The following is a 138,946-nucleotide window of genomic DNA, read 5'->3' as shown; positions in this document are numbered from 1 at the left end:
GGCGGAAGCATTCAATGTATAGGTCCAGACTGTCATTTCGACCCTCAGGAGGAGTCCATGTGGAGTTCTTCTTCTTGTGCTGTTGGTGGGAGGGTAACTGTGTATCAGTGTGCTGTTCAGTGTTGTCCTGAAAGTATTCTTTGAGTCGGAGACGGCGAAAGTAGGCTTCCAGATCGCCGCAGAACTGTATCATGTTGGTGGGGGTGGCAGGGCAGAAAGAGAGTCCCCGAGATAGGACAGACTTTTCTTCTGGGCTGAGTGTGTGGTTGGATAGATTGACGATATTGCTGGGTGGGTTAGGGGTACCACGGTTGTGGCTCCATGTGGCAGGTAGGAGTTTAGACAGCTACCAGTCCTTTTTCCTTTGTAGAGAGGTGAAGTGAGTAATGTAGATCTCCTGTCTTATTTTAGTGAAGTCCGTTTGTATGGAAGTTTGGTTATTGATGAGAGTCTCCAGGTTGGAGAGCTCTTTTTTGATGTTTTCCTGTTTGCTGTATGGGATGCTGATCAGGTGGTTCCTCAGTTTCTTTGATAGAGTAAGGCATAATCTCTCACTGTGGTCTGTGTAGTATGTAGCTAGCAGTGGATTTTTTACCTTTAGTCCATTAGGTATGATGTCCATCCGTTTGCATTTGGAAAGAAAGATGATGTCTGTCTGTATTTGTGCAAGTTTCTTCATGAGGTTGATGGATTTCCACTCCATACGGCTAAATGCAGTGCTTTGCATGGTGTCAAGTATCAGAGGGGTAGCCATGTTAGTCTGGATCTGTAAAAGCAGCAAAGAGTCCTGTGGCACCTTATAGACTAACAGACGTTTTGCAGCATGAGCTTTCGTGGGTGAATCCCCACTTCTTCGGATGCAAGTAGTGGAAATTTCCAGGGGCAGGTTTATATATGCAAGCAAGAAGCAAGCTAGAGATAACGAGGTTAGTTCAATCAGGGAGGATGAGGCCCTGTTCTAGCAGTTGAGGTGTGAAAACCAAGGTACAGGAATCCCTCCTCCCGCAGGACTCTGTCCCTGCAGCCTTCCCAAGGGGGTTTGCAGCGCTGGGGCCAGCAAGTCCCCTCAGCTTCTCCAAGGAGGGATCCTTGCGCAGCTCGGTCTGGGATTCAGCTGCTGGGGCAGGGAGTGGGACCTGCTCCCTCTCGCTGGCTGGGCCTGGGGTCACAGCCCCCCTGAGCCCAGTCCCTGGTAGCTCCCTCCCTGCTGTGTAATCACTTCCCAGCAGCACGTCTGGACCAGGCAAACCTGGTTGGCAGCCGACCTGCCCTGCCTGGGTGTCCCCCCACTCAGCTGGGGTCCCAGCTCCCCCCGTGCTCAGCGCTGCCCTGGCTGTCCCAGTGGGGCAGGCAGCGAGCTCTTTGCTCTGGTCACAGCCTCAGAGCCAGCGTGAGCCCCTCTCCGGTGTGCGGGGGGGGGGGAGCATCTCTCCCTCCCACTCAGCCCCAGGGGGCTGGTTACAGGTAGGCAGGTATCCTGAGCCCAGCAGCCCCTCCCCCTGCCAGCCAGGTCATTCGCATTTTCACTGACCATTTCCCTCCCAGCCAATTGGTTCCCTGGATTTGAATTCAAACCCTCGGCCGTTACGGGAGCAGGGCCTGGATCCTGTCCCAGATCGACACCGTCACCCCCCAACAGGGCCTCCCAGCCGATATCCTGGAGAACCCCAACGACCAGCCAGCCCGACCCCTCCTGGGTCTGCACAGGGATCCGGGCCATAGGCAGGGCGAGGGGCTTCACCCCGGGGACCCTCACCCAGGTCACCCAGCCCCTCAGCATCTGCGGCTGCACCACCCAGGGCCTGACAACAGTTCTCTCTGTCCCAGGGTCTCACCACCCCAGGCAGGTTTCCCCACTGACCCCTGGGCAGCCCCCTATGTCTCTCCGCTCCACCATCGCCAGTCCAGGCTGCTGCTGCTTCTCCTGCAGCTTTTCCTCCGGCTCTTGCTCTCTCTCACGGCCTCTCGCTCTCTCGGGCTCTGCTCCCATCCCATCCGTCTCCGATCCCCTGATGGGGAACCCGAGCGTGAAGACCCTCGTCTGGTTGGGGACCAGACTCTCGGGGATGCCTGGCTGCTGCTCCAGCTGCTCCCAGAGCCTCTTGTAGCCCCATCTGGGTCAGGAATCTGCTCCTCAGAGTGGTCCTCCTCCTCCAGCTGCACGATTAACTGGGCCTTGGTGAACTTCGCCATGCGTAACCCTCTCTGTGCACAGGATCACAATGTCTTTCTTGAGGAGATGGTGACAGGCCATCACCTCACTGCTCTCAAGTGGCTCTGGACTCACAGGCCTGTGTGCTCTTGGCTCCCCCATGGTTTCCAGGAAGAACCCCTGGTGTGCCAGCCCCTCTCGTGGTCACCACCTCTTTGCCAGAGTCGAGCTGCAGACTCCTCTGCCTCTGGGACTGCTCCTGCAATCCCCAGGGGAACCCTGCTACTGCAAAAATCCTTCTCTCTCCCAGGGTTGAGTGGCAGCTCCTCTGCCCCGAGGCTGCTCGCTGCAGTCCTCAGGGGGACCCCGTTACTCCAACAGTCCTTCTCGTTGGTCACACACTCCCAGAGGTTAACCGCCCCCTGAAACCGTCCCTCTCTGAGCCTTCAGCATGCCTGGTCCTCATTATCCCTCCTTTGTTTAACTGCTCCCCAGTCACTTACTGCAAGAAGCGCCATTCACAGGGTGCAGTACATCCCACCTCTGCCACCAGTTGTCACGGGGTCCCCGGGCGCTGCTCTGGAACTGCTCCCCACCAGGCCAGGCAGGACTCTGGGAGCCTCCTCTCTCTCAAAGCAGCCTGTCTGCAGGGCAAGAAGCTCCCACGGCTTCACCTCCTGGGTCTGACCCTGGAGCATTCAGCCTCCTCTGCCCCTCCGTGCGCTTCCCCCAGCGAGTCCGCCCAGGCGGGGTCCTGGGGGGGCCACAGGGTCCTGCCCCCCCACTGCGCAGTCAGACGTGACTCTCAGCCAGCCAGTAACACAGAGGTTTATTCAATGCCAGGAACAGGGTCTAAAACAGAGCTTGTAGGTACCACGAACCAGACCCCTCGGCCGGGTCCATTCTGGGGGGCAGTGAGCCAGACCCCCACGTCTGCACTTCACTCCTCGTCCCCAGCCAGCCCCAGACTGAAACCCCCTCCCAGCCCCTCCTCTGCTCAGCCCCTTTCCCGGGCCAGGGGGTCACCTGACCCCTTTGTCTCCAACACCTTCAGCCGGCACCTTGCAGAGGAGGGGCCCAGGCCATCAGTTGCTAGGAGACAGTGTCAGGCATTTATGTGCACTGGCCCCTTGCTCTGCAGCAATCACACACCCTGATCCCACCACCTGGCTATTAACAACTGCAGAGAGGACACTGAGGCACCAACACAGTATTCAGAGCAAACATTGAAAACATTCCCCGTTCATCACAGGCCCCCCAGGACCAAAGACCCATCTGTTGCTGGATCCATAGCAAGGCCCCAAGCCTGTTAAACGCCATCTCTCTAGTCCCAGTTCATTTTGTGGCCCTCATCTCTCCTCTGGCCCAGCTCTGCCAGTCTGGGCGACCCACCCAAGGTGGGTGGGACATCTCTGAGCTGGTTACAGTCCCAGGCACTGCAGTGATCACCCCCTGCTGCTGTTAGTGCCTGGAGAGCTGGGGTGACATCCCCCCCACCCCCGGAGCAGATCAATCCCTGGCCCGCAATGAGCCATAAACCCTTCATGGACGTAACCCAGTGTGGGCCCCACAGATGCCGCCTGGGGCTGTGATATCACCTTCCTCATGGAGGCATCAGGGACCCTGGCAGCCCAATTGGCAACCTTGGGGAATCCGTGGCTCACGGCCTGGCCAGGCACCAGCTGGGAGAGCTGCGTTCCCTGTCGCATGGATCATCCCACACCATTCGCTGGGACACCAGGCTCCATTGCAGTCCCCTGGCCTGAGCCCCTGTCACTGGCTGCGGGCCGGCGAGGGGTCAGTACAGACAGGGCAACGGCTCCACGGCTGTAGTTTGCAGAGAGGGAGGGAGGGTGTGTGTGTATGTGTGTATATATGTATATCTATCCCTGTTCATGGCTTTACAGCAGCACAGCCTATCACAGGCATCTGTGAAACCCACAACGGGTGGGTCACAGTTGGGGCTCCCCAGCGCTGGGTCTGTGCTCAGGGCTGCCCCCTGTTCCCAGCCGGCCCTTGGCCCCGTTAGACCAGACGCTCCTGTCTGGCTGCCCAGGCTCACACAGGCCCGTGACGGGGCGGGCGGGTACCACAGTGAGGGACAATCTCCGGCAATCCCCTGCAGCAGCCGACGGCCGGTACCTGCTGCCTTGGCTGGGGATGGGCCCGGTCTCACTCGCCTCCACTATTGCAGGCTCTGGTTTCATGCAGCCTCTCCCCGCTCCATGGCGGAGATCCCCCCTTCTGCCAGCCCCACCCTGCCCGGCTCCCCCTTCCCAGGCAGGGCTGGGGTCTGGAGGCAATGCAGCCCCCGCCTGACATGGGTCACGGGCTCTGACCAGGTCTGACTAACATACAAACACCCTCTAGCCACACCAGGGGACAGTCCCCAGCCCACCCCACACCGGAGCTACCGGCCACTGGAAAGGAGATGTCCCGCCTCCACAGCCCAATAAACAGGACAGGACCAGGACCAGGACCAGGCCCAGGAACTGAGAGAGAGAGAGAGAGAGAGTGCATGCATGCAGGACCAGCGCCAACGTTTCTGGCGCCCTAGGCGCACAGCCATTTCGCCGTCCCGCGCGCTGATCCCGCTGCTCTGGTGGAGCTGCCGCAGCCGTGCCTGCGGGAGCTCCACCGGAGCCGCACGGGACCAACGGACCGTCCGCAGGCACGGCTGCGACAGGTCCACCTGAGCCACCTGCCACCCCCCTGGCAAAATGCCGCCCCCCAATAATCCTGGCACCCTAGGTGATTGCCTAGGTCACCTAAATAGAAGCGCCGGCCCTGCATGCGTGCGTGCATCTACTGGAACTGGGTATCTGAGGCAGGGGCGACTGTAGACATTTTGCTGCCCCAAGCACAGTGGCATGCCACAGGGGGCGCTCTGCCGCTCGCTGGGAGGGTGGCAGGCAGCTCCAGCCTGTGGGAGGTCCACCGGAGCTGCCTGCCGCCCTCCCAGCAGCTGGCAGAGCGCCCTCCGCGGCATACCACCTCAAGCACGTTCTTGGTGTGCTGGGGCCTGGAACCGCCCCTGATCTGAGGCCAAGGCCCCTGCCAATGCCCGTTAGTGATGTCAGTCGTGATCAGGATCTCACCTGTCCTAGGTATGGGGATAGCACAGAGCTCTCTGTAACCCACACAGGGACTGATCACCCCAAACTTCTCAGGTACCCGCTGTGATGCAGTAGGGACTGTCTGCATGGGGGATGGGAGAGCAGGGGATGACTTTAGATGAGGGACAGGACCTGAGCCTGTAACCTGAGCCAGGCAGGGGGAAGAGGGGACTCAACACCTTTGCTGGGGAAACTGCACAAAGGGAGAGAAGAAGAAAGGGAATCTGCTGAAGAGGTTTTTTAAGTTTGTTTTGGGCTGGCTGGGAAGAGGCAGGAACCCCAGATCTGGGGTCTAAGCTCCTTGCCCCCAGAGGGACCTGACTGAGGAGTCCTGGTTGTACCTACAAGCCCTGCCTGGGACTGTGTCCTGTCATCTAATAAACCTTCTGTGTTACTGGCTGGCTGAGAGTCACGGGGAATCGCAGGAAGTCAGGAGTGCAGGGCCCTGACCCCCCCCACACTCCGTGACACCCACACAGCGGGGGCTGCCCATGGACGGTCGGATCGCCCCTCACGCTGACCCAGAAGGTATTTCCTCCACCATGCTCCAGGCTATCTCCCGGTGACCCTGAGAGGTGGGCTTGTTACTGGGGTCTGGGCTTCCGGCTCCAGCTGGTGGCAGCCAGTGAGGGGCGTCCTGTTCCTGCAACTGGGAAAAAACCTGCTGGTAACCCAGCTGCTTAGCTGATCTCTGCTCGTTGAGTTGGGGTCAGTGACCAAGCCGGGCTGGGGAGTCCGGGGAGGGGCTGGCTGGTGGGTCTCATCCACATATTCAAGGTCTAACTGATCACCAGCTGTTGGGTGGGGAAGTAATTTCCCCTGGGTCAGATTAGCAGAGACACGGGGGGGAGGGGAGGGGTTTCACCTTCTTCTGCAGCATGGGACTCAGGGAACAGGCAGGTTTGTGGGGGGATGGGGTACAGGGCCTCTCCCCTCTAGGGAGGCAGTAAGCTATGGGGCCGTTCCCCTCCATGGGGCGCTGGCTCTGCTGCAGGGGCCTGTCGGTTGCAATGCTGTTTGCCCCAGCAGGGACGAGGGGCCCTGCCAGCAGCCCGAGCTCTGTGTGCCCTGGGCTCTGCGCTCCCCTTGCACTGGGGATGGGTGACGCGGGGCCCTTCTCCCTCCCCACTGGCCCCGCCACGGGGCTGCCTGGCCCGGGGGAACCGCCCAGCCAGGGCCACTTCCCCTCCGAGCCCTGGAACCCGCCAGCTTCTCCCTTTCACTTCCCCCAGGGCTGGACTCCGCCCAGCGCGGGGCTGCAGTGGGGGGAACTGAAACCCCGGGTGTCTGCAGCATCACTTGGCCCCCACGCGGGGACCCCCAGCACTGAGACACTGTCTGGGCTCAGGGTCGGCCTCATGGTGCTGGGGGCTTCCCCATGGAGAGCTGGCCCCGATCCAGCCCCAGGCTCAGTCGGGGTCTGTGCAGCGCCTGGCACAATGGGGCCCTGATCTCTGCTGAGGGAGTCTGGGAGGTGCCTGGCGCAGTGGCGAGGCTGAAGTCTTGCTCTGGGGTGTACGTGCAGCACCTAGCACAATGGAGTCTGGGGCCTCTAGACAGTGCAGTATTAGAAATAATTACTAGAAGAACGAGGGGACAGTCAGTGAAATTGAATCGTGGCCAATGTAAAGGTGGCAAACAGAAAGATGCACCTCTGGCCTGTGGAACTCACTGCCACAAGCTCTCATTGGGGCTGGGAGCTCAGCGGGATTCACACAAGAACTGGAGATGTATATGGACAGTGAGGGTATCCAGTAAGGGTTAATAATGGGTTTGTTTAGTTTGGAAAAGAGAAGACGGAGAGGGGACATGATAGCAGTTTTCAGGTATCTAAAAGGGTGTCATAAGGAGGTGAGAGAAAACGTGTTCACCTTCCCCTCTAAGGATAGAACAAGAAGCAATGGGCTTAAACTGCAGCAAGGGAGGTTTAGGTTGGACATTAGGAAAAAGTTCCTAACTGTCCGGGTGGTTAAACACTGGAATAAATTGCCTAGGGAGGTTGTGGAATCTCCATCTCTAGAGATATTTAAGAGCAGGTTAGATAAATGTCTATCCGGGATGGTCTAGACAGTATTTGGTCCTGCCATGAGGGCAGGGGACTGGACTCGATGACCTATAAGGGTTTGGGATGGGATCAAACGCCAGCTGCGGCGGGACAGTAACTGAACACCAGCTACTGGGGTTAAACTTCTCCCAGGGCAGGCTATCCCATCCCTGTGGGTTCCTACCCCTCCCCCGGAGCAGCTGGGACTGGCCTCTGTCAGAGACGGGGACCGGGTTAGACGGGCCCCTGGCCAGGCTGAACTGCTCAGGGATTCCTGCCCCTCGATGGGCCTGTTTAACATCAGACCCCTGCCTGACCCGACCCCAAACTCCCCAGGACCAAAGCTCTGTGCGTGGGCTCAGTGTCTGCGTCCAGCACCTCCTGCTGCCCGGAGTCGGCTGTGCAGGGAAACCCTGGAGGGCACCAATCAGCTGCTGGGCTGGAAATCGGGATTGTTCAAACCGGATGCACTTGGCCCAGGGGTGGGTTTGGGGAGACTGGAGCAGGCAGCTGAAGAGCCAAACCTGGGGCTGGATAGGAGCCAGCAGCCTCTAGATGGGAAAGGTCCTGTGTCCCCTTCCCTGCCCCCGTGAGCCAGCCAGTCCCTGCCCTGGGGCTGTGCAGAACCCAGCTGGGATCGGGGCCGGGTTGTGCCAGGCGCTGCCCAGACCCATGGGCTCTGCCCTCGGGAGGTTACAGCCTAGATGACAAGATACAGGGGGGTCGCCAGCCCCACGTCACAGCTGGGAACAGAGCCCCAGACAGGGAGGGTTTCACCCCAGTGCTCACAGCACAGTACTGCCAAGGGGGGAACTGAACCCAGGAGTCCAGGCTCCCAGCCCCCATGCTCTAACCCACCCCCCACTCCCCTCCCAGAGCCAGGGAAAGAACCCAGGAGTCCTGGCTCCCTGTTCCCCTGCTCTAACCCACCAGCCCCCACTCCCCTCCCAGAGCCAGGGAAAGAACCCAGGAGTCCTGGCTCCCAGCCAGGGCCGGCGCTTCCATTAGGTGACCCTAGGCGGTCGCCTAGGGTGCCAGGATTCGGGGGGGCGGCATTTTGTGCGCCCCCACAGGGCGTGCAGGAGCTTCCAGTTCCACTCCCATGGCACAGCAAAAGACGGACCTTCTGCCGACGTGCCGCGGAAAACAGCGGCAGGCAATTGAGCAGCTCAGTGACTGCTGCTGTTGCCTGCGGCATTTCGGCGGAGGGTCCGTCTTCGGCAGCGCGATGGGAGCAGAACCGGAAGCTCCCACGTGCCCCGTGGGTAGCGCACAAAATGCCGCCCCCCCGAATTCTGCCTAGGGCACCAGAAACCCTGGTGCCGCTCCTGCTCCAGCCTCCCTGTTCTAATAATCCGGCTGGCTGTACTGGGGCGAGCTGGGGGCTGGGAAAGGGCTGGGCTGGGGGCTCGGACTCGGGATCCAGCGGGGGGGGGGCAGTTCGGATTCTGGTGCCCCCCCACTCCTGATTTCAGGCTTTGTGCAAAACTCCCCTGGGCTCAGAAGGCGACTGAACTCAGCTCCCTGCCGGGGCGGGGCTGGACTGAGCCTGTGGGGGTGAGGGGCTGGGAGATCTGCTGCCCCTATCCCCAACCCCCGTCTCCCATCTCCGTCACCAGCCCAACCCGCCCAGCTGCTCCAGCCCGTCAGCCTCCCCCAGCGCAGCCCGGCCCGGCCGGAATCTGCCGGAGACCGATGACGCTTCCCGGAGCCGCGCGCTGATTGGCCGGGGTGTGGGGTTACTTGAGTTCAAGGTGAAGTGGAAGCTTCTGGCTAGCAAGTTCAAAGAATCTCAGGGTTGGAAGGGACCACAGGAGATCATCTAGTCCAACCCCCTGCTCAAAGCAGGACCAATCCCCAATTGGTCCTCTCAAGGATTGAACACACAACCCTGGGTTTAGCAGGCCAAAGGCCCGAGGGGCGGGGCTGTACTGGGGTGCTGGGGGGACACTGGGTCGGGGGGGCCGACGCTCGCACCAGCCCTGCCATGGACACAGCACCCCCCCTTCCCCCATGTGGAGATGCACTGAGAGCCATGGGGGTGGGGGCGCTAACCAGGGAGGGGGTCTTAGCCCAGGGGTCAGGGCTTGGGATCTGGGACCCGCCCACCCCAGAGCACTTGGGGTTGGGGGCAGAGGGGCTGGGCTGGGGCCAGCTGCCAGCACAGGTGTGATGGGTCAGATTGCGGGGGCCGGGTTGAAGTAGGGGGCAGGGCTGGGGGGCTAGCGCTGGGGGGAGGGTGAAGGTCGGGGTCCCCCTCACCCTAATGAGCCCCAGGCTCCCAGCTCCCGAACACCCTGCACCCGGCCCAGCCCTCGGGGCAGTGCCCAGCTGGGTGAATCGGGGCCAGACTCCCCTGGCTGCAGCGGGTGCTGAGCCGGGAGTGACACCCACCAGGAGTGGGCCCCCAGCACGGCTCCATACACAGCCAGGGCAGCAGGGACCATTGGATCCCTGGCCTGTCCCGCTGCAGCCCAGCCCAGGCCAGAGACCCGCGGCCAGTCCCTGGTGTCTGGTCGGCTCAAGGCATTTCAGCCCTTGGGGACCGAGCTGATGTGGCCCCAGCCGGAGCCCGGGAGGGACCGAGGGACCCCAAGGGATGACACCCCTGCAATGGCAGGGACCCGATCCACTGAGCCCAGCCGGTGATCCACACCCCGCGCTGCAGGGGAACGGGAAACCCCCAAGGGCCCCACCAGTCTGTCCTGGGGGAGATTCCTTCCCTGCCCCAGTCTGGGGACCCCCAGCATGAGAGCCAGACAGAGCCTCTGGAGCTGCTCAAATAAATGTAAAAAGAACAGGAGTACTTGTGGCACCTTAGAGACTAACAAATTTATTTTAGCATGAGCTTTCGTGAGCTACAGCTCACTTCTTCGGATGCATAGAATGGAACACACAGACAGGAGATATTTATACATACAGAGAACATGAAAAGGTGGAAGTATGCATAACAACAGGCAGAGTCTAATCAATTGAGATGAGCTATCGTCAGCAGGAGGAAAAAAAACTTTTTGAAGTGATAATTAAGATGACCCATAGAAGGTGTGAGGAGAACTTAACATAGGGAAATAGATTCAGTTGGTGTAATGACCCAACCATTCCCAGTCTCTGTTTAGGCCAGAGTTAATTGTATCTAATTTGCATATTAATTCGAGTTCAGCAGTTTCTCTTTGGAGTCTGTTTTTGAAGTTTTTTTGTTGCAAAATTGCCACCTTCAAGTCTGTCACTGAGTGGTTAGAGAGGTTGAAGTGTCTCCCACTGGTTTTTGAATGTTATGATTCCTGATGTCAGATTTGTGTCCATTTATTCTTTTGCGTAGAGACTGTCCGGTTTGGCCAATGTACATGGCAGAGGGGCATTGCTGGCACATGATGGCATATATCACGTTGGTAGATGTGCAGGTGTATGAGCCCCTGATGGCGTGTCTGATGTGATTAGGTCCTACGATGGTGTCACTTGAATAGATATGTGGACAGAGCTGGCATCGGGCTTTGTTGCAAGGATAGGTTCCTGGGTTAGTGTTTATGTTGTATGGTGTGCAGTTGCTGGTGAGTATTTGCTTCAGGTTGGGAGGCTGTCTGTAAGTGAGGACTGGCCTGTCTCCCAAGGTCTGTGAGAGTGAGGGATCATCTTTCAGGATAGGTTGTAGATCTTTGATGATGCGCTGGGGAGGTTTTAGTTGGGGGCTGTAGGTGATGGCTAGTGGCGTTCTGTTATTTTCTTTTTTAGGCCTGTCCTGTAGTAGGTGGCTTCTGGGTACTCTTCTGGCTCTGTCAATCTGTTTTTTCACTTCAGCAGGTCGGTATTGTAGTTTTAAGAATGCTTGATAGAGATCTTGTAGGTGTTTATCTCTGTCTGAGAGGTTGGAGCAAATACGGTTGTATCTTAGAGCTTGGCTATAGACAATGGATTGTGTGGTGTGACCGGGATGGAAGCTGGAGGCATGTAAGTAAGTATAGCGGTCAGTGGGTTTCCGGTATAGGGTGGTATTTATGTGACCATCGTTTATTAGCACAGTAGTGTCTAGGAAATGGACCGCTTGTGTGGATTGGTCTAGGCTGAGGTTGATGGTGGGATGGAAATTGTTGAAATCCTGGTGGAATTCCTCAATGGCCTCCTTCCCGTGGGTCCAGATGATGAAGATGTCATCAATGTAGCGCAAGTAGAGTAGGGGCGTTAGGGAACGAGAGCTAAGGAAGCGTTGTTCTAAGTCAGCCATAAAGATGTTGGCATACTGAGGGGCCATGCGGGTACCCATAGCAGTGCCACTGACTTGAAGATATATATTGTCCCCAAATGTGAAATAGTTGTGGGTGAGGACAAAGTCACAAAGTTCAGCCACCAGGTTAGCCGTGATATTATCGGGGATACTGTTCCTGATGGCTTGTAGTCCATCTTTGTGTGGAATGTTGGTGTAGAGGGCTTCTCTAAGGTGCCACAAGGACTCCTGTTCTTTTTGCGGATACAGACTAAAGGTACGTCTACACTACGGGACTATTCCGAATTTGCATAAACCGGTTTTGTAAAACAGATTGTATAAAATCGAGTGCGCGCGGCCACACTAAGCACATTAATTCGGTGGTTTGCTTCCACGGTCCGAGGCTAGCATCGATTTCTGGAGCGTTGCACTGTGGGTAGCTATTCCCTAGCTATCCCATAGTTCCCGCAGCCTCCCCCGCCCCTTGCAATTTCCGGGTTGAGATCCCAGTGCCTGATGGGGCAAAAATCATTGTCGCGGGTGGTTCTGGGTAAATGTCGTCAGTCACTCCTTCCTCCGGGAAAGCAACGGCAGACAAGCATTTCACGGCTTTTTTCCCTGGATTGCCCTGGCAGACGCCATTAGCATGGCAAGCGTGGAGCCTGTTTTGCCTTTTGTGACTGTCACCGTACGTGTGCTAGATGCCGCTGACAGAGGCGATTCAGCAGCGCTACACAGCAGCATGCTTTTGCTTTTGCATGATAGGAGAGATGGCAGACCATACTGTACCATCTACCAATCCATAAATTGGTAAAAAGATGATCATGGTTACCAGTCCTTTTGCACTGCGCCATCTGTTGCTGTCATAAGTGCCCCTGGCTGCTCTTAGCCAGGGGCGCAAAAGCCAAAATTGGGAATGACTCCCTGAGTCAATCCCTCCTTTATGTTATCAAAAAACAGAATCAGTCCTGCCTAGAATATGGGGAAGTGTACTAGAGAACCACTGTATCATAGAACCAGAGAGCACAGCTGCTCTGTGTCAGATCCTGCAGGAATGATGAGCTGTATGCTATTCACAGGGGGTGCTCCTGCAACAACCCCACCTGTTGATTCCGTTCTTCCCACAGCCTTCCTGGGCTACCGTAGCAGTGTCCCCCCACTTGTGTGATGAAGTAATAAAGAATGCAGGAATAAGACACAGTGACTTGTTAGTGATAAATGAGTGGAAGGCAGCCTCCAGCTGCTATGATAGTCCAGACAGGACAGTAAGGAGTGTGGAGAAGAGGAGCCCAGCATCCTGCTGCTAGTCCAGGGGCAATTGAATCTTTTCTTTACACATGAAGGATGGGGGCTGATGAAGCTCAGCCCCCTGTTGCTATGATGAAGATGGTTATCAACCATACTGCACCATCTACCATGAAAAATTAGGTGCACATGACATTGGGGGACCTGACAGATGCTAGTCAGCATGGTTACCAGTCCTTTTGCACTGCACCACATGCCAAAAAGCTCATGATGATGAGGACGGATACCAGTCATATTGCACCATCAGCCACCCATAGCGGGGGAGGTGGGAGCAAGGATGTTGGTGTTGAGTGCTGCACCATCGCGTCTATCTGCAGCATTCAGTAAAGATAGGGTGACATGTTAAATAGTCACGAGAGGATTTTTTCCCTTTTACTTCTGGGGTGGGTGGGGGGGGTGTACATTGCCGAGCTATGCCCTGAACCACCATGGGCAGTGTTTGTTTGACCCTAGAGGCACTTGGAGCTCAGCCAAGAATGCAAATGCTTTTCGGAGACTGCAGGAACTGTGGGATAGCTTGAGTCCTCCAGTCCATGAGCGTCCATTTGATTCTTTGGCTTTCCGTTACGCTTGTCACGCTGCAGTGCGCTGAGTCCCTGCTATGGCATCTGTCTGGAGAATTTTTAAAAATGATTCTGAATTTCGTCTTCTATAACGGAGCGCTGATAGAACGGATTTGCCTGCCCTTACTGCGATCACATCCGCATGGTCCATGCGGGAGCTCTTTTTTTATTTTGATTTCGGACTGCATCGCCACCCGTGCTGATCGGAGCTCCACGCTGGGCAAACAGGAAATATTCAAAAGTTCGCGGGGCTTTTCCTGTCTACCTGACCACTGCATCCGAGTTCAGATTGCGGTCCAGAGCGGTCAGTGGTGCACTGTGGGATAGCTCCCGGAGGCCAATACCGTCGATTTGCGGCCACACTAACCCTAATCCGATATGGCAATTCCGATACTAGCGCTACTCCTCTCGTTAGGGAGGAGTACAGAAACCGGTTTAAAGAGCCCTTTATATCGATATAAAGGGCCTCTTGGTGTGGACGGGTGCAGCGTTAAATCGGTTTTATGCTCCTAAAACCGGTTTAAACGCGTAGTGTAGACCAGGCCTAACACGGCTGCTACTCTGAAACGTGTCAAATAAGTGTGTTAGTCTCTAAGGTGCCACAAGGACTCCTGTTCTTTTTGCGGATATGGCTGCTACTCTGAAACCAACTCTTTTCAATGACTGTGAAGGTGCGAATCACCACCCACCTCCCCTGGGAGCTGTTCCAGTGTCAGTCACCACCCCCTGCTGGGAGACTGCACCTTATTTCAAACCGAGTTCTGTCTAACTTCAGCTTCCAGCCATTGGCTCTTGTTCTGCCTTTGTCAGCAGGGCTGAGAAGCCGCCCCACTCTCAGATCTGTCTGGGGGCCAGGACCTAGCCCCAGTGATCAGCCCCTCTCAGCCTTTAGCCTCCCCACCTAAGGGTTGTTACCCGGCCCGTGGATGTGGGGCGTTTTTCTGCCCTCCTTTGAACTCGCTCCAGCATTTCCACATCCCTCTTCAAGTGCGGACCCCAGAGCTGGACCCAGCAATCTCTGGCGGTCTCACCAATGCACCGTACAGAGGCAGGGTCACATCCCTACTTTTACTCGATATTCCCCTGCTTATACAGCCAAGGATCTGCTCAGCCCACCTTGCCACAGCCCTGCACTGAAAACTCAGGGTGAGGCAGGTATCTGCCCTGACCCCTGAGCCCGTCTCTGAATCACGGCTTTCCAAGGCCGTCCCCATCCTGCAGGTACAACCTGCGTCCTTGGTGCCCAGGTGGGCTGCCTGGCCTTGGGCTCTATTTAACCTCAAAGCTCCCTTCATCTAGTTCCTTTGAGACTCTTGGGTGTAAATGATCCAGGACAGTTGATTTGAAAGTGTCTGAGTTTAGCAGATGCTGTCTCACCTCGGCCTTTGCTAGAGATGGGAAATGTTCTGTTCCCATCACAGTATCAGCCGAGATGGACCCAGCCTCCTGCGTCACTCCAAACACAGTCAGGAATAGCCGTGGGACATTTCTGCATTTTCTGCATCTTTAATGTTTTACCACCTGAATCTAGCAATGACCTATACCTGACCAAGAGGTATTTTTGTTCCTAATGTGTTTTAAAATGTCTTTATATTGTCCTTAACCCTGATGGCCATTGAATCCTTTAGCTTCCCTTATCCATCGCCTGTATTTGTTGACTTGTAACATATTAGTTACCATTTACTCCCCCTTTCCCATCCTTTGTATATTGATTGTTTAATGTTTGATCGTTGTTCCCACAGCTCCTTTCAAGCAGGATGGCTTCTTGCTGAGCACAACTTTCTCCATGTCTGTGGCATCGTGGCTTGTGTGGGGTCTGTGAGCTGTCGGGGGGAGCCCTGGGGCTGGGGGGTTTGTGAGCTGGGGGATCCTTTCCCTAAGGGAGGGTTTGGGAGCCCCTTGGTTGGGTGGGTGTGAGATGAGGGGATCCCTCTCTCAGAGGGGAGGGGGGTCCAGGCAGGATTTTCTCAGCTGGCCCAGCTGCCCTATCTGACTTAGCTCCCTCATGGCGTCTCTAGGCTGGGCAGCTCCCCACTCCGGGATGCACTGGGCACTGCTCCCCATCCCCCACGCTGGGCCAGCGCCAGGGACTCTCCCAAGATCGGTTCCTTGACACGTGCTCCTGGGACCCGGGGCTTTGCCAGGGACTTTCCGTGCACCGGGTACAGATCCAGAAGCACCAATCGCAGGCCCTGGGGCCACTGGGTCATCGGTTGCTGGGTGAAACTTCTGCAGCAAGAGCCGGGTCCAGGCTCTGCATGAGCCGTGTCTGCTCCATTCCCCACCCTAGGGGACAGGGCATGTCCCGAGCTGCAGAGACACCCCAGCTGGCTGGAGGGACAGCAGCCTCCCGGTGCCCTGGCATAGGGCAACCAGTGCCCTGCAGCCCTGTGACCCCCCTAATCTGCCAGACCCGCCTGAATCCCAGACCCTCCTCCCTACGCCCTGCCCTGGGTAACCCCTGAACCTGCCAGACCCTGTCCTGTGTGCTCCTTGATCCCCCCATTCCAACCCCTCCCCCAGCCCTACACCCCCCCAGGTAATCCCTGACCTTGCTGAACCCTATTCTGTGTGCTCCCTCAGCCCCCCCAATCCTAGCCCCTCACCCCCAATCCGGGTAACTTCTTACCACTCCAGACCCTGTCCTGTGTGCTCCCTGAACACCCCCATCCCAGCTCCTTCATCAGTCCCAGCAGGGCCGGCTCTACGTTTTTTGCTGCCCCAAGCAAAAAAAATTTTTGGCTCCCCCCCCCCCTTTTTTTGGCTTTTACACGTTTGCTCTTTGCAATTTTGTTTGTTTTGTTCCTATTATTTAGGAAACTGGAGAGAAGATGCAGGGCTGCATGGAAAGATACACTGGCCAGTAGAAGAGTAATGTAGGTTTTTAATATCAGAGGGGTAGCCGTGTTAGTCTGGTTCTGTAGAAGCAGCAAAGAATCCTGCGGCACCTTATAGACTAACAGACGTTTTGCAGCATGAGCTTTCGTGGGTGAATACCCACTTCTTCGGATGCAAGCAGTGGAAATTTCCAGGGGCAGGTATATATAAGCAAGCAAGAAGCAAGCTAGAGATAACGAGGTTGGATCAATCAGGGAGGAGGAGGCCCTGTTCCAGCAGCTGAGGTGTGAAAACCAAGGGAGGAGAAACTGGTTCTGTAATTGGCAAGCCATTCACAGTCTTTGTTTAGTCCTGAGCTGATGGTGTTAAATTTGCAGATGAACTGGAGCTCAGCAGTTTCTCTTTGAAGTCTGGTCCTAAAGTTTTTTTGCTGTAGGATGGCCACCTTAAAATCTGCTATTGTGTGGCCAGGGAGGTTGAAGTGTCTCCTACAGGTTTTTGTATATTGCCATTCCTAATGTCTGATTTGTGTCCATTTATCCTTTTCCTTAGAGACTGTCCAGTTTGGCCGATGTACATAGCAGAGGGGCATTGCTGGCATATGATGGCATATATTACATTGGTGGACGTGCAGGTGAATGAACCGGTGATGGTGTGGCTGATCTGGTTAGGTCCTGTGATGGTGTTGCTGGTGTAGATATGTGGGAAGAGTTGGCATCGAGGTTTGTTGCATGGGTTGGTTCCTGAGCTAGAGTTACTATGGTGCGGTGTGCAGTTGCTGGTGAGAATATGCTTCAGGTTGGCAGGTTGCCTGTGGGCGAGGACTGGCCTGCCACCCAAGGCCTGTGAAAGTGTGGGATCATTGTCCAGGATGGGTTGTAGATCCCTGATGATGCGTTGGAGGTGTTTGAGCTGGGGACTGTATGTGATGGCCAGTGGAGTCCTGTTGGTACTGCAAGACAAACCCAAGAAAGAAACCAACAGGACTCCACTGGCCATCACATACAGTCCCCAGCTCAAACCCCTCCAACGCATCATCAGGGATCTACAACCCATCCTGGACAATGATCCCACACTTTCACAGGCCTTGGGTGGCAGGCCAGTCCTCGCCCACAGACAACCTGCCAACCTGAAGCATATTCTCACCAGTAACTGCACCCTGCACCATAGTAACTCTGGCTCAGGAACCAATCCATGCAACAAACCTCGATGCCAACTCTGCCCACACATCTATACCAGCAACACCATCACAGGACCTAACCAGATCAGCCACACCATCACCGGTTCATTCACCTGCACGTCCACCAGTGTAATATATGCCATCGTATGCCAGCAATGCCCCTCTGCTATGTACATCGGCCAAACTGGACAGTCTCTAAGGAAAAGGATAAATGGACACAAATCAGACATTAGGAATGGCAATATACAAAAACCTGTAGGAGAACACTTCAACCTCCCTGGCCACACAATAGCAGATCTTAAGGTGGCCATCCTACAGCAAAAAAACTTTAGGACCAGACTTCAAAGAGAAACTGCTGAGCTCCAGTTCATCTGCAAATTTAACACCATCAGCTCAGGACTAAACAAAGACTGTGAATGGCTTGCCAATTACAGAACCAGTTTCTCCTCCCTTGGTTTTCACACCTCAACTGCTGGAACAGGGCCTCCTCCTCCCTGATTGATCCAACCTCATTATCTCTAGCTTGCTTCTTGCTTGCTTATATATACACCTGCCCCTGGAAATTTCCACTGCTTGCATCCGAAGAAGTGGGTATTCACCCACAAAAGCTCATGCTGCAAAACGTCTGTTAGTCTATAAGGTGCCACAGGATTCTTTGCTGCTTCTAGGTTTTTAATGTTTTCAGTGAACTTATCACAGAGTGAGACTTTATGTGTTTAAACATACGTGTATTATTGTGAGATGTATCTGATGTTGCAAGATGAAAAAGCAGCAGTGACTGACCCTGGGTTACTGGAGCCAGGGGCGGCTCTAGGAATTTGGCTGCCCCAAGCAGTCATGCCTGCGGGAGGTGCTGGTCCCACGGCTCGGGTAGACCTCCCGCAGGCATGACTGCGGAGGGTCCGCTGGTCCTGCGGCTCGGCTCCGGTGGAGCATCCGCAGTCATGACTGCGGAAGGTCTGCCGGAGCTGCCTGCCGCCCTGCCGCAAAATGCCGCCCCACGTGTGCGCTTGGCGCGCTGGGGTCTGGAGCCGGCCCTGACTGGAGCACACCAAAGTGCCTTGGGCACTAGAAAGGGGAAAGAGTAGGGAGAAAAACGTAAGGCTCTTTGGATCCACTTCTCATCCTGAGTCAACTCCTTCAGGTGACAGTTTCCTCAGCCCCAGACCCCCCTGAGCCAGACTTGCGGCTCAGATCCCAGCCTCAGGGCCAGCTCCAGGCACCAGCATTCCAGGGAAACAGGGTCACCTGGGTCTACTCTCCCAGATTGGACAAATGACCAGGGAGGAGTGTCACGGAGTGTGGGGGACCCAGGTCCTTCACCCCCGTGCTCCCTACGATTCACCAGGACTCTCAGCCATCCGGTAAAGCAGAAGGTTTATTTAGTCGACAGGAACACAGTCCCACACAGGTCTTGCAGGCACAGATAACCAGATCCCCCCGGTTAGCTCCATCTTGGGGGGCCTCACAGCCCCCCCCCGGGGATCAGAGCTCGGTCTCCCTGCTCCCCTCTCTTCTCCAAGCCCACCTTCAACTCCCCGTCCTTTCCGGCCCCTCCTCTCTTCTCCGCCTCCTTCCTTTGTCTCCCCTGGCCCGAGGTGTCACCTCCCCTCCCCCAGGCCAAGCTCAGCTCACTGTGTGAATTCCTGACACTCACCTAAACCTCTGGCTCTCCCCTCCCCCGCACAGACAGTCTGTGCTTCCTACTCTATCACACCTCTCCCCCCTCCGAGACTGAACTGAGCGGGGTCACTCCAGCCAGTGACCCGGGGAGGTTCGGACCCACCTACCACCTTATGCCGCCCGCGCCCTTTCCCCACCCCAGTACCCCTGGGGTGCACCCTGGGCTGGGGCCTTCTCCCCGCGTTCCCGTCTGGGGGGCTGTGATTCGGGCTCTCTCGGTTCAGAGGCCCCCTTCTGACCCTGGCCCCCCTCCGGACAGGCTCCCCAGGGCGGGGCGGGGGCCTTACAGCCATCTCCCCCCTGTCCCGGGCCTTCCCCCCCCCCTTGGCAGGGGGCACAGGAGCGGCAGTGCTGCCGGACATGGGCAAAGACCCCAGGCCAGTAATAGTTCTGCAGCAGCCGCTGCTGGGTGCGCCAGGCTCCCGGGTGCCCTGAGGGGGGAATGTCATGGGCCCGGCACAGCAGCTGGTGGCGATACTCCTGGGGTACCACCAGCTGCCTCCTGATCCCCCCTGACTCCATCTTCCCTGGGGGGGCCCATTCTCGGTACAGGAGCCCCTTCTCCCACAGGAACCTTTTCCGGCCACCTCGTCCCATGGTCTGTCCCCCCCCGAGGTTGGCCAGGTCCCTTATCCGCCGCAAGGAGGGGTCTTCCCGCACCGCGGCCTGGTACTCAGCCGCTGGGGCAGGGGCGGGGATCTGTTCTCTCTCACCGGCTGGGTCTGGGGCCACAGCCTCTCTGGGCCCTGTCCCTGGGCGTTCCCTCCCCACCGGGTCAGGGTTCGGTGTCTCGGCCAGAGTACCTCCCCCGGTGTCGGGGTGCAGAGCCCTGCGTCGGCTCTGACTACGGTTCACGGCCAGGGTACCCTGGGTGTTACTTGGCCAGTCCTCGAGGTCCCCCCCCATTAACACCTCCGTGGGCAAATATGGGTGCACTCCCACGTCCTTGAGGCCCTCCTTGTCCCCCCACTTTAGGTGTACCCTCGCGACAGGCACCCTGAATGGGGTCCCGATCACACCCCTCAGGTTTAGGTAGGTGTTGGGCACCATCCGATCTGAGCCCACCACCTGCGGCCGGGCCAGCGTCACCTCTGCGCCCGTATCCCAGTACCCAGTGACCTCCTTCCCGTCTACCTCCAGGGGAACAAGGCACTCGCCCCGGAGGGGTAGTCCTGTGCCCACCCTGTAAACCCCAAACTCAGGGCTGGGAGCATCCAGCCCCTCGGAGGGGTCGACCGGGGCCCCCTCCCTCCTTTGCAGAAGTGCGGCCCACCCCCCTTTCGTGCGACCGCTGCCCCTCATCCGGCTGGGTCTCTACCAAGTTGACCCGGTGTGGGGTTGGTCTGCTCAGTTTGTCCCGGAGCTTGGGGCACTGGCCCCGTATGTGGCCCGGTTGGCCACATTGATAGCAGCCCATGTCTCGTGGGTCCCCTCGAGGGGGACGGCTGGACCTGACGCCAGATGCTTCCCTTTGGTGGGGGCCCTCCCTCGGCTCCTTCTGGGAGGTCCCATGGTGACTCTCTCTCTGCGTTGAGGCAGATCTGCTCCTTCGAGACTCCTCCCTGCCATCCCCTGCCCGACTGTCCATGTATTGGTCGGCCAGCCGGCCTGCATGCTGCGGGTTCTCCGGCTTCCGGTCCATCAGCCACTGCTTCAGGTCAGACGGGCACTGCGCATACAGGTGCTCCAGTACGACTAGGTCAAGCAGGTCCTCTCTGGTTTGGGCCCCAGCCGTCCACTTGCGGGCGTACCCCTGCGCCCGGTTGACCAGTTGCAGGTATGTGACCTCCCGGGTCTTACGTTGACCCCGGAACCTCTTCCGGTACATCTCCGGGGTCAGCCCAAACTCGCGGAGCAGGGCCTCTTTGAACAGGTTGTAGTCCCGCGCCTCCTCCCCTCTCATTCGGCTGTACACCTCCACGGCGGTGGAGTCCAGTAAGGGGGTGAGGCGCCGGATCCTGTCTGCGGGGTCAACCTGGTGCAGCGCGCAGGCGTTCTCAAAGGCCGTCAGGAAGGTGTCTATGTCCTCCCCCTCCTTACGCGGGGCCAGGAAGTTCGTATCGAAGCTCTTTGTAGGCTTGGGCCCCCCCTCACTCACCGCAGCTGGGGCCTTACGGTGGTTCAGCTGGGCCATGGCCAGCTCATGGGCACGCTGCTCCTCCTTATCTCTCGCCTCGAATTCACGCTGCTTCTCCTTCTCTCTCGCCTCGAATTCACGTTGCTTCTGCCGGTCCTCCATCTCCATCTCCCTCAGTTTGACCTCTCTCTCCAAGTCCAGCTGCCTGTGCTCCACGGAAGCCGAGCGTCGCCGGGACGATCCCCTGCTGGCCGGGGGGGTCACGGTGCCCTCCGTAGCTGGGCTCCTCCTCCCCCTCCCCCTACGCCTAGGGGTGGGGGGTCTCGAGGAGCTCTCACCCGCCGACTGGCCACTCCCAGCGGGTACAGACACTGGGGCCTGCGCTGCATCTGCCCGGCTGCTTCCCTCAGAGACAGGGACCGGTTCATTCCTGCGATCTCTCTCCTCCAGCCGGGCAATCAGCTGGGCCTTGGTGAGCTTCCCATGGCGCAGCCCCCCCTGCTTGCACAGCTCCACCAGCTCACACTTGCGCTTCTGGGAATACATCTTCCTGCTGGCCACTCGCAGGCCGGGGTGCTCGCCGCTCCCCACGGGTTCCAGGGGACCCCTAGTGTGCCAGGCCTTGAGGTCACCCCCTCTCTGCCAGGGTCGAGCTGCAGGCTCCTCCGCCCTGGGAATCGCTCGCCGTGATCCCCCAGGGGACCCTGTTACTGCAAAGTCCTTCTTTCTGGCCACACTCTCCCAGGGGTGAATCGCCCCTTCGTTTTACTGCTCCCCAGTCACTTACTGCAGGAAGCGCCGTCCACGGGGTGCCGCCGATCCCACCGCTGCCACCAGTTGTCACGGAGTGTGGGGGACCCAGGTCCTTCACCCCCGTGCTCCCTACGATTCACCAGGACTCTCAGCCATCCGGTAAAGCAGAAGGTTTATTTAGTCGACAGGAACACAGTCCCACACAGGTCTTGCAGGCACAGATAACCAGATCCCCCCGGTTAGCTCCATCTTGGGGGGCCTCACAGCCCCCCCCCGGGGATCAGAGCTCGGTCTCCCTGCTCCCCTCTCTTCTCCAAGCCCACCTTCAACTCCCCGTCCTTTCCGGCCCCTCCTCTCTTCTCCGCCTCCTTCCTTTGTCTCCCCTGGCCCGAGGTGTCACCTCCCCTCCCCCAGGCCAAGCTCAGCTCACTGTGTGAATTCCTGACACTCACCTAAACCTCTGGCTCTCCCCTCCCCCGCACAGACAGTCTGTGCTTCCTACTCTATCACAAGGAGTATAAAAATATTGCTCAGGCATGCAGGAGTGAAATCAGGAAGGCCAAATCACACTTGGAGTTGCAGCTAGCCGGAGATGTTAGGAGTAACAACAAGGGTTTCTACAGGTATGTTAGCAACAAGAAGAAGGTCAGGGGAAGTGTGGGCCCCTTACTGAATGAGGGAGGCAACCTAGTGACAGAGGATGTGGAAAAGCTAATGTACTCAATGCTTTTTTTGCCTCTGTCTTCACAAACAAGGTCAGCTCCCAGACTGCTGCACTGGGCAGCACAGTAAGGGGAGGAGGTGACCAGCTCTCTGTGGAGAAAGAAGTGGTTCGGGAATATTTAGAAAAACTGAACAAGCACAAGTCCATGGGGCTGGATGCGCTGCAACCGAGGGTGCTAAAGGAGTTGGCGGATGTGATTGCAGAGCCATTGGCCATTATCTTTGAAAACTCATGGCGATCGGGGGAGGTCCCGGATGACTGGAAAAAGGCCGATGTAGTGCCCAGCTTTTAAAAAGGGAAGAAGGAGGATCCAGGGAACAACAGTCCAGTCAGCCTCACCTCAGTCCCTGGAAAAATCATGGTCCTCAAGGAATCAATTCTGAAGCACTCAGAGGAGGGGAAAGTGATCAGGAACAGTCAGCATGGATTGACCAAGGGCAAGTCATGCCTGACTAACCTAATTGCCTTCTATGAGGAGATAACTGGCTCTGTGGATGAGGGGAAAGCAGTGGACGTGTTATTCCTTGACTTTAGCAAAGCTTTTGATACGGTCTCCCACAGTATTCTTGCCAGCAAGTTAAAGAAGTATGGGCTGGATGAATGGACAGTAAGGTGGATAGAAAGCTGGCTAGATCGTCGGGCTCAGCGGATAGCGATCAACGTCTTGTGACAAAGTGGGACTGGTCTTACTGGGGCTGGGTACAGAGCCTAAGTTCCAGCAGCACAAATGCCTGACACCCTGTCGCCTAGCAACTGATGGCCCGGCCCCTCCCTGCAGAGGTGCTGGCTAAGGTGTGGGAGACAAAGGGGTCAGGTGACCTCCTGGCCCGGGAAACGGAGGGTTGGGCAGACTGGAGTTGGCTGGGGAAACAAGGGAGCAGGGAGAAAGGTCTCTGATCCCCAAGGGGGGCTGTGAGGCCCCCAAAATGGGCCTAACCGGGGGATCCTGTTATCTGTGCCTGCAAGACCTGTGTTGGACTGTGTTTCTGTCATCTAAATAAACCTTCTGCTTTACTGGCTAGCTGAGAGTCCTGGTGAATCGTCAGGGAGTCCGGGGGTGCAGGGCCTGACTCCCCCACACTCCGTGACACGTCTCCATGTCTAGTTGGCAGCCGGTATCAAGTGGAGTGCCCCAAGGGTCGGTGCTGGGGCCGGTTTTGTTCAATATCTTCATTAACGATCTGGAGGACGGCGTGAGCTGCACCCTCAGCAAGTTTGCAGATGACACTAAACTGGGGGGAGAGGTAGATATGCTGGAGGGTAGCGACAGGATACAGAGGGACCTAGACAAATTAGAGGATTGGGCCAAAAGAAACCTGATGAGGTTCAACAAGGACAAGTGCAGAGTCCTGCACTTAGGACGGAAGAATCCCATGCACTGTTACAGACTAGGGACCGAGTGGCTAGGCTGAAGTTCTGCAGACAAGGACCTGGGGGTTACTGTGGACGAGAAGCTGGATATGAGTCAGCAGTGTGCCCTTGTTGCCAAGAAGGCTAATGGCATTTTGGGTTGTATAAGTAGGGGCATTGCCAGCTGATCGAGGGATGTGATCATTCCTCTCTATTCAGCACTGGTGAGGCCTCATTTGGAGTACTGTGTCCAGTTTTGGGCCCCACACTACAAGAAGGATGTGGTAAAATTGGAAAGAGTCCAGTGGAGGGCAACAAAAATTATTAGTGGGCTGCAGCACATGACTTATGAGGAGAGGCTGAGGGAACTGGGATTGTTTAGTCTGCAGAAGAGAAGAATGAGGGGGGATTTGATAGCTGCTTTCAACTACCTGAAGGGGGGTTCCAAAGAGGATGGATCTAGACTGTTCTCAGTGGTAGCAGATGACAGAACAAGGAGTAATGGCCTCAAGTTGCAGAGGGGGAGGTTTAGGTTGGACATTAGGAAAAACTTTTTCACTAGGAGGGTGGTGAAGCACTGGAATCTGTTACCTAGGGAGGTGGTGGAATCTCCTTCCTTAGAGGTTTTTAAAGTCAGGCTTGACAAAGCCCTGGCTGGGATGATTTAGTTGGGGTTGGTCCTGCTTTGAGCAGGGGGTTGGACTAGATACCTCCTGAGGTCCCTTCCAACCCTGATATTCTGATTCCCCTCTTCTGTCCTCTGGCCCCTCTGGCTGGAACCAGCTGGTCAGGTCACCGGGGTCCTCTCTTCGCAGCCCATTGTCCTCCCACTGGCCAGAACCGGCTGTGACTCCTGAGCTGGGTCTCCGGGTCACCAGGTCACCAGTCGCTGGAGTCTCCATCCTCCAGGCCCTCGTCCGGGGTCCCAAGTTCCCTCTCCGGTCCTCTGTAAAAACAAATTCCCTCTCCTCTCACCTCGTTAAACCAGAAACACCCAGGGACACTGAGTCCTACCCCTCTGCATACAAACTATTGGAAAACCACAGAAAACAAGAAAAAACCCCACTTCGTCACATCTTCCTGAGCCCAGACCCTGCTACACCCTCTCCAGACCCACCCCTCACCACTCCCCACCCTGGGCAGTGCCCTGAGCCCAAGACCCTGCCAAACTCGCTTCTCCACTGTGAGGGCTGCTCTCATCTTGGTATTATGGCGTTTCAGGGCAGGGGAAAGCAAGTCACAAAATTCCATGAAAGTGCCCTTCCACATGCGAAAGTTTCGCAGCCACTGGGAATCGTCCCACACCTGCAAAACTATGCGGTCCCACCAGTCTGTGCTTGTTTCCCGGGCCCAAAATCGGCGTTCAATGGCTAGAACCTGCCCCATTACCATCAGGATCTCCAAAGCGCAGGGTCCCGTGGTTTGAGAGAATTCTGTGTTCATGTCCTCATCACTCTCGTTGCCGCACTGCCGTAGCCGTCACCTCCTCGCCTGGCTTTGCAGGTCCCGGTTCAGCATTGAGTGCACAAGACTGCGCAAGGTTTTTAAAATGTCCATGATTGCTGTCTTGAGCTGAGCAGGGTGCTTGCTTGCTGGCTTGCTGGCTTGCTGGCTGGCTGGGGGAGAGGGATAGCTCAGTGGTTTGAGCATTGGCCTGCTAAACCCAGGGTTGTGAGTTCAATCCTTGAGGGGGCCATTTGGGGATTTAGTTGGGGATTGGTCCTGCTTTGAGCAGGGGGTTGGACTAGATGATCTCCTGAGGTCCCTTCCAACTCTAATAATCTGTGATTCTGTTTGCACAGTTCACCCAGGAAAAAAGGCACAAAACAGTTGTCTGCTGCTTTCCCAGAGGAAGGAATGACTGATGACATTTACCCAGAACCACCCACAACAATGTTTTTTGCCCCATCAGGCACTGGGATCTCAACCCAGAATTCCAAGGGTTGGGGGAGACTGCGGGAACTATGGGATAGCTACAGGATAGCTACCCCCAGTGCAACGCTCTGGAAATCGACACTAGCCTCGGACCATGGACGCACACCACCGATTTAATGTGCGTAGTGTGGCCGCATGCACTTGACTTTATACAATCTGTTTTACAAAACCGGTTTCTGTAAAATTGGAATAATCCCATAGTGTAGACATACCCAAAGTAAGAAGAGTCCACCCTAAGAAGAAAAGAACAAAGGTACAATAGAAGGAAGATCAAAGCCACGTCCAAGGCTGAAAGTCATGTCTGCAATTGATGGGTGAACAACCATAGAATCATAGACTCTCAGGGCTGGAAGGGACCTCAGGCGGTATCTAGTCCAACCCCCTGTGCAAAGCAGGACCAACCCCAACTAAATCATCCCAGCCAGGGCTTTGTCAAGCCTGACCTTAAAAACCTCTAAGGAAGGAGATTTCACCATCTCTCTAAGTAACCCATTTCACCAATCACACCGAATCCAGAGGCAGCGTGACACAGCAAGACCCATAGACTCTGGATTCAAACTAAAGCCAATAAAAAGGATGGGTGACATGGAACACTTGGAGGGTAACATTCTGCTGCCAACATGAGAGGGCAGACCCAGCCCTTCCTTGTGCCCGGCTTTCCTGGCCAGTTCGCCGCCACAAGCTACGAACCCAAGCTGCAAAATCAAGCCATGTTCAGGACTGATAACTATGCAGCAGCTGCAGAACATCTGATGGTTGTGTGTGTGTGTGTAGGTGTCACGGAGTGTAGGGGAGTCAGGCCCTGCACCCCCGGGCTCCCTGCCGATTCACCAGGACTCTCAGCCAGCCAGTAAAGCAGAAGGTTTATTTAGACGACAGGAATACAGTCCAACACAGGTCTTGCAGGCACAGATAACAGGATCCCCCCGGTTAGGTCCATTTTGGGGCCTTACAGCCCCCCCCTCGGGGATCAGAGCCCTCTCTCCCTTATTCCCCTCTATTCCCAGCCAACTCCAGTCTGCCCAACCCCCTCCGGCCCCTCCTCTCTGCTCAGCTTCTCTCCCGGGCCAGGAGATCACCTGACCCCTTTGTCTCCAACACCTTTAGATGCACCTTTGTAGGGTGGGGCCGGGCCATCCGTTGCTAGGCGACAGAGTGTCAGGCATTTGGCTGCATGGCCTTTTGCTGCTAGAAACTTAGGATCTGTACCCAGCCCCCAGTAAGACCAGTCCCACTTCGTCACACCTCTCCCGCCTTCGAGACCGAACTGAGCGGGGTCACTCCAGCCAGTGACCTGGGGAAGTTCGAACCCACCTACATTCCCATGGCTGCCTCAGGGTCCCCCCCGTTCTGGGGGAAGAGTTACCCCAGGTCATTCCAGTTTCCTGCCCCCCTGTAGGTCGGGGGGACTCGAGGGCACCTGCAGGTTGCAGGGGGGAAGCCTTATGCCGCCTGCGCCCTTTCCCCACCCCAGTACCCCTGGGGTGCACGCGGGGCTGGGGCCTTCTCCCCACGTTCCCGTCTGGGGGGGCTGTGATTCGGGCTCTCTCGGTTCAGAGCCCCCCTTCTGACCCTGGCCCCCCTCTGGACAGGCTCCTCGGGGCGGGGTAAGGGTCTTACAGCCATCTTCCCCCTGTCCCGGGCCTTCCTCCCCCTCTGGCAGAAGTCACAGGAGCGGCAGTGCTGCCGGACATGGGCAAAGACCCCAGGCCAGTCATAGTTCTGCAGCAGCCGCTGCTGGGTACGCCAGGCTCCCGGGTGCCCTGAGGGGGGAATGTCATGGGCCTGGCACAGCAGCTGGTGGCGATACTCCTGGGGTACCACCAGCTGCCTCCTGATCCCCCCTGACTCCATCTTCCCTGGGGGAGCCCATTCTCGGTACAGGAGCCCCTTCTCCCACAGGAACCTTTTCCGGCCACCTCATCCCATGGTCTGTCCCCCCCCGAGGCTGGCCAGGTCCCCTATCCTCCTAAGGAGGGGTCTTCCCGCACCGCGGCCTGGAACTCAGCCGCTGGGGCAGGGACGGGGATCTGCTCTCTCTCACCGGCTGGGTCTGGGGCCACTGCCTCTCTGAGCCCTGTCCCTGGGCGTTCCCTCCCCACCGGGTCAGGGTCCGGTGCCCCGGGCAGAGTACCTTCCCCGTTGTCAGGGTGCAGAGCCCTGCGTCGACTCTGACTATGGTTCACGGCCAGGGCACCCCGGGTGTTACTGGGCCAGTCCTCGAGATCCCCCCCCCCATTAACACCTCCGTGGGCAAATGTGGGTGCACCCCCATGTCCTTGGGGCCCTCCTTGTCCCCCCACTTTAGGTGTACCCTCGCCACAGGCACCCTGAATGGGGTCCCGATCACACCCCTCAGGGTCAGGTAGGTGTTGGGCACCATCCGATCTGGGCCCACCACCTCGGGCCGGGCCAGCGTCACCTCTGCGCCCATGTCCCAGTACCCTCCCTCCCATCTACCTCCAGGGGAACAAGGCACTCGCTCCGGAGGGGTAGTCCCGTGCCCACCCTGTAAACCCCAAACTCAGGGCTGGGAGCATCCAGCCCCTCGGAGGGGCCGACCCGGGGCCCCCCTCCCTCCTTTGCAGGGGGTACGCGGCCCACCCCCCTTTCGTGCGACCGCTGCCCCTCATCCGGCTGGGTCTCTACCAAGTTGACCCGGTGTGGGGTTGGTCTGCTCAGTTTGTCCCGGAGCTTGGGGCACTGGGCCCGTATGTGGCCTTGTTGGCCACAGTGATAGCAGCCCATGTCTCGTGGGTCCCCTCGAGGGGGACGGCTGGACCTGACGCCGGATGTTTCCCTTTGGTGGGGGTCCTCCCTCGGCCCCTTCTGGGAGGTCCCATGGTGACTCTCTCTCTGCGTTGAGGCCGACCTGCTACTTCGAGACGCCTCCCTATTATCCCTTGCCCGACTGTCCATGTATTGGTCGGCCAGCTGGCCTGCATGCTGCGGTTCTCCGGCTTCTGGTCCATCAACCACAGCCTCAGGTCCGACGGGCACTGCTCATACAGGTGCTCCAGTACGACTAGGTCAAGCAGGTCCTCTCTAGTTTGGGCCCCAGCCGTCCACTTGCGGGCATATCCCTGCACCCGGTTGACCAGTTGTAGGTATGTGCCCTCCCGGGTCTTATGTTGACTCCGGAACCTCTTCCGGTACATCTCCGGGGTCAGCCCAAACTCGCGGAGCAGGGCCTCTTTGAACAGGTTGTAGTCCCGCGCCTCCTCCCCTCTCATTCGGCTGTACACCTCCACGGCGGTGGAGTCCAGTAAGGGGGTGAGGCACTGGATCCTGTCTGCAGGGTCAACCTGGTGCAGCTCGCAGGCGTTCTCAAAGGCCGTCAGGAAGGTGTCTATGTCCTCCCCCTCCTTACGCCAGGCCAGGAAGCCCTTATCAAAGCTCTTTGTAGGCTTGGGCCCCCCCTCACTCCCCGCAGCCGGGGCCTTACTGTTGTTCAGCTGGGCCAGGTCCAGTTCATGTTTACGTTGCTTCTCCTTCTCCCTCTCCTCGTATTCACGCTGCTTCTGCTTCTCCTCCAGCTCACGCTGGCTTTGTCTCTCCTCATGTTCCCTCTGTTCCTTACGCTCCTCCAGCTCTCTCAGTTTTATCTCTCTCTCCAAGTCCAGCCGCCTGCGCTCCACGGAGGCCGAGCGCTGCCGGGACGATCCCCGGCTGGGGGGTGAGCTTCGCCGGGCCGACCCCCTGCTGGCCGCGGGGGTCACGGTGCCCTCGGTAGCTGGGCTCCTCCTCCCCCTCCCCCTAGGCCTAGGGGTTGGGGGTCTCGGGGAGCCCTCAGCGGCTGGCTGACCACTCCCAGCGGGGACAGACACTGGTGCCTGTGCTGCATCTGCCCGGCTGCTTCCCTCAGAGACGGATCGGTTCATTCACACGATCTGCATCCTCCAGCTGGGCAATCAGCTGGGCCTTGGTGAGCTTTCCACTGCGCAGCCCTCTCCGCTTGCACAGCTCCACCAGGTCACACTTGCGCTGCTTGGCATACATCTTCCTGCTGGCCGCTCGCAGGCCGGGGTGCTCGCCGCTCCCCACGGGTTCCAGGGGGACCCCTAGGGTGCCAGTCCTTCAGGTCACCCCCTCTCTGCCTGGGTCGAGCTGCAGCCTCCTCCGCCCCTGGGACCGCTCGCTGTGATCCCCCGGGGGACCCTGTTACTGCAAAGTCCTGCTCTCTGGTCACACTCTCCCAGAGATGAATCCCCCCTTCGTTTTACTGCGCCCCAGTCACTTACTGCAGGAAGCACCGTCCACGGGGTGCAGTCGATCCCACCGCTGCCACCAGTTGTCACGGAGTGTAGGGGAGTCAGGCCCTGCACCCCAGGGCTCCCTGCCGATTCACCAGGACACTCAGCCAGCCAGTAAAGCAGAAGGTTTATTTAGACGACAGGAACACAGTCCAACACAGGTCTTGCAGGCACAGATAACCGGATCCCCCCCGGTTAGGTCCATTTTGGGGCCTCACAGCCTCCCTTGGGGATCAGAGCCCTTTCTCCCTGCTTCCCCTCTATTCCCAGCCAACTCCAGTCTGCCCAACCCTCTCCGGCCCCTCCTCTCTCCTCCGCTTCTTTCCCGGGCCAGGAGGTCACCTGACCCCTTTGTCTCCAACACCTTTAGATGCACCTTTGTAGGGTGGGGCCGGGCCATCCGTTGCTAGGCGACAGAGTGTCAGGCATTTGGCTGCATGGCCTTTTGCTGCTAGAAACTTAGGATCTGTACCCAGCCCCCAGTAAGACCAGTCCCACTTCATCACAGTAGGTATTAGGTATAATGTGTGTGTATAAGAATTAAGATATTAGTTAGGTAATAATTGGAGATATACCAATCTCCTAGAACTGGAAGGGACCTTGAAAGGTCATTGAGTCCAGCCCCCTGCCTTCACTAGCAGGACCAATTTTTGCCCCAGATCCCTAAGTGGCCTTCTCAAGGATTGAACTCACAACTCTGGGTTTAGCAGGCCAATGCTCAAACCACTGAGCTATCCCTCCACCCATTGGGCATAAATCAAATTGTTATCATAATAAATGTGGCATCTTTGTCTTGTCCCCTAAAACAATCCTGTGTAGTCTTGTCTGCATAACACACCACGGTATCATCAGGGATGGACCCAGCCTCCTGCCTCACTCCAAACACAGGCAGGAATAGCTGTGGGAGATTTCTGCCTTTTCTGCATCTTTAATGTTTTACCATCTGCATCTAGCACTGGACCTGTATCTGACCAAGGCATATTTTTGTTCCTAATATGTTTTAAAATGTCTTTTTATTGTCCTTAACCCTGTTGCAATTGAATCCTTAAGCTTCCCTTATCAATAGCCTGTATTTGTTGACTTGTAACATATTTGTTGCCATTTACTTCCCCTTTTCCCATCCTTTGTATATTGATTGTGTAATGGTTGATTGTTGTTCCCACAGCTCCTTTCAAGCAGGATGGCTTCTTGCTGAGTGCAGCTTTTTCCATGTCTGTGGAATCATGGCTTGTGAGGGGTCTGTGAGCTGTCGGGGGGAGCCCTAGGGCTGGGGGGTCTGTGAGCTGGGGGTAGGGTGACCAGATGAGGGAAAGAAAATATTGGGACACAAGGGGGGGGGGTGCAAAAAAAAAGCGGAGTCAGTTCTGCCGGCGGAGCAAAAAAAACCCAGCGCCGCAGGCGGATATCGGGACACGGGACAAACCCCAAAATATCGGGACATCTGGTCACCCTAGCTGGGGGATCCTTTCCCCAAGGGAAGGTTCGGGAGCCCCTGGGTTGGGCGGGTGTGAGATGAGGGGATCCCTCTCTCAGAGGAGAGGGGGGATCCAGGCAGGATTTCCTCAGCTGGCCCAGCCACCCTTTCTGGCTTAGCTGCTCTCACGGCATCTCTAGGCTGGGCAGCTCCCCACTCCGTGATGCACTGGGAGCTGCTCCCCATCCCCCATGCTGGGCCAGCGCCAGGGACTCTCCCAGGATCGGTTCCTTGGCACGTGCTCCCGGGACCCGGGGCTTTGCCAGGGACTTTCCATGCACCGGGTGCAGATCCAGAAGCACCAATCGCAGGCCCTGGGGCTGCTGGGTCATCGGTTGCTGGGTGAAACTTCTGCAGCAAGAGCCGGGTCCAGGCTCTGCATGAGCCGTGTCTGTTCCATCCCCGGTCCAGGGGACAGGGCGTGCCCAGAGCTGAACAAAGATCCCAGCCGGCTGGAGGGAGAGCAGCCTCCCTGCCCCCTGGTATAGGGCAACCAGCGCCCCGCAGCCCTGTGACCCAACCTGCCAGGCCCTCCTGAATTCCAGCCCCTCCCTTCCTCAGCCCTACGCCCTGCCCTGGGTAACCCCTGACCCTGTCTTGTGTGCTCCCTGAAGGAGCTGGGATGGGGGAGTTCATCAGTCCCAGGCCCCACCACAGATAACCCCTGACCCCTCTAGACACTGTGCACCAACCCCTAGTCCAGTGGTTCCCAAACGGGGGTTCGTGAAATGTTACAGGTGGTTCTTGGGAAAAAAATCCCTAATGCCCAACAGAGTTGTCCCTAGGGACCCCGGGCAGCACGGGGCCAGCAGCCCGGAGTCTCTGGACTTCCAAGAGCTAAGCAGGTCAAAGCAAGCACATCTATCACACTGAGGAGATTTAAACTTCAAGACTCCTTATAAGAAATGGAAAGGGAGGTGGATATTTTTTGCTGTTTTTAAAATTAAATAGGCAGCTGTGATGGTGCTGCCCGTGGGATCCAGCCGAGGTCACTCAATTAGGGCGAACTGCAAACAAAATGGGGCAGACAAACCCCCAACGCTGGTGGATCTTCCAATACTTAGATTTACCAACCAGCCCCAAACAGCTTCTACAGCACCTCACTGGTTACTCAGAATCCAAACCACACAGTTCCCTTAAAGTGCCCAGCATCAGGCCTCCGTCCAGACACACCTGTCAGATATGATGATGGTTCCTGAAAATCTTATATCATCATAAGAAAAAAAAGGTTCTTCCAATCCCAAAGGATCAGCCACTTACCGAGGTCCAGTTATAACTTAGATCTTACCCAAAATACACGCTACAGCCAATTCTTATTAACTAAGCTAAAATGTATTTAAAAAGAAAAGAGAGAGAGAGTTGGTTAAAAGCTCCATATACAGACAGACTTGAATTCAATTCTTGAGGTTCAGACACAGCAGAGATGAGCTTGTAGTTACCAAAAGTCCTTTTAGAAACAGTCCAGAGGTTATAGTCCAATGTCTATATTCAGGGTGACTCCAGTCAGTGACTGGGGATCTCAATCCTTGTGGCTTAAGGTTTCCCCTTCTTGAAACCCAAAGCAGAGCTGAGATGAAGCAGGATCGTGTCCCAGGGTTTTATACATTTCCAGCAGCCTTTTGGCCTGAGAAAACAATCGGCTTAACTCCTTCTCCCAAACATCCTGGCAATTAGCCCAGGGTAATTTATCCATTAAACAGTTCAGATACAGGTTACCACAACCTTTAAAGAGACACAGAGGGCTTGGCTACACTTACAAATTTGCAGCGCTGCAGCAGGGTGTGAAAACACACCCTCTGCAGCGCTGCAAATTGCGGCGCTACAAAGCGCCAGTGTAGTCAAAGCCCCAGCGCTGGGAGCGCGGCTCCCAGCGCAGTACGTTATTCCCCACAGGGAGGTGGCGTACGGACAGTGCTGGGAGAGCTCTCTCCCAGCGCTGGCGCTTTGACTACACTTAGCACTTCAAAGCGCTGCCGGGCAGCGCTTTGAAGTGCTAAGTGTAGCCACAGCCTTTCCCTCAAGTGTCTTCCTAAATGTTAATATTCCCTTTTTGATCTTTGAATTAAAGCTCTAGCAACAGACAAGACTTGTTTGCTGCCATCACAAGACCTGAGCAAACATCTACCCTTGAGATCTCTACCAATGCAGACTTACATTTCAAAGCTCAGTTAATTTACAGATCTTCCTAACCAGTCCTTAAGGTTCACCCATGGGTCAGGTTAGTCTGAGATAATTAACTCTTTCTGGCCCTGTCACCTTCCAATGAAATATTATATTACACTCATAACGTCACAGCAGCTAGTATTGTTTTTAAAATTATTATGAAGAACAAGTTTAAGCTTTGCTATAACGGGCATTGTTTACCTGGACTGCTCAAGACCTGAATGCTTGTGTAAGAGGAACTCTTTGAGTTGGCTTCTTAAATACCTTCCTGCTGTTTCACATCTGATACTCCCTGATGAAACATAGGAGCCTTGTCTTATAACAGGCTTATTCAAAGTGATACAGTCTACGAAAGTGAGATCTTGGAAGAGTGTTGCCATTTTCATAATGTAATAAAAATACTGTAATGATAAATAGTAATTCATAATAATTAGTGTGTAATAAGCATGGCATAAAAACAAATGTTATATTTCCAAGATCACTGCTTTTATCATTTATACTCAGGTAAAGGAAAAATCCTTGGAAATATTCATTTTTAGGAGGGGGTTTGTGAGACTTGAGATTTTAGTGAAAGGGGTTCACTGCCCTAGTCCTAGCCCCAAGCCCCACACCCGACTCTGGGTAACCCCATAACTCACATCCTGGCCCCTTCCTGAGCCCAGATCCTGCTACACCCTGTCCAGGTCCCTGGGCAGCACCCTGAGCCCAAGACCCTGCAAACCTCTGTCTCTGGGCCTCTCTCCAGACCCTGCTGGCACCGTGCTCAGGACCGGCTCCAGGCACCAGCTAAGAAAGCAGGTGCTTGGGGCTTCTAATACAAAGCAGCGGCACTCCGCCTGCTATTGGGGCAGCCCGTCTGGGTCTTCAGTGGGAATTCGTGTCACGGAGTGTGGGGGAGTCAGGCCCTGCACCCCCGGTCTCCCTGCCGATTCACCAGGACTCTCAGCCAGCCAGTAAAGCAGAAGGTTTATTTAGACGACTGGAATACAGTCCAGGACAGGTGTTGCAGGCACAGATACCGGATCTCCCCGGTTAGGTCCATCTTGGGGGCCTCCCAGCCCCCTCGGGGATCAGAGCCCGGTCTCTCTGCCTCCCCTCTGTTCTCCAGCCAACTCCCATCTGCCCAGTCCCCCTCCGGCCCCTCCTCCCTGCTCTGCCTCTTTCCCGGGCCAGGAGGTCACCTGCCCCCTTTGTCTCCAACACCTCTAGCCCGCACCTTTGCAAGGAGGGGCCCGGCCATCAGTTGCTAGGAGACAGAGTGTCAGGCATTTGGCTGCATGGACTTTTGCTGCTAGATACTTAGGAACTGTACCCAGCCCCCAGTGCAAACAGTCCCACTTCGTCACAATTCGTCGGTGGGTCCCTCAGTCCCTCTCTTCCTCTTTGAGCTGCTGCCGAACTGTCGCCGAAGAGGAAGGGAGGGAATGAAGGACTCGCCGCCAAACTGCCACTGAAGAGTGGAGCGGCACGATTGAGCTGCCGCCGAAGTGCCACTGATTGCCTTTTTATTTTATATTTTTTGCGCCTTGGGGCGGCAAAAAACCTGTAGCCGGCCCTGACCGTGCTCTGCCCTTCTCACCTGTTAAGTCCTTGGGGCAGCCAGTGTAGGAAACAATCACTTGAGGCCAGAGAGCAGGCAGCTAACCAAAACCTCCATTTTATTTACAGACACAGAGAGCTCACTCAGCCGGTTGAAACCGGCTGAGCTAACCCATAATAATCTAACTCAGTTGCCATAGCAACAAAAACCATGACAACCAAATACACAACATATTCCTCCCCCCCAATAAGAACATCCCCTAAATAAAACACACACTAGACTAGAGAAGGAGGGTAGACTGCCTCCATTCCCGGCTAAACCCTGGGGATTATTTTGCCCCATAACCGTGGGTTCGCCCTAGCTAAAGATCCAGCCGATGAGGAGGCCTTCTGTCTCTAGGTGGATTACGGCGAACTTCTGGTGTTATTGCACCCGAAAGTACTAGGGGCTCAGGGTCTGCAGCACGAACAGGTGAGGAGGTGGTATCAGCTCGTGCTGGGCAAAGGGGTATCTCAGCTGCCGGCAGTAATGGAGGAGAACAGTCAGAAACAGGTGACTCGTGATTCGGTGCCTCACCAGAAGAGGTGAAGTCAGACCCCTCAACTGCAGATGGGTCCTGAGGACTGGCATGACCTGGCAACAGCTGATCTACATGTCACCGCCAGGTAAGATTCTCTGCAGTCCGGACTGTGTAGGAAACAGGTCCTGTTTGAGTGATGACTGTGGCCGGAACCCATTTAGCTCTGGAAGTATAATTCCGAGCCAAAACTGGCTGTCCCGGGCTAAAGGTTCGGTCTTTTGCTCTGGGTGCCCGTCTGATGACTTGATATTGCTGCTGATGTTGCACAATTTGTCGGGGTTCAGAAGGTTTCAGCAGATCAAAGCAAGTGCGCAGCTGTCGTCCCATCATTAGAAAGGCTGGGGATGCCTGGGTCGTAGCATGAGGTGTGTTTCTGTAGGAAAGTAAAAAGGTATCCAGATGCTTTTGAATGGAGTGTTGTCCCCTTGCTGATTTCAAAGCCTTTTTCATTGTCTGCACAAATCTTTCAGCTAATCCGTTGGTGGACGGATGATATGGTGCTGACGTGATGTGGTGTATCCCATTTGCCTTCATAAAATTTTGAAACTCCTGAGAAACGAACTGCGGTCCGTTGTCGCTCACAAGTTGTTCTGGCAGACCAAAACGACTAAAGAGTCCTCGTAGTTTTTGGATAGTACTCTCTGCAGAAGTGGACTGCATTATAGAGACTTCTGGCCATTTAGAATGGGCATCTATTGCCACCAAGAACATGCTTCCTTCAAGGGGGCCAGCAAAGTCAACGTGAATACGTTGCCACGGGTTTTCAGGCCAGTCCCATGGGTGTAGGGGTGCCCACTGGGGTGCATTCCTCACACCCTGACATGACATACAAGTTTTTGCCTTCTCTTCAATAGCGCTGTCCAGTCCAGGCCACCAAAAATAGCTTCGTGCAATTTCCTTCATGCGCACTATTCCACAGTGACCGGAATGTAGCTGTTCTAACATCTGTGATCTCAGTGGTGGTGGAATAATGACACATCTCCCCCACAACAAACAACCAGATTGGACCGATAACTCCGTCCGCTTGGACATGTAGGGAACAAGGTCGGATGAGACCGGAGAGGTTTGTCGAGATTTTCCATGCATCACCAGGTCCATAATGTGGACAATACTGGGTCAACGCGAGTTGCCTTCTTTATCTGAGTAGCAGTGATGGGTGTATTCTCTACCTGTTCAAAGTAGAAGATTTCCTTTGGGCACTATCTTGGTGTTTGACCGGCAAAGGCAACCTTGAGAGGCCATCTGCATTGCCGCAGAGTGGATTTCGATATTTGATTTCATATGTGTGTGCTGAAAGTAACAATGCCCAATGTTGCATACGACTAGCAGCTAATGGGGGAATGCCTGTGTAGGGTCCAAAAATTGATGTCAGAGGTCGATGGTCTGTGAGAAGAGTAAATTTTCGCCCAAACAGGTACTGATGAAACTTCCGAATTCCAAAACAATTCCTAATGCCTCACGCTCGATTTGGGCGTAGTTAGTTTCTGCTTTGCTTAGAGTGCATGAAGCAAAAGCAATAGGTCTCTCTTCTCCTGAAGGCATAATATGTGACACGACTGCTCCCACTCCATAAGGGGAGGCATCGCAGGCCAATTGCAGGGGTAAGGATGGATCAAAGTGCGTTAGAACTTCAGAATTTAGCAATGCATCCTTAGCTTTGTTAAACGCAACATCACAGGCTTCAGTCCACTTCCAGGCCTTGTTCTGCCCAAGGAGCTCATGAAGTGGTTTTAGCAGTGTGGCTAACTGTGAGATGAACTTTCCATAATAGTTCAGGAGTCCTAGAAACGAGCGCAGCTGGCTTACATTTCGAGGTGGGGGAGCCTCCACAATAGCTTTAACTTTTGCAGGGGCCTTATGAAGACCTGCAGAATCAATGATGTGTCCCAAATATTCAACAGAGGGCTTGAAGAATTCACACTTGTCTTTGCGAACTCGTAGGCCATACTCTTCCAGTCTTTGTAGGGTAGCCTCTAAATTCTTTAAGTGATCCTCTTCATTACTTCCTGTGACCAGGATATCATCCAGATAGCACTGAACTCCTGACAAGCCACACAAGATCTGGTCCATAGCCCTCTGGAACAGGGCGGGAGCAGATGTTATTCCGAAGGGTAGGCGACAGTATCGATAAAGCCCCTTATGAGTCACAATAGTCAACAGCTCTTGGGACTTTTCATCGACGAGCATCTGTAAATATGCTTGACTCAGATCAATCTTACTGAACTTTTGTCCCCCAGCCAGGCCTGTGAAGAGGTCATCGATGCGGGGAAGCGGGTATTGCTCTGCACACAACACTGGGTTGACAGTGACTTTAAAATCACCGCAAATCCGGAGAAAGCCATCTTTCTTCACGATTGGAACAATAGGAGTGGCCCATGAGCTATGGGTAACTGGTATTAGGACTCCATTGGTGACCAGGCGCTCCAGGTCTGCTTCAACTTTTGGCCTGATGGCATATGGCACAGTTCGGGCTTTCAGATATTTTGGTGGACTGTCAGGTTTAATGTTCAATGTCACAGTGATTCCCTTCATACTTCCCAAATCATCTCCAAAAGCAGCAGCATGTTTCCTTAGAATAGGGGTTAGACTGGTTTCTTCTTTAGTCATCCGGTGCACTTCTGCCCAGTTCAGCTGAATCTTCCCAAGCCAAGACCTACCCATTAAGGCTGGGTAGTTACCTCTCACCACAAACAGTGGCAATTTAGCCACCTGTCCATTGAGCTCCACCTTAACATCAATAGTGCCCAGCATAGGCACAGCTTCTCCCGTATACGTCTTCAGAACAGTTTTTGTCGCCTTAAGCGGAAGATGCTGTAGCTTTTCTTTATACACAGTCTCGGAGATCAGTGAGACGGCTGCACCGGTGTCCAGTTCCATGCGTATACGTTTGCCATCCAATAACGGGGTTACCCAGTATTCATGTGAGCCCATTGCCAAAGACAAAACATGCAGTGGCACTTCCTCTTGTGAGGAGGTGTCACCTTGATCATCCTGGGTCTGCTCTAGGGTATGCAAGGTTCCTCTTTTTGTCGGCCAGACCACAGGCCTCTTTTTCTTTTGTTTACAGGCATACTCAATGTGTCCCTTTTTGCCACAGTGTCGACACACCAGGTCCTTACACCAGCATTCTGATGCCTGGTGACCCAGCTTACCACAGCGGTAACATTCTTGACTCTGCACCGTTTTGTGGGTCAGTTCTTGTGACACTTTTTGCACCCTAGGGGATGCACCGATGTATTGTGCCTCCCTTGTAGCCAGTTCCATGGAGACAGCAATATCAACAGCCTTCTGTAATGTAAGCTGAGCCTCTGTCAGTAGGCGCTGCCGTATAGCTTCACTGCAGAGGCCACACACTAACCTGTCACGCAGGGCATCATTTAACATCTCTTTAAATTCACAGTGTTCTGCTAGCTTTTTTAAAATGGCTACAAATTGTACAACTGTTTCATCTTTCTTTTGGTCTCTTTTGTGGAACCTATATCTTTCAGCAATTACCAGTGGTTTGGGGGAGAAATGAGACCCCAGGATTTCCACAATGTCACTGTAAGATTTAGTCTCAGGCTTAACAGGGTGTAGTAAGCTGCGTAGCAGAGAGTAGGTTTTAGCCCCTACAACAGTTAAGAATATTGGCGCCTTCTTCGCTTCTGTAATGTCATTTGCAATACCAAAAAGCTCAAAACGCTCAGTATACACATGCCACTGCTCTGTATTCTCATCAAAAGGTTCCAGGGGCCTGGTCAGAGTAGCCATGATTTTTAGTTTCACTTTCACAGTCAGTGCAAACAAGCAGCTTTTTTTCTTTGTTTGGTCTTTACCTTGACTTCTACTTCCTTCTGTTACTGGAGCAGCACCAGGATCCCACCCTCGTCGCCAGTTTTAAGTCCTTGGGGCAGCCGGTGTAGGAAACAATCACTTGAGGCCAGAGAGCAGACAGCTAACCAAAACCTCCATTTTATTTACAGACACAGAGAGCTCACTCAGCCGGTTGAAACTGGCTGAGCTAACCCATAATAATCTAACTCAGTTGCCATAGCAACAAAAACCATGACAACCAAATACACAACATCACCTTCATTCAGTCTACAATTCTCCTCAGTCACCCGCCCCAACCCCAGTGCTGCCCTGCACCTCACGGTCCTGCCCCCCCCCCCCCGCTTGGTATTTCCATGGCTTTCTCCCTGGTGGTGTTAGTTCTGTTACCCCAGACAGGGCCCAGGAGCAAGCTTTGAAGGACAGTAATCGCCAGGAGCACCCCGCTGGCCTCGCCTGAAGGACAGCACCATGTCCCTGGGGCCCGCACCCCACATCCCAGTCATGGAGCCAGAGCTGCCAAGGTCAGAAGGGACCGTTCTGAGCATCTGGTCTAGGCTCCTGCATGCACAGGCCAGAGAGTCGCACCTGGGGATCCCAGCATCCAGCCTATATCTGGTAGTCGAGCTAGAGCAGGTCTGTTAGAAAGAGACGTCCCAGCCTGATGTACAGACTCCAAGTGCTGGCGAATGTACTGTGTCCCTTGGTCGTTCCAATGGTTAGTGCCCCACCTGGTTAAACATGTGTCCCTTATTTCTCGTCTGAATTTGTCTCACTTTAGCTGCCAGCCACTGCTTTGTCTGTGAAATCAAAGAGCCTCCTGCTCACAGAAACCTGCTCCCCAGGAACCATCTCTTGGATGAACTACACAGCCTGAGCCCCTTCAGTCTCTCACTCAAAGGCAGGTTTCTCCAGACCTTGAATCATCCTTGTGGCTCCTCTTTGAACCCTTCAAGGGTTTCAGTGGCCTTTCTGCAGGGCAGACCCCAGAATGGGACACAGCAGTGACGGTCTCACCGGTGCTGTATGTAGAGGTGATACCATCTCCCTGCACCTACTCGATATTCCCCTGTTCATATGACCCATGGTCACTGTGACATTGCTCCCCACAAGGCTTCATGGGAATATGCTTATTAATGTATATATGACATAACTGGAATGCTTTATGCTACATATGCCATGTAACATATCTCTGTACAGGTTATGATCTACTGAAAACATTAAGCGAGGACTGGCCTGTCTCCCAGGATCTATGAGAGTGAGGGATCATCCTTCAGGATAGGCTGTAGGTCTTTGATGATGCGCTGGAGAGGTTTTAGCAGGGGTCTGTAGGTGATGGCTAGTGGCGTTCTGTTATTTTCTTTGTTGGGCCTGTGCTGTAGTAGGTGACTTCTGGGTACCCTTCTGGCTCTGTCAATCTGTTTCTTCACTTCACCAGGTGGGTATTGTAGTTTTAAGAACACTTGATAGAGATCCTGTTGGTGTTTTGTCTCTGTCTGAGGGGTTGGAACAAATGCAGTTGTATCTTAGAGCTTGGCTGTAGACAATGGATTGTGTGGTGTGTCCGGGATGGAAGCTTTTACACTTCCAGGCTTGGGCTGGAGACCAGGGTCTAGGCCCCTGCGTGGTGGGAGGATCCCAAAGCCCTGAGTCCAGCCCAAGCCCAACAGCTACACAGCCTGAGCCCCATGAGCCTGAGACAGCTGGCACGGGGCAGCCACCGTGTCTAGCCACAGATCACATTGGGAGCTCATGTTCAATTGGCTTCTAGCATGACCCTCAAGTCCAGTTCAGAGTCACTGTGTTCCAGGATACAGCTCAACCTGTCCATCTTGTGGGGCCTACAGCTTTGGTTCCTAGATGTACAGCCTTTCAGGATTTTTGGTAGAGCCCAAGGCCTACAGAAGGGACCATTGTAATCTCCTCCGACCCCCTGTACAGCACAGGCCAGAGACCTGCCCCACAATAATCCCTAGAGCAGATCTCGGAGAAAACCAGCTGTGAGGAACTGAGACTGTTCTTACTGGGGGCTGTGAGTGCTGAGTGGGGGGTGTTGGCCTAGGAGGACGGTTTGCATTGGGGGAGGGGAGACTGGCTGGAGGGAGGAGACCTGAGCCTGGGGTTGGAGGCCAGGTGACACTTCTGCCCGGGAAGCTGAACAAAGGCTGGGGGGGCGGGGGGGAGGGGAGTTTCAGGAGCCTGCTGGGGAATGGAGGGGAGCCCAGACAGGGCTCTGACCCCCCAAGGGACCCCAAGATGGACCTAACTGGGGAGGATCCTGTTGTCTGTGCCTGCAAAACCTGTTTTGGACTGTGTTCCTGTCGGCTAATAAACCTTGTGCTTTACTGGCTGGCTGAGAGCCATGGTGAATCGCAGGCAGCCGGGGGTGCAGGGCCCTGACTCCCACACACCAGCCAGTCATGATCCAAACATTGCCGGGGTGGAGAATCCAACACAGCCCCGGGTACCGTGTTCCACTGCTTCCTTCCCCTCACTGGTAAAAAGTGCACCTGGTTTCCAGCCTGAACTTGTCTCACTTCAATTTTCAGCCATTGCATCATGTTAGACCTTCCTCTGTTAGGCTGAAGAGCCCCTTATCAAATATTTGTTCCCCACTTACCTTGCCCCTGGCTGTGTGAAAACACGTGTGAATGGGCCCAGCTCCCCACATCCCGCATCACCCCCCACTGCCCAGCCTCAGTGTCCCTGCAGACGCGCCCCGTGGTGGGGTTACATCGTCTCTCAGCTCACCCAGCTACTGACTCGCTCTGGCCCAAGGGCCTGGCCCTACCAGACCCCCCCTGGAAACAGCCCCCCAACCGTGTGCCCAGCCCCCTGGGGCCACCCCAGCCAGCAGGCGCCCAGGGCCGGTGTCCGGAGCTGCCTAAAGGGACCTGGGAACATTCCCCCCAGGGACAGCTGGATGGCGGCAGCCAATGGGAACGCGCAGGGGGCTGGACCAAGGCTCCAGCAGCCAATGGGAGAGCTTGGTCGGTTGGTGGTGTTATTGGCGGGTTGGAGCAGCCAATCACTGCTGGTGGGAGCTGGGAGTGGGCGGGGTCTCCCAGCACGTGCCAGGGGAGGAGTGCGAGGAAGCTGGGCTGGGGCTCGGTGCCATGGTCGGGGGAGGGGATCTGCCCTTTATGTCACAGTGACCCCAGCCTGGGGGACGTCACCGCAGCCCCCAGACAGGCCAGTGTCTCTGCAGCCGCTCGCCCTGCAGGGCTCAGTCCTGGGGAGCCTGGCCCATGAGCCCTGCCCTGCTCCTGGGCTGCCGGCCATGGGACGAGCTCAGAGTGCTCCATGGACCATCCCTCAGCCCCAGAGCTCCCACCACCGACCCAGGGGGAGAACAGTCACACTTCACATATGGGAAACTGAGGCGAATGAAGGTGATTTACTCGAAGGCATGCACTGAGTCAGTGTCAGCAATGAGAGTAGAACCCAGGAGTTGTGACTCCCAAACCCCACCCTTGCGCTAACCCACCAGCCCCCACTCCCCTCCCAGAGCTGGGACAGAACCCAGGAGTCCTGGCTCCCATCCTTAACCCTTATAGCAAACTCACTTAATACCTATTATAATCCAGTGCCCCCAGACAGACGGCGGCTGGGCTGGGATAACACAGGCTGCCGCAGCCATGGCCCAGACTGACCAGATTTTAAATCATGATCAAAAACTCAGAAACTTCTCAAAACCCACTTTATTGCTGTTAGCAAAGCTGCAGAGTGAGATGGGGGGCGCAGGGCTGTGACACACCTGGGGCACAGGGCGGGGGCTGTACAGGGACTGGGCCCTTCCCACACAGACCCCGCACTGGAGAAGCCGCACACGGGTGCTGCCCCCCTCCCCCACCCCACTGCCATGGGCCCAATCCTGCCCCGCAGGGACCCCATTGCCCTGGAATGGCCAAATCTGGCCCAAAGCCTTCTGGGTAATGGCTGGAGGGGCTTTACCTGGAGTGACTGACAGCAGCCTCTGGCCAATAGCGGCCAGGATCAGGGCCCAATCCAGCCCCCACTGGAGTCAAGAGAAACCTTCCCCATCATGGCAGTGGGGTTTGGATCAGCCCCATGGGCCCTGCTGCCCCGTGACAAGGGACAACCCCTGTTCCCAGCCCCATGGGGCAGCAGCCCTTTGCATGGATAGGTGCCCCCCCCAAGCCCAGCAGAGGGGGGCGGGGGCAGCCCGAGGGTCCGGCTCCCCAGTGAGTCTCTAGCAGGTTGAGTTGTTGCGATTAAAGGGCCGGGGGGGCTCCCGCCTGGATACAGCAGCTGGCACCAATGGGAGCGGAGCAGGGATGCTGGGGACAGATCTTGCGGGGGGGGGGGTGTGCGAGTGAGTCTCATGAAGGCACCTGAGGGGTTTGGGGGCCCCGGCTCCTCCCCGTGTTTATCTGAAAGGCAAAGAGGGTCAGTTACCAGGAGCCCAGAGCCCCAACGTGAAACTGGCAGAGATCAGGGCCATTCCCCAGCACCCCCAAGGAATCTCCCATTGACACAGGAAGTGCTGGGTGGGCCCAGGGGCTGTGGCTGGCAGGGGGGCACAGCGGGTGGGGGGGTCTCCCCAGGGGGTGCTGGGTGGGGGAGGGGCTGTGGCTGGCTGGGGGGGCACACTGGGTGTGGGGGGTCTCCCCAGGGGGTGCTGGGTGGGCCCGGGGGCTGCGGGTGCCTTCCCGGGCAGCAGCTACTCACAAGGGGCCCCGCGGGTTGCGGGCGGCGTTCATCTTCATCCCCTTGATGATGAGGATGGTGCCCGCGATGATGCCAATGATGCCCACGGCCAGGCCCAGGGCTCACACCAGGGTCTCTGTGGTCTCGGGGATGGGGGTGGGCACCTGGGCTTCTGGAGAGGGACAGGGCCTAGAGTGAGGGGAGGCTGTTCTCACCTTCCCTCCCAGAGCTGGGATAGAACCCAGGCATACTGGCTCCCATCCCTCCTGCTCTAACCCACCATCCCCCACTCCCCTCCCCGAGCCAGAAGAGAACCCAGCCCCCCCGCTCTAACCCACCAGCCCCCACTCCCCTCCCCGAGCCGGGATAGAACCCAGGAGTCCTGGCTCCCAGCCCCCCCTGCTCTAACCACCAGCCCCCACTCCCCTCCCAGAGCTGGGATAGAACCCAGGCGTCCTGGCTCCCAGCCCTGTGCCCAGCAGGGTCCCCGGGCGCCCCGGCCTCACCCCAGTGCTTCGTGAAGGTCTCAGCCAGCCCCCAGTGCTCCACCCGGCAGTCGTAGAAGTCGCCCTGGCTGGGGAGGAAGGGCAGGTAGGAGAACTTGCGGAAGGAGTTGTCCTGGCGGGGGTAGAAGTCGGTCTCGTAGACGCCCCCCGTCACCTCCTGCCCGTTCTTCAGCCACGTCACGCTGAGCGCGGGCGGGGAGAACTTGTCCACGAAGCAGATCAGGACGTTGGGCTCCCCCAGCTCCACGGGGTCTTCGGGGAACACGGTCACCTCAGGGGGCACTGGGGAGATAGGGGTTAGTGGGTCCCATTGCCTGCCCTGAGCCAGCCAGTCCCTGCCCTGGGGCTGGATCAGAGCCAGCGCCCCCCAGAGGGGACAGGCCTCTGCCCCATTCCCTGCCCACCTGGGCCAGGCAGCCCCTGGTGCTCACACTTCAGCTCAGGGGTCTCTCCCCAAGCCTGTGGGGGCGTCACCGGGACCATCCCAGCTCCCTGCCCTGATGGCTCATGGAGCACCAGGGGCAGGCAAGAGAATCCTTCAGCAGCAGGGCCTAGCACTGGGCAGCAGAGGGACAGCTCAGTGGTTTGAGCCTTGTCCTGCTAAGCCCAGGATTGTGAGTTCAATCCTTGTGGGGGCCATTTAGGGATCTGGGGCAAAAATCTGTCTGGGGATTAGCCCCCTCTTTGAGCAGGGGCTTGGAGTGGATGACCTCCTGAGGTTTTTTCCAACACTGATATTCTAGGAATCTAGGAACAGCCCTCAGCAAAGGAGCTGCCCTGGGCCACCAGCCTGGAGGGCGTGCCCTGCCCTGCCCTGCAGAGCCCTGGCCTGTCTGACTAGCGCCCTGGAGCCCTGCAGGGGCTGGGAGCGGGGACATACACAGTCTTTTGGGTGCCTGGTGGTGGGGTGGGGTGTGAAGGGGAGGGCTCCAGTAAAGGTGCCTGTCAGGGAAGGTGCCACCTCCTGCTGTGCTGTACCATTCTGGGCCCGTGTGTGGTTGAAGATTTTGATAAGAGTCTCCAGATTCACTTTGCCCGCAGCTGCGTTGCCCAGGGCGCCCTGCGCCTCAAAGCTGGTGAACTTGCCGAAGTCGGGCAGGCGCCAGACCGTCTCCTTCTTCTCTAGGTCCACGTAGAAGATCTCGTCCTGGTCGAACTCAAACATGAACTCCCCGGACACCTGCTGGGACTGCTCCATCCGCTGGTAAAACTCTGCCTGGGAGATCATGTGTTCCACTGCGGGGAGACGGGCATCAGCACCAGCACCACCCTGGGCACAGAGTCTCTCAGCACTTCCCCTAAGGCCACAGCCTGCCCAGATCCCAGGCTGTGACATTAGCATTAGGATTCCCTGGTGTGAGGGGCACACAGCTGCAGGGAGCACAGTAGTGCATTGGGGTCAACACTGCCTGGAAGGGGACAGTGTGCCCCCTCTCATTTGATCACTACAGGTCTCCCATCCAGGAAGTGGCCAGACCTCTACTGACTTAGCTTGTGAGGGGAGAATATGACCCCAGTACAGAGAGGTGTGTGTTGCGGAAGAGGTGGGGTTGGAGGTTGTGACTGCAGGACATTTCATTCTCCCATCTGTACGTGGTGCTCATTGTGTGTCCCAGTGTCGCCAGGACCTGGTTCTCAGGGCGATTTCAGTCCTTGCCCCGGACACTCACACCCCTGGGGGTCAGACACACTCCGAGAGGGGGAGGGGTCTGCCTCGGGCTGAGGCTGGTATTCACCAGAGCCCAAAGGAGGGAACCCGCCACCACTAGCCGAGGAGAGAGTCTGCCCCACAGAGCCACCCTGCCCCCAGGGGACAAGGGACAATGGGGCCAGGCCGGGGAGCGGGGCCAGGGGCTCCCTGCTCTGCACAGACACACTCACTGCTCAGCAGGGTCTGGCCCTGGCGCGGCTCTTTGGGGAACGTTCCCCCATCCCCCTGTGCCTGGCGCCCCCTGGGGGGATCAGCCCCCGAGTCCCTGTGGGGAGGGGCCTGCACCTAGGGCAGGGCTGTGTCGTACCCAAACCACAGCGACTTCCCCACAATCCCTCTGCTGCCCCCGCACCAGCCTCCCCTCCCCCCTCCCTGCCACAAGGGTTAGACCCTCCCCCCTGCAGCCCCCAACCCATCCAGATCAGCCCCCCATCCTCCTCCCTGCCCACCCCATCCACTCCCCAATATGGGGCAAGACAGTCCTCCCAGCAACCCCCACCCTGCCCAGATCAGCCCCCATCCAACCCCTGCTCACCTCATCCCTGCCCCACTATGGGGCAAGATCCTCCTCCCCTCAACCCTCATGCCATCCAGATCAGCACCACTGTACCGCTCCCTGCCCCGTCAGCCCCCCCATTGTCCCTTCTCTGGGGGGGGAGCCGGGCGCTATGGGGATGAAGCTCCCCCCCTCGCCCAGGTGTCCCAGCCCCCGCCCCACCCATACCTGTCACTGCCCCGGTGCCCGGCAGGGCCAGCAGGGTGAGCAGGGCCAGCTGGGCCATGGGGACACCCCGTCCTGCGCCCATCTCCTCTCCTGGGCACTGGGCTGGGTGCGGGGCCGGCAGCACTAGGGGGCCGGGGGGGGGGCACATGTCACACCCTGGGGGGGGCAGCGCCCAGCATTGGCCAGGGGAGCCCGGCCCAGGGCCCCCACCCAATGGCAGAAATCCCTGCGCTGACCAGGCTGTTACCGGGCAGAGCAGCAGCGCTGAGTCTCGCAGAGAGGAGATGGAGAAATTCCCAGCCCAGTGGGGCCCCAAGCAGGGTGGCTACGCCCAGCAGCCCAGTGTGGGAACAGAGCTGCAAGGACAATTTTGTTCCCGGTGTGGATGCGGCGCCACAGGGAGGGATTTGTCCCCTCACCCCAGCCAGACACCTGTTCTTGGGCACAATGGGGACTTGGCTGGCCCAGCTCTGCACTGTGGGGGGTCACACCCTGACCCGCAGAGATCTGCCTGGATAAGTGTTAAGTGCAGATCAGGACATGGACAGGGTCCAAGGGGGTCTCCATGGCCGACTGGGACACGGGGCCTTTCCCCTGTAGGGGGCACTGGCTCCAATCTGGCACCAGGGCAGGGCAGGGGCCGCCCCTTTCCATTGGCCGCCCTAAGCACCTGCTTCCTGCACTGGTGCCTGGAGCCGGCCCTGCTGTTCTGGGCCCTGTGTGGGGCGCATTGGTCCCTGTACCCTGCCCAAACCCGCCCCACCCTCACCCCCATGGCACCAACTCACACCCCCCCCCCAGGTACCATGCTGGGTGTTCACACTGTGCCTTGCAGGAGGGGCCAGGCGCTGGAGGGGCCAGAGAGGGGCTTGCCCAGTAGTTCGGACTCTGGCCTGGGAGCCAGGAGCCCTGGGGTCATTCCCGGCCCTGCCACAGACTGTGTGTGACCCTGGGCCAGTCACTGATTCCTCTGGGCCTCCCTCCCCAGCTGGGCCATGGGGACACTGGCCCGGCCCTGCCCCACGGGAGCAGAGGGTGAATGCAGCAGAGAGGGGGAGGGGCTCAGAGACTGGGGTCAGAGAAGCCCCTTGGGGAGATCGATGGTGGGAGCAGCTGGGAGGCCGAGCTGTGCCTGACCCAGGGAGACTGAGCCCCCCTCTCTAGCAGGGGAAGGGGACAGAGTGTCCCGGAAACTTCGCTGTGTGTCCTTCTCTGGTGGCACCTGGGCTAGTGCGTGGCAGGTGCCAGGCGAGTGCTGCAGCCCCACCCCAGGCCCTGCTCTGCCCCCTGCGAGGGAGAAGTAGGGAACCGAGCCCTGCTGGGGCCGGCTCTGCCTGGCGACTGATGATGCTGCCCAGCCCCGGTGCTGACTGGCCCCTGGGCTGGGGGTGCCCAATCCCCGGGGCCGTGGGCAGCGTCCCGGGGCTGGTGCTCGGAGCTGGGCAGAGAAGGTCTCAGTCTGGGGGGTCCCGACGAGTCTCCAGGTCTCTCCCTCCTGAGCAGCGATGGGGGCGGGTCGGATCCTGGGGGCCGGGAGCCACTGGGCTGGGGCTCTGCTGGTGACACTGACGGTGCTGAGAACCCACCTGGCTCATTGCACGGAGCCCCCAGGTGAGCAGAGACCCCAGCACCCCGGGGCGCCCCGTCCGGGGCCGCGCTGGGTGTATCCGGGGGGGGGGGGATCAGACCCCAGCGCCCCGGGGAGCCCCGTCCTGGGCAGCGCTGGGTGTATCCGGGGATCAGACCCCAGTGCCCCGGGAGCCCTGTCCTGGGCAGCGCTGGGTGTATCGGGGTCAGACCCCAGCGCCCGGGAGCCCTGTCCTGGGCAGGTGCTGGGTGTATCGGGGGGGGTCAGACCCCAGCGCCCCGGGGAGCCCCGTGCTGGGCAGCGCTGGGTGTATCGGGGGGGTCAGACCCCAGCCCCCCGGGGAGCCCCGTCCTGGGCAGCGCTGGGTGTATCCGGGGGGGGGGGTCAGAGCCCAGCGCCCCGGGGAGCCCCGTGCTGGGCAGCGCCGGGTGTATCCGGGGTCAGACCCCAGCGCCCGGGAGCCCCGTCCTGGGCAGCGCTGGGTGTATCAGGGAGGTCAGACCCCAGCGCCCCGGGGAGCCCCGTCCTGGGCAGCGCTGGGTGTATCTGGGGGGGTCAGACCCCAGCGCCCCGGGAGCCCGTCCTGGGCAGCGCTGGGTGTATCCAGGGGTCAGACCCCAGCGCCCGGGAGCCCGTCCTGGGCAGCGCTGTGTGTATCCGGGGGGGTCAGACCCCAGCACCCTGGGGGCCCCATCCTGGGCAGTGCTGGATGTATCCAGGGGGTCCGAGCCCCGCGCCCCCGGGAGCGCCGTGCGGGGCCGCGCTGGGGGTATCCGGCGGGGGGGGTCAGACCCCAGCGCCCCGGGGAGCCCCCTCCGGGGCAGCGCTGGGTGTGTCCGGGGGTCAGACCCCAGCGCCCGGGAGCCCGTCCTGGGCAGCGCTGGGTGTATCCGGGGTCAGACCCCAGCGCCCCGGGAGCCCGTCCTGGGCAGCGCTGGGTGTATCCGGGAGGTCAGACCCCAGCGCCCGGGAGCCCGTCCTGGGCAGCGCTGGGTGTATCTGGGGGGGTCAGACCCCAGCGCCCCGGGGAGCCCCGTCCTGGGCAGCGCTGGGTGTATCCAGGGGGGGTCAGACCCCAGCGCCCCGGGGAGCCCCGTCCTGGGCAGCGCTGTGTGTATCCGGGGGGGTCAGACCCCAGCACCCTGGGGGCCCCATCCTGGGCAGTGCTGGATGTATCCAGGGGGTCAGAGCCCAGCGCCCCGGGGAGCGCCGTCCTGGGCAGCGCTGGGTGTATCCGGGGGGGGGGGTCAGAGCCCAGCGCCCCGGGGAGCACCGTGCTGCCTGTCCCGGTGCCCGCCCCCCACCGCGCTCGGTGTCTGCCCCCATCCCCCAGTCCCTGCCCTGCAAGCCCCAGCTTGCTCTCGGTGTTACTGTCACGCCCCTGCCCGCCCGCCGGGCTCCCCGCTAGCTGGGGGTGGGTTGGGGGAAGCGGCGGGTTCCTCGCAGCTCTCACGACTCCGGCTGTTCCCCCCGCCCCCGCTGAGCTCCGAGCCCCGGGGCAGGGGGCGGGTCCCTGAGCCCAGCCCGTCTCCCCCCGCAGGGCGGTTCCTGTACCAGGGGAAGTCTGAGTGTCACTACAGCAACGGCACCGAGCGGGTCCGGTACTTGGTCAGGTGGATCTACGACCGGCAGCAGATCCTGCACTACGACAGCGACCTGGGGCGCTACGTGGCGGACACGGAGCAGGGACGGCCGAGCGCCGAGACCTGGAACAAGGACCCGGCGCGCCTGGCGCAGGCGCGGGCTGAGGTGGACACGTGCCGGCACAACTACGGGGTGGCGCAGGCGGGGAAGGTGGTCGGCCGCACAGGTACGCGGGAGGCGGGGCCAGGAGCGGGGGCGGGGCCGCAGCAGGACACGCCCCCTCTCCATGGGCGCGGTCCGCCAGCTGGGCTGGGGGGGAACAGAACGTCTCGTGCTGGGGGCATCAGGCGCTGGGGCGGGGTAATGGGGCGGGAATCTCCTCTGGGTCTGGCTGCGGCGCCCCCTGTTGGCAGAGCGCAGAGCCCCACCCGGGTCAGCCCCCCCTTCCCAGCCCCCCCACTCCTCTGAGGGGTTCATCCCACAGCGCCCCCTGGACAGTACCCCCCCCCCCGGGCACACGGCTGTGGCAGCTCCTCCTCCCATTCCTGGCCTGGGGAGTGGGCAATAGGGCAGAACTTTCCAACCCTGCCGCTCCCCCCCTCAGGGTGCCCCCTGGCTCAGGGGCAGGAGCAGCCCTGGTCCCTGGGCTGACACCCCGTCTTCCTGGGCCCCAAGGATCAGACAGTCCCTGGCTCTCCCCACGGGGGTGACAGGATGCAACTCCCCTCAGGCCCTTTCTGCTGGAGCCGCCTGGGGCAACTGGGCAGGAGAGAACCAGACCCACCCGGGGCAGTGAGAGGGGAACGGGGTGCCTGGGGAATCAGACCCCACACACCATGGGGAGCCCTGTCTGTCCTGGGCATGTACTGGGGAACGGGACCCACACATCCGGGGTGCCCTGCCCCAGGCAGCTGCCAGGTGTATCGGGGGGTCGGATGCCCTGTCCTGGAAAGGCGCCGTGTGTATGGTTGGGGGGATTGGACTCCACACACCCTGGGGAGCATCACCCTAGGCAGGTGCTGGGCATATTGGGGGAGATATTTCCCTGGGGGGGCACCTGTTCTCTCTGAGCCCCCGTCTGTCTCCGGCCCCTTTCCCAGCTCTCTCTCTTCCCCCCAGTTCAGCCCAAGGTGAAAGTTTCCCCCACGAAATCGGGGTCCCAGCCCCACCCCCACCTGCTGGTTTGCTCGGTGACGGGGTTTTACCCCGGGGGGATCAAGATCCAGTGGCTGAAGAACGGGCAGGAGCAGACGGCTGGGGTGGTGTCCACGGAGCTGCTCCAGAACGGAGACTGGACCTTCCAGATCCTGGTGATGCTGGAGATGAGCCCCCGGCGCGGGGACGTCTACACCTGCCAGGTGGAGCATGTCAGCCTGCGGGGGCCCCTCGCCGTGCACTGGGGTAAGAGTCCTGGGTCACCCAGCCCCCACGAATACCAGCCCAAGGCAAGACTTCAAAGCGCTGTCTGCTGTGGCCTTTGATTCTGTTTCATGTTCATTATGTTCCAGTGGGTTCAGCTCTGGGCTACAGTCTCTAGTTCAACAACGTTCTCTCTGTTTGTTCTGGATTTAGAGCCCATGGGACCACATGGGACCGTAGCCACCTAACACATACACAAGCATCTGTCTGTCTTTTAGCAGCTTTATTAGGGTTACCAACAAAGGTCTAAATGTCACAGCACATACAACCCCTAAAGATAAGTACCACGTACTAGTTACACCTACACCTACACCTAGTACCATGCACTAGTCCCATCCTCCTAGAGATGGTGTTAGTCTGGTGCCCTCTCATGGATTGACCATCAATACACGGGAGTGGTTCCTGCTGGAGTTTTCTATAGGAAGCTCGATTTTCCTGCTCTGAGCATTTTGAAGTATTTATTGATAACTTTGGTTTTATTTAAAACTTTAATTTCACTTCCTCATTTTTATACTCCATGTGTGGAGTTGAAATCCAGGGTGCTGCGTTAGTTGCTCCTGCAGTGGGTTGAGGTGGGGTGTGCTGACTGTTCAATATCCTAGAATTCATTTGCTGCTGTATTTCTTACACTTCAACGCTCGTGAGAATTTAGGTTCGGAGTAAAGTACTGATCATGTCCACGCTGGGAGCACTCTTCCAGAAGTGCTGAACTCATTATCTAAAGCTTATCGTTATATTCAAACCCAACAGGTGCCAACGGTAGAAAATCATTTTGCTTTGGAATTTACAGATTAATTAGATTAGGCATTTTGGAAACAACAGCTGTAACAGCTGGAGACACTTCATTTAATTTTTGATAATCAGTACATGCATCTGAAGAAGTGGAGTTTTTTATGCACAAAAGCTTATGCCCAAATAAATCAGTTAGTCTTTAAGGTGCCACCGGACTCCTTGTTGTTTTTGTGGCTACAGACTAACACGGCTACCCCCCGATAAAATGCCATGATCCATCTGGTTTTTGTACTGGCCAAATTGGAGAATTGCACATGGAAGTACGCGCACGAATGGTTTCCTGTTGCAGCAGAGATTCAATGGTTTTAGCAGTATAAGGTTTGGCCTGTTTTGGAAAAGGACACTGCTGTTATAGGGGGAATTTTCTTCTACAATCGTAACAGTTACATCCGCATTTTTACATTTATGCTTGTGTTTAGCAAAAGCATCAACTCTACTCCCAATTTTTAGAGCACTTGTACGAGCCCAAATCTATTGACCTGGGCTGGGAGCATCTGGTCTCCCTGTCTCACAGCAATGGGACAAGGGGACACTCAGTGGAATGGAAAGGGGCAAATTCACACCTGATAAAAGGAAGGACGTTTCCCACACACTGTGTAATTAGCCAGTGGAACTCACTGCCACAGGGTGTCACTGAGCCCAAGAACTGAGCAAGGTTCACAAAGGGTTTGGCCATTTCTGTGGCTCACAGGAGTATCCAGGGCTAGACTAGTTCATGTTGACAATGGGCAGGGATCTCAAACCTCGTGCTGCAGGGCCTGAGCCGAGCTCTGGTGATCCCAGACCAGGAGGAGCCCTGAGGTGGGGCAGATTGTCCCAAAGCTGCTCCTGCAGGCCCTGGCCCCTGGCTCTGCCCCGGCCGGTGCCGGTCACTGGCGCAGTCGGGAGCCCGGCCCGGGGGCCCCTGGCTCTGACCCACCGGCGCCAGTCACTGGCGCGGACGGGAGCCCGGACCGGAGGCCCCTGGCTCTGCCCCGGCCCACGCTGGTCACTGGCGCAGACGGGAGCCCGGCCCGGGGGCCCCTGGCTCTGCCCGGCCGGTGCTGGTCACTGGCACAGACGGGAGCCCGGCCCGGAGGCCCCTGGCTCTGCCCCGGCCGGTGCTGGTCACTGGAGCGGACGGGAGCCCGGCCCGGAGGCCCCTGGCTCTGACCCGGCCCGTTCCGTGTCCCTGTTTCAGAGGCGCAGTCTGACTCCGCCAGGAGCAAGATGCTGACGGGGGTCGGGGGCTTCGTGCTGGGGCTGATCTTCCTGGCGCCCGGACTCCTCATCTACCTGAAGAATAAGAAAGGTGAACGGCTCCGGGCGGGGGTGGGGCACCAGGGTGTCTCTGGGGGGAGGTGGGGCTGGGGGGGGCTCAGGGGAATCTGGGCCTGGCTGTAGGCTCCCCCCCACCCCCAGCAGGGGCTGCTCAGAGTCTGGCAGGGGCCTCCCGGCTTCTCCTCTCCTGGGGCTGGGGCTGGGTCAGACCCTCCCCCCTCCTAGGGCAGGGGCAGAGCAGGGGCCGTGGGGAGATCTCAGTGCGGGGCCCCGGGGCCAGGCTGGGAGCTCCCACTCTCCCCTCCCCTGGCCGAGCCCCCAGGGTGGGACAGACCCCGACCCCTCGCAGTGCAGGGAGCTGCCCCTGCCCCGGGGCTCAGAGCGTTCCCGTCCCCTCCCCCGGGCAGGGATCCTGGGTCAGGGATTTACAGTAATAACGGGGGAGGGGGGAACCCCAGGTCTGGGGGCCGGAGGGGGGCTGGGTTCCTAGTGGGGGGCGTTCCATGCCGTGGGGCAGGGGCTGGAGCTGTGACCCCCAGGAACCGGCTCCCCCCGCCCAGGGCTCTGACCATGTTTCTCTCTGTTTTTCAGGGCGCCCCGTTCCCCAACCTGCAGGTAATTTCAGTCCCCCTCCCCCGTTACACCCGCCTCCCCCCACACTGAGCACAGGCTGCCTGGGGCGCCCGTGGGGCGGCTGCTTCTGCCTCTCGGCCCGTGACACCCGCCCGGCTCAGCCCCTGGGCAGCTGGGCAATGGGGCGCTGGCCCCGCGGAGGAGGAGGCTGCGGCTCCCTCGGTCCCCGTTCAGGCCGATCCCCGAGCTGCTCCCGGGGGCAGAGGGTCCTGGGTCCTGCTGAGCATCCCCCAGCCCTGCGGCTGCCGGGCAGAGTCCCTGGGGTGCCCTGGGGCCTGGCAGAGAAAATCCCCCCTCCGTCCCGCTAGCCCCACGGCCAGGGGCTGATTTCTCTCCCCTCTCCCTGCAGGGCTCCTGAGTTAGATCCTGGGCGTCGGATCCCCCGGCCGGCAGGAGTTTCCGTCCGTCTGTCCCAGCCCCTCGCCCAGCCCGGAGAATGCAGAACCTGGGGCCGGTCCCTTCCTGTCCCCACCTGCTCCCCGCGCTCTGCCCAGCTCCAGCCCGCGCTGCCCCCTGGGGACCCGTCCCTGCCCCTCAGTCCCCACAGGGCCCGGGGCGACCCCTCCTGCGTTAACCCTTTCCCTGCCCCAGCCCAGCCCCACATTCCCTCTCGCTGACCCCGCGGCCCTCGGGGAAGCTTTGGGGGACGCTGCTCCGCAGCCTGGGGGGAAGCCGGACCGAGGCCGCGCTGTTAGAACTGCTGCACCCTAATAAATCATCCCAGCCCCCACCGGCTCTGTGCTCACTGCTCCCCCAGGGCCAGGACAGGGCTGGGGGCTCTGGGCTCTGGGTGAGGGGGAGGGGACGCAGGGCACAGAGCAGCTGCCCTGGGGGAGGGGACTCCCCAGACACATCGTGGGGCCATTCAGCGGCTGCAGGGATCAGGGTTGTGCTGGGGAGGGGCCTGGGCAGGGCCGGATCGGACTGGAGGGAGGGGGCAGGACCCCAGAGGGGGGCTCTGGGGGTGGGGGTGACTCCTGGGGCTGTGGGTTCCCAGTCCCAGTGCAGACCGGTTCCTTCCCCAGGGTGGGGGCAGCAGGGAGGAGGCCGTGGGGAGCGGGAGCCCCAAGCAGGGCCGCCCGGAGGATTCAAGGGGCCTGGAGCAGAGGCACCACCCGCTGTGGTGCTCGGACTCACCCGGCGGCTCCGGGTCCTTGGCGGCACTGACGGACCCGCTGCCAAAGCCCCAGAGCGAGTGAAGGACCCGCTGCCGAAGTGCCGCCCAAGGCCCAGAGCGCCACCGGGTGAGTAGAAATTAAAAAGGCGCCTGTAGCCGGGGAAGGGATTCTCAGCCAGGGCGCACGGGGCCCCTGCAGCAAATTGCCTCACTCACACCCCCTGCAGCCCTGCCCCAAGCCCCTTTCCCGGGGAGAGGCAGCTGCAGAGGGGGAGATGCTCCCATCCCCCTGGAGAGCCCAGGCTGCAGCCCAGCAGCACAGACACCCCGGCCTGGGGGGCAGCGACAGGGCCGGGCTGGGGGGTGGGGCAGAGCTGGGGGGGTGTCAGTCAGCCGGGCTGTGGGAGCTACACGGGAGGCGCTTGCGAGCAGGGGCAGCGCATGGACCCGCCGCCTCCCCCCAGCCCTGCTAGGTGCCCCAGAGATGTGGCAGCCGCTTCCAGGAGCCCCGCTGCGTTGCCAACTGGGAGCCACCTGTGGTAAGCACCTCCCAGTCAGAGCCTGCACCTTGCACCCCCTCTTCCACCCCAACTCCCCGCCCCAGGTCAGAATCCCCCTCCTCCCAAACTCCCTCCCAGGAAACAGACGGGTAAACAGGGGCCCCACAAAATCTAATAGCCCCGGGCCAACAGGAGAGTTAATCCGGCCCTGCCATTGTGTACTGGTGTCCCCGTCACTTCCTGTCCCAAAGTGCCATGTGCTGTTCCCCAGCTGCCAGGCCCCACCCCAGAGGTGGCTGCATTTCTGTGGGGGGAATTGGCCCTAGTGCTATCAGGTGCAACGAGCTCTGGGATCCTGGTGGGGGAGCATCCCCGAGAGCGGGGAGACAAGGCCGTGGGGACGTCCCTGTCAGCTGCTCCCATGGGCTGTCCCTGCGGGAGGGGACACAGGACGAGGGTGTGAATCTGTGTGAGTCACTCAGAGCCTGGCCTGCTGCTCCTACTGCTGCCCAAGGGCCCCCCCTGCCGTGGAGTCTCCTCTCCAGCGCCCCACACGGACCATCCCAGCCCTGCTCCTGCCCCACCAGCTATTCACCGCCCTGCCGCTGTGCTAACCACAGTCTGTGTCACAGCTTAACTATCATGGAGCTACGGCAGCCCCACGGCGTCAGGACTCCTGGGCTCCAGCCCAGCTCTGAGCACGGGCCCTGCTGACTCCAGCCCCTCGGCTTTCCCTGCGCAGGCTCCGTCTGGGGGACAAGTGGACGGGGCTGCACTGAAGGGCTGGGGGGAGGGAGGGACTGGCTGGCTCAGGGGATCGGGGACAGGACACGGGGCCTCTGCCCTTTGGGGGCTGGGGGCTCTGATCCAGCCTCAGGGCAGGGGACTGGCTGGCTTAGGGGGCTGGGCCCGGGACGTGGGGCCTTGGCTCTCCAGGGCCGTCAATCCGGTGTCAGCGTGAAAGTCCCCGTGCAATTGCCCACAGCCCAGTGGAGACGTTTCTCCGGCCCCGCGACCCAGAAAGGGTTAACGCTCCACGTCGGTTCACACCCCGTCCGCCTGTGGGTGGACAGAGGGACAGACTGACGCCTGCTTTCCCCTCACCTGGTTTCACTCCCCCCCCCCCCAGGGATGGTTCTGAGCCCCCCCAGCCCCAGGGCCCCAGCCGCATCCAGCACACTCTGCTCCCCGGTCCTCCCGCCCCGACTCTGCCCAGCGCCCGGTGATGCCGGGTCGGCGCCGCGCTGCCACTGGCCGAGCCCCAGAGGCGCTAACCCGGGCCCAGCATCTCTGCCTGTTTGTGCGTCAGTGAGACACCAGGTCCCATGGGTGGGCATCATTTCGGTGCCAGGGACTTTCCACCCAAACCCGCCCCCCCCCCCCTGGGTCTGCAGCCTGGCTGGCACCCGGGGCCTGGCCCTGCCCCACCCCTGCACTGGAGAGGAATAAACTGCGAGTGAAATGCAGCCCCGGTCGGTGTCCTCACCCCACGGTACAGGGGGGCACTGAGAGCAAGGGACTTGTCAGAAACCACAGAGCCGGGAGAGAACCCAGGAGTCCTGGCTCCCCCCGTGCTCTGATCCACCAGCCCCCACTCCCCTCCCAGAGCCGGGAGAGAACCCAGGAGTCCTGGCTCCCAGCCCCCTCCTCCCACCCTGCTCTGACCACCGGCCCCCACTCCCCTCCCAGAGCTGGCAGAGAACCCAGGAGTCCTGGCTCCCAGCCCCTGCTCTGATCCACCAGCCCCACTCCCATCCCAGAGCTGGGATAGAACCCAGGCATCCGGGCTCCCAGCCCCCGCTCTAACCCACTAGCCCCCACTCCTCCCAGAGCTGGGCTAGAACCCAGGAGTCCTGGCTCCCAGCCCCCCCTGCTCTGATCCACCAGCCCCCACTCCCCTCCCAGAGCCAGCATAGAACCCCCCCCTTCCCCGCATGCTAGAGACAAGTATGGGGGCTCTGTCCTTCTTGGGTGCTCAGTCAGAGGAGTGGGGCTGGCGTGGAATGAGGGGTCCTGGCTGAGGATGGGGGTTTGGGGGTGCTGAGGCTCGGGGTGCAGACGGAGGGACAGGCTGTGGGTCACAGATACAGACACCCCTGCCCAAGCGGGACCCTGTGTGTCCGGCTTCCCTGCGGGCCGGTTCTGGGGCTGTGTATGGGGGGGTGTAGGGGTGTGGGGGGGGGGTCTGTAGGACACGTCCCCTCCCTCATGGGTGAGGCACTTCCCAAGCAATCCAGCCCATCCTGCTCCTCCCCCCCCATGTTCCTGCTCCCCCCCCCCCACCAGCTCTACGGAGCGGGTGCTGCTGCGGGGGTAAACGGAGCCCCCTGGTGACGCTCTCAGAGACAGACACGGGTCGCTCCCTGGCCCCACGGCGTTGGCAAATGCTGCTCCCTGCAGAGACCCCAGCCCAAGGGACCCCCCCTGCCCCGTCCCAGCCCGGCACAGACCCCATAGCGAATCCCACCCCAGAGCCGACAGCCTCCCCACGGGGCTCCAGAGAGCAGGACGGGGGGGTGAGCAGCCATGGGGTGAATCCAGGGGCTCGGCCAAGACCAGCTGCTCCCCCTGGGGCGGGGGGGGTCAGGCGCTCTCCCCCCTGCCCACCCAGCTCGCACCCACCCAGCAACAGCTGCCACCACCACAAGGTCTTGTCTTTATAGCTGGGCATTTGCCAGGGAACAGACCCTCACCCCAGGGAGGAGACACATAGGGGGCCCCAGGAGGAAACACAGCCCTGCTCCCCCACCTCCACACCTGTCACAGAGGGCAGGGTCCCCTGGGCCCATGGGGGGGTGGGGAGCTCTGGTGGGGCCAGGCTGAGCAGGGGGCAGGCCGGGTCCCAGGGCAGTGCCAGGCAGCTGTAGGGCCTGGCTATGGAGGGATGGGTCCCCAGCCGGGGGTCACTCCGCAGTGACCGATGGTGCGATGCCGAGCCACAGCCGGTCCGGGGGGCCCAGCTTGGGGCGTAGCCGGGACGTACAGCCAGTCAGGACAAGCTCCGCGCGAGGCCGGACGCAGGGATCCCGGCTGAAATCCCCAGGGCTGAGTTACCAGGAGGCCAGGCTGGCTGAGCAGAACCCGGGGGACATTTCAGAGGCCCGGGACTGCAGCCCCCAGAGCCCTGGCTCATGTGATTCCGGGGATCCCCTGGCCCCAGGCCCATAGCCCCCCAACACAGAGACCATCAACAGTCACATTTCACACCCCTTAAAAATGCCCCTCCCCGGGCTGCTACCGCAACCAGCGTTGGGCACCTGCCTGGCCCCCTCTGAGCCCAGCTCCTCGGCCGGTCGGCCCCTCTCCTCCAGGGAGCCCCTGTGCCCCCCCGCCCACCTCTGGGGAAGGGGCAGTACTGGAGAGCGCCAAGCCCCACGGCGATGGGGCAGCCGGGGCCCAGCTGGGGGGCCCTTGCTCGGGCGTGGGGGGGGGGGACGTAGCATGGAGGGGGCTCAGTTTGACCCCAGACCAGCAGAGCACGTCAGCACACGCGGCATCTCACAAACTCCAGGGGGTCGCTCACCAGCTCGTCGTTCGGCATGTTCGCAGGATCAGGGCCTCTAGCCCCTGAGTGACCTGCCTGCGTCCCCCTCCCCCGCTGTTCTCAGCCCCTGGGACCTCGGTCCAGCTCCTCCCAGTGCCGGGAGGGGGACACGGCCGGGCGTGTCCCCCACAACCTGGGGCCTGACCACACCAGAGCGATGCGTGTGTGTGTCTTGTCAGCTGTGGGTGTCTCTGTGTGGACTCCAGTAGTAGCTGCCTGGCTCTGACATACCCAGCGGGCCCTGCCTGGGCCTGGCACCCATCTGACGCAGCACCAGGGTCCCCGCTGGACGCCAGGCTGAGGGTGGATCCCTCTGGGGCAGCTCCTCCCCGGGTGCAAACCAACATTGCCTCGGGGGGGGCGTTGCTGATTTACACCGCTGAGTAGCTGGGCCCGATTCGCCCTCACGTGGTCGTTTCCACGTGTCCCTGTCACTGGGCGGGACGGGGTCTCTGGGATCCCTGCGCCAGGCCCCCGACGGGAGCGTCCCGGCCACAGACGTGTCTGGCTCCGGCTCCACACTCAGGAACGTCTCTGCCCCGCTCTGCGCCGGCGGGCGGCTGCGCCAGCCCCTCCCTCCGCTGGGGGCTGGAAACAGGCTACGTGCCGGCCACAGCCTGCTCCTGGCCAGGTCCCCCCACTGGTTCTCGGGCCTTGGCCTGTAACTGCGGCAGCTCGTCCCCCCACCAGGCGTTTACCCTCCTAGGCTACAGAGCGATGGGAGCCCCTGGCAGCCGAGCTCCTCCGGCCTCCTCTAGGTCAGCTCCAGCCGCCCTTTGGGGCTCATCACTCGGCCCCGCGGGACCAGAGCCGGCCTCAGCGTTCCAGCTCCGCACCGGATTCGCTGGCACAAAACGGGTGCAAAGCACTCGCCCCCCACCCCCGTGTAACTGGCTGCATGACGCACCGGGCGGCAATGAACAGGGCTGGGCTCGGGGATAAAATCCAGCTGCCAGCAGCCGGTGCAGGCCACGGGCCGGCCTTGCAGGGGGCCGCGGATCCACACGTGGGTTTGTTCATCGTGGGGGTGAAGGAAAACAGAAGCAACGGAAAAAGCCCCGGGGTGGAGCAAAGCACCTGGGCAGGGCCAGGGGAGGAGGAGGTTGGGGGGAGCCGAGGGGGCGTGAAACCAAAAATAACCCCCCAAAGCAGCAAAATTCTAGCTGATCTATTAACACAACTTCCAACATTACTTACAAACATTCCACCGGCCGCCGGCTCAGCACCGGGGGCGCCTGCTGCCTGTCACACCCCGAAAAGCCAAGACAGTCGCCCCGTGAAACATGTGTCCAGTGGCCCCGAGAAAATCAGTTGGATTCCCCCCCCCCAACCCCACGGTTGCAGGACAGGCAGCGTCGCCGGAGTGCTGGGCTCGTGTGGGATTCAAACTCCACGGCACGGCCCAGACCCCTGTGTGTCTCCACATCTTAAATACTAGAATTAATTTAAAATAAAACAATCCAGCCAGCGTCCTTCTCTTCGCTCCTCGGCCTCTCCCACGGGGGGTGGAGGTTGGTGAAGGCTTTTAAAATACACCCAGAGCAACGATCCCTTGCAAACAGCGGGGGGGTGGGGGGATCTGAGCCCTGGGGAGATGTTAATTAACAGGGTTTGTTCATTATCGTAACTGATATGGCAGGGAAGGCACAGAGCACGGGTAGGGCAGAGAAGGGCCATGGAGCCCTGTCCATGTCAATTAACACTAATTAGTACCAGGGGGAGGGGGGACACCCCACTGATATTAATTAATATGTTTTGTTCATTTGATATTAATTAGTCCAGTGGGGGAGGGGTTGCAGCCTCACAAATCAATACTAATTACCATAGTGGGGGAGGGGAGGGGAGCACCCCACTGAGATTAATGGCAAAGGAAGAAGAAATGTGAATTAGTGTGTGTGTGGGGGGGGGGAACTGGAGCCCATTGATAGGGATGAAGGAGGCAGAGGAATCCCAGCCTGGCCCGGACCAGGGGCCCATCTAGCCTGGCCTCCCGCCTGCGCTGCTCTGGGTGGAAAGGGCAGGAACCCTGCAGGAGGTGACTAAACCAGGAATTAAAGGAACCCTTAGTGAGGAGGAAGTTTCCTCCTGACCCCATCCCTGCAGGCCGGCACCTGCCCTGAAGCATGAGGGTCGTTGTCACTGACAGGTGTCAGCACTGTGGGGAGGGGGGACGGGAGCCCACTGGGGTTAACCCAGGTCCCTATCCACGATGCTGCCTGGCACAGGGGAGCCGGCCGCCCTGCTGACGTATTAACTCTGGTTCGCTCACAATGTTCATTAGACATTAATGGCTTTGCTCCCCGGTCAGAGGGGAATTGGGGTACCGGGTCCATCGTTTCGGGGTGGCTCCAGTCGGGTTAGAGCTGAGGGGCTCTGGGAGATATGGAGGATGAGCCCTGAGACACTCTGGGGAATATGGCCCACGGGCAATGAGGGATGTAGCTGGGCATTCTGGGAGCTCTGGCTGGAGGATTGTGGGGCTCTGAGGGATCCAGCCAGCGCATGGGTGTAACTGTCCTCTCGCTACATGTTAAAATACAGGAGGGTCTAAGCAGTGACGTCTCTTCGGTGTCTCTCTCCGGTCCCTGGTCCCAGCGGGAGACGGCGCCGGGTGCGTCGGTCTTGGTGGCTGTGGGTCGTCGTGGCGGGTCCGTCCCTCGGGTGGGCGGTAGGTCCCGTAGCTTCGCTGCTCGGGGGATGGTGGGGCCTGGGCCAGGCTGGGACATTCCCTCAGGGACCAGGGAAGGGCTCACAGGGGTTGGTCTTAGCCCAGGAAACAGACGGGTCCCACCTCAAACCCAAACTTCTGGTTGGGCTCCCCAAAGTCCGTGAAGTGCGCGTCCAGCAGGGGGAGCTGCTCCACGCGGGGCGTGTTCACCTCCAGCACCGTCCTGTCCGGGCCCTTCCGCCGCTGCAGGGGGAGGGACAGGGGGAGGGTCAGGCCGTGGGGTCAGCGGCTCCAGGGGCTGTTCCTGCCACGGGCTCCCCAGGGGGGCCTCTCTCGCCGCAGCGACCCGGGCTCTGACCTCTGTTCCTGCCCTCTGTCCCCGGCAACTGTCTGGTCATCCAGCCTCCCTCCTAGTGTATCCATCAATCCCTCCATCCATCCCTCCATCCTTCCCTCCATCCTTCCAACCTCCCTCCTAGTGTATCCATCCATCCCTCCATCCTTCCCTCCATCCCTCCAGCCTCCCTGCTAGTGTATCCATCCATCCCTCATGTCCTCATCCCTCCATCCATCACTTCCTCCCCATCACCCGTCCATCCATCCCTCCATCCTTCCAGCCTCCCTCCTAGTGTATCCATCCTTCCCTCCATCCTTCCAGCCTCCCTCCTAGTGCATCCATCAATCCCTCCATCCTCCCAGCCTCCCTCCTAGTGTATCCATCCATCCCTCCATCCTTCCAGCCTCCCTCCTAGTGTATCCATCCTTCCCTCCATCCTTCCAGCCTCCCTCCTAGTGCATCCATCAATCCCTCCATCCTTCCAGCCTCCCTCCTAGTGTATCCATCCATCCCTCCATCCATCCTTCCATCCTTCCAGCCTCCCTGCTAGTGTATCCATCCATCCCTCCATCCTTCCCTCCATCCTTCCAACCTCCCTCCTAGTGTATCCATCCATCCCTCCATCCATCCCTCCATCCCTCCAGCCTCCCTGCTAGTGTATCCATCCATCCCTCATGTCCTCATCCCTCCATCCATCCCTCCCTCCCCATCGCCCGTCCATCCATCCCTCCCTCCTAGTGTATCCATCCATCCCTCCATCCTTCCCTCCACCCTTCCAGCCTCCCTCCTAGTGTATCCATCCATCCCTCCATCCTTCCCTCCATCCTCCCAGCCTCCCTCTTAGTGTATCCATCCATCCCTCCATCCTTCCCTCCATCCTTCCAGCCTCCCTGCTAGTGTATCCATCCATCCCTCCATCCTCCCAGCCTCCCTGCTAGTGTATCCATCCATCCCTCCATCCATCCCTCCATCCTCCCAGCCTCCCTCCTAGTGTATCCATCCATCCCTCCATCCTCCCAGCCTCCCTGCTAGTGTATCCATCCATCCCTCCATCCTTCCCTCCATCCTTCCAGCCTCCCTGCTAGTGTATCCATCCATCGCTCCATCCATCCCTCCATCCTTCCAGCCTCCCTGCTAGTGTATCCATCCATCCCTCCATCCTTCCAGCCTCCCTCTTAGTGTATCCATCCATCGCTCCATCCTTCCAACCTCCCTGCTAGTGTATCCATCCATTGCTCCATCGATCCACCCCTCCCCATCCCTCCCTCCTAGTGTATCCATCCACTCTCCTCCATCCTGCAACTGTCTATTCACCCATCCCCGGGTATCCATCCTGTGACGTCGCACTCCATATGATTTTATGCAAATATACTAATGAGTGTGAATATAATGTAACTGGAATATGCTTCATGCAAAAGGTCTCGTGTAAGGGATCATTACAAAGCTTATAATCTACTGAGTGTGATCATCCTGTTTGTATGAATGTACCTCTCTTGTATCTGAAACTAGGAATATGAAATATAACTCTGAGGCCGATTGTAATTATGCAACGTGTGGGACATTAATGGTACTTTGGAATTTTGATGGCTCCCATTAAGGAGGACAATTGACTGCAGACGTCTCTGTTTACTTGTAAGTCTTCCCGTATCCGTGTGTGCTGGCAAGTGGGCAATGAAGTCTTACAGCGACATGTGATCATGTCACATGATACCGGAATCCATCTTTAACTTGGCGCTTTTCCATGTAGAAGGAGAGGTGGGGACCCAGAGAGGGACAAAGGATTCCCGCCTGGTGCCAAAGCTATAAAAGGGGGTGGAGCAGGACAAAGGGGGCTGCAGTCATGAGAAATCCCCCAGTTACCCCCTGAGCTGGACCAAGGGCTGTACCGGGGAAGGGACGGGCCCAGACGAGGAAGGCATCTCCAGTCTGTGAAAGCAACTTATTGGAACCTCTCTGAGGGTGAGATTTTATCTGTAATCACTTTCTGACTGTGTTAGGCTTAGACTTGCATGTTCTATTCTAAGCTTTATACAGAGTAAGACGGATTGATTTGGGTTTAGACCCCATTGGGAGTGGTCTGAGTGCTGGAGACAGGAGCACGTCTTAAGCTGTTTTCAGTTCAGCCTGCAGCTTGTGGGGGACGTGGTTCTGACCTGGGTCTGTGTTTGCAGCAGGCTGGCGTGTCTGGAGCAACCAGGCAGGGCACTGAACTCCCAGGCTGGCAGGGAAAACGGGCTCAGAGGCAGTCTCAGCACATCAGGTGGCAGTTCCCAAGGGGGTTTCTGTGATCCAGCTCGTCACAGTGTTCGAAATCCAATGGGGTTTCCCAGCACAGGTTCGTATCCTGTTCATGACGCCACTGTGACGGGTTGGGGTTGTTACTGTCCTTTGTTCCAGTTTCTTTCAGGTACTCTGGTGGGGTGGACAGGCTCTCCCTTGAGCCAGCTGAAGACAAAATGGAGGGGTCTCCCAAGGCTTTACATAGTGTCTCCTTGTGGGTCTAAACCCCTCCCTCCCCCTGTGTAGAATCCCCTCTACAGGCTGGAGTTTGGGAGTCACATGGGCAAGTCACATGTCCCTGCATGACTCAGTTCTCTCCAGGAACGTTCCCAGGAAAGCTCAGATGTGGACTGGCCTCTGTCAAGGTCCATTGTTAGCCAAGTACTTCCAATTACTTGAATAACCCCTCACACTTCGTTGATCACATCTGCCTTTGAAGCATCGAGCCAACGCTCATAACTTCCGATATAAAAATGATACATGAATATGAATAGGATGAAAACATTCCGTAGAACGTAACCTGTGCAGAGATCTGTGACATGGCCTATGTAGCATGAACGTATCTCAGTTATGTCATATTTACATTCATAAGCATATTTCTATAACGCACTATGGGGTGCGTCACACATCCCTCCCTCCCAGCGCCTCCATCCAGTGTATCTGTCCCTCCACATGGTCCCGTCTCGCCCTTCACCCCCCCATCCCAGCCTGTCCTCCCCCGGCTCCCCGCCCCGGCCCCGCTCACCGCGCAGCCGTCGGTGAGGGCCGTGATGTAGGGGCTGTTGTCGTAGCTCATGTCCTCCTCGTTGGCGCCCCGGAGGCGGAGGGCGCGCTGGTGGCCCCCGGAGGCGGCGCTGCGCCAGGCCACCGAGCGCTGGCAGTGGTAGGTGAAGTTCTGCCGGGCGGCCACGCTGAGCAGCCGCAGGAAGGTGAGCTGCACCGCGCCCACCGGGCGCCCGTCCGCGTCCACGTACGAGAACTGGGGGGGCAGGGACACGTTAGGGGGAGATGCACGTGGCAGCCACCCCCCGCACTCCCCGCTCGGGGCAAGGCCTGGGGAGCCCCTGCCCGGGGGGCACTCAGTGGGGATCAGAGTCTGTGCTCTGTGGTGAAGGGCGCCAGAGGCAGGGAGAGAGATGGACAGAGCCGGAGACAGACGGATGGGCAGAGCGGAGGACGGGGGATGGGCAGAACGGAGGACGGGGGATGGGCAGCTCCGAGGACAGGGGCATTAGGGTGACCAGACGTCCCGCTTTTATAGGGACAGTCCCGATTTTGGGGTCTTTTTTTTATATAGGCTCCTATTACCCCCCCCCCCGTCCCGATGTCTCACACTCGCTGCCTGGTCACCCCAAGGGGCACGGACAGAGCCCCAGACGGGTTTCTCGGGGGTGGATCTGCCACGCCGCAGACAGAGGGACTCAGGGCTGGACAGACATCAGATGGGGAACAGGCCAGGCAGACAAGACTCCAGGTGGGTCTAGGGATGGATCAGATCGAGGAGAGTCTGGGGCCAGAGAGAGACACCCTCGGGGCTGGGCACGGAGGGGGATTCCGGGGGGTGAATGACAGAGGAGTTGGAAGGTTGGATGGACGCACGTTAGCTGGAGGTGGAGTCTGGTCACTGGAGACCCCTTTGCAGACCCCAGGTGTCAGCAGGGGGTCAGTGTTGGAGCTGGGGGGTACAGGAGGTATCTGCACACACACACACACACACACACACACACACATGCTCAGGCGGGGCCTGTCTCTGGGGCTCATTCAGAGGTGCCAGGGCTGTGTATGGGGGGCATGAGCTGTATTATCGGGGTGCAGGATCCCCAAGACCAGGCCAGCTGTCGGGGTGACCCTGGTGGTGTCACCAAGCCCAGGACACCCCCACCAGCCGCCCAGCTCTCACCTTCCTTCCTTCCCGGAACTGGCTGAACCAGCGCGGGGGCGTCTCCTCCTGCCACGCAGACATATGGACCTGGCGGGGGAGACCAGGAGAGACAGGCTCAGGGGGGGCTGCACCTGGGGGTGCCCCAAACGCGCTGAGCCTGGCTGGGAGCCGGGGGCGAGGCTGGGGCTAAATCCTCCCTTCAGCCAGCCACAGCTGCTCTAGTGCCAAAACCAGACAGTGGCCGCTTGGGGCTGTTATAACAGGAAAGAACCCAGGAGTCCTGGCCCCCAGCCCCCCAACTTCTAACCCACCAGCCCCCACTCCCCTCCCAGAGCTGGGAGAGAACCCAGGAGTCCTGGCCCCTAGCCCTGATGGAGTAGGGACTGTCTGTGTGGGAGATAGGTGAGAGACAAGTATTCAGCCTGTAACATGAGCTAGGCAGGGGGGAGGGGAGGTCGACACCCCTGCCCTGGAGCTAGACAAAGGAAAGGAGCTGAGTGGAGACGGGGGTCAGTTTTTCAGTTTTCGGTTGGGGAACTGGGTGGTGGGATTTCAGGGGATCCTATGCTGGAATCCAGACACCCTGAACCCCCAGAGAGGCCAGAGTGAGGGGTCCTGGCGCTGAACACGAGCTGGGCTGTATCCTGTGTTCCTGTTGTCCAATAAACCTTCTGTTTTACTGGCTGGCTGAGAGTCACTGTGGGTCCAGGAAGAGGGGGGCAGGGCCGGACTCCCCCACACTCCGCGACAAGCCCCCACCCCCATCACACTCACCTTCTGCGTCTCTTTGGTGGGGAAGAGGCAGGTCTCCCCGCCAGCCGTGAAGTCGCAATGCACCTTGAAGGAGTCCCGGGAGCAGCCCTCGTTGGGGTCGATCCAGTACTCGCCTGGGGGTGGGGGGGGGTCAGTGCACAAAGAATCCTCTTCGTTCTCCCCCCCCCAGCCACCCCAGCAGCACGGCCCCCTAGCGACACCCAGGGATAGCCCTGACTGCCCGGGCAGAGCCCCCCGCTGCCCCCCCCCACCGCAGCCCAGCCCCCAGCGCTGCCCTGGGGCCATGGGGAGCCCTGACTGCCCGGGCAGAGCCCCCTGCTGCCCCCCCTGCAGCCCCGCCCCTACCGCCCCCCGGGGGCCATGGGGAGCCCTGACTGCCCAGGCAGAGCCCCCTGCTGCCCCCCCCCTGCAGCCCAGCCCCAGCACCGCCCTGGGGCCATGGGGACCCCTGACTGCCCGGGCAGAGCCCCCTGCTGCCCCCGCCCCGCAGCCCAGCCCCTAGCGCTGCCCTGGGGCCATGGGGAGCCCTAACTGCCCGGGCAGCCCCCTGCTGCCCCCCCCCTGCAGCCCAGCCCCCAGCGCCGCCCTGGGGCCATGGGGGGCCCGGACTGCCCGGGCAGAGCCCCCTGCTGCCCCAGCCCAGCCCCTAGCGCTGCCCTGGGGCAACGGGGAGCCCTGACTGCCCAGGCAGAGCCCCTGCTGCCCCCTGCAGCCAAGCCCCTCGCGCTGCCCTGGGGCCATGGGGAGCCCTGACTGCCCGGGCAGAGCCCCCTGCTGCCCCTGCAGCCCAGCCCCAGCGCCGCCCTGGGGCCATGGGAGCCCTGACTGCCCGGGCAGAGCCCCCTGCTGCCCCCCCCCGCTGCCCCCGCCCCTAGCGCTGCCCCGTCTCCCATCCAGCCTGGCCCGGCGCTCACCGTCGGGCAGGTCGGGGTGGCAGAGCCGCAGGTCCTGGCAGGTGCGGGCCGGGTTGTCCTGGGTGCCCATCGGGTGCTTCATCTGCTCGATCTCCCGCTTGAGGGCGGTGAGGGAGCCGAAGATCTCGTCCATGCCGCCCGCGTGGCCGTGGGCCCCGTCCGCCGCCAGCCCCTCCCCGTCCTCGCCCACCAGCTGGCTGGCGTCGATCGACCGCTTGCCCTTCCTGGGCAGCTGGATGGGCAGCGGCTGGATCACCTCCCCGGGGGGGCCCTGCGCCGGCACAGCACCGTCAGTGGGGCAGGGGATGGGGGGAGGGGAGGGGCAGGGCAGGGACAGTGTGGGGCAGGGAAGGAAGGAGCAGGGGGAAGAGTGGGGTAGGAGGGGCAGGGTGGGAAGGGGGCAGGGCGGGGCAGACAGCAGGGTAAGTAACCGAGCCGGGAAGGGGGACGACGCTGTGAGCGAGGGATGGGGAGCAGGGGGCAGGGCAGAGAGGAATGGGGGGCAGGGCAGGGCAGGGGGCAGGGTCAGTAACCGAGCGGGGAAGGGGACGACGCTGCGGCGAGGGATGGGGAGCAGGCGGGAGGGCAGAGCAGGGAGGGAAGGGGGCAGGGCGGGGCAGACAGCAGGGTAAGTAACCGAGCCGGGAAGGGGAACGATGCTGTGGGCGAGGGATGGGGAACCGGGGGCAGGGCAGGGAGGGATGGGGAGCAGGGGGCAGGGCAGGGAGGGAAGGGGGCAGGGCGGGGCAGGCGGCAGGGTAAGTAACCGCGCCGGGAAGGGGGACGATGCTGTGAGCGAGGATGGCGGGAACCGGGGCAGGGCAGGGAGGGATGGGGAGCAGGAGGCAGGGCAGAGCAGGGAGGGCAGGGGCAGGGCGGGGCAGGGAGGGAAGGGGGCAGAGAGGGAAGGGGGCAGGGCGGGGCGGGGCAGGGAGGGCAGGGGGCAGGGCGGGGCAGACAGCCGGGTAAGTAACGGAGCCGGGAAGGGGGACGACGCTGTGAGCGAGGATGGGGAGCAGGGGCAGGGCAGAGACGGATGGGGGCAGGGCAGGGAGGGAAGGTGATGGGGAGGGCAGAGCGGGGTGGGCCAGGGAGGGCAGGGGGCAGGGTAAGTAACCGAGCCGGGAAGGGGGACGACGCTGCGAGCGAGGGATGGGGGGACCAGGGGAGCAGCCGCAGCGCAGGGAACGGACGGTCCGAGGCAGCAGGTCGAAGGGAAGCAGGGTGGGGGGGTCACTCACCGGGTGTCCGGGGGGGCCGGGGACGCCTCGCTCACCCTTGGGGCCGGCTTGTCCCTGGCGGGGAGAGCCCAGAGACGTCAGCTGCCTGCAGGGGTGACGGGGTGGGGGGGCGGGCCCCCCCAGCTGGGGCCCCCGGGACAGCGCTTACCGTGGCTCCCTTCGCACCCTTGGGACCGGCCGGGCCCTGCAAAGCAACGACAGGACAATCAGAGACACGGGGGGCTGGGGGTGGGGGGCGCTGGCAGCCCTCAGGCCGGGGGAGGGGCGGTGTGACAGGATGCACCCTGTATTCACACCCCTAGTGAGGTCCCTTTGCACACCAGTGACTGGCTGGTCCGTGAGCTCACGGGGCCCCACGCAGCCACGTCGTACACACGTCACGGACACGCTGCAGTCACAACTGACAGGTCTGGGGAGGGGACAAGGGCCCGCGTCCAGCCAGGCGCTGTCCCAGCAGACGGGCCAGCACCCAGCAAGCGGCCGCGCTCTGGCACGGGGCCGGGGCAGGACCAGGTCTGAGGCCAGGCTACGCTGCAGACTGTATCGGTGTAACCACGTCGCTCGGGGCTGTGAATAATCCACCCCCGAGCGAGGCAGTTACACCGACCTGCTGTGGGAGAGCTCTGCCCGCCGACACAGCGCCGGCCCCTCGGGGAGGTGGATTAACTCCGCCGACGGGAGAACTCCCCAGTGTCGACATCCCTGAGCTCAGCACACCCGCCCCCCCGACTCCACGACCCCTCGCTCCGGGGGACAGAGCGTTATCTGGGGGTCCCCTGGGGGACAGAGCATTATCTACGGGTCCCCTCGCTCCGGGGGACAGAGCGTTATCTAGGGGTCCCCTCGCTCTGGGGGTCAGAGCGTTATCTAGGGGTCCCCTGGGGGACAGAGCGTTATCTAGGGGTCCCCTCGCTCTGGGGGTCAGAGCGTTATCTAGGGGTCCCCTGGGGGTCAGAGCGTTATCTAGGGGTCCCCTCGCTCCAGGGGTCAGAGCGTTATCTAGGGGGGACAGAGCGTTATCTGGGGGTCCCCTCGGGAGTGCGCAGGCATGTCCCAGGGGCTGAGCTATCCAAGGGGGGGTGGACACCCCACGCTCTCACTCCCTGCCCAGCTTATTCGCCTCTGAGGACACAAGAAACCGGCCGTCGGCCCCCAGGACAGGCCCCGACCCGGCGCACGACCAGTAGTTAGGGACTGCGCCTGGGACCCCGCTCGGCCCCTTAGGGTTCGTTCTGGGCAACGTTTTATCTTTATTCTCCCTGTGACCGTCTGACCTCGACGCCTTGTCACCGGGACCCACTGACCACCTGCCGCTCTGTAGTGAACGAAGCTCGACCCTAATCCCGGGCTGCGAGCCGTGTGGGTAACGCCACCTGTGGGGCTGCCGGCTGTATGAGATCCCCTATCGGCCTGGCCAGGAGAGGGCTGGACAGTGCAGAACACCGGCCTGGGGGGCAGCCCGGGGCAGGCTGGGGTCACCCTGCAGCACTAACCCAGGCTGGTGGGGCCGGGCGTGACCCGGGCGTGGCTGGCAGGTGGCGTCTGTACCCAGCCCTCGGGGGGAACATGCTGGGGGGGCTGTAGGGGGTCTAGGCTCGGCGCTCCAGCAGCAAGGCACCGCAGGGCACCCCAGGATACCGGGCAGGCAGTGACACAGCCCCTGCCCCAGTCTGGAGCGCACCCCGCAGTGTCACGGGCACGTTACAGGCGATGCCCAGACACAGGGGTGAGGGGCAGATGACAAAACGGGGCCCATTACAGGTGATGCTCAGATACAGGGGCCATGGGGTGAGACCCAGACCCACAAGCAGCACTGGGGAAGGTCAAAGGTCACTCACAGGAAGTCCCGGGGGCCCGGCGGGGCCGATGGGGCCAGTAGCACCAGGGATCCCCTGCAGGGGCGAGAACAGAGAGCGGAATTAGCATGAGACCAGGAGCACCCCAATTAACCCCTCGCACCCCAGACCTCACAAGGGCTCCCACATTTGCCCCCTGTCTGCCCTGGGTCCAACACAGCCTCCTCCCTGGGCAGCCCTGCTCATCACCCCCACCCCCACCCACAGAGCAGTGATTAGAACCCAGGAGTCCTGGCTTCCAGACCCCCTGCTCTAACCCACCAGCCCCCCCTCCTCTCCCAGAGCTGGGATAGAACCCAGGAGTCCTGGCTCCCTGCCCCCCCAGCCCTAACCCACCAGCCCCCCCTCCTCTCCCAGAGCCAGGGATAGAACCCAGGAGTCCTGGCTCCCAGTCTCCCCTGCTCTAACCCACTGGATCCCACTCCCCTCCCAGAGCCGGGGAGAGAACCCAGGAGTCCTGGCCCCTGGCCCCCCAAGCTCCCACTGCTCCCCACATGGCAGGGGTCTCTGGCAGGGGGTCTGGCGGTGGAGAACTCCCCCTCCCCCGATACTCACGGTCTCTCCTTTGGACCCCAGGGAGCCCTGCGGGCCAGGCAGGCCCCGGTCCCCTTTCTCTCCCTGCTCGCCCGGGGGCCCGATCAGGCCGATCAGACCGGGGTGGCCCTGGGAAAGACACAGTGGTCAGTGCAGGACAGACAGAAGGGGGACGGCATCGAGGGCTGGGTGTCGGACGGGCAGACAGACGGGCTGCATGCTGGGGCTGGGCGTGTGAGTACGGACAGCGTGTGGGGAGGGGTCTCTGCCCTGGGTGCTCACACGCCCTCGTGCCCCTTGTGCGGGCTGTGGGACGTGCACCCCAGGGATACTCGCAGGCGGTTGTGCTGACGTGTCTGGTTCACACAGACTTGTGTATCCCTTGTGCCACACTCGTGATGCGCGTGTCGTGGGCGTTCCCGTCTCTTGGTGCATTCACCTGCATTGTGTAGCACGTGTGTGCTGGCATGTTCCCTGGCACTGCGTGGCGTGGGCTGGCGCCATGTGGCACATGCTGGTGCACACTGGTGCACGGGGCGTGTATCATTCCCCCCCACCCACGGGTGTGTTGTGTGTGTTCACACACAGGCCGTGCACCCCCCGTGTGTCCCCCGCTCACCTTCTCTCCTTTGGGTCCGGAGTCCCCTTTGAGGCCGGGCAGCCCCGGGGGGCCCTGCGGGGAGATACAAGCAGAGCGGTTAGCCGGGGCGGGGGGGGGCGCGGGGAGGGGGGGCTCCGTCGCAGGGGAGGGCGGAGTCACACTCACCACAGGTCCAGGGGGGCCCGTCTGGCCCGTGGCGCCCGGCTTGCCTTGTTCTCCCTGCGGGGGATGGAGGGGAGAGTTAGCACTAAACACTGCCCCGACCATGCCCTGGGGCTGCCCCCCACAGCCCAGCCCGAGGCCCCCCCTGCTCTGGGGCTCCCCAGTCGGAGGCAGTGGGTCCTGCACCCCACCCCTCTGGGGCTCCCCAGTCGGAGGCAGTGGGTCCTGCACCCCACCCCTCTGGGGCTCCCCAGCCTGGAGGCAGTGGGTCTCATGCGTTGACCGCTCTGGACAGGTCTGCAGGGGGCAGAACTCCACTCTCAGAGCTGGGGCAGAACCCAGGAGTCCTGGCTCCCAGCCCCCTGCTCTAACAACCAGTCGCCACCTCCTCTCCCAGAGCTGGGGCAGAACTCAGGAGTCCTGGCTCCCAGCCCCCCTGCTCTAACCCACCAGCCCCCACTCCTCTCCCAGAGCTGGGGCAGAACCCAGGAGTCCCGGCTCCCAGCCCCCCTGCTCTAACCCACCAGCCCCCACTCCCCTCCCAGAGCTGGGGCAGAACCCAGGAGACCTGGCTCCCAGCCCCCCTGCTCTAACCCACCAGCTCCCACTCCCCTCCCAGAGCTGGGGCAGAACCCAGGAGTCCTGGCTCCCATCCCACATGCTCTGACCACCAGCCCCAACTCCCCCGCAGAGCCGGGACAGGACCCAGGCGTCCTGCTGGCGTGCACTCACTGTCACTTACCACTGAGCCAGGGATGCCTCTGAGCCCGTCAGGCCCCTGCTTGCCGGCCGGTCCCTGGGGCCCCACGGGGCCGGTCTTGCCAGGGGGTCCCACGGCGCCTGGCTCGCCCTGGGGGACGGAGGGGCAGGGTGAGCTCGGGGATGGGCGACACGGTCACAGCTGTGGGGGGGGCTCCTTGGCGTCACCGTGCCCCGTTGGGGTCAGAGGCCATCCTGGGGCTCCCCGTCACACCGACCCCAGTGCATCATGGGACAGGAGCGCTTGGCATGGTTGGGCCACGGCCTGGCTGGCTGCACCGGGAGCTCCCAGCCGGGGCCCTGGGACAGACCCAGCCGTGCCTCGTCTCCGGGGAGCTCCGAGCTGGGTCTGACCCCAGGGGATCCGGGACCCGACACCTCCCCAGCAGAGACCCCACCCGGGGGGGGGGGGGGGATGGAGCCTGAGTCACTTACCTTAGTGCCCTTCTCGCCCTGACGCCCCTCGGGACCCGGGGAGCCTGCGGGACCCTGCGGAGAGAGGAGACGGGGGTGAACAAGGGAATGGGGCAGGGGCCTGTCCCCTCTAGGGGGCGCCGGCTCCCACCCGGCCCCAGGGCGGGGACTGGCTGGCTCAGGGGGGCAGGGAATGGGGCAGGGGCCTGTCCCCTCTCAGGGGTGTGGCTCCCGCCCCGCCCCAGGGCAGGGACTGGCTGGCTCAAGGGGGCAGGGAATGGGGCAGGGGCCTGTCCCCTCTCAGGGGTGCTGGCTCCCGCCCAGCACCAGGGCGAGGACTGGCTGGCTCAGGGGGGCAGGGAATGGGGCAGGGGCCTGTCCCCTCTCAGGGGTGCCGGCTCCCACCCACCCCCAGGGCCGGGACCGGCTGGCTCAGGGGGGCAGGGAATGGGGCCCGGGGCCTGTCTCCTCTGGGCGGCGCCGGCTCCCACAGCCCCAGGGCAGGGACTGGCTGGCTCAGGGGGGCAGGGAATGGGGCAGGGGCCTGTCCCCTCTCAGGGGCGCCGGCTCCCACCCCGCCCCAGGGCAGGGACTGGCTGGCTCAGGCGGGCAGGGAATGGGGCAGGGGCCTGTCCCCTCTAGGGGGTGCCAGCTCCCACCCGGCCCCATGGCAGGGACCGGCTGGCTCGGTGTGGGGCGGGAGGGGTCCCTGGAGCTAAGCGGTTTCCCTGTTATTAGCTTCCAGGCTCTGGCCCGGGCGTTTCACTCGCTGCCGGGGATGGGAAGGAATTTCCATCCCTCGGTGCCAGCCCCACCCTCCCCACAATGAGATTCCCACGGAGCTGGATCTGTGTGTGTGCGTGTTCGCTGCCCCCTGCTGGCGGGTCACTGTGGCTGCAGACGGGGTGGGTGCCCGGGGAGGGGGTCTGTGTAGGTCAGAGTCCCCGTCACACAGTGGCTGGGACAGCAGGCGCATCCCTCACACCCCCTGTGCAGGGAGACGCTTCTGCCCGGCTCCTGGGGGACGGCGGGAGGAGGGGGGTGACCTGGGCAGGGGAGTGGGGCCCTGACAGACCCGTCACTTACCCTCTTCCCTGGGGGGCCTGGGGGGCCATTCTCTCCTGTCGGGCCTGGCGAGCCCTAGAGAGAGAGAGAGAGCTGGAGTTAGGAGAACCAATCTAATCCAGAACATCATGGAGAGGGGAACCCGGAGAGGTGGGGAACCTGATCCAGAACATGAGGGAAAGGAGAACCCAGAGATGGGCGGGGGTCTGATCCAGAACGTCAGGGAGAGGGGAACCCGGAGAGGTGGGGAACCTGATCCAGAACATGAGGGAAAGGAGAACCCAGAAATGGGAGGGGTCTGATCCAGAACGTCAGGGAGAGGGGAACCTGGAGAGGTGGGGAACCTGATCCGGAACGTCAGGGAGAGGGGAACCCAGACATTGGGGTCTGATCCAGAACAGGGGAACCCAGAGTACAGTCACAGAGGGTGGATCCGGAACATCAGAGGTGGGTTCCAATCCAGAACGTCGAAGCGGCCGATCAGGAAGGAATCCAGAGAAGGACCCGATCTGGCGGGGCGTCGGAGTCTGATCAGACTGCTGGGGGCACTCGGGGGTGGGGGGTCTGGGGACACAGGTGGGGTGTCCAGTCCAAATGTCAGGGGAGATCCATTCCAAACCACCGGGGGGGGACCCCGTCAGGGCCCCGCTCGGGAGCCCTGGTCACTCACCAGCTGCCCGGGTTCCCCATCCTCGCCTCGCTCGCCCTTCGCCCCGTCCTGGCCCTGGAGGGGGAAAACAAGCCCTGAGTCAGCAGGAGGCCGCGGCAGGGACCCCAAACCCCAGCCAGGGGGCCCCAAACCCGGCTGCATTCCCCCTAGTACCCCACCCCACCTCCCAGCACCTGCCCCGCCCCCAGACTGCAGGGACCTGGAGGGCAACGCATGGGGCTGACACTTACTCTGGGGCCCATTTCACCTGGGGGGCCTGGATCCCCTGGGAAACCAACAGGACCCTGGAAGAGACAGGAATGAATTAGCCTGAGCCACCTCCTCCTATAGCCAGGCACAGAACCCAGGAGTCCTGGCTCCCAACACCCCCCCCCCGCTCTAACCACTAGACCCCACTCCCCTCCCAGAGCTGGGAGAGAACCCAGGAGTCCTGGCTCCGCCTCCCCCGGTCTCTGCGCCGCGTCACTCACGGGGTTCCCCTTGGGCCCATCGTCTCCGGGGGGCCCTTTCCCTCCAGGGGGTCCAGCTGTGCCAGCGGCTCCAGTCTCTCCTTTCTCCCCTCGCTCTCCTCGCGGGCCCTGGGAAGGAGACAGAGCATGGGGTGGGGGGGGGTGTCAGTGTGGGGGAGGATGGGAGGAGTGGCCTGGCAGGGGGCAGAGCTCTGGGGGTCAGCTCTAGGGGAGGGATCCCAGCCCCAGTGTCCCTTGGGGAGACCCCCATGTGTGCGGGGGAAGGAGTCTCTTCGGGGGGGCTGTCACGGGGGAGAGGTCCTGGCCCCGGTGTCTCTGGGGTGGGGTTCACAGCCTGGGGAGAGGGGAGCACTCCAGACTTGGGGGGGTTCCTGTTGGAAGAAAGGGGCTCTGGGGGGGTTCTCACTGGGTGGGGGAAAGGCCAGGCCCGGCCCTGGGTCTCCCCCCACAAGGCAGGGGATAGATGGGCCCTGAGGGGCCCTTGGCTGTGGGGGAGCAGTGCTATGGGAGTCCCTGACAGGAGACACCCCCAAGGAGGGGTCCCTGGCTGGAGGCTGACAGCTCTGGATGGGCCTTAATAAGGAAGAGACAAATGTGGGGAGGTGGCCACTGGTCCCCATAGGGGGCAGGGCCCCAGTAGAGGGGATGAAGGAGGGTTCGGGGGGCTCCTTGGTGGGGGACGGAGCGGGAGCATCCCATGGGATAGCGTCTGTGCCGCCAGGTGGGGGCGAGGACCCCGCGGGAGCCCCGGGGGGGTAGGACAGGGACAAACAGGGGGAGGGGGTTCCCGGGGGGGGTTAGTGGCCGTGCTGCCAGGTAGGGTGTGCGAGGGAGCAGGGGCAGGGGGCCCAAAGACTCACCTTGACTCCTGGCTCCCCAGGGATGCCGGGGGCCCCCGACTCGCCAGGCTCACCCTGAAATGAGAGAAACGTCAGCGCTCGCGCTCCGACCGGTCCCCCCGGATGGTCCCAGGGACACAGCGCGGCAGCACCCCACAGGCCCTGTGTCACTAGACCCCACTCCCCGAGCCGAGCCAAGAGAGAACCCAGGAGTCCTGGCCCCGCTCCCCTCCCCGCGCCAGGAGAGAACCCAGGAGTCCTGACCCTGCTCCCCTCCCGAGCCAGGAGTGAACCCAGGAGTCCTGGCCCCGCTCCCCTCCCCGAGCTAGGAGAGAACCCAGGAGTCCTGGCCCCGCTCCCCTCCCCGAGCTAGGAGAGAACCCAGGAGTCCTGGGCCCGCTCCCCTCCCCGCGCCAGGAGAGAACCCAGGAGTCCTGGCCCTGCTCCCCTCCCCAAGCTAGGAGAGAACCCAGGAGTCCTGCTCCAGCCGCACATTCCCCTGGGCGAGTGGTGGTGGGTCCCTTTGACTCCTGCAGTGGGTGACTCTGAGTCCCGCCATCCGTCCCCTCCCTTCACGGGCCATGGGGAGAACAGGGCGGCCTGCACTGCCCTCTGCATGCTCTGCACGCGGACAGTGACTCGCCCAGTCTCAGGCTGCAGGGCAGCGGGGTCAGGAAGGGATTTGCTCCCCAAGAGTCAATCAGCTGGAGACAGGCACCACACGGGGGGCGGTGCTCTGAGGGGCTCCAGAGATACCTCTGTCTGGCTGCTGAGTCTGGCTCTCATGCTGGGGGTCCCCAGACTGGGGCAGGGAAGGAATCTCCCCCAGGACAGACTGGCGGGGTCCTTGGGGGGTTTCCTGTTCCCCTGCAGCGCGGGGTGTGGGTCGCTGGCTGGGCTCAGCAGATCAGGTCCCTGCCATCGCAGGGGTGTCATCCCTGGGGGCCCCTCAGTCCCTCCTGGGCTCAGCTGTCGTGGCCCCTGGCTCGGTCCCCCGGGCGCTGACACGTGTCGGACCAGCCAGGTCGCGGGGCTGGGCACAGGGTGACAGGGAGCGATTCTCTGCCCGCCACTGTCCAGGGGCCAGGCTGGAGCGAATGGGCCCTTCTGGGCTTGAACTCCATGAAATCTACCAGCCCCACCCTGCCCCCCCGGGCTGGGAGAGAACCCAGGCGTCCTGCCTCCACCTACCTTCTCTCCGGGGGGGCCCAGGTTGCCGATGCCTCCGGGGCCGCCTTGGGGTCCCTGCAGGGGGAGAGAGCAGAGCTGGTAACCTCCGGGGACGCGCGGGGCAGGGCTGACGGGGGGGGGCGCGGGGGAGGAACTTACGTCGGCTCCGGAGGGTCCGGCTGGGCCACGTGGCCCCGGTGGTCCTGGGGGGCCCTGTGGGGAGAAAGAACAAAGTGAGGGGGGCTCTGGGACATTCCCACCTGGAGGGGGGCTGGGAATGGGGGGCAGCCGGCGTCACTTACCATGGGACCCACGTCACCTGTCTCACCCTTCTCCCCCGCCGGGCCCGGCAGACCCTAGGGAGAGACAGAGCATCAGTGCGGGGCATATCTGGACTGGGGGGAGGGGCAGATCAAGGGGCACATCTGGATCCAGGGAGTTGGGGGAAGCAGGCAGCACATCTGGATTTGGGACGAAGAGGGACCTAGACCTAGGACACATCTGGATCTGGAGGATGCGGGGGGGCGTGGCAGAGATGGAGGGACACATCTGGTTCAGGATGGGATGGTGGCCCAGAGGGAGGGACACATCTGGAGCTTGTGCGGGGGGGGCAGAGCAAGGGGCACATCTGGAGCGGGGATGGGGGGAGGGGACCCAGACAGAGGGGCACATCTGGATCCAGGTAGGTGAGGAGGAGGGCACACAGGGATTGGTTCCCCCCGCCTCCCAGAACAGCTGGCTCGGGGATGGGACCCAGCCATAACTGGCCAGTGGTCGCACCATCATGCTGCCCAGCAGTTTGGGACAGGAAGTGAAGGGGAATCCTGTCCCCAGCTAGAACTGCACCATGGGGCAGGCGTTACTTAAGGAGGCCGGACTGGATGGCTAGGGCTGGGGCCATGGCTAGGTAAGGGGGCTCGGGTCGGGTCGGGTCTGGGTCCAGGGGGAGGGAGGAGACAGGTGGGAGTATAGAGCTTGGGGGCTGGGCCAGGGACAGGTGTAGGGCTGGGGCCATGGCTAGGTAAGGGGGCTCGGGCCGGGTCGGGTCTGGGTCCAGGGGAAGGGAGGAGACAGGTGGGAGTATAGAGCTTGGGGGCTGGGCCAGGGACAGGTGTAGGGCTGGGGCCATGGCTAGCTAAGGGGGCTCGGGTCGGGTCAGGTCTGGGTCCAGGGGGATGGCGGAGACAGGTGGGAGTATAGAGCATGGGGGCTGGGCCAGGGACAGGTGTAGGGCTGGGGTCATGGCTAGGTAAGGGGGCTCGGGCCGGGTGGGGTCGGGGTCCAGGGGGAGGGTGGAGACAGGTGGGAGTATAGAGCATGGGGGCTGGGCCAGGGCCAGGTGTAGGGCTGGGGCCATGGCTAGGTAAGGGGGCTCGGGCCGGGGCGGGTCTGGGTCCAGGGGGAGGGCGGAGACAGGTGGGAGTATAGCGCATGGGGGCGGGGCCAGGTGTAGGGCTGGGGCCATGGCTAGGTAAGGGGGCCGGGTCGGGTCGGGTCGGGGTCCAGGGGAGGGCGGAGACAGGTGGGAGTATAGAGCATGGGGCTGGGCCAGGTGTAGGGCTGGGGCCATGGCTAGGTAAGGGGGCTCGGGCCGGGTCAGGTCTGGGTCCAGGGGGAGGGTGGAGACAGGTGGGAGGTATGGAGCATGGGGGCTGGGCCAGGGACAGGTGTAGGGCTGGGGCCATGGCTAGGTAAGGGGGCTCGGGCTGGGTCGGGTCTGGGTCCAGGGGGAGGGTGGAGACAGGTGGGAGGTATGGAGCATGGGGCCTGGGCCAGGGACAGGTGTAGGGCTGGGGCCATGGCTAGGTAAGGGGGCTCGGGCCGGGTCAGGTCTGGGTCCAGGGGGAGGGTGGAGACAGGTGGGAGTATAGAGCATGGGGGCTGGGCCAGGGACAGATGTAGGGCTGGGGCCATGGCTAGGTAAGGGGGCTCAGGGCGGGTCTGGGTCCAGGGGGAGGGTGGAGACAGGTGGGAGGTATGGAGCATGGGGGCGGGGCCAGGGCCAGGTGTAGGGCTGGGGCCATGGCTAGGTAAGGGGGCTCGGGCTGGGTTGGGTCTGGGTCCAGGGGGAGGGTGGAGACAGGTGGGAGTATAGAGCATAGGGGCGGGGCCAGGGACAGGTGTAGGGCTGGGGCCATGGCTCGGTACGGGGGCGGGGGCCGGGTCGGGTCTGGGTCCTGGGGGCGGGTGGAGACAGGTGGGAGGTATGGAGCATGGGGGCTGGGCCAGGGACAGGTGTAGGGCTGGGGCCATGGCTAGGTAAGGGGCCCGGGCGGGGTGGGGCCTGGGTCCAGGGGGAGGGTGGAGACAGGTGGGAGTATAGAGCATGGGGGCGGGGCCAGGGACAGGTGTAGGGCTGGGGCCATGGCTAGGTAAGGGGGCTCGGGCCGGGTCGGGTCGGGTCTGGGTCCGGGGGGAGGGCGGAGACAGGTGGGAGGTATGGAGCATGGGGGCTGGGCCAGGGACAGGTGTAGGGCTGGGGCCATGGCTAGGTAAGGGGGCTCGGGCCGGGTCGGGTCTGGGTCCAGGGGGAGGGCGGAGACAGGTGGGAGGTATGGAGCATGGGGCCTGGGCCAGGGACAGGTGTAGGGCTGGGGCCATGGCTAGGTAAGGGGGCTCGGGCTGGGTCTGGGTCCAGGGGGAGGGTGGAGACAGGTGGGAGGTATGGAGCATGGGGGCGGGGCCAGGGCCAGGTGTAGGGCTGGGGCCATGGCTAGGTACGGGGGCTGGGGCGGGGTGGGGTCTGGGTCCAGGGGGAGGGCGGAGACAGGTGGGAGTATAGAGCATGGGGGCGGGGCCAGGTGTAGGGTGGGGCCATGGCTAGGTAAGGGGGCCGGGTCGGGTTGGGTCTGGGTCCAGGGGGAGGGCGGAGACAGGTGGGAGGTAAGGAGCATGGGGCAGGGGCCAGGTGTTGGGCTGGGGCCATGGCTAGGTACGGGGGCTCGGGCCGGGTCGGGTCTGGGTCCAGGGGGAGGGTGGAGACAGGTGGGAGGTATAGAGCATGGGGGCTGGGCCAGGTGTAGGGCTGGGGCCATGGCTAGGTAAGGGGGCTCGGGCCGGGTAGGGTCTGGGTCCAGGGGGAAGGCGGAGACAGGTGGGAGTATAGAGCATGGGGGCTGGGCCAGGTGTAGGGGTGGGGCCATGGCTAGGTAAGGGGGTTCAGGTCGGGTCAGGTCGGGTCTGGGTCCAGGGGGAGGGCGGAGACAGGTGGGAGTACAGAGCATGGGGGCTGGGCCAGGTGTAGGGGTGGGGCCATGGCTAGGTAAGGGGGCTCAGGCTGGGTCGGGTCTGGGTCCAGGGGAGGGCAGAGACAGGTGGGAGGTATGGAGCATGGGGGCGGGGCCAGGGACAGGTGTAGGGCTGGGGCCATGGCTAGCTAAGGGGGCTCGGGCTGGGTTGGGTCTGGGTCCAGGGGGAGGGCGGAGACAGGTGGGAGTATAGAGCATGGGCGCGGGGCCAGGTGTAGGGTGGGGCCAGGGCACCGGAGTGGCTCAGTGGGGGGCAGAGGGGGAACCCTGCAAGGCCAGTGACAGGCCCCACTCACCTGCAGCCCGATGGGGCCAGGCGGCCCGTTGAATCCGCGGGTTCCTTCGTCGCCCTTTGCCCCAAAGTGGCCCTGGGGGCCCCGAGCGCCCGGCTCCCCATCAGCCCCCTCGACACAGACACAAGAGAGAGTCAGAGACGGGCCTCGAGCGGCCCCGGGGAGACGGGACTCGCTGAGCGGGCGAGGGGGTGGGGGAGGTCTCGGCGCTGTGGGAGCAGCGGGAACCCCCCCCCTGCCATTCCCCGGAATCCCACCCATACTCCAGCAGTGCGATGTGGGGCCCCTGTGCCATTGAAACCGAGCACCTCGCCCCATGGCATGAGTGAGGGGCCGGGACACTGCGCTGCCAGGAGACAGGGACTCTCCACCCAGCATGGAGCAGACCGGGCTCCATCGCCCTCAGCTACGTTCCCTCCGCCCACATGGAGCCGATCCAGCTCCATCACCCAGCCCCTGTACAGAGCTGACCCGGCTCAGTCACCCAGGACCTGCACAGAGCTGACCCGGCTCCATCATCCAGCCCGGCAAACAGCAGACCCAGCTCCATCATCCTCAGCTCTGTCCCTCAGCCCAGCATGGAGCCACCCCGGCTCCATCGCCCCCACCCTGCATGGAGCAGACCCAGCTCCATCCCCCTGCCCTGAACGGGGCTGACCCAGCTCCATCCCCTTGCCCTGCACAGAGCCAACCAGCTCCATCACCATCAGCTTCACCCGCCGTCCTGCATGGAGACAACCCAGCTCCATCATCCGGCCCTGCCCAGAGCTGGCACTGCCCTGTGCTACCAGCCACAGGGACACTCCGCCTTGTGCTGCATGAGGCTGTCTGAGGGGTGCAAGGTACTTACGGTTGCTCCAGGCTGCCCCACTGGGCCCATGGGACCTGGGGGGCCTGGGGGACCCTGGAAGGAAGGAGATGGGGGTCAGTGATGCTGAGATACAGAGATACCCCAGGCAGGAATTGGGGGGGGGGGGATCAGGGGAGCCCCCAGTTCCTACTCACGTGTTCTCCCTTGTTGCCTTTGCCACCCTTCTGGCCTGGCTCGCCCACCTCGCCCTGCGGAGAGAGGAGAAGGGGGGTTTAGCCCATTGCCGTGTGTGGGGACAGGACACAGACACAGACGGGGCCTTACCTTGTCGCCGTCCTCACCAGCACCCCCCGGGGGCCCCGCTGGGCCGGGCAGCCCAACGGGACCCTGGACTCCGTCGCGGCCAGCGGGGCCTATGGGACCTTTCTCACCCTAGGGAGAAACAGAGGGGAGTGAGGTGCACAGAACCCAGGAGTCCTGGCTCCCCCCCACCCCCCGTTCTAACCCACCCAACCCCACTCCCCTCCCACCACTGGGGAGAGAACCCAGGAGTCCTGGCTCCCAGCCACCCAGCATTTGACTAAGCCCTGCTCCCCCCATGCCCTCTACTCACAGGAACTCCTTTCTCTCCAGCGGGGCCTGGTGGCCCTTGGGGGCCCGGTCTGCCTGGGGGTCCGATGGGGCCGCCCTGCCCAGGGCCACCTCTCTCGCCGGGGGAGCCCTGGGGGGAGAGAGAGGAGGAGTCACTTGCTGCCCCCGTGACGCAGTGGGGCTGGTCTTAATGTTTCCTCTGAATACTGTGGGGGGGCCTCAGTTTCTGGCTGATACACTGTCTCCTGGCAACTAATGGCCAGGGCCTTCCCCCTGCAAGGGGATGCTAAAGGTGGGGGAGAACAAAGAGATCAGGTGACCTCCTGGCCCGGGAAAGAGACAAAGGCCAGAGAGGAGGGGCTGGAGGGGGGGTCATAAACAGATAGTTAAGGGTTAAAGTCTCTTTTACCTGTAAAGGGTTAACAAGCTCAGTAACCTGATGAACACCTGACCAGAGGACCAATCAGGGGACAAGATAATTTCAAATTTCTGTGGAGGGAAGGCTTTGTCTGTGTCCTTTTTTTGAGTTGTGTGCTCTCTTTGGATCTAAGAGAGGCCAGACATGTCTCCAAGTTCTCCTGGAGTATTTCCTACTATCCAGTATAGTGAGTATTAGAAAGGCGAATTAATCTTCTAATTAATTTCTGCATTTGCAATTGTGTGTTTGCTGAAGAAATATCTTTATTTCTGTTTGCTGTTACTTTGATTATTCTGAGAAAGGAGGGGAGTGGGGGGAAGCCTCTCCAGGTTTATAAGCTAGACCCTGTATATTTTTATCCTGGTGTTACAGAGATAGTGTACTATCTTTCTTTCTTTCTTTTTTAATAAAATCCTTTTATTTTTAGAACCTGATTGATTTCTTCCCTTGTTTGGATTTTCAGAGGAAGGGGAGGGGGGAAAAGTGAATCCCTCTTTGTTTGATTCAAGGAGTTTGAATCAAGGTATCTCTCCCAAGGACAAGGGGAGGGGGAAGAAGGTGGGGGAAATGGATTATTTCCCTTTGTGTTAAGATCCAAGGAAGTTGGGATCTGTGTTCCCCAGGGAAAGTTTTTGGGGGAACAGGTAGTGTGTCAGACACTTAAAACTTGACTGGTGGCAGCAAGAACCAGATCTAAACTAGGATTTTAGTTTAGAGGAGTCCATGCAGGTCCCCATCTTGTGGACACTAAAGTTCAAAGTGGGGAATAAACCTATGACAGGGGGTTGTCAGTCTGGAGCTGGCTGGGGACAAGGAGTGAAGTGCAGACGTGGGGGTCTGGCTCACTGCCCCCCAGAATGGACCCGGCTGAGGGGTCCCGTTCCCTGTACCTACAAGCTCTGTGTTAGCCCCTGTTCCTGTCATCGAATAACCCCCGGGGTTACTGGCTGGCTGCGAGTCACGTCTGACGGCGGCGGGGGGGGGGGGGGTGCAGGACCCTGTGGCCCCCCCAGGACCCCGCCTGGGTGGACTCGCTGGGGGAAGCGCACGGAGGGGCAGGGGATGCTGAATGCTCCAAGGAGAGACCCAGGAGGTGAAGCCGTGGGAGCTTCTTGCCCTGCAGACAGGCTGCTCCGAGGGGGAGGAGGCTCCCAGAGTCCTGCCTGGCTCGGTGGGGAGCAGTTCCAGAGCAGCGCCTGGGACTCCGTGACACCCCCACAGCAGGGTCCCCAACACACTGCGGGGACCGGGATCAGGGGTGAGGGAGGGGGTGGATCAGGGGGGTCGGAGGTTAGGGAGGAGAGGGGCTGATGGGGGAGTGAGGGAAGGGAGGTCAGAGAACAGTTGGGGAGGGGGGGCCTATGGGAATAGTTGAGGGGAAGGAGTTGGGGGAGGGGCTGGCGTGGGGGTCCCCACATCATACTCACTGCAGGTCCTGGGGGTCCGGCCGGCCCCTCGGTCCCTTTCAGCCCCGTGCCACCCTGCGGGGAGAAGCACAGGTCAGGGCCTGCTGGCACCGGGGACGGACTGGGAGCATTGGCGGGGGGGCGGGTACTCACCGGGGTGCCGGGCAGCCCACGCTCACCGGGGAAACCGCGCAGTCCAGCCGGGCCGTCTTTCCCGAGGGCTCCCGGGGGCCCGGGGTCTCCCTGCACCAGGGGAAGGAGAAGGAGGATTAGGTGGGTCCCCCACCCTGCTCCCTGCAGCACAGCGCCCCCTAGCGCTGCACTGGAGCATCACAGCTCCTTACCTTGGTTCCTTCTTTCCCAGAGGGTCCTGGCAAGCCCTGCTCTCCCGGGGGCCCGGGGGGCCCTGGGTGACCTCTCTCCCCCATCTGACCAGATTCCCCAGAAGCGCCCTAGTGCAGAGAGAGACAAGAAACAGTGAGAGACCTTCAGGGAATGGGCCAGACCCTTCGACCCCTGCCTCTTCCACCACCAGGGGGAGCTGCTGACGGCCGCTCCCAGCCCACCCTGGCACCCCCCACCACCCGGCTTCTTACCTGAGGTCCCACCACTCCTGGGGGGCCGGGGGGGCCCGTCTTGCCTTGGAAACCCTGAAAGACAGAGAGAGATGGGGGCATTAGCACAACTGGCGGCAGATGGCTCTGCCCCCCACCCCCCGAGTGTAAGTGGAGAGTCACATAGGAGTGTGCGAGGAGCAACGCAGAAAAGTGTGAGGAGTAACCATGGTGAATCCAGAGTGTAACACATGCGTGTGTGAGGAGTAACCATGGTGAATCCAGAGTGTAATACGTGAGTGTGTGAGGAGTAACCATGGTGAATCCAGAGTGTAATACGCGAGTGTGTGAGGAGTAATGTGGGGGTAACCAGAGACTAACACTGGAGTATGTGAGGAGTAATGCAGGAGTATCCAGAATGTAATACATCAGTATACAAGGATTAAAATGGGAATATCCTGAGAGTTACACGGGAGTAAGAGAGTAGTAAAGTGGGAGTAACCAAGAGTAACAGCAGAGTGAACAGAGAGCAATGTAGAGAGGAGTAATGCAGGAGTAACCAGAGTGCAATGCAGGAGTGAGAGGAATAATACAGGAGTATCCAGAGAGTAATATGTGAGCAACCAGAATGCAAAGCGGGTGTGAAAGAGGAGTAACAGGAGTATCCAAAGCGTAACATAGAAGCATGTGAGGGGTAACACAGGAGTATCCAGAGAGTAATGTGGGAGTAATTTGGGGTAACATGGGAGTAACCAAAGAGTAATGCCAGAGTATGTGAGGTGTAATATGAGAGTAACACGAGCGTAATCAGAGAGTAACAGGGGAGTAAGAAAGGAGTCACGGGGAATAATCAGAAAGTAACAAGGTACTATGTGAGGAGTAATGAGGGAGTTTCCAGAGGTAGTCTGGAGTTACTTAGGTGTAACCTGGGAGGAACCAGAGTGTAACACGGGAGGAACCCCTGAGTAACACAGGGATAAGAGAAAAGTATCTGAAGCCTAACAGTGCAGTAACAGAGACACGTACAACTTCTCCTCGCTGACCGGGGTGCCCGGGAAGCCCGTCCTTGCCAGGGGGGCCCTGTGGGGAGAAAAACGGAGAGGTCAGTGGGGCAGGGAGAGATCACAGAGGGAGGGAACTGGGGAGCAGTCAGGAGGGCAGGGGAGCCAGCTGGGGAGCCGGGGGAGAAGGCAGGTGGGAATGGCAATGGGAGAGGGCTGGGATGCAGGCAGGGCGGCTGGGGGCAGGTGGGGGTAGCTTGGATGCAGGGGGACTGAGGAGCCGGCAGGGGTTGGGGAGCAGGTGGGGTAGCTGGGATGCAGGGGCTGAGGAGCCGGCAGGGGTTGGGGAGCAGGTGGGGTAGCTTGGATGTGGGGAGGGGCTGAGGAGCCGGCAGGGCAGCTGGGGAGCAGGTGGGGTAGCTTGGATGTGGGGCTGAGGAGCCAGCAGGGGCTGGGGGCAGGTGGGGTAGCTTGGATGGAGGAGGAGGCTGAGGGGCCGGCAGGGGCTGGGGAGCAGGTGGGGGTAGCTTGGATGCAGGGGGCTGAGGAGCCGGCAGGGGCTGGAGAGCAGGTGGGGTAGCTTGGATGCAGAGGGGGCTGAGGAGCCTGCAGGGAGGCTGGGAGCACGTGGGGTAGCTTGGATGTGGCGGGGCTGAGGAGCTGGCAGGGGCTGGGGTAGGTGGGGTAGCTTGGATGCGGGGAGGGGGCTGGGGAGCCGGGAGGGGCTGGGGAGCAGGTGGGGTAGCTTGGATGCGGGGAGGGGGCTGGGGAGCCGGGAGGAGCTGGGGAGCAGGTGGGGGTAGCTTGGATGCAGGGGCTGAGGAGCCTGCAGGGGCTGGGGGCAGGTGGGGGTAGCTTGGATGCAGGGGGCTGAGGAGCCGGCAGGGGCTGGGGAGCAGGTGGGGTAGCTTGGATGCAGAGGAGCGGGAGGCTGAGGAGCTGGCAGGGGCTGGGAGCAGGTTGGGGTAGCTTGGATGGGGAGGAGGCTGAGGAGCCGGCAGGGGCTGGGGAGCAGGTGGGGGTAGCTTGGATGCAGGGGGCTGAGGAGCCGGCAGGGGCTGGGGAGCAGGTGGGGTAGCTTGGATGCGGGGCTGAGGAGTCGGCAGGGGCTGGGAGCAGGTGGGGTAGCTTGGATGCAGGGGCTGAGGAGCCAGCAGGAGGCTGGGGGCAGGTGGGGTAGCTTGGATGCGGGGGCTGAGGAGTCGGCAGGGGCTGGGGAGCAGGTGGGGTAGCTTGGATGGGGGAGGAGGCTGAGGAGCCGGCAGGGGCTGGGGAGCAGGTGGGGGTAGCTTGGATGCGGGGAGGGGCTGAGGAGTCGGCAGGGGCTGGGGCAGGTGGGGTAGCTTGGATGCAGGGGCTGAGGAGCCAGCAGGGGCTGGGGGCAGGTGGGGTAGCTTGGATGCGGGAGGGGCTGAGGAGCCGGCAGGGGCTGGGGAGCAGGTGGGGTAGCTTGGATGGGGAGGAGGCTGAGGAGTCGGCAGGGGCTGGGGCAGGTGGGGTAGCTTGGATGCAGGGGCTGAGGAGCCAGCAGGGGCTGGGGCAGGTGGGGTAGCTTGGATGCAGGGGGCTGAGGAGCCAGCAGGGGCTGGGGCAGGTGGGGGTAGCTTGGATGCGGGAGGAGGCTGAGGAGTCGGCAGGGGCTGGGGCAGGTGGGGGTAGCTTGGATGCGGGGAGGGGGCTGAGGAGCCGGCAGGGGCTGGGGGCAGGTGGGGTAGCTTGGATGCGGGGAGGGGCTGGGGGCCGGCAGAGGGGCTGGGGAGCCAGTAGCTAGTGCACGTTACTCACCGGTGGCCCTTTGGGTCCGGGGAAGCCGTTTGGCCCCTGGGGGCCCGGGAGTCCCTGTGGAGAGCAGAGCGGAGGTTAGGGGGGCTGGGGGGCAGGGAGAACAATGCCCGGCCGTGGGGACACCAGCACGGCCAGGGCCAGCCATAGCGAGCGGGGGCCAGGCCAGTGTTGTACCGGGAGCTCGACTGCACAAAACCAGCCATGTCGCACTGCAGTGACCCGCCCCTTGCACCGGGAACTGCTGAGGCTGCTGCGCACTGTGCCGAGCCCAGCAGCCGTGACTGGGGCCGTGCGAGCATCGCACTGCAGTGACCCGCCCCTCGCACCAGGGAACTGCCGAGGCTGCTGCGCACCGTGCCAGGCCCAGCAGCCGTGACTGGGGCCGTGCGAGCATCGCACTGCAGTGACCTGCCCCTCGCACCGGGAACTGCTGAGGCTGCTGCGCACCGTGCCGAGCCCAGCAGCCGTGACTGGGGCCGTGCGAGCATCGCACTGCAGTGACCCGCCCTCCCACCCGGCAACTGCTTAGACTGCGGAGCACTGGGCCGGGCCCAGCAGCCGTGACTGGGCCCGTGCGAGCTTCGCACTGCAGTGACCCGCCCCTCGCACCAGGGAACTGCTGAGGCTGCTGCGTACTGTGACGAGCCCAGCAGCCGTGACTGGGGCCGTGAGAGCATCGCACTGCAGTGACCCGCCCCTCGCACCAACAAATCGCTGCGGCTCCGTGCAGCCGGTCTGGAGCCGGCTCATGGAGAGACAGAACAGTGCTAGCGACGCTCGGACAGGGCAGGCTGGATGAGGCCCAGCGGTGGTGAGCAGAGGCCTAGTGCGAGTGTTGCACTAATGTGACCCATGACTGGCACAGCTGTCGCACAGGGCCCTGGAGAGGTGAACAGGAATGGGCACAAGGCAGGTCAGGCTGCATGAGGCCCAGCAGTGGTGTGCCAGGCCCAGCTGGTGCAGCGAAGGGCGGCGCCCAGTGTGACGTTATTGATATAAACTGGGACCATATAGAACATGGTTTGCAACCAAGGTCCTGTAGTGGCACCAAATCTTATGTAAAGGGGGTCATATAAGGTGTCTAAGACCAGGTTCTGGGTTGCTGGTGATGATTATGCTGTCTGTATGTCTGTGTATCATTTTGTAGTTGAAGTTATAAGTATTGGCTCTATACTGTCTGTATTTCAAATTTGTGCTCTGCTTCTGGGTGACACCCCAGACAAGTTGGTGTTAGCTCTGCCTAGCCTGCTTGATGGCCCATTAAGGATCATCAGCTACACGATTAACCCATGGAGAGAAAGCAGATATGCCTTGTAACTCAGCAAAGTATGCAGGGACTTGCCCATGTGACTGCAGACTCCATTTTGCTGTAATTTTCCACAGAAAGAACAGAGAGGTGTTCTTATACCTGGAAAATCTATACAAGGCTGATGCCTCATCTCCATCTTGTCTTCAATCCGGCTTCTTACCTCTGGAGGAACTTTGCTACAAACTGTAAAAGCAGCAAACTGAAGCTCTGAACAAAGGACTAAACGACCCATCCCAACTGGGGATGTTCTCCAGAGACTTGACTTAAACCTGCAGTTTGCTCCATCACTGCTACAAGCCTGAACTAAGAACTTTGCCATCACTGGATGGAATTGATTCCATTTAACCAATTCTAGCTCTCATCTCTACCTTTTTCCTTTTGTAAATAAACCTTTAGATTTTAGATTCTAAAGGATTGGCAACAGCGTGATTTGTGGGTAAGATCTGATGTGTATATTGACCTGGGTCTGGGGCTTGGTCCTTTGGGATGGAGAGAATCTTTTTCTTTTACTGGGGTGTTGGTTTTCATAACCATTCATCCCCAGGACGAGTGGCACTGGTGGTGATACTGGGAGACTGGAGTGTCTGAGGGAATTGCTTGTGTGACTTGTGGTTGGCCAGTGGGGTGAGACCAAAGTCCTTTTTGTCTGGCTGGTTTGGTTTGCCTTAGAGGTGGAAAAACCCCAGCCTAGGGCTGTGACTGCCCTGTTTGAGCAATTAGTCCTGATTTGGCACTCTCAGTTGGGTCCCGCCAGAACAGCATCGTCACACCCGGTGCCCAGGGCTCTGGTGCACACCCAGGTCACCCCAACGCCACGCCCACACTCACTCTTTCCCCGGGAGGGCCATGGGGGCCGTCACCGCCAGAGGTGCCCTGTGGGGGGAGACAAATGTGAGAGGTAACCGGGAGCACATCCCCTTCCAACACACACTGACACGCGTGCACAGACATGTACATTCATCCCTGTGCAAGCACACACCCCCATTCTCACACTCACACACACTCGGATGTACACAGACGCACGCAGAGACAGAGACACACACATAGACACACGGGGACACGCACACACATGGGGACCCACAAAGACACACACACAGGGACAGACACAGACGGGACACACACAGAGACACATGGGAACACACACACACACACAGAGATACAGACGGGACACACACACACGGACAGACAGAGACACACAAGCACACACACAAAGGAACACATTCAGCCTTGCACGTTTGCACGCCCAGAGCCTGCTCACACACGCTGACCTCTGAGCCCTGCCCAGACCTCACCCTGCGACACACTGGCCCCACCCCACCCCAACCCGACATTCAGACAGACAGACGGACCCGGAGCCCCAGCCCTCACCTTCGCCCCCAGCTTCCCAGTGGCTCCTCGTGGCCCCCGCTGGCCCCTGGGACCCTGGAGGAATGAGACAGAGGCGGGTGAGTGTCTGAGCCCTGGCTCTGCCCCCTCCCATCCTCCAACCCCCCTTTCCCGGGGGAGGGGCAGAACCCCAGCGACCCACACGGTGCCCTGGGGGCATTCATGAGGATCTCAGGGGTGGAGGCGGCAGACTGGAGGGACCCACCAGCCACGTAGGATGCGGATGGACACATGACCCCCAGGCCTGGTAGGGGAATGCTGGAAACCCCCCCCCCAACCCCAGATGGGAGGATTAAGGAGGGAGGTGGAGGGGGATATTTGCCCCCCCTCCACCAGAGAGGGGCCCAGCCCCGAGGCCCTGTGCCAACGCGGGGTGGAGCCCAGAGGGGACACATCATGTATGAGTCAAGCTGGGGAGTGAGCCCCACGGCAGGGGGTCTGGCTGGCCCCAGGGGTCATGACCTCACTGGGGACTGGGTGAGGGGGGATCCACGGGAGGGGCAGGGGCCGGAATGGGGAGGCCTGCACTGGGCACGGATGGATGGATGGATGGATTGTTGGACGGACGGACAGAAGAAACATGGATGGGAGAAGGAGGGGATGGAGGTTTCGGATGGAGAAAGCAGAGGGAAGGATGGACAGAGAGATGAGAAGGGACAGATTGAGGGGAATTGGGATGGAGGACTGGGGCAGGGATGGGAGGACAGAGGGGTGGATGGATGGACAGACAGATGAGAAGGGATGGATCGAGGAGGATCGGGACAGAGGATTGGGGCAGGATGGGAGGACAGAGGGGTGGATGGATGGAGAAAGCGGAGGGAAGGATGGACAGACAGATGAGAAGGGACGGATCGAGGGGATTGAGACGGAGGACTGCGGCAGGATGGGAGGATGGAGGGGTGGATGGAGGGATGGACAGATGTGGAGAGATGGATCGGAGGGAGTGAGGATGGATGGGGGAGCCCAGAGACGTGGCTGCACTAACCCGCCCTGCCTCCCCCCAACACTCACCGAGGGGCCGCGCTCACCCCGGGGCCCGGGCTTCCCGGATAGACCCTGCAACAGAGAGAGTCAGTGAGACACAGCCAGGGCACGGGCACCCATGGGAGAACTCCTCAGCCAGCCAGGGCCCTGCCAGACCCATAATGTACCCACCCATGGGAAACACACAGGGACCCCCCACGTCCCACCCAGACCACCCAGGGACCCCTCAGCCAGCCAGGGCCCGGCAGGCACCCCTAACACCCACCCCTGGGACCCGCCGCCCAGAATCAACCCCCTCCCAGCCCCCATAAAGACCCCCCATCCATGGCTCTGCAGGGCCCCCCATCCCCACAGAACTTGCACAGGGATCCCCCAATCCAGGGGTCTACAGAGACCTGGCCCATAGGACACCCCCAAGGACACCCTATTCGCAGCTCTACAGGGTCCCCCAACTCCAACCCCCATGGGGACCCCACCCAGGGATTTGCAGACACCCCCACCTAGAACCACCCCCCATCTAGACCATCCCCGGAAGACCCTCCCTCACCCCCCAACAGCCTCTCACTCTTCACCCAGCCCCACCAGTAAGTCCCAGTTCCGATCCATCCCTTGGGGGGGATGGGTGTCAGCCCCACCCAGCAGGACCTGCACCCCCCCTCAGATCCCCCCAACAGTTTCCCCCATGGGGATGCCTCCTGCAGAGGGAAACATGGACCCCATTCCACCGGGGGGCAGTGGGGGGAGCTGTACTGGGGGGGTGATGGAGGGTTACTCACCCGAGCACCCTTCTCACCATTGGTGCCAGGGAATCCAGGGAAGCCCTGAGATCCCTGCGGAGAGAGAAGAGATGGGGGTTAAGGGGGTGCGGGGGGCCGAGGGGGAGCAGGGAGGTAGACCCACCGCCCACAGCACTCACCTTCGGGCCTTGCCGTCCTGGGTAGCCGGGAAGACCTGGTACGCCCAGCTTCCCCTGCGAGAGAGAGAGAGAGAGAGATGGGGTTAGGGGGATGGGACACGGGGCCTTTCCCCACTTGGGGGCGCCGGCTCCCATCCGGCCCCAGGGCAGGGACTGGCTGGCTCAGGGGGCAGGGAATGGGACACAGGGCCTTTCCCCTCTTGGGGGCACCGGCTCCCATCCGGCCCCTGGGTGGGGGGCTGGCTGTTCGGGGGGGGGCGGGGTTGGGGGCCGGGGCCTTTCCCTTCTTGGGGGCGCCGGCTCCCATCCGGCCCCAGGGTGGGGGGCTGGCTGTTCAGGGGGACAGGGAATGGGACACGGGGCCTTTTCCCGTCTTGGGGGCGCCGGCTCCCATCCGGCCCCAGGGTGGGGGGACTGGCTGTTCAGGGGCAGGGAATGGGACATGGGGCCTTTCCCCACTTGGGGGCGCCGGCTCCCATCCGGCCCCAGGGCAGGGACTGGCTGGCTCAGGGGGTCAGGGAATGGGACACGGGGCCTTTCCCCTCTTGGGGGCGCCGGCTCCCATCCGGCCCCAGGGTGGGGGGCTGGCTGTTCAGGGGGGCAGGGAATGGGACACGGGGCCTTTCCCCTCTTGGGGGCGCCGGCTCCCAGCCGGCCCCAGGGTGGGGGGCTGGCTGTTCAGGGGGACAGGGAATGGGACACGGGGCCTTTTCCCCTCTGGGGGGCGCCGGCTCCCATCCGGCCCCAGGGTTGGGGGCTGGCTGTTCGGGGGGACAGGGAATGGGACACGGGGCCTTTCCCCTCTTGGGGTCGCCGGCTCCCATCCGGCCCCAGGGCAGGGACTGGCTGGCTCAGGGGGCAGGGAACAGGCACATGGTCAGGGGCCAACTCCCTCATGCTCAGCACTGCCCAGTCCTGCCCCATGGTGCCCCAGCTCCTCACCTTCTCTCCCACCAGTCCGAGGGGACCCGGGTCACCCGAGGGTCCGGTCCGGCCTTTGGGACCTTCCGGTCCATCCTCTCCTCTGGCTCCTGGGACACCCACCTCGCCCTGCGGGGGCAGAGAGGAGAGAGGGGTGGGTGAGACTGGCATCGCCAGGAGCAGGCGGGCAGCGAGGGGTGGGGGGCTCCAGGCACAAACTTACCCTGTCTCCTTTCACTCCGAAGTCGCCTTTGAACCCGGGGAATCCGTCCTCCCCCTGCACAGACAGACAGACCGGAGACCGTCAGACAGCCAGAGAGGAAAGGCTGGTTAGCAGCTCAGCTGGTCTGACCTCCTGTATGTCACAGGCCACCAGGCCCCCCTCCCCCGCCCCCGCACACTAACCCAGCCCCCGAAATGAGACCCAAGTGCCACAGCCCCTGGGAGACTCGGCAGTTACCTGCCACAGGCTGAGAACCGGGGTGGGGTGAGGGGCACCAGAGCCCGAGGCTCTGCCATGGCAGAGAAAGGGTTAAGTGAGAGACACCCCCTCCCCCAGATAATCTTTAAATTGAATATATGGAGATACACCTATCTCCTAGAACTGGAAGGGACCCTGAAAGGTCATCGCGTCCAGCCTCCTGCCTTCACTAGCAGGACCAAGTACTGATTTTGCCCCAGATCCCTAAGTGGCCCCCTCGAGGACTGAACTCACAACCCTGGGTTTAGCAGGCCAATGCTGTCCCTCAGTGACCTGCCCCCAGGCTGCAGGGGAAGGTGAGAACCCCCAAGTCACTGCCAGTCTGACTGGGGGAAGGGGGGAGAATTCTCCCCAACCCCACCCACAGCGATCAGCTACACCCTGAGCATGGGTGCAAGGACTAGCCAGCCACTCCCATGGGTGCGATAATGCTGGGTGCCCCCTCAGAGCCCGCCCCCCCCAGTCCCATCTCCAGCCGGGCCAGCCCTGAGGCTGCAGAGGGAGGAAAGTTAAAACAAAAAACCCAGAATACACTGGGGAGGGGCAAATCCTTTCCTGACCCCTGGTCAGGGGTCTGCAGGTAGGGGGCGCTGTGCACTATTCCCCGCCGGGCACTAGGCGGCTCTGTGCACCATTCCCAGGGGCGGCTCTAGGGATTTTGCCGCCCCAAGCACGGCAGGCAAACCACCGGAGGCAGCCTGCCTGTCGCCCTCGCGGCACTGGCAGAGCGCCCCCCGCAGCTTGCCGCCCCAAGCACGCGCTTGGCGTGCTGGGGCCTGGAGCCGCCCCTGAGCATTCCCCCAGTCAGGCACTAGGGGGTGCCATGCACCAGTTCCCCAGCTGGGCACTAGGGGGCGCTGTGTGCCATTCCCCCCAGCCTGGCACTGGGGACATCAAGTATCAGGAAGTAGCCGTGTTAGTCTGTAGCCACAAAAACACCAGGGAGTCCAGTGGCACCTTATCTGTTAGTCTTTAAGGTGCCACCGGACTCGTTTGTTAGGGGATGTCATGCACCATTCCTGCAGCCTCGCACAAGGGGGTGCTGTGCACCATTCCCCTAGCCAGGCACTAGGAGGCGCTGTGCACCATTCCCCCAGCCAGGCACTAGGAGGCGCTGTGCACCATTCCCCCAGCCTAGCACTAGGGGGCGCTGTTCGGTGCTGCCAGCAACATGTCTGACCTGCGGTTGAGGGTCGGGGAAGCAGAACTCACCTTCTCACCCTTGTGACCCTTCAGCCCCCGAATTCCATCCACGCCCTGGAAGAGATGGGGAGAGTTCAACAGGGTGAGCTGCACTGCAGAGGCCAGCCACAGATCTAGGCAGAGAACCCAGGAGTCCTGGCTCCCAGTTCCCACTGCCCCCTGCTCTAACCACTAGACCCCACTCCCCTCCCAGAGCTGGGATAGAACCCAGGAGTCCTGGCTCCCATTGGCTATAATTCTCTTGTCTTGTTTTTCATTGTAGCCAGAATCCTCTTCTCCCCTTGAGGGTCAGGGACCTCCAGGCTTCTGGACCTTCACCCATCCTTACTAAGAATTGTGGGTAATATCCCAGTCCCAGAGTCACGCCAAGTCCTGGGACCAATCAGCCGCTTACCTTCACACCACGAGGGCCTGGGTAGCCAATCGGACCTTGGGGACCGGACGGACCCTGCAATAGAGAGAGATTAGACCAATCACAGGGGAGAGTGGCTGGTGTCCCTGCTCCCTACTGGGGGGGTTAGAATCACGGATGGGAGACGTCACCCCACTGACCCGGGGGCTCTCAGCCCTGCACGCTGGGGCCAGGGTCTTAGTACCTCACCCCTAGCGCCTGGGGGGTTGTGACTTGGCCGCCAAGGTCTGAAAAGGCTAGGACTGGGGGGAGGGGAGCCTGAGGGGCGAGGGGATATTGGGGTTTGGGGGGACGATGGGAAGGGGCAGGAGTGGACATTCTCCCCTTACCTGGTTACCTTTGGTTCCCGACGGACCTTCCTTCCCCGGATGCCCCTGAGAGGGAGGGAATGGGAAAGGGAGGAGACAGAGAGGGATGAATCATTAACACCAGCCCCACAGCACTGGGCGTTGCTCCGTCCCCCTGCCTGGGGAGCCACCCCAACATCCCACACGCACCCCCGCTCCTGTGGCAAGGGCAGTGCCCCCTGCCTGTGGGGCAGGAATAGCCCAGCTGCCCTTTGACCTGAACTCCTTTCACCAAGCATTGGGGACACCTGGCCCGGCTTGGGGTGAATGGTCAGTGGAGCTTGGTTGCGCCAGGGGGTGCAGGCCAGGGTTGGCGTGAGTGGGGGTAGCTGCCTTTGGGGACCAGGCCAGAGCTGAGGCCAGAGGCTCTGGGGCTAATCCCACCCGCTGGCATTTAACGGGGTCAACCAAGCCAGGCTGAAGGGAAACCAACGTCAACAGGAAGTGGTACTGGCTCACTTCCTGTTAAACATGGCCACCAGGTCCTCGCCCCATGAGCAGGGGTGCGAGTGGGGAGCCAACAGGAAGTGGTGGTAGCTCGCATCCTGTTAAACATGGCCACCAGGTCCTCACCCCATGAGCAGGGGTGCGAGTGGGGGACCAACAGGAAGTGGTGGTAGCTCGCATCCTGTTAAACATGGCCACCAGTCATTGCCCCATAGCCGGGGGGCACTGCTCAAGAGCATCCCTATGATGATGGGGCCCCTACAGGAAATGTGATAGCTCACTTCCTGTTAAACATGGCCGCCAGGCTCTCGCCCCAGGGCAGAAGGGAGCCATGCAGTGCAGGAGGCCAACAGGCTCACTTCCTGTGAAATATGGCCGTCGTATTGCCATTCCGGGGCTGGGGGAGTCTGGGGGCCAGGGTGCTGGGAGGAGAGGGTGGAAGGAAGGAGGGAAGGAGCTGGGGTGAGCAGGTTACTCACGGGAGGCCCGTCAGACCCTGGCATGCCGGGGAGACCAGGTTTGCCCGTGGGACCCTGCGGAGAGAGAGAAAAGCAGAGCTCAGAGCTGGCAGAGCAGAGACCCCCATTGTGTGACCCAGGCTGGTGCGGCGGGTGGGGGCTGCACAACACTGGGGGGCAGGGTAGGTTTGGGGCACTCACCTTCTCTCCGGGGGGGCCCATAGCACCTTGTGGTCCCGGTAATCCCTGAAAGAGAGAAACATGGTCAGATCCAGCCCCCACCCAGAGCCAGGGATAGAACCCAGGAGTCCTGGCCCCCAGCCCCTGCTCTAACCACTAGACCCACTCCCCTCCCAGAGCCAGGGAGGGAACCCAGGAGTTGCTCCCAGCTCCCCCTGCTCTAATCCATTGGACCCCACTCCCCACCCAGAGCAGGGACGGAACCCAGGAGTCCTGGCTCCAAGCCCCCCCCCCCCCCCCCGAATCCCATGTCCCCAGAGCTGGGCTGTTTCAGGGAGAGAGTTTTCCTTACCTGGGTGCCTGGAGTTCCCTGCTGACCTGGGGGACCTGGCTCGCCTTGCGGCCCCTGTAACAGTCAGACGCAACTGGAGTTAGAACCAGAACCACCCGCGTGTTATACAGAAAGGAGAGAGGGCACTGTTGCAGGGGAAGTTCACAACACTGGGATCACTGGATGGGGGCACTGCTGTAAGGGAAGCTCACAGCACCAGAGACCCCATTTAGGGCACTGCTGTAGGAGACGCTCGCAGCACCGGAGACCCCATCTGGGGACACTGCTGTAAGGGAAGCTCACAGCACCAGAGACCCCATTTAGGGCACTGCTGTAGGAGACGCTCGCAGCACCGGAGACCCCATCTGGGGACACTGCTGTAGGGGAAGTTCACAGCACCGGAGTTCCTGACTTGGGGCACTGCAGTAGGGGAAGCTCCCAGCGCAAGAGTCCCCGGCTGGGGGCACTGCAGTAGGGGAAGCTCCCAGCACTGGCATCCCTGGGTGGGCGCCCCTAGGGCATTTCCAACCCAGTCCATAGCAGGACCAGGCAGCGCAGATAGACAGACAGACAGACAGACGTGCCGACTCACCAGGTTCCCTTTGGGCCCAGTGGGACCATCTATGCCACGCACGCCCTGCGGAGCAGACAGACAGACAGACGGGTGGAGGTTAGTGTGGTGGGGGTTATGGGGGCAGGGGGAATTGGGATGCCGTGCGTGGCACTTACCAGAGGCCCGGGGATCCCCGGTGGGCCTTTGGGTCCAAGCAAACCTCTGGGTCCCTGCAGGGAGGGGAGAAACCAGAGTTAGTGAGGCTGTGGGGACAAAGCCAGGCCTGGGTCCCCACAACGGGGCTGTGGGGGGAGCCAGCAATTGCCCCCAACACTACCCTCCCCCCGCCCAGCAAAGAGCAGCACACATATGCACACACACACAGACACACACAGACACACACACACACACACACACCCTGCACCAGCCAGCGCTCCCGGCACCACACTGAGCAAGCCACACATAAACCCTGGAGCTGAGGACCCCAGGAGGATGCTGCTCCGTGGTGCAGACCCTGCCCCTCTCTGATCCCAGACCCTGGGCCGCGTGCTGGGGTGAAACCCCAGAGCACCCCGGGACATGGTGCTAAGACCCCTCAGTTTCAGTGCAACGAGACTCCGCTGGCGCCCGTACTAGGAGACGCTGGCCCTTGTGGAGTCTGCCAGGGGCAAGGCACGGGGGACCCCACAGGCCAGATCCCCAGTGGGTGTTGCTCTGTCCCCAAGGCCTGGCCCCAGACGGCTCATCCGTCCATCCCGTGGGTAGCACCGGGCTAACCCCCAGACAGCTTCCGGGGGCTCGTCCGAAAGGGAACTGCTCTCGGGGAAGAGTGTTCCGGGCAATGGGGAATCGGGCACCACGTGGGAACGTTCGCTCCGCTCGGGCTGTCGATAAACCCAGTGTTTCAGAGAGTCCAGACGCTTGCATTTGTGCTGGGTTTTACTACCAAATCCGGCCGGAGAAAGGATTTTGGGGGGTTCTCATCCTCCCCCCACCCCCGGCTGTAGCTTTTCCAAACAGCGTCAAATCTGTAAATGTAACAGAGCCGCAAGAGGGGGGAGAGGACAGGAGAAAAGAGAAAACAAACCCAACCAAATCCCAACGCCACCTCCAATCCCAGCGTCAACCCTAACACCAACCACCATCCTAACACCAACCCCAACGTCCACCTCAACCGTAACGCCAACCCCAACCCTAACGCCAACCACCATCCTAACGCCAACGCCACCTCCAACCCCAACGCCAACCCTAACACCAACCCCAACGTCCACCCCAACCCTAACACCAACCACCATCCTAACACCAACGCCAACACCTACTCCAATCCCAACGCCAACCCTAACACCAACCCCAACGTCCACCTCAACCCTAACACCAACCCCAACGTCCACCCCAACCCTAACACCAACCACAGTCCTAACGCCAACACCACCTCCAATCCCAACGTCAACCCTAACACCAACCACCATCCTAACACCAACGCCAACACCTACTCCAATCCCAACGCCAACCCTAACACCAACCCCAACGTCCACCTCAACCCTAACACCAACCACCATCCTAACACCAACACCAACGCCACCTCCAATCCCAACGCCAACCCTAACACCAACCACCATCCTAACACCAACGCCAACACCTACTCCAATCCCAACGCCAACCCTAACACCAACCCCAACGTCCACCTCAACCCTAACACCAACCCCAACGTCCACCCCAACCCTAACACCAACCACAGTCCTAACGCCAACGCCACCTCCAATCCCAACGCCAACTCTAATACCAACCACCATCCTAACACCAACGCCACCTCCAATCCCAATGCCAACCCTAACACCAACCACAGTCCTAACGCCAACCCCAACCCTAACGCCAACGCCTACTCCAATCCCAGCGGTAACCCTAATACCAACCCCAACATCCACCTCAACCCTAATACCAACCACAATCCTAACACCAACACCAACGCCTACTCCAATCCCAACGCCAACCCTAACACCAACCACCATCCTAACACCAATGCCAAAGCCTACTCAAACATCAACGCCAACTCTGAACCCCAACGCCAACCCTAACATCAACTGCAGCTCCAATTCCAGCTCTGACTCCGACAACAATCCTAACACCAATCCCAGCGCCAACCCTATCACCAACCACCATCCTAACACCAACGCCAACGCCTACTCCAATCCCAACGCCAACCCTAACACCAACCCCAACGTCCACCTCAACCCTAACACCAACCCCAACGTCCACCTCAACCCTAACACCAACCACCATCCTAACACCAACGCCACCTCCAATCCCAACGCCAACCCTAACACCAACCCCAACGTCCACCTCAACCCTAACACCAACCCCAACGTCCACCTCAACCCTAACACCAACCACCATCCTAACACCAACGCCAACTCTGAACCCCAACGCCAACCCTAACACCAACTCCAGCTCCAATTCCAACTCTAACGCCGACAACAATCCTAACACCAATCCCAGCACCAACCCTATCACAACACGATCCCTAATACCAACTCCAACGTCAACGCCAACCCTACCACCAACTCCAGTCCCAACCAACCCTAATACCAACTGCAATCCCAATGCCAACCCCAGTCCAATGTCAACTCCCACACTAAGCCTAATGCCAACCCTAACCCCAACCCTAGCACCAACCCCAATGCCGATCTCAATCCTAACGCCAAGGCCAGTGGCAGCCCCAATACCAACCCCCAGCCCAACCATAGTGCCAGCCCCAATCCCTGCCTGGGACCCATTTTCCAAAGCGATATGTCAGAGTGTTCCCTGCGCTAGTCGGCGCTCCCCTGTCCAACCCCAACCCTAACGCCAACCACCATCCTAACGCCAACGCCACCTCCAACCCCAACGCCAACCCTAACACCAACCCCAACGTCCACCCCAACCCTAACACCAACCACCATCCTAACACCAACGCCAACACCTACTCCAATCCCAACGCCAACCCTAACACCAACCCCAACGTCCACCTCAACCCTAACACCAACCCCAACGTCCACCCCAACCCTAACACCAACCACAGTCCTAACGCCAACGCCACCTCCAATCCCAATGTCAACCCTAACACCAACCACCATCCTAACACCAACGCCAACACCTACTCCAATCCCAACGCCAACCCTAACACCAACCCCAATGTCCACCTCAACCCTAACACCAACCCCAACGTCCACCCCAACCCTAACACCAACCACAGTCCTAACGCCAACGCCACCTCCAATCCCAACGCCAACTCTAATACCAACCACCATCCTAACACCAACGCCAACGCCTACTCCAATCCCAACGCCAACCCTAACACCAACCACCATCCTAACACCAACGCCACCTCCAATCCCAATGCCAACCCTAACACCAACCACAGTCCTAACGCCAACCCCAACCCTAACGCCAACGCCTACTCCAATCCCAGCGGTAACCTAATACCAACCCCAACATCCACCTCAACCCTAATACCAACCACAATCCTAACACCAACACCAACGCCTACTCCAATCCCAACGCCAACCCTAACACCAACCACCATCCTAACACCAATGCCAAAGCCTACTCAAACATCAACGCCAACTCTGAACCCCAACGCCAACCCTAACATCAACTGCAGCTCCAATTCCAGCTCTGACTCCGACAACAATCCTAACACCAATCCCAGCGCCAACCCTATCACCAACCACCATCCTAACACCAACGCCAACGCCTACTCCAATCCCAACGCCAACCCTAACACCAACCACCATCCTAACACCAACGCCACCTCCAATCCCAATGCCAACCCTAACACCAACCACAGTCCTAACGCCAACCCCAACCCTAACGCCAACGCCTACTCCAATCCCAGCGGTAACCCTAATACCAACCCCAACATCCACCTCAACCCTAATACCAACCACAATCCTAACACCAACACCAACGCCTACTCCAATCCCAACGCCAACCCTAACACCAACCACCATCCTAACACCAATGCCAAAGCCTACTCAAACATCAACGCCAACTCTGAACCCCAACGCCAACCCTAACATCAACTGCAGCTCCAATTCCAGCTCTGACTCCGACAACAATCCTAACACCAATCCCAGCGCCAACCCTATCACCAACCACCATCCTAACACCAACGCCAACGCCTACTCCAATCCCAACGCCAACCCTAACACCAACCCCAACGTCCACCTCAACCCTAACACCAACCACCATCCTAACACCAACGCCAACACCTACTCCAATCCCAACGCCAACCCTAACACCAACCCCAACGTCCACCCCAACCCTAACACCAACCCCAACGTCCACCCCAACCCTAACACCAACCCCAACGTCCACCTCAACCCTAACACCAACCACCATCCTAACACCAACGCCACCTCCAATCCCAACGCCAACCCTAACACCAACCCCAACGTCCACCTCAACCCTAACACCAACCCCAACGTCCACCTCAACCCTAACACCAACCACCATCCTAACACCAACGCCAACTCTGAACCCCAACGCCAACCCTAACACCAACTCCAGCTCCAATTCCAACTCTAACGCCGACAACAATCCTAACACCAATCCCAGCACCAACCCTATCACAACACGATCCCTAATACCAACTCCAACGTCAACGCCAACCCTACCACCAACTCCAGTCCCAACCAACCCTAATACCAACTGCAATCCCAATGCCAACCCCAGTCCAATGTCAACTCCCACACTAAGCCTAATGCCAACCCTAACCCCAACCCTAGCACCAACCCCAACGCCGATCTCAATCCTAACGCCAAGGCCAGTGGCAGCCCCAATACCAACCCCCAGCCCAACCATAGTGCCAGCCCCAATCCCTGCCTGGGACCCATTTTCCAAAGCGATATGTCAGAGTGTTCCCTGCGCTAGTCGGCGCTCCCCTGTCCAACCCCAACCCTAACGCCAACCACCATCCTAACGCCAACGCCACCTCCAACCCCAACGCCAACCCTAACACCAACCCCAACGTCCACCCCAACCCTAACACCAACCACCATCCTAACACCAACGCCAACACCTACTCCAATCCCAACGCCAACCCTAACACCAACCCCAACGTCCACCTCAACCCTAACACCAACCCCAATGTCCACCCCAACCCTAACACCAACCACAGTCCTAACGCCAACGCCACCTCCAATCCCAATGTCAACCCTAACACCAACCACCATCCTAACACCAACGCCAACACCTACTCCAATCCCAACGCCAACCAGAGCTGGCTGCATTCCCATCCCGCGTCTCCCCAGCAGCAGGGCACTAGCACCCCCAGTTTTCAGCCCACCCCTAACGGCTTCTTCAGGGCCCCAGGCGGGGATTTTCAAATGGAGTCTAGGGCCCCAGCCAGGATCCCTCCCACGCCATGCTAACCCTTGGCTAAATCCTGCCAATTTCAAACTCCTCCCCTCCACACTGCCAGCTCCTGAGGCACCACGGAGTCCCGTCCCAGCAATACCGGGGGTGCCGGGGCACAGGAGAGGGGGCAGTCTGGACACAGGTGGGAGCAGATGGAGGCTTGGGGGTAACCCATTAACTGGCTTGTTTCTGCTGAAGTGTGGGGGGTGAAGCAGTTAACGTTGGGCTTTGATTTTGCCATCAGTAGGTTCAATGGTTCATGCTGATTTTATAGAGAGGGGTTAACACAGGGGTGGGCAAAATATCACCCGCGGGCCACGTCCATCAGACCTTTTAATCCAGCCCTCAAGCTCCCGTTGGGGAGTGGGGTCGGGGGCTTGCCCCGCTCTGCGTGTGCTGTGGCTCTGCGTGGCTCCCAGACACAGCGGCACGGCCCCCCTCCGGCTCCTGCATGTAGGGGCAGCCAGGGGGTTCCTCATACTGCCCCCACAACAGCAGTTCTGCAGCTCCCATTGGTCAGGAACCGCAGCCAATGGGAGCTGTGGGGGTGGCGCCTGCAGACGGGACAGCACCGCAGAGCCGCATGGCCGGTGCTGCGCCTCTGCATAGGAGCCAGAGGGGAGACATGCTGCTGCTTCTGGGAGCTGCTTGAGGTAAGTGCTGCCCGGAGCCTGCACCCCTGACCCCCTCCCATGCTCCAACCCCCTGCCCCAGCCCTGATCCCCCTCTTGCCCTCCGAACCCCTCATCCCTGGCTCCGCTCCCGAGCCTGTACCCCCAGCCCGAGCCCTCACCCCCCCACATACCCACCGACCCCCTGTCCCAGCCCGGAGCCCCCCCTGCACCCCAAACCCCTCATCCCTGGCTCCACTCCCAAGCCCTCACCCCACACACACACACCGACCCCTGTCCCAGCCTGGAGCCCCTCCTGCACCCCAAACCCCTGATCCCTGGCTCCACTCCCGAGCCTGCACCCCAGCCAGCCCGAGCCCCCACACACACACCGACCCTCTGCCCCAGCCTGGAGCCCTCCTGCACCCCAAACCCCTCATCCCTGGCTCCACTCCCGAGCCCTCACCCCACACACACACCGACCCCTGTCCCAGCCTGGAGCCCCTCCTGCACCCCAAACCCCTCATCCCTGGCTCCACTCCCGAGCCTGCACCCCCAGCCCGAGCCCTCACCCCCCCCCCACACCCAACCCCCTGCCCCAGCCTAGAGCCTCCTCCTGCACCCTGAACTCCTCATTTCTGGCTCCACCCCAGATCCCAAACCCCCAGACGGAACCCTCACCCCCTCCCACACTTCGAGCCCCGATTTCGTGGCCCGCCATACCATTTCCATACCCAGATATGGCCCTCGGGCCAGACAGTTGGCCCACCCCGGGGTTAACAACACAGAGCTGAGCACCAAGGGGTTGAGAATCAAGGCTCAGCTGGGGTAGTTGCCTGGTTTCAGGCTCTCTGCAGACTCAGGCAGGGCCAGAAAAGTGAGGATTGTGGGGCCCAATTCCGTGGAGTGGAGGGGGAGTAAATCATGGGGGGGGCAGGGTAAATGGGGCCCTGATTATCCCTCTGCACCACTCTGGGGAGCTGCTCCCTCTCACACTGGCACAAGCTCCTGCTGCCTGCCTGGCAGGGAGGGAGGGGACGTACCGGTTCTCCAGGGAGCCCTCTGGGGCCGACCTCTCCATCGTCTCCCTGGGGGAAGAGAAAAAGGGGGTGAGGCAGAGAACAGGGAGGGGGAGCAAGCTCAGCTCCCCCCAGCCATCCCTGCTCCCCATTTCCAGCTCCCTCTGCTCCCCTCACCTCCAGCCCCCTCCATCTCCCCATTCCCCCTCAGCTCTCCCCACAGCTCCCTCCCCGGGGAGCCCCTCAGTCTCCCTCCCACCCCCCAGCCCCTCCAGTGAGCAGTTACTCACCCGCTGTCCATCCTCACCAGGGGGGCCTGGGATGCCCTGGGAACCCGTCTCACCCTGCGGGGACAAAGCCTTGGATCAGCTGGGTGGGGAGCCATGGGGGTTGTGTCCGTGGGACGTGCAGGGCTTTGGGGGTGGCTGTGTGTGTGATGGAGGCACGGCTGCATGTGCCGTGGGGGTGAGTGTGACTGAGTATGTAATTGCAGGGCGGGGGGTGCATCGCAAATGTGCCGGATGTGTATGTGTTGTGCTGTGAACTGTGTACAGCTGTGTTGTTGTGCGTACGTGCACAACTGCCGGTGTGCTGTCTGTACTGTGTTTGTGTGACTGCACGTGTGTGGGGCTGTGTGTGAATGCAGTGGCTTTGTGTGTATTGTTGCGAATCTGAGTGTGTGCACACATAGTTAGGAGAGTGTTAGCGTGTGCGTGGTTGTGTCTATGTGACTGTGTGATTGCACATGCCTGGCTGCACAAGTGGGAGGCTGTGTGTATACTGCGCAGTGCGGTGTGTTTGTGGTGACACGGCTGTGGAGAAGTGCGTGGTTGTGCGTGTGTAGTGTTCCGCGTGGCTGTGTGCGTTGCGCAGGGTGCGTAAGACTGTGAGTAGATTCTGAGGCCAGAAGGGCTCGGCTGCCCCTGCATCGCTCCGGACGTCAGTCTGCCCCGAAACAAGCCCTGCTGGAACTAGACTGTGTATATCTGTGTGCGTAGATACGCTTGTGTGTGCTGGCAGGGCGGCGTGTGACTGCGAAGGGGGGGCGGTGGCTCTGGCTGTGTGGTGTACAGTTGTGTGTCTGTGTGTGTATCAATGCTCGGGAGGGGCACAGTTGTGTAGCGCACACATGGGCTGGCCAGAACTGACCGTGGGGCGGCTCCATCTCTCAGGGAGATCCCAACAGTGCACCTGGACTGTCCCCCCACCTCCCCACCGCGAGGCGCCCGGCCAACGCAACTCACCCTGTACCCCTTGTCCCCCGGCAGCCCCGGCAACCCGTCAAAGCCTCGGTCGCCCTGCGGAGAGAAGCACAGAACAGCTCCCTGAGCCAGCACGCCCCAGCTAGGGAGACGCCCCCGCAGGACCCCCTCCCAGCCAGGGCACCCCATCCCCGGGAGGCGGGCTGGAAATCCCCACTGGGAACGAGGGTGGGCCTGTCTCGCGGGGGGCCCCGGGGATCCCGGTCCTGAGGCAGTGATGTTCCCACACAGAACGGGAGGGTCACTGGTTGGTGGGTCTCCGATGTGCTAGAGTGGATCACAGGTGCACAAGGATCACCATGCTGCGTGGGTGGGTTACCAGGACAGTGCATCACCAGGAGATTCGTGCACACATGGAGTGGATCACTCACACAGCAAATGACTAGATCGCTAATGGATCGTCAGGCTGAATGAGTGAGTTACTAGAAGAGTGGATTACCACTGGATTCATGCATAGTCAGTGGATAACCAGCTCAGGTGATCTAATGATCTTCAGTGCCTTCACCTCATAGACTATTGGTGGATTCGCAGGGGCAGTGACCTAGTGGATTACCAGCAACGCAACCTACTGGATCAACACTGCTACAGTCCAGTGGGTCACCAGAGCAGTGACCTACTGGATCATCAGTGGATCTACAGTGCTGGGACCTAGTGGATCGCCAGCCCAAGGAGGCCAGGCCCCAGTTGGTCCCCCAGGCAGGCTCACACCCAGTGCCTTGTCCATGGAAGCCATGACCCCGTTACCTTAACACCAGGCTCCCCGGGCATCCCCCGGGCACCATCGGCTCCAGCACGACCCTGCCAGAGACACAGAGACGGGGTGAGAGGAGGCTCTCCAGGCACAGAACTGCCCCCACCCTGGGGTATCCCCACCAGGATCCACACACTTACCCTCCTTCCAGGCTTCCCCGGGGGGCCAGACAGGCCCTGCGGCCCGCGGGGTCCCTACAGAGAGAGAGGGAGGGAAAGGGTGAACAGAGCTTCCCCCACAAGCAGCGGGGGGGGGGAGAAGAGGGAGAAATGGGGGTGGGAGCTCTCCAGGGTCCGGGGGGTTAATGGGGGCTCTGGGGGGTCAGACCAGGGTTAGGCTCCAGGGTGGGATGCGGTTCATGGGGTCAGGCCGGGGGGTTCTTCCCCAGTGTCTGAGGGGTTAATGAGGGGTGGGGTGGCAGAGAGCAGTAACAAAGGGTAAACAGAGGTGCGAGCGGCAGCAACCCCGACTCTGGGTCAGGGTTGTAAGTCACAGGATCCAAACAGCCCAGAATAAATCCAGCGTCGAACCAGGGGTCAGAGGTCACTTGCCAGCGTCAAGGGCTAGACATCACGGTCAGGGGCCACTAGTCGTGAGTTAGGGTCACAGAACAGAGGTGGGGGTCACGGGTCATTCGCCCTGGTCTGGGGCCAATGACAGGGGTCAGGTTCCTGAGGTTAGAATGAAGGGGTCAGAGGTCAGTGGCTGAGATCAGAGGTCAGTGACAGGGTCATGTCCATGGGTCGGAGCAAGAGGTCAGGGCAGGAGCCAGGGGTCAGAGTCGGGGTCATGCTGGGCACCAACCCACCGATCTCCTGCCAAGGCCAAGCCTGTTACCTGGGGTCCGAAGTCTCCGGCTTCCCCCTTCAGCCCGGGGCCCCCTGGCTGCCCCTGGAATGAGATAGCAGAGCAGAGGGGGTTACATAGGGGCAGCACGTGGGCTCAGGGCCACAACCCTCCCCACAATCTCCCCAGGGCGCTGGGATCCACAGAACCTCCCCAGGGTGCTGGACCCACAGAACCTCCCCAAGGTGCTGGACCCACAGAACCTGCCCAGGGCGCTGGGACCCACAGAATCCAGGGACATGAAATTCCAGCGACACCAGCCCCCCACCCTACCCCCTTGCCCCACACCCCAGGGTGCTGGGACCCACAGAATCTGGGGACATGACATTCCAGTGACACCAGCCCCACACACCCAGAGCACGGGGAACACAAGGACATGAAGCCCTAGTGACTCCAGCACTCCGTGTCCCACCCCAGGGACAAGCTGACACGTCCCCCTAAGCCCTGACACCCGTCCCCCACATCCCCAAAGCACCAGCCATCAAGCGATGACTTCTTCCAACCCCAGCCCAGAGCAGGTACCTACCAGGGGCCCAGGCCGGCCGGTGTATCCCATGGGTCCCGGGGGGCCACGCAGGGCCATCTAAGGGGAAGAGAAGGAGAATTAGACAGAGGCAAACCAGGATCCCAGCCAAACTCAGAACAAAGCAGGGAATAAGGGGTGGGATTAGAACAGGGCTGAACAGGAAACTTGGGGATCTAGAGAATTATTGGGGCTTGGGGGGATTAGAACGCGGTCCCAGCTGGGGATCTAAGAGGGGGATAAAACATGAATTTATCAGCATCGATAGACTGGAGGGAAAACAGCGACACTCGGTGTTCTAGAAAAGAAGCGACAGATTTACTGGGGTTTTAGGAAAAAGCACATTGTGATGTCAGCAGGGTTCTAGAAGGAGACAAGCATGGTCCTAGAATGGGGGTTCTAGAGGGGTGACAAGTTGGGGCCTCATTGGAGTTCTAGAAAAGGGAAAACTGTGATTTGCTCCGCACTTGGGAGGGTTAATAAGGTTTGAGGTTTGAAGGGAAGATAAATCATGGTCTTAAGGCAATGATCCATGATAGTCTTGGGATTCTAGAAATGCTTTGTTATACTTGTAAGGGTTCTAGGTGGGCATAGACTGTAACCCCCGTGGTTCCAGGAGAGCAGTCGACTGTGATCTCGTCCTGGTTCTAGAAGGGCAGTACACTGAGATGTTGTTGAAGAGCTACTTAACCATAAGATTATAAATGAACCTAGAAGGGTAAGAAACAGGGATCTGCTGAGATTCTAGAAAGGTGACAAACCATTATCCTGCGATTCTAGAGTGGCAGTAAATTGTGACCTTGGGGAAGCTCTGGAAGGGCACAACCACTATTTGGTACAGAATCTTAAAGAGTAATAAAAGAATGACCCTTAACATGGTTCTAGAAAGGTAATAAAATTGTGATCCTACTGAGGTTCTAGAAAGGTAACAACCCATTGGTATCTGGGTTCCAGATTACCAAATTTATCAGGGCGCCAGGGAAGAAAATAAGGCAGGATCTTTTCCAGGCTCCTTGGACCCCCTACCCTGACCCAGCCCCACTCTCCCTGCCCTGTCTCCACCGGGACTTACCCGGGCTTGCTGTAAAATGGCCTGTGCTTGTGCCTCTTGTGCTGACACCGCAGGCCCCTTGTCTCCACCGCTGCTCCCAAACCGGAACTGGGGGAGGAAAGACCAACCTTCACACTGGTGCCATCCCTGAACTCACGTCGCTAACCCAGAACTGGGCTCCTGGGAGACATGCCCGGAGCCTCCCTAGAGCGCCAGAGCCCAAGTCCTGCTCTGTCCTTCTCACTTCATGGGGGGGCGGGGGCAGATCACATTGCCAGAGCTTCCCTGGCCTGTTCTAGACTCCCTATCCAATTCCAGGCTGCATTCTTGGTATTCCCCTTCTCGTCTAGACTCACACATATCCACTGCATGCTCTATGGTTCTAGGTAATACAACCAGAGTGCCCATTTCTGTTCCATACTCACATAAGCCCACTGTGTATCCTTGCTAGTTCCAGGTAATGCTATCAGGGTTCGCCCTGCTGTTCTAGACACCTATAGACTCACTGCATCATCTTTGGTTCTAGATAATGCTATTAGTACTAGCCTTTTGGTTCTCAACTCACTGTGCTCTCCAGTTCTAGATCACACTACAAGGGCTCTCCCTTCCAGGGCCGGCTCCAGACCCCAGCACGCCAAGCGTGTGCTTGGGGCAGCATTTTGCCGGGAGGGCGGCAGGCGGCTCCGGTGGACCTCCCACAGGCATGACTGCGGAGGGTCCGCTGGTCCCGCGGCTCAGGGGGACCTCCCGCAGACGTGCCTGCGGATGCTTCACTGGAGCCTCGGGACCAGCAGACCCTCCGCAGGCATGTCTACAAGAGGTCCCCCGGAGCCGCGGGACCGGCGACCGCCAGCGTGCCCCCCACGGCTTGCCGCCGTGCTTGGGGCGGCCAAATTCCTAGAGCCGCCCCTGCTTCCTTCTATCCTAAAATCCCATATCCCTATTATGTTAACTACATTTCTAGAGAATAGTACCAGAGTCCTCCTGTCCTGTTCTAGATTCCACACAGGCCCACCCATGGTGCAATCTCCAGTTCCTGATCACATATACAAGGTTTTTCTTCTGATCTAGACCTAGACATCTTCTTTGGTTTTAGGTAATATTTGCAGAATCCATCTCATCTATTACAGCTTTATACTCTGAAATACCTCTGTTTTAGGAGTTACTCTCTGAGTTCTAGATTAAAAGATCCCCACTACATACTAACAAGGACTAGCTAAGAGAGTCAGCCTCCTCTCTCCCATATCTTAGATCCTCACAGATCCAATCTACAATCTTCAGTTCTAGATCACAGTACTAGAGTTCCCCTTTTTGTTTTAGACTCCAGCTGACCCACTGTATCCTCCCCAGTTCTAGGTAACACCATTTCTGTTCTCTCCTCACTTTTAGATCCCTACAGGTCCATCTGTCCTCTCTGGTTCTAGGCCATGCTATCAGAGTTCCTCTTGTTTTACTCTAGACCCCGCAGGCCCACTGTATAGTCTACGGTATTAGGTATCTGAGTTCTTGAGCCCCACAGACCCATTGTATTACCTACTAGTTCTGGATACTGCTATCTGAATCCCCATGCCTGCCCTAGACTTCCACAGACACATCGTATTGTCCCTAGTTCTAGGTAACACAATGAGAGTCTTCCTTGATTTATTCAAGACCCACAAACCCACATTATCCTTTCTGATTCTAGATCACACAATTAGTTCTCCTGGTCTTATTCTAGACCTAAGAGCCCCCACCTTCCATACACTTCCTTGGTCCAGCTCCCACAAGTATTTCTTCTGGTTTTATTCCAGATCCCACAGAGCCACCCAAGTCCTAGGTCACACTATCAGCACCTTCCCCTGCTGTCCTAGACCCAAATCAGCCTACGTTAGCCCATTCCATTCCAGACTGCAGCAGCCCCATCATTAACCCATCAAACACCTCCTCACTCACCGGGAGCATGAGAGATGTGCCAGGGGGTCCAGGCGTCCCATCCGAGCCAGGGAGACCTGAACGGCCAGGAGGACCCTGTTGGAGAGAGAGGCAGAGCGGGAGGTTATTGCATGGGTTGGGGGGGGGCTGCGATCTTCCCCTCAGACAGTGCTGCTGCTGCCCCTGCCCTTCTCAGCACCCATAGCTCCCCCAGCGGTGCATCAATCTTCCCCACGCACAGTGCAAGTCTCATATTCTCCCAACACTCTGACATACACTGACCCTTGTCGGGATCTCTGGCCTATCCCCAAACACCCCAGGCCATTGGCGCTGCGTATGCACACGCATGCACAATCACACACGCTAACGCATGCACACTCCCAGGCACTCACACACACAGCGCCTTCCCCAGCCAAGGGGGCACAATGACATCCCACCCCAGTGCACATTCACACCTCCCCGTGCAAACACACGCTCACTCCTCCCTTGGAAGGGGGACCGCGGTCTCCCCCAGAGCTGATGCTGGACCCACAACCCCTGCCACAGGGCCAGGTTCCAGCTCGCACTCACCCTCTCACCAGGATCTCCTGGGGGTCCCGGGGGGCCCTGTGTGCCCGGTGGCCCCGATATGCCCTGAGGAAACACATGAGAGACACACAGTGAGACTAATGCACCAGCAAGGGGATCTGCCCCCGGCCCCAGAGCCTCCCCCAGAACTCCCCAGACAGACAGACAGGCTCTTACCGCAGGTCCCTCAGGGCCGGGGGGGCCCTCCACCAGCATTCCCTGCGGAACAAGAGGCAGAGAACAGGGTGAGGCCAGTGACAGGCCCGGGTGGGGCGAAGACACAGTGGGCCGGGGGGGATAGAGCCCCCAGCTGAGGAGGCCTTGGGCAGACACGGCCCCGGCCATGAGGTGCCCTAGAGAGACTTGGGACTGCCCAGGTGAGTTTGAAAAGGGGGAGGATCTCCTGGCTCATCCACACCCCTCGCCCACTCCCCCCATCAGGAGAGAGGGCCATGGGCTGAGAACACACGACTGTGTACCCTCCCACACACACAGACATATACTAAACCCAAACATGCAAATATGGTGGCATGCATGCACCAGCGTGTGCAAATACACACGCACACACACACACATGCGCCGTGGAGCGTAACAGAGGCACACGCATGGGAACTAACATCAACATGCAAACTAGATGTGCACACACAGGCACTCGCAAATACACATTTGCACAGGCATACACAATTGTGCACAGTAACAGGTGCAAGCACTGACAGACAGATGCCAATGTGAATCTGCATGCAGGGGCCTGTGCAAACTCATGCACACACTCAGAGGCACATGCAACATTTGTGCACACACGATTTTTCACACTTAAGATGTGACAATACATATACGCTTGTTCACACAGGTGTGTGCAGACACGCACACGTCCCATCCTGCCATGCGCACCCTGCCCCCCTGCATACATACACTACAGATCACTACGTCCATCGCACACACACAACCCCGGGGGCTCCAGGCCCAGCTGACCTGTGACAGGGCATGCAGGGCGCGCTGATCCCTGAATAGGGCAGGGGCTGAGACAGGACAGGAGGCGCTGGCGGGGGGGCGGGAGGGCTCTGTCCCATGCACAGCAGGATATCCTGCTCCTGCCACAGGGTGCATTGGGGGCTGCATGGGGGTGGGGCACCCCAGGGCCCGGACTATGCAGAGATGGGAAACGTCCAGCATGAACAATGGAGGGGCGGGTGGGAGCAATTGGTCTCCCCCTAACCCATCGACGCAGGGACCTACCGGTTCCATGACGGCCGGCTCTCCCTTCTCTCCTTTGTAGCCTCTGACTCCGCGCACAGCCTGGGGGTAACACACATATAACCGCAAAGAAGGGCCCGGTCAATATAACACACCTGAGGCCCCACTCTGGCACCCTCTCAGCCCTGCAAATCCCAGCTCCCGCACCAGGCGGCAGGGCTCATCCAGCATCACTCAGCTGCACCACCCCGGGCTCTGTTATCTGAGGCGCCCTATCCCCCATGGTCTGAGGAAAAGTGGAGTAAAGTCTGAGTCAAAACTGGTGCAAGGGCTCAGTGAAAATGGAGAGGGTCCAAGCAAGGTGCAAATAAAAGCGGAGCTCATCTCACTAAGGTCTGAGTAAAATAGGAGTAAAGTTTGAGTAAAACTGGAGAAAGCTCTGAAAACAGAACAGGGTCTGTGTAAATGTGGAGTAAAGTCTGAGTGAAAATGGAGTACACATGGAGCAAAAATCTGCATTTAAATGGAGCCGGGTCTGAATAAAAGTGGAGTAAAGGTGAAGTAAATGCAGATCAGGGTCTATGTAAATGTGGAGTAAAGTCTGAGTGAAACTGGAGTAAGGTCTGCATTTCTGTGGAGCAGAGTCTGTGTAAATGTGGAGTAAAGTCAGAGTAAACCTGGGGCAGGCTCTGTGTAAGGCCCCAGGATTTTGTCCCAACCCTTCAGTTATCCTCCTGGGACCTAGGGAGACATGGCTGCCATTTCTCATTGGAGCCCACCCTCACCCCTACCAGCCCCCTTGGAGCCTCATGAGTTAGGATGCTCTGTTAGCTCTGAGCTAATCAACGCATCGCGACCCACAGCAGCTCTGAACGGAAGCTGAGGACAGGTTACATCACCAGATGAAACACACCTCAGGGAAGGGGGTCAGGGGGAGGAGAGATTTAAAGGCCCACATCTGGAGATGCCCCTGGCCCTAAATCCCCAGCCCCATTGAAATGGCAGCGTGGGGAGAGGGGAATTACCGCATCCCTTTTGGGGGTTATCCCTCCAAATCGGTAATTGACACCAGCGCTGACAATACTCGGGGAGGTGGGTGAATAACAGATGGCTGTACATGGGGATGACATCACAGGGCGTAAGATGACATCACAGAGTGGGGATGCCCTGGCGGGTTAGGGGCATTGCCAAGGCAGAGGATGTCATGGTTACAACATCAGGTGTGATGCCATCGGGGCACGACGGGCCCATCTCTGAACATACAAGGTGGGGGAGAGGGTGCTGATGTCACTCCGAGCAAGAAGTGACCTCACAAGAGAGGAAACGCATCACAGGAAATGGAATGGTGGAGGGAAAGTGACACAATGGTCAGTGAGGTGCAGGGAAGGACTGCCAAAGACAGGAAGCAACCACCACACTGGGCAGGAAGTGAAGGCAGCAAACAGGAAGTGATGCCACAATGAACAGCCATGACCCCCGCGATGCCGAGCCAACATGGAGGAAGTGATGTCACGACAAACAGGAAATGACCATGACACAACAGTAAATGCTGACAAGGATGCCACAAACAAAATGACACCACACAGGAAGTGACAACATGGCAAGCAGTGGGGACACCATGAAAAGCAGGAAGTGACACATCAACAAACAGGAATTAACACATCAGAAAGAGATACCACAACAAACTGGAAGTGACGCCAGGACACACCAACAAATGGCCACAAACAGGAAGTGACACCACAACAATAACAACACAGAGCCATGAATGGGAAGTGACATCTCAACAAACAGGAAGTGACACCATGAGACACCAACACAGGACCATAAACAGGAAGTGACACCACAACAAACAGGAAGTGACACCAAGAGACACCAACACAGGACCACAAACAGGAAATGACACCACAACAAACAGGAAGTGATGCCACAACAGGAAATGCCACCAACAAAAGACCACGAAGAGGAAGTGACACCACAACAAAGAGGAAGTGACCAGCGAAAGACCACCCATGAGAGGCCCGCAGGAGGAAGGGCCCGAGGAGACGTCCCCGTGCCCCACTTACGCCTCCGTTCTGGGGGGTCTCTGCGGAGAGCACGGGCCCCAGCTCCGATGGCTCGGCTCCCTCGGGAAAGTCCTTATAGACATACTCGTACTCCTGCCCCGTCACAGCTGTGTCCTCCCCCGTCACATACTTCTCCACAAGCACCTCGTCCTCACCCGGAGCGGCAGGGGGCGGGCTGGGAGCCTCCTGCCCCACGGGATGGGGGAGAATGAGAAGAAACCCAGCAACACATTAATGCACAGCACAGCGCCTACTGGGAGACAGGATCAAGGAGATGTGCCGAAACTGGATCCCCCAGACCTCCTTGACTCCAGCCCCCTCTCGCCCGGCTCTAAACCGTTAGACCCCATTCTCTGCCCAGAGCTGGAGATAGAACCCAGGAGTCCTGACCCCTAGTCCCGAATCCTCAGTCCTTTCCCCACAGACCCCTATCTCTGACCCCTGGAGCCTCTCCCCCAGGGTCTCCATCTCTTCCATCGTGGGATCAGCACAGAGGCAGCTCTCAGGGGGACCAGCCCTGAATTGCGTGGGGAGGCTTTAAGGCCTCACCCCACTGAGACAGATAGTGGGGCTGCGGGAACTAGTGGGGAGCTAGACCTTGCCCTGGAGCCAGCTCAGCCCCCTGCTCCTTCCCATCCAGCCCCTTAGCCACCCCTCAGTCCAACCCCAGGGCGGTTACCTCAGCCCAGGGCTCCAAGGGGGAGGGGGGAGTTGCCTCCAGCCCTGTTGTCTCCTCCCAGTAGTCACCATCGGGGTCCTGGTCAGGGGGTAGGGTATAATCCAGGTACTCGCCAGCCCCCCAGGGCTCCTCTGTAGGGGACAGCCCCACATTCTGGGTTGGGGGGGGGTCAGCAGTTGCCAGGGCCGGGGGGAACAGGGTTGGAACAGCAGTCATGGGGGCAAGGGAGAAAGATGGATGGATGGATATGCACGTGGATGGATAGAAGAATGGATATGCACGTGGATAGATGGATGGAAGGATGGATATGCATGAGGACAGATGGATGGATGGAAGGATGGATATGCATGAGGACGGATGGATGGATGGATAAACATGCATAGGGATGGACAGACAGGCAAATATGCACAGGGATGGATGGATGCAGTGGACGAACGGAAGTGCATGTAGATACATGCATGAGGATGGATTGACAGATATGCAAAGGGATGGATGGATTAGAGGAGAGAGAGGACAGAAGTATTAGTAGGCTATTCTTGTTCTCCCTCCTGCCCTGGGTAAGGGGCAGGGGCAGCGGAACTGGATTCATCCCAGCTCGTTTTCCCGGACACACAGAGACAAACCGATCGCTGATGGAATTGCGCCCCCCTGCAGCGCCCCCTGCTGGGGAGCGACTGCCCCATGTCACTCAAGGGGGACTTGGGGTGTCCATTCACGGGAAAGAAGGAGCAAGATAAATCAACACAGAGAGAAAATGTGAGGGAAGTGGGACATGATGGGGCCTTTCCCCTCTAGGGGGCGCTGGCTCCCATCCGGCTCCAGGGCAGGGACTGGCTGGTTCAGGGGGCGGGGAATGGGAAACGGGGCCTGTCCCCTCTAGGGGGCGCCGACTCCCACCTGGCCCCACGGCGGGGACTACCTGGCCCAGGGGGGCAGGGAATGGGACACGGGGCCTTTCCCCTCTAGGGGGCGCCGACTCCCATTCGGCCCCAGGGCAGGGACTGGCTGGCTCAGGGGGCGGGGAATGGGAAACGGGGCCTGTCCCCTCTAGGGGGCGCCGGCTCCCACCTGGCCCCACAGCGGGGACTGCCTGGCTCAGGGGGGCGGGGAATGGGATTTGGGGCCTTCCCCACATTCCCCGTCTGCTGGTTTATTTATGTTGCTGAGGCGTTTCCCGAATGGCCCCGTCACAGACAGACAGACACGAGCGAGACGCACAGACTACGGGGAGGGGGAGGGGGAGCATGCTCCCCCACCAGATCTCAGATCGTGCTGCTCCCTCGGGGGGTGCCCAGCACCGATCTGGATGCCTCGCTCTTGCTCTACCTGCTGGTAGCCGTTGCCGTGTTTCCTGGGCGCGCCAGCGCCAGCGTAGGCCTTGCCCCCCATCTGGGCCTTGCCCAGGGCATTTTTCACAGCCGGGTGTTTCCCCCCAGCTGCCATCTTGGTGTTGCCGGGGGATTTGCCGTTGCCAGGGGACTTGGCGTTGCCGGGGGATTTGCCGTTGCCAGGGGACTTGGCGTTGCCGGGGGCTTTCCCGGGAGATTTCCCGCCACCGGGAGCTTTGCCGTAGGCTGGGGCCGTGCTCATCAGCTGCTGCCGTTTCTGCTGCTTGGGCGCCGGCTTGGCGGGCGCCTTGCGGCCCGGCCCAGCGGGTTTCTGGTGCCGCGGAGGCGAGGAGGAGGAGGAGGATGGAGGTGATGAGGGTGAGGATGAGGATGGCAGCGGCAGCGACACACACACAGACCGGGAGCCGGGCACAGAAGGAAAACACAACACACACGGCATGAGTTCACAGGGATCAGGGGTGCAGGGGCTGCTGCAAGGACTCCCTGGTGTACGGAGCACCCCACATCCCTCAGGGTCACCCCAAGCCCCCTCTGTCCCTGGGAGCTTGTTACATTCAGAGCACCCCGAATCTCCAGGGGTCACCCCAGAGCCTCTCCACCCTGGGGACCTGGATACATTCAGAGCACCCCAAATCTCCAGGGGTCGCCCCAGAGCCTCTCCACCCTGGGGACTGGATACATACAGAGCACCCCAAATCTCCAGGGGTCACCCCAGAACCCTCATTGTCCTTGGGATCCCCATGTGTATGGAGCACACACCGGGATTCCCTCCCCTCTGCCCCCCCGGAGGCCCCACCAGCAGGTTACAATGTGGGGGGGCATGGCTTGCCCTCTACTAGTAGCCCCATTCCCTGTCCCCCCAACCTGTGCCACCCGCACCCTTGCTCAGGGGGTGCCATGAAGCAGTGATGGATGGATGGATGGATGGATGGATGGATGGATGGATAGACGGACGACACTGCCATGAGAGGATGAGACACAGACACAACAGGAGCTGGGGCAGACAGATGGACATGGGGGGGGAGCAGAACCTGCCCCCCCCCAGGTTACCTGCTCCACTTCGCCCCCCGAAAGTGTGGGGAGAGGTGAGTTCCCATCCTCTTTATTGCCGTAAGAGTGGGGGTACTCAGAGTACTCCATCTCCTCATCAAAGTACTGGGCACGGGGTGGGGGGAGGATGGTGGAAGGGGGAAAAGGAGGAGAACAAAACAATCATAACAGAAACCCACAGCAGGGGGAGGGTCAGGGACTGGACCAGGGTGTGGGGGTCTGTCTGCTCCCCCTGCCCCAGTTCTCCCCCTCCCCCGCTCGCCCTCCCTGGGCCTGACTCAGTTCCCCCACTCAGGGCAGGGATGCAGCGGGAGGGGGGCGGGGGGCAGAAGTGCCTTTAAACCTCCAGTTCTGGGGTTCACCCCCCATGCCTCCACGAGCCAGAGCAGCCTGCCCCAAGAAGGAGCAGGGCATGCTGGGAATACGGGGGTGGGTGGCCCCGAAAAGGAGCAGGTCATGCTGGGAATACGGGGGCGGGGGGCTTTGAGAAGGAGCAGGGCATGCTGGGAATACGGGGGCGGGTGGCCCCGAGAAGGAGCAGAGCATGCTGGGAATACGGGGGCGGGTGGCCCCGAGAAGGAGCAGAGCATGCTGGGAATACGGGGGCGGGTGGCCCCGAGAAGGAGCAGAGCATGCTGGGAATACGGGGGTGGGTGGCCCCGAGAAGGAGCAGGTCATGCTGGGAATACGGGGGTGGGTGGCCCCGAGAAGGAGCAGGGCATGCTGGGAATACGGGGGCGGGTGGCCCTGAGAAGGAGCAGGGCATGCTGGGAATACCGGGGCGGGTGGCCCCGAGAAGGAGCAGAACATGCTGGGAATACGGGGGTGGGTGGCCCCGAGAAGGAGCAGGGCATGCTGGGAATATGGGGGCAGGTGGCCCCGAGAAGGAGCAGGGCATGCTGGGAATACCGGGCGGGTGGCCCGCGAAGGAGCAGCGCATGCTGGGAATAGGGGGGGGGGTGGCCCCGAGAAGGAGCAGGGCATGCTGGGAATCCCGGGGCGGGTGGCCCCGAGAAGGAGCAGGGCATGCTGGGAATACGGGGGCGGGTGGCCCTGAGAAGGAGCAGGGCATGCTGGGAATACCGGGCGGGTGGCGAGAAGGAGCAGAACATGCTGGGAATACGGGGTGGGTGGCCCCGAGAAGGAGCAGGGCATGCTGGGAATATGGGGGCGGGTGGCCCCAAGAAGGAGCAGGGCATGCTGGGAATACCGGGGCGGGTGGCCCCGAGAAGGAGCAGGGCATGCTGGGAATATGGGGGCGGGTGGCCCCGAGAAGGAGCAGGGCATGCTGGGAATACCGGGCGGGTGGCCCCGAAGGAGCAGGGCATGCTGGGAATATGGGGCGGGTGGCCCCGAGAAGGAGCAGGGCATGCTGGGAATACCGGGGCAGGTGGCCCCGAGAAGGAGCAGGGCATGCTGGGAATACGAGGGCGGGTGGCCCGGAGAAGGAGCAGAGCATGCTGGGAATACGGGGGTGGGTTGACCCGAGAAGGAGCACGGCATGCTGGGAATACGGGGACGGGTGGCCCCGAGAAGGAGCAGGGCATGCTGGGAATACGGGGGTGGGTTGACCCGAGAAGGAGCAGAGCATGCTGGGAATATGGGGGCGGGTGGCCCCGAGAAGGAGCAGGGCATGCTGGGAATACCGGGGTGGGTTGACCCGAGGAGGAGCAGGGCATGCTGGGAATACGGGGACGGGTGGCCCTGAGAAGGAGCACGGCATGCTGGGAATACGGGGGAGGGTTGACCCGAGGAGGAGCAGGGCATGCTGGGAATACGGGGGCGGGTTGACCTGAGAAGGAGCAGAGCATGCTGGGAATACCGGGGCGGGTGGCCCTGAGAAGGGGCAGGGCATGCTGGGAATACGGGGGCGGGTGCCCCCGAGAAGGAGCACGGCATGCTGGGAATATGGGGGTGGGTTGACCCGAGGAGGAGCAGGGCATGCTGGGAATACGGGGGCGGGTTGACCCGAGAAGGAGCAGGGCATGCTGGGAATACGGGGGTGGGTTGACCCGAGGAGGAGCAGGGCATGCTGGGAATACGGGGGCGGGTTGACCCGAGAAGGAGCAGGGCATGCTGGGAATATGGGGGTGGGTTGACCTGAGAAGGAGCAGGGCATGCTGGGAATACCAGAGGCGGGTGGCCCTGAGAAGGAGCAGGGCATGCTGGGAATATGGGGGCGGGTGGCCCCATATGGAGGAGAGTTAAGGGGACAGCAGTTATGAAGGGCAGGTGGGAGGTCTGGGCCCCCGAGATGAAGCTGGCAGTATTTCCCTAGGGGGTAAGTTTGGAGTCCCAGTGGGGGGGTGGGATCTGAGGGGCAGGTAGGGGGTGGGGGGCTGAGATGAACCCGGCAGCGTCTCCTCGGGGGGGGGGGTCAGGTTTTTTCCTTTTGCACCTGAAAACGTCAGCAAAGGACCAGCAGTCCCATATCTCCCCCAGATCAGCTCCCGGGCCCAACTAGCCCCGTATGCCCCCTAGGCTTGCCAACATTCTACGTGCACAAAACCAAACACCCTGGCCCCACCCCCTGCCCTGCCCCTTCGCTGAGGCCCTGCCCACCACTCACTCCATCCCCCCTCCCTCCGTCACCCACTCTTCCCACCCTCACTCACACGCTCATTTTCACCGGGCCGGCTCAGGGGGTTGGGGTGTGGGAGGGGGTGCGGGCTCCGGCTGGGGGTGTGGGTTCTGGGGTGGGGCCGGGGATGAGGTGTTTGGGGTGCAGGACAGGGCTCTGGGCTGGGACTGAGGGGTTCGGAGGGTGGGAGGGGAATCAGGGCTGGGGAAGAGGGTTGGGGTGCTGGGGAGGAGGTCAGGGGTGGAGGCCTCAGGCGGCGCTTACCTCAAGCAGCCCCTGGAAGCTGCGGCATGTCTCCTCTTCAGCTCCTATGCGGAGGCATGGCCAGGTGGCTCTGCACGCTGCCCCGTCCACAGGTGCCATCCCTGCAGCTCCCATTGGCCACGGTTCCCATCAATGGGAGCTGTGGGGGCGGTGCTTGGGGCAGGGGCAGCGTGTGGCGCCCCCTGGCCGCCCCTACGCATAGAAACCGGAGGGGAGACATGCCGCAGCTTCTGGGAGCTGTGCAGAGCCACGGCTGGCAGGGAGCCTGCCTCAGCCCCGCTGCGCCGCTGCCCGGACCTTTCACGGCTCAGTCGGTGGTGCTGCCTGGAGCCGCCAGAGTCCCATTTCGACCAGGTGTTCCAATCGAATACTGGGCACCTGGCAACCCTAATACCCCCAGATCAGCCCCACGGGCCCGACCAGCCCTGTACCCCCCTCAAATCAGCCCCACGGGCCCGACCAGCCCTGTATATCCCCCAGATCAGCCCCACGGGCCTGACCAGCCCCATATCTCCCCCAGATCAGCCCCAGAGGCCATCCAGCCCCGTATCCTCCCATGATATCAGCCCCCCGGCCTGTCCAGCCCCATGTCCCCCCAAGATCAGCCTGCTGGGCCCAACCAGCCCCGTAGCCCCCATGAGATCAGCCCCCCGGCCTGTCCAGCCCCATGTCCCCCCAAGATCAGCCTGCTGGGCCCAACCAGCCCCGTATCCCCCATGAGATCGGCCCCCCGGCCTGTCCAGCCCCATGTCCCCCCAAGATCAGCCTGCTGGGCCCATCCAGCCCCGTATCCTCCCCGAGATCAGACCCAAAGGCCTGACCTGCTCGGTCTGCCCCACGTCCCTCACCTCGGGCCTGGCAGGTCTCTGCTGCGCCTCCTGCGCCTGGGGCGCGTGGGGCTGAGCGTGGCAGTCGGGGCTGTAGTGCTCACAGTAGTCATAGGCTGCCTGCGGGTTCGGGGCGATGAGCAGCTGCTGGATGTCACCCTGCAGAGAGAGACAGACGGGGTGATGGGGGGGACGGGCACTGCTGGGCCTGGAGTCCCCACCCGCCACTAATCATAGACTCATAGAATCTCAGGGTTGGAAGGGACCTCAGGAGGTATCTAGTCCAGCCCCCTGCTCAAAGCAGGACCAATCCCCAACTAAATCATCCCAGCCAAGGCTTTGCCAAGCCTGACCTTAAACACCTCTAGGGAAGGAGATTCCACCCCCTCCCTAGGGAACCCATTCCAGTGCTTCACCACCCTCCTAGTGAAATAGTGTTTCCTAATATCCAACCAAAACCTCCCCCACTGCAACTTGAGACCATTACTCCTTGTTCTGTCATCTGCTACCACTGAGAACAGCCGAGCTCCATCCTCTTTGGAACCCCCTTTCAGGTAGTTGAAAGCAGCTATCAAATCCCCCCTCACTCTTCTCTTCTGCAGACTAAATAATCCCAGTTCCCTCAGCCTCTCCTCATAAATCATGTGCTCCAGCCTCCTGATCATTTTTGTTGCCCTCCTCTGGACTCTCTCCAATTTATCCACATCCTTCTTGTAGTGTGGGGCCCAAAACTGGACACAGTCTCCAGATGAGGCCTCAGCAACGTCCAACAGAGGGGAATGATCATGTCCCTCAATGGGGAAAGGGGCCAGAGAGGGAGGGATAGGGGCTGCAGGGAGGGGTGGGAGGGGATGGATCACGGATGGGTTGCAGGGGATAGACGGATGAGGGGCTGCAGGGAGGTCATGAAAGGATGGATCATGGATGGATTGGGGATGGATGGAGGATTGGGTGGATGGACAGGTGTGTGGGGATGGAGGGAGGGAGGGAGGTGGGGATGGAGGGAGGGATGGGGGGGAGGTGCACGGACACGTGTGTGGGGATGGAGGGATGGATGGGTGGATGGACAGGTGTTTGGGGTTGGATGGAGGCAAGGCGGGTGGGAATGGAGGGATGGACTGTGGGGAGAGAGGAATGGGTGGGTGGAGGGGTGTGTGTAGGGATGGATGGATGGAGGATTGGGTGGATGGACAGGTGTGTGGGGATGGAGGGAGGGAGGTGGGGATGGAGGGATAGATGGGGGTTAGGTGCACGGACACGTGTGTGGGGACGGAGGGATGGATGGGTGGATGGACACGTGTGTGGGGATGGATGGGTGGAGGGAGGGTGGGGATGAAGGGATGGATTGTGGATGGATTGGGGGCATAGATGGATGGCGGGATGGATGAATTGGGGGATAGATGGAGGGGTGTGTACAGGGAGGGAGGGCGGGAAGGAGAGGAGTTACCCTGATACCATCCGGCTTCCCCATTGTGACCCCACCCAGAAATAACCCCCAATTTTCCCCCAAACCACCCCCAGGCACTTCCCCACATTCCTCACACCCAGACAGTCTTAGGGGAGACACGGGGGTCAGGCAGGGTCCCCGTGGGCAGAGGGACACAGGATGGGCTGGGCTGGTACCTGGAAGACCTCCTCGTCGAGGATGCGGGTGCCAAAGACAGTGATGCCGCGGGTGTCGATCACCGGGCGCGGGCCCCGGGGCAGCGGCCGCGTCACCTTCTTCTTACAGTCCAGGATCAGCGTCACCGACTGCTTGCGCACGCTCAGCGCCAGCCGGTGCCACCTGGGGACACGGACATGCCGATGGGAGGGGGCAGGACACACAGACACGGGGGGGAGGCAGCGATGGAAAGGGGAGTCCACCGGTGTTGGAGTGGAGTTGGTGTAGGGGGCAGAGGGTACCATGTGCTGCAGTGTTGGGGGTCAGGGGGTACCCACTTGCCGTCAGCGAGGTTGATGCCCCGGAAGAGCGGGTAGCCCTCGGGGGTGAGGTGGGGGGGTTGGAGGTCGGGGGTCGAGGGTCGGGGGGTACCCACTTGCCGTAAGCGAGGTTGATGCCCCGGATGAGCGGTTAGCCCTCGGGGCGGGGTGAGGGGTTGGAGGTCAGGGTCGAGGGTCGGGGTACCCACTTGCCGTCAGCGAGGTTGATGCCCGGAAGAGCGGGTAGCCCTCGGGGCGGGGTGGGGTTTGGAGGTCAGGGGTCGGGGTCGGGGTACCCACTTGCCGTCAGCGACATTGATGCCCCGGAAGAGCGGGTAGCCCTCGGGGCGGTGGGGTTGGAGGTCAGGGGTCGAGGGTCGGGGTACCCACTTGCCGTCAGCGAGGTTGATGCCCGGAAGAGCGGGTAGCCCTCGGGGTGAGGTGGGGTTGGAGGTCGGGGTCGAGGGTCGGGGTACCCACTTGCCGTCAGCGAGGTTGATGCCCGGAAGAGCGGGTAGCCCTCGGGGCGGGGTGGGGGGGTTGGAGGTCCGGGGCCGAGGGTTGGGGGGTACCCACTTGCCGTCAGCGAGGTTGATGCCCCGGAAGAGCGGGTAGCCCTCGGGGCGGGGTGGGGTTGGAGGTCAGGGGCGGGGTCAGGGTACCCACTTGCCATCAGCGAGGCTGATGCCCCGAAGAGCGGGTAGCCCTCGGGGCGGGGTGGGGTTGGAGGTCGGGAGTCGGGGTACCCACTTGCCGTCAGCGAGGTTGATGCCCGGAAGAGCGGGTAGCCCTCGGGGCGGGGTGGGGGTTGGAGGTCAGGGTCGAGGGTGGGGTACCCACTTGCCATCAGCGAGGTTGATGCCCGGAAGAGCGGGTAGCCCTCGGGGCGGGGTGGGGTTGGAGGTCAGGGGTCGGGGTGGCGGGTACCCACTTGCCGTCAGCGAGGTTGATGCCCGGAAGAGCGGGTAGTCCTCGGGGTGGGGTGGGGGTTGGAGGTCAGGGGTCAGGGGTACCCACTTGCCGTCAGCGAGGTTGATGCCCGAAGAGCGGGTTGCCCTCGGGGGCGGGGTGGAGGGGTTGGAGGTCAGGGGTCGGGGGTCCGCGGGTACCCACTTGCCGACAGCGAGGTTGATCCCCCGGAAGAGCGGGTAGACCTCGGGGTGGGGTGGGGTTGGAGGTTGGGGTCAGAGGTCAGCGGGTACCCACTTGCCGTCAGCGAGGTTGATGCCCGGAAGAGCGGGTAGCCCTCGGGGCAGGGAGGGGGTGGAGGTCGGGGTCAGCGGGTACCCACTGGCCGTCTGCGAGGTTGATGCCCCGGACGAGCGGGTAGCCCTCGGGGGTAGGGTGGGGGGTTGGAGGTCAGGGGTCGGGGGTACCCACTTGCTGTCAGCGAGGTTGATGCCCCGGAAGAGCGGGTAGCCCTCAGGGGCGGGGTGGGGGGTTGGAGGTCAGGGGTCGGGGGTACCCACTTGCCGTCAGCGAGGTTGATGCCCCAGAAGAGCGGGTAGCCCTCCGGGGTGGGGTGGGGTTGGAGGTCGGGGGTCAGGGTCGGGGGTACCCACTTGCCGTCAGCGAGGTTGATGCCCGGAAGAGCGGGTAGCCCTCGGGGCGGTGAGGGGTTGGAGGTCAGGGTCGGGGTCGGGGGGACCCACGTGCTGTCAGCGAGGTTGATGCCCCGGAAGAGCGGGTAGCCCTCGGGGCGGGTGGAGGTTGGAGGTCAGGGGTCGAGGGTCAGCGGGTACCCACTTGCCGTCAGCGAGGTTGATGCCCCGGAAGAGCGGGTAGTCCTCGGGGTGGGGTGGGGTTGGAGGTTGGGGGTCAGAGGTCAGCGGGTACCCACTTGCCGTCAGCGAGGTTGATGCCCGGAAGAGCGGGTAGCCTCGGGGCAGGGAGGGTGGAGGTCGGGGTCAGCGGGTACCCACTTGCCGTCAGCGAGGTTGATGCCCCGGAAGAGCGGGTAGCCCTCGGGGGCGGGGTGAGGGGGTTGGAGGTCAGGGGTTGGGGGTCAGGGGGTACCCACTTGCCGTCAGCGAGGTTGATGCCCCGGAAGAGCGGGTAGCCCTCAGGGGCGGGGTGGGGGGTTGGAGGTCAGGGGTCGGGGTCGGGGTACCCACTTGCCGTCAGCGAGGTTGATGCCCGGAAGAGCGGGTAGCCCTCGGGGCGGGGGGGTTGGAGGTCAGGGGTCGAGGGTCAGCGGGTACCCACTTGCCGTCAGCGAGGTTGATGCCCCGGAAGAGCGGGTAGCCCTCGGGGGCGGGGTGGGGGGTTGGAGGTCAGGGTCGAGGTCAGCGGGTACCCACTTGCCGTCAGCGAGGTTGATGCCCGAAGAGCGGGTAGCCCTCGGGGCGGGGTGGGGTTGGAGGTCAGGGGTCGAGGTCAGCGGGTACCCACTTGCCGTCAGCGAGGTTGATGCCCGGAAGAGCGGGTAGTCCTCGGGGCGGGGTGGGGTTGGAGGTCAGGGGTCGGGGTCAGGGGTACCCACTTGCCGTCAGCGAGGTTGATGCCCCAGAAGAGCGGGTAGCTGTCGGGGCGGGGTGGGGGTTGGAGGTCGGGGTCAGGGGTACCCACTTGCCGTCAGCGAGGTTGATGCCCCGGAAGAGCGGGTAGCCCTCGGAGGCGGGGTGGGGGGTTGGAGGTCGGGGTCCGCGGGTACCCACTTGCCGTCAGCGAGGTTGATGCCCCGGAAGAGCGGGTAGCCCTCGGGGGCGGGGTGGGGGGTTGGAGGTCAGGGGTCGGGGTCAGGGGTACCCACTTGCCGTCAGTGAGGTTGATGCCCGGAAGAGCGGGTAGCCCTCGGGGCGGGGTGGGGTTGGAGGTCAGGGTCGGGGTACCCACTTGCCGTCAGCGAGGTTGATGCCCGGAAGAGCGGGTAGCCCTCGGGGCGGGGTGGGGGTTGGAGGTCAGGGTCGGGGGTCAGGGGTACCCACTTGCCGTCAGTGAGGTTGATGCCCGGAAGAGCGGGTAGCCCTCGGGGGCGGGGTGGGGGGTTGGAGGTCAGGGGTCGGGGGTACCCACTTGCCGTCAGCGAGGTTGATGCTCCGGAAGAGCGGGTAGCCCTCGGGGGCGAGGTGGGGGGGTTGGAGGTCAGGGGTCGGGGTACCCACTTGCCGTCAGCGAGGTTGATGCTCCGGAAGAGCGGGTAGCCCTCGGGGGCGAGGTGGGGGGGTTGGAGGTCAGGGGTCGGGGGTCAGGTGGTACCCACTTGCCGTCAGCGAGGTTGATGCCCCGGAAGAGCGGGTAGTCCTCGGGGGCGGGCCGGCCGTTCTGGTCCTGGTAGAGGAAGACGGGCGAGCGCCCCAGCTCCACGCCCAGCTGCTGGGTGCCGTGCTGGTCGTACATGGAGAGCAGGAACGCCTGGGTCCCGGCCTTGGCCTTCACCAGGGCCATGATGGAGAAATCCTCCGGGAACTTCCCTGGGGAGACACCGGGGCTGTGGGACCCCGCGGGGGCCGTTCGGGGGGCAGGACACTGGGGGGTGCAGGGACAGCCAAAGGGGAACGTAGGAGTGTTCCACTAGGGACACAGGAGGGGGGGGCGTGGGAATGTCCCAACGGGGATGTAGGAATGTTCCACTAAGGACATGCGGGGCGGGGGTGCAGGGACATCCCAAGAGGGGCATGGGATTGTTCCACTAGTGACACAGAGAGGGGGAGCTGCAGGAATGTTCCACCAGTGACACAGGAGGTGTGGGAACATCCAAGGGGGCGGGGGAATGTTCCACTAGACTAGGGACTCTGGGGGTGTGGGAACATCCCAATGGGGATGTAAGAAAGTGGGGGTGGGCACACAGGAATGTTCCATTAGTGACATGGGAGGTGTGGGAACATCCCAAGGGGGTGTGGGAATCGTCCACCAGGGACACAGATGGGTGCGGGAACATCCCAAGGGGGCTGTAGGAATGTTCCACTAGGGGCTGGGACCATGCTGGGAGCTGGGGGTGTGTGGGACCAGCCACGGAGGCGGGGGGAGCCTGTGGGAACAACGCCCGTGGGCCGTGGGAAGGGCACGGCTGATGGAGGACACAGGGAGGGGGACCACGCCGCAGGACCGGGAGGGGGTGGACTATCCTATGCGGGGCGCATGGCCCAGTACCTGGGAAGAGCTGCCTGGTGGGGGCGCTGATCTGCGCCTGCCGTGATATCCTGTAGGCCACGTCCGGCCCCTGCCCTGCCCACCTGGCGGGGCAGAACCCCGTCGCCTTCCGCACGCCGGCCGGCTGGGCCTGGAACTGCAGTGCCTTCAGCACGTCCACCGGCTCTGCTGTGGGACACGGGAGGGGGGGGATCAGAGCTCTGCAAACAGCCCCCACCTCCCCGACAGGGGCCCCCTCCCCAGCCACACACAGCTCCCCAGTTCTGGGATCACATGAACTCACCCTGCAGCTACCAGGGTCCCCCCCTCCAGCCGTGACTCCCATTCCCCGCTGAGTCTCTCCATATTCAGCCTCCCCCCAGTCTATGAATCCCCCTCCCCATGAGAGTCCTTCTGCCCTGGGGGGTCTGGGACGCGGACGGTGGAGGAACACTCCCAGAGCGGGCAGGCCTGGCTGCATGGAAGTGGGTGTCTGGACAGCTAAGGGGGGCTGGCCGGGAGCGCGGAGAGGGGGTCCCCCTGCCCAGGTGCACTGGAGGCCGACTATTGGACTCCAGGCTGGGGGCTCAGGGCAGGGGGGCCCTGGCTGGGGAGCAGGGGGGACTAGCAGGACTGGGGAGGGGGTAGGGGTCCCCTCAGGTGCGCTGGCCAGCGCTATCCAAATTCCAATCTCCCCTCCTGGGACACTCACAGAGACGGGCCTTTTCAGGCCCAATCAACGGGGTCTTTGTTCCCAGCTGGCGGGGGAGGGGGTGTGGAGGGTCCAGGGGAAATACACACGTGGCACGCGCACACACACACACACACACACACACACTCAGAGCAAGGGGGCAGCGATTCACTCACACACCCCATCTCCCAATCACCCCCTCCCAGGCACACGGCCTTTGCTGCCCAAACGCAGCCCCTCTCCCCACAATCCCACCCGACTACCCATCACACGCACAGAACACACCCTCTGCCAGCAGCAGGCACCCAGCCTGCTTCAACATCGCACGCACGCTGTCTCGCACGCACATGCACCATTTCACCACGGCCCATTCTCCATTGCACATTCCACAAGCACAGCCGCCTCATCACAAATCGCACACCACCCCGCCACACAACGGCGCCCTCCCCCCTGTCAGTCACAATCACACACCCTGCCTCACAGACGCACCCACCACGAGCTCACAATCACCAGCTGCACATAGCCCATAGCACAGGGGCTCACAGGTATCACCATTACACACACACACACAGTCACACAGAGCCCATTGCACAATGGCACGCAGCTCCCAGTCTGTCCCCCCCCCCCGCCCCCTCTCAGCTGGACCCAGTATTTCGCTTTGAACAAAAACAAGTCTGCAGAAGCCATCAGCTGCAGCCGGGCCTGGCTCATGGCCCACTCCCCTGCCCACGCCCCACGCCTCAGGCGGGGCCGACCCCTCCCAGCCAGGGGCGAGGGGTGATGGGTGGCAGCAAGGCCACCTGCATAGGGGAGCGGGGGGGGGCAGAGGTGCTCAGACGGATGGGGACATGGTCCGGGTGACCCTCGCTCCAGACAAGACGGGTTCATGAGGGAACAGCCGGAAAAACAGAGGCAAAGGAGCCATCACCACCCTGGGCTCTTGGAGTCAGGATCCTTTGAGGGAATTACCCACCCACCCCGCCCCCCGGACACTGGCCACAAGGGGGAGGCCAGGCCGGCTCGTCGGTCAAGGGTGGGCAGTGCCTGCTGGGTGGGGGCACTGCCCCCCCCCCAGTGCAGGGCCTGCCCTGGTTGGGGGGTGATGGAGCAGGGTTGGGGGCAGGGTGCTCAGGGGGGACTGCGCCGTGGCTGACCCCCCAACACACCCCTGTCTGTTTGGGTCTCTCCACACCTGTCCCTCTCTCCCATTCTCCCATCCAGCCCCCGTCTGGGTTTCTCATCAGCCCCACGTTTACGGCCCTGATGTGACGGCGGGAGCCCCATTCCTCCCCCGTCGTTGTTCCATTCGGAATCTGGCATCCATTAATATCCCCAGCAGGACACAGTGAGACAGACCAGAGCCCTTGGCGCAGGGCACTGCCACGGGGAAGCTCGCAGCGCTGGGAGAGCTCCAGCTTTGGGCACTGCTCCAGGGAAGTTTGCAGCGCCAGACTCCCCAGCTGGGGGCACTGTTGTGGGGAAGCTCGCAGCACCGGAGAACTGGCAGGGGAGGGGAACATTAGCCCCTGGCAGAGAGGATCGAAGCCCGCCCACACACACACACTCAGGGCCCATCCCCACCCGGGGTCTCCCGGCCCCCCGCCGAGCGCGGCGCTGGCCCAGCCCCAGCCGGGAGCGCTGGCAGCCAGGCCGCGCCAGCCACACAGAGACACCTTTCTTCTGGCTGCCAGGCGGGCGCGAGGAAAAGCCATTAGGGCTGCATAGCACAACTCCCTGGGGAGGGGTGGGGCGGGAATGGGGGAGGGGAGCCCCAGAGCCAGGGCTGGAGCGGGGGGTCTGAGGAGGAGACACTAAGGGAAGAGGGTGGGGTCCGGGGGTGAAGGGGGGATATTGGCTGTAGAAAGACGTGAGAGGAGAAGGGCCAGGAGCAGGAGGGGCAGGAGGGAGAGGGCTCCGGTGTGGGGGTCACAGTGTGAGGTCGGGGTCAGGGGAGGGGGTTGTTCAGGTGGAGTGAGAGGGGCCAGAGAGGTCACAGTGGGAGGTCAGGGGAGGGGGGTGCAAAGAGATGGGGAAGTGGGGGCAGGAGGAGGGGGCAGAGGGCCAGAAGTGGGGCCAGGGGGAGGGGCTGGGAGAGGGGCAGAGGGTCGGAAGTCAGGGGCAGTTGGAGAGGGGCAGAGGGCGGGAAGTGGGGGCAGGTGAGAGAGGCAGAGGGTCGGAAGTCAGGGGCAGTTGGAGAGGGGCAGAGGGCGGGAAGTGGGGGCAGGGGAGAGGGGCAGAGGGAGGATGTGGGGGCAAGGGGAGGGGCAGAGGAAAGGAAGTGGGGGCAGGGGAGAGGGGCAGAAGGGGAAGTGGGGGCAAGGGAGGGGCAGAGGAAAGGAAGTGGGGGCAGGGGAGAGGGGCAGAAGGGGGAAGTGGGGGCAGGGGGAGAGGGGCAGAGGGCAGGAAGTGGGGGGCAGGGGGAGGGGACTGGGCCGCAGAGAATGGGCCGTTTATATGAGTCACTTCCTCTGTTTGAACCACGAGCTCCCCAGCATGGGGGGCCATGTGGGGGCTTGGGACCGGACGGGGTCACCTGATCCTGCCGGCGACCACACAACCCACAGCGCCCCCCACAGCTGCCCTGGCTCCCCCCGGCCGTGCCCCCCCTTCCATGGCCCTGCTGCAGGCTTGGCGGGGACGGGACATATTTGCAGCAAGACGCAGGGACCTGCCAGGGACCTGGGAAAGCAATTAGCTCCTCGCCCTGCACCTGCCGGGGGGTGGGGGGCAGGGTCCCTGCACAGCCCCATGGGGGGATCTCTGGGGCACGGGACCCTGAGCATCTGCTGGGGACGTGCAGGAGGCTCTGCCCCGAACCAGCCGGAGCTGAGCGGCCTCGGTCCCCGCTCCTGAGAATCCAGCCACGGCTCATCCCACCATCTGAGTCTGTCCGTCTGTCCTGGTCCCAGGTCACCCCACGTCTGTCCTGGCCCCAGGTCACACTAGGTCACAGCCAATCCAACCCCACCTCTACACGGATCGTGCCAGCCATCCCAGAATGCCTCGGGGCCACAATCCCACGGGGCAGCCAGTGCTCCCCTCCCACACCCAACTCTCTCCCAACATACCCCTGGCCCCCACCATCCCAGGGGGGACCTGGCGCACCCACCCCACAGCTCCATCCCAGGGGGGACCCAGCACGCCCACCCCACGGCTCCATCCCAGGGGGGACCCAGCATGCCCCAGTTCCACACCAGCAGGTCATCAAAACAAGGACCCCGCAGCATCCTCTAAATTCCAGCTGACACTGGCTCTTCCCAGGCCCCAGAGAGGGTCCGGCAGAGCCCCCAGTGCCCCCCACCCCAGAGCACCCTGCTGCCAGGGCAGGGACAGAGAGACAGGCTGGTATCTGGGGCCGCTGACCTCATACAGGACACCCAGCTCCACTGCCTGCTAAGACAGACCCTCCCCAGTATCAGCCCCCCATCCCCAGCAGCCCCGTGGATAGGAGTCCCCCTCCACCCCACCGGTAAAGGAACCCAACTCTTCCCACAGAGGCCCTCCCCCGTCCTTGGCTCTGCCCCACCGACTGCCCCAACTCTGCCCCCTTGCTCTGATCCCCATAGCCCCCACACCCCCGCATATAGGATCCTGTTTCTGATCCCACCCCCCACCCCTGCCCCTGACCAGAAAAGTCAGAGTTTGTGCCCTGGTGTCTGTTTCTCCCCCTCCCCTACACACCCCACTGCTAGATCTGGCTGCTGTGCCCCCCCACCCCAGAGGTGGCTGCATTTCAGGAAGGCTGGGTCCCCAGAGAGCAGGCGACAGGGCTCTGGGATCCTTTTCGGGGGCGGGGGGGATATTCCTATTGCCCAGAGCACAGAGACCCCACACAGAGGGGAGACATACCCCGCATTCGGGGGGAGGGGGAGATTGGCTAGACAGGCAGGGACCTGGAGACAGAGACAAGCACTGCCACCTGGGGACAGACACTAGGACCCAGGGATGGACAGACAGCAGAGCGGGAACCTGGAGCCAGATGGACAGACAGACAGCGGGACCCGGGGGACAGGACAGACACCCACAGTGAGACCTGGGGACAGACCGGGGGGACAGACACTAGGACCCAGGGATGGACAGACAGCAGAGCAGGAACCTGGAGCCAGATGGACAGACAGACAGCGGGACCTGGGGGACAGGACAGACACCCACAGTGAGACCTGGGACAGACCGGGGGGGACAGACACTAGGACCCAGGGATGGACAGACAGCAGAGCGGGAACCTGGAGCCAGATGGACAGACAGACAGCGGGACCCAGGGGACAGGACAGACACCCACAGAGAGACCTGGGGACAGACCGGGGGGACAGACAGCAGAGCGGGGACCTGGAGCCAGATGGACAGACAGACAGCAGGACCCAGGGGACAGGACAGACACCCACAGTGAGACCTGGGGACAGACCGGGGGGACAGACAGCAGAGCAGGAACCTGGAGCCAGATGGACAGACAGGTGACCCGGGGGACAGGACAGACACCCACAGTGAGACCTGGGGACAGACAGGACAGAGGGACACGCTGGGACACTAGGCTCTGGGGTGGATGGACAGACAGACAGCCAGACAGCCACCTGGCGGGGGGCAGAGAGAAAGCCGCCCCCACCCCTTGGTGAGCGCTCCCCTCCCCCAGCTCGGTGCTGTGTGAAAGGCTCTCAGCCCTCCAGGCTGGGTGGGGCAGGGCAGGAACGGGGGGGGGGGAGAGGGGGGCTGAAGGGCCCTTTCTCTGCCGGCCACGGCCCCAGGGGTCAGGGCAGGGGCTGACAAACCACAGGAGCGCACGGCTCCCGCCACAGGCCGCTGGCTGGGCCCCCAGACATCAATGCACTGAGAGCCATTCATACTGCCCTGCCGGCCCCCGTCCCGGGGGGCATCACACCACTGGCCACCCGCTGCCGCCAGCCCCCTCGGCACCCCACACGCGACTCACCCCACCCACCAGGACTCCTGGGTTCTATTCCTGGCTCTCGGAGGGGAGTAGGGTCCAGTGGGTTATAGCAGGGGGGCTGGGAGCCAGGACTCCTGGGTTCTATTCTCTAAGGGGGAACTCCCTTCCCTTTTTTGTGCCTCAGTTTCCCTGTCTGGGATAAAGCCCCATTGCAAAGTGCTCTGAGAACTATGATGTACCATGCCCCCCCACCGCACAGAGACCAGTTATTTACCCCACTCCCACCGAAGTCCAAACCATGTACCCCTAACTCTTCCCCCACCTGATTATCCCCCAGACCCTCACCAGCAGGCTTGTGTGGGAGGGGCTGCTGCTTTCACAGTCAGATGAGGAGAAGAGGGGCAGCTCAGAGAGGGTCTCCAATCCTTGATCGCTTTCTCATCTCCTGGCTTGGCCCCCAAAGTCCAGGTGGGGCTCTCTGTGACCCAGGGGTTGGGCTGCACCGGGATAAGGGAGAGGCGACACTGGGGCTTCTACATACAGTGCAATGCAGCCAACTCTAGGCAGGAGCATGGAAAGCTGAGTATAACAGTGCAAAGTAGGTGAGGGATTTTAACCAAGGACAAAGAGGGGGGAACATGGTACCCTGGGGTTATTAATATCCCCACGGAGCTGGGTTTGGGGATCTGATAGACTCCACCCCTCAACCCCAGAGGCACAGATAGAACCCAGGTGTCCTGGGCTCCATTCCCCGCAGCCCCAATCTGTGTGGCCCTGACCTCCCGCTGCCCCTGCCCCACCCAGCTGTGGTTTCCACCCCACTTCTCCCCACCCAGCTCCTCCAGCCAGTACACCCCAGCTGGGCTCCTGCAGAGGGTGCTGGGGAGACCCTGCCTGGCACTGGGGGCACCCAACCCCTACAAGACTCAGGGCAGGGTGGGGGGTGGATTGTCTTAGAGAACTAAAGAAATGGGCAGAGGAGCTGCAATCCCCTGGGGCTGGGGGCTGCAAAGGACCAGATGCCTTGGGGATGGGCACAAGGATAGATAGATTTATAATTGGAGATGTACCAATCTCCTAGAATTGGAAGGGACCTTGAAAGGTCATTGAGTCCAGCCCCCTGCCTTCACTAGCAGGACCAATTTTTGCCCCAGATCACTAAGTGGCCTCCTCAAGGATTGAACTCACAACCCTGGGTTCAGCAGGGCAATGCTCAAACCACTGAGCTATCCCTCCCCCCAATAGATAGATAGATAGATAGATAGATACTGAGTGAAGTATGGAAATGGATGGTTGGTGATGCAAGAAGAATGGAATGGATGACATCTTAGGAGCAAGGAAGGGATAGAGGGATGGATGGACGCGAGAGATACATGGAGGGATGGAAGCACAGATGGGATCTGGGGAGGGATGGAGGGATGGACGCGAGGGATACATGGAGGGATGGAAGCACAGCTGGGATCTGGGGAGGGAGGGATGGAGGGATGGAAGCGAGGGATACATGGAGGGATGGAAGCACAGATGGGATCTGGGGAGGGATGGAGGGATGGAGGGATGGACGCGAGGGATACATGGAGGGATGGAAGCACAGCTGGGATCTGGGGAGGGAGGGATGGAAGCGAGGGATACATGGAGGGATGGAAGCACAGATGGGATCTGGGGAGGGAGCAGGGCCGGCTCTAGGTTTTTTGCAACCCCAAGCAAAAAAAATTTTGTCTGCCCTCCGTCCCAGCCCTGGGCTCCCCCTCATAGCCCCTTGCTGCCCCAGCCCTGGGCTTTCCCCCACAGATCCCCTGCCACCCCAGCGCTGGGCTTCCCCCTTTCCCCCCCCACCCCGCTGCCTCCCCCTCCCTGGGCCTCCCCTTCCCCACCAGTGCCCCCACACCTCCTGCCGCCCCAGCCCTGAGCTCTTTCCCCCCGCCTGCACCCTCCTTCCGCCGCAGCCCTGGGTCACTGGTAACTCGCTCCCAGGGCGGGTCATTCAGCAGGAATTTTGGATGTGCACAAAACACAGACAGGATTGGGTCCCATGTAGTTACAGAGCTGCAGTAAAGTGGAATAATTTTCAGCTGGTGGGATTGGAGGATACCTGGATGCATATTATAAGACTGTCCTCTGTAAATGAGGAAAAGTTGAGGTGCCTTTATCATTCTTTTGTTCCACTCTTTCTTTCTTTGGGGAATTTGCCAATGCAATCTCACTGTCTTCCTTTCAAACAAACAAACAAAAAGGCAATGGCTGTTGAAAATAGCAATTCCAGTCCTAATAACCACTGGGAAGCATTTCTTGCTCAATTTTATCCTACTTTTTCTACAGCAAGTTACAGTGGATCAGTGTATTTGATTTGGGAGAAATGAACTAACAGCTGCCCAAACTGAGCTTGAGCACTCCTGAATTTTGAGGTGTTCAAATCTGGAAGGCAGGTGGTGGGTGTGGGGGAGGGCTGTGGGCTCCACGGGGAGCACGGCAGCATGTATGCAGCAGCTGTCACACTGGTCTGAGTGGCACGGTAAGGGGGCTGGGGTTGGAGAAGGGGTAGGAGGTTCGGGAGGCAGTCAAGGGACAGGGAGCAGGGGGCTGGATGGGGCGGAGGTTCGGGGGTCAGTCAGGGCAGGGAGCAGGGGTTAGATGGGTCAGAGGTTGGGGGCAGTCAGGGGACAGGCAGCGGTTGGATAGGCATGGGAGTCCCAGGGGTTTGTCAGGGAACAGGTAGGGGTGGGATCCTGGGGAAGTTGGGGGTCTCAGGAGGGGGCAGTTGGGGACAAGGAGAAGGGAGGCTTAGATAGGGGTGGGATCCTGGGGGCAGTTAGGGGCAGGGGTCCCAGGAGGGGTGCTCAGGGGACAGGGAGCGGGGGGGGTGGGATGGGTTGGGGTTTCTGTTGGGGGGGCAGTCGGAGGGAGTGGATGGTGGCAGGGTGGGGCTACCCTCCCTCCCCCTGGAGTGTCCTGTTTTTGAATGTTAAAATATGGTCTCCCCCTACCACCATTCACAGCACTCCCAGCACGCTGCCGCATGAGGTCCCCCTCCTTCCTTTCCAGTTGGTAGTGGCCAAGGGAATGCTGGGAAATGTAGTTCTTTCCCTGCTCCAGGGCTGGCTCTATAGGCAGGGAGCTAACCAAGGAACTACAGCTCCCGGGGGTCCCTGTTGGTTCTCAGCTGCTATGATGGATCCCTGCCACTCCTGCAAATGGGCTGCCCCAAGCAGGTGCTTGCTTTGCTGGTGCCTAGAGCCGCCCCTGGAGGGATGGAAGCACAGATGGGATCTGGGGATGGATGGAGGGAAGGGCAGGTGAAGCGACGAATGGAGGGATACTCTGGGTTCTGGAGATCGGGGGTGGATACACATTCCCATGAGCTGCAGGTCCCTGGGTGCTCTGTGGGGTTATATAACTGGGGGGCCCACGCACGAGAAAGGATGGTCTGGAGACATGGTGAGGGCTGCAGCTGCGGGTGGGGATGGGGCAGCAGGGAGAGACATGGGGGATGATTCTGCCTCCGGGTCCAGCTCCAACCCTGTGGGACCATCCCAGCCAGACCCCCAGCATCCCCTCCCGGATCTACCCTGGCCAGACCCCCAGCACCCCTCCCGGATCTACCCTGGCCAGACCCCAGCACCCCCCCTGGATCTGCCCCGGCCAGACCCCCAGCACCTCCTGCCAGATCTACCCTGGCCAGACCCCCAGCACCCCTCCTGGATCTGCCCCAGCCGGACCCCACCCTGGATCTGCCCCGGCCGGGTGGGGCGCAGCAGGTCTGGAGGCCTGACTCTGCAGTGTCTATTTTGGGCTGGTCCAGGCAGCTTCCGCCCAGAAACCCAAACAGTAATTAGAGCAAGTGCGGGGTGGGGGGGCCCAAAGGAAACGCGGGTGGGGGGGGAGGATTCAGAAACGGAATGAACAGGAGAGGAGCAACCAGGGAATGAAAGAAGAAACAAACCGGCGGGGAGGAGGGGCCCAGACACTGGGGGTTGGGGACGAGGGGAGGAAGGGCCCAGACACTGGGAGCCCGAGGGGAGGGGAGGAAGGGCCCAGACACTGGGGTTGGGGAGGAAGGGCCCAGACACTGGGGCCTGGGGGGGAGGAAGGGCCCAGACACTGGGGGCTCGGGGGAGGAGGAGGAAGGGCCCAGACACTGGGGGCCTGGGGAGGAGGAAGGGCCCAGACACTGGGGGCCCGGGAGGAGGAGGGCCCAGACACTGGGGCTTGGGAGGAGGAGGAAGGGCCCAGACACTGGGGGTCCGGGGAGGAGAGGAAGGGCCCAGACACTGGGGCTTGGGGGGAGGAGGAAGGGCCCAGACACTGGGGGTCCGGGAGGAGGAGAGGAAGGGCCCAGACACTGGGGTTGGGGGGGAGGAGGAGGGGCCCAGACACTGGGGCCCGTGGGGAGGACAGGAAGGGCCCAGACACTGGGGGTCCGGGGGAGGAGGAGGAAGGGCCCAGACACTGGGGCCTGAGGGGAGGGGAAGGGCCCAGACACTGGGGCCCATGGGGAGGAGGGAGGAAGGGCCCAGACACTGGGGTCCGGGAGGAGGAAGGGCCCAGACACTGGGGGCCCATGGGGAGGGAGGAAGGGCCCAGACACAGGGGTCTGGGGGGAGGGAGGAAGGGCCCAGGCACTGGGGCCCGGGGAGGAGGGAGGAAGGGCCCAGACACTGGGGGCCCGGGAGGGGGAGGAGGAAGGGCCCAGACACTGGGGGCCCGCGGGGAGGGGAGGGCCCAGACACTGGGGGCCCGTGGGGAGGAGGAAGGGCCCAGACACTGGGGGCCTGGAGGGGAGGAGGAAGGGCCCAGACACTGGGAGCCGGAGGGAGGAGGAAGGGCCCAGACACTGGGGGCCTGGGGAGGGAGGAAGGGCCCAGACACTGGGGGCCCGTGGGGGGAGGAGGAGGGGCCCAGGCACTGGGGGCCCGGGGAGGAGGAAGGGCCCAGACACTGGGGGCCCGGGAGGGGGAGGAGGAAGGGCCCAGACACTGGGG

The 138,946-nt window shown here is 60.9% G+C and overlaps 3 protein-coding genes across 3 annotated transcripts; 1 reads left to right on the top strand and 2 right to left on the bottom strand.

Moving 5' to 3' along the window:
• Positions 1-43,453: 43,453 nt before the first annotated feature.
• On the bottom strand, positions 43,454-47,482 carry LOC120393315 (HLA class II histocompatibility antigen, DR alpha chain-like). Its single transcript, XM_039517852.1, has 5 exons — positions 47,351-47,482; positions 45,894-46,151; positions 44,916-45,197; positions 44,431-44,581; positions 43,454-44,132 (listed from the first exon to the last, which is right to left on the bottom strand). The coding sequence occupies exons 1-4, from the start codon at positions 47,430-47,432 to the stop codon at positions 44,532-44,534; spliced, it is 672 nt and encodes a 223-aa protein (XP_039373786.1). The 5' UTR covers positions 47,433-47,482; the 3' UTR covers positions 43,454-44,132; positions 44,431-44,531.
• A 1,302-nt stretch (positions 47,483-48,784) lies between these two features.
• On the top strand, positions 48,785-55,356 carry LOC120393305 (H-2 class II histocompatibility antigen, E-S beta chain-like). Its single transcript, XM_039517832.1, has 6 exons — positions 48,785-48,961; positions 50,479-50,748; positions 51,642-51,923; positions 53,914-54,024; positions 54,585-54,608; positions 54,976-55,356. Exons 1-6 carry the CDS (start codon positions 48,856-48,858, stop codon positions 54,987-54,989), a joined length of 807 nt encoding a protein of 268 aa, XP_039373766.1. The 5' UTR covers positions 48,785-48,855; the 3' UTR covers positions 54,990-55,356.
• Positions 55,357-61,692: 6,336 nt separating this feature from the next.
• Positions 61,693-129,473, bottom strand: LOC120393324 (collagen alpha-2(XI) chain-like). The gene is made up of 65 exons (XM_039517859.1): positions 129,374-129,473; positions 128,419-128,586; positions 127,529-127,739; positions 124,027-124,189; positions 122,425-122,562; positions 117,659-117,991; positions 113,633-113,692; positions 112,574-112,615; positions 112,400-112,462; positions 111,851-111,925; positions 109,940-110,026; positions 108,871-108,927; positions 108,336-108,389; positions 107,639-107,692; positions 107,492-107,545; positions 106,730-106,783; positions 105,776-105,829; positions 105,510-105,554; positions 98,635-98,688; positions 98,498-98,542; positions 97,927-97,980; positions 97,596-97,640; positions 97,416-97,469; positions 96,472-96,516; positions 96,125-96,178; positions 95,740-95,784; positions 94,270-94,323; positions 94,068-94,175; positions 93,126-93,179; positions 92,986-93,039; positions 92,237-92,281; positions 91,208-91,261; positions 90,668-90,712; positions 88,531-88,584; positions 86,771-86,824; positions 85,787-85,840; positions 85,535-85,642; positions 85,344-85,433; positions 85,212-85,265; positions 83,389-83,496; positions 83,100-83,207; positions 82,970-83,023; positions 82,815-82,868; positions 81,968-82,075; positions 78,726-78,779; positions 78,583-78,636; positions 78,445-78,498; positions 77,275-77,328; positions 76,415-76,522; positions 76,175-76,228; positions 75,945-75,998; positions 75,296-75,349; positions 74,231-74,284; positions 73,779-73,886; positions 73,040-73,093; positions 72,893-72,946; positions 72,295-72,402; positions 71,722-71,775; positions 70,032-70,067; positions 69,884-69,937; positions 68,643-68,913; positions 67,729-67,841; positions 66,973-67,041; positions 65,818-66,051; positions 61,693-62,698 (listed from the first exon to the last, which is right to left on the bottom strand). Exons 1-65 carry the CDS (start codon positions 129,471-129,473, stop codon positions 62,552-62,554), a joined length of 5,310 nt encoding a protein of 1,769 aa, XP_039373793.1. The 3' UTR covers positions 61,693-62,551.
• Between the last annotated feature and the right edge of the window lie 9,473 nt (positions 129,474-138,946).

This window comes from Mauremys reevesii, unplaced genomic scaffold (genome assembly GCF_016161935.1).
Source record: "Mauremys reevesii isolate NIE-2019 unplaced genomic scaffold, ASM1616193v1 Contig18, whole genome shotgun sequence".
Lineage (NCBI taxonomy): Eukaryota > Metazoa > Chordata > Testudines > Geoemydidae > Mauremys > Mauremys reevesii.
The sequence above is the reverse complement of the archived record's forward strand: the minus strand, read 5'-3'. Positions and strand labels throughout refer to the sequence as shown.

Excerpts from the sequence above, each read along its gene's own strand:
- LOC120393305 (XM_039517832.1), top strand. The coding sequence starts at position 48,856 with ATGGGGGCGGGTCGGATCCTGGGGGCCGGGAGCCACTGGGCTGGGGCT. Across the intron at positions 50,749-51,641 it reads GAAGGTGGTCGGCCGCACAG|TTCAGCCCAAGGTGAAAGTT; the intron begins GTACGCGGGAGG and ends TCTTCCCCCCAG. Across the intron at positions 51,924-53,913 it reads GCCCCTCGCCGTGCACTGGG|AGGCGCAGTCTGACTCCGCC; the intron begins GTAAGAGTCCTG and ends TCCCTGTTTCAG.
- LOC120393315 (XM_039517852.1), bottom strand. The coding sequence starts at position 47,432 with ATGGGCGCAGGACGGGGTGTCCCCATGGCCCAGCTGGCCCTGCTCACC. Across the intron at positions 46,152-47,350 it reads GGGCACCGGGGCAGTGACAG|TGGAACACATGATCTCCCAG; the intron begins GTATGGGTGGGG and ends GTCTCCCCGCAG. Across the intron at positions 44,582-44,915 it reads GACCTTCACGAAGCACTGGG|AAGCCCAGGTGCCCACCCCC; the intron begins GTGAGGCCGGGG and ends GTCCCTCTCCAG.
- LOC120393324 (XM_039517859.1), bottom strand. The coding sequence starts at position 129,473 with ATGTGCAATGGAGAATGGGCCGTGGTGAAATGGTGCATGTGCGTGCGA. Across the intron at positions 117,992-122,424 it reads AGAGACCTGCCAGGCCCGAG|AAACCCGCTGGGCCGGGCCG; the intron begins GTGAGGGACGTG and ends CCGCGGCACCAG. Across the intron at positions 85,643-85,786 it reads CAGGAGTGGTGGGACCTCAG|GGCGCTTCTGGGGAATCTGG; the intron begins GTAAGAAGCCGG and ends TCTCTGCACTAG.